General features: G+C 43.0%; 3 protein-coding genes across 10 annotated transcripts; 2 read left to right on the top strand and 1 right to left on the bottom strand.

Moving 5' to 3' along the window:
* Window positions 1-65387: 65387 nt before the first annotated feature.
* On the top strand, window positions 65388-114525 carry FRMPD1 (FERM and PDZ domain containing 1). The gene is made up of 15 exons (XM_047830408.1): window positions 65388-65488; window positions 75977-76134; window positions 77022-77124; window positions 80009-80054; window positions 89850-89957; window positions 93988-94083; window positions 99108-99233; window positions 100319-100438; window positions 101471-101607; window positions 102714-102840; window positions 102985-103080; window positions 104983-105165; window positions 105998-106145; window positions 107926-108732; window positions 111657-114525. Exons 1-15 carry the CDS (start codon window positions 65388-65390, stop codon window positions 114041-114043), a joined length of 4743 nt encoding a protein of 1580 aa, XP_047686364.1. The 3' UTR covers window positions 114044-114525.
* A 3731-nt stretch (window positions 114526-118256) lies between these two features.
* TRMT10B (tRNA methyltransferase 10B) lies at window positions 118257-135704 on the top strand. 7 transcript variants are annotated; one of them, XM_047829298.1, is made up of 9 exons: window positions 118257-118310; window positions 124683-124885; window positions 125560-125668; window positions 126276-126400; window positions 128395-128547; window positions 129683-129761; window positions 130403-130470; window positions 134334-134457; window positions 135245-135704. In XM_047829298.1, the coding sequence occupies exons 2-9, from the start codon at window positions 124700-124702 to the stop codon at window positions 135349-135351; spliced, it is 951 nt and encodes a 316-aa protein (XP_047685254.1). In that variant the 5' UTR covers window positions 118257-118310; window positions 124683-124699; the 3' UTR covers window positions 135352-135704. The 7 variants fall into 7 exon arrangements, with proteins under 7 accessions (XP_047685254.1, XP_047685259.1, XP_047685257.1 ...); XM_047829301.1 differs by having other exon boundaries at window positions 118267-118310; window positions 124688-124885; XM_047829302.1 differs by having other exon boundaries at window positions 118278-118297; window positions 124688-124885.
* A 1350-nt stretch (window positions 135705-137054) lies between these two features.
* Window positions 137055-142420, bottom strand: EXOSC3 (exosome component 3). Of its 2 annotated transcripts, none has more exons than XM_047829305.1 (4): window positions 142075-142420; window positions 141185-141334; window positions 138557-138708; window positions 137055-137515 (listed from the first exon to the last, which is right to left on the bottom strand). In XM_047829305.1, the coding sequence occupies exons 1-4, from the start codon at window positions 142399-142401 to the stop codon at window positions 137314-137316; spliced, it is 831 nt and encodes a 276-aa protein (XP_047685261.1). In that variant the 5' UTR covers window positions 142402-142420; the 3' UTR covers window positions 137055-137313. The 2 variants fall into 2 exon arrangements, 1 of the variants encoding a protein (XP_047685261.1); XR_007146145.1 differs by lacking the exon at window positions 137055-137515 and adding an exon at window positions 139396-139521 and having other exon boundaries at window positions 138575-138708.
* Between the last annotated feature and the right edge of the window lie 1759 nt (window positions 142421-144179).

Below are 144179 nucleotides of genomic sequence, written 5' to 3'. Positions count from 1 at the left end.
TCTCTTCCATTCCTTTCTTTTTCTTACAATTTATCTGTTGAAGAACCTGGACCATTTGACCTGTGGAGTTTCCCACGGTTTGGATTTCTTATTGCACACTTCTGGTGCAGTTTGACATAGTCCCCTGTTCTTTGTATTTCCTGCAAAATTGGCAGCTGGATCCAGAGACTCTACAGAGTTGGGCCGGATCCCATTGGCAGGACCCTAAGTGGTGTGGCATTCTTTCATCAGGAGGCACACGATGTTCGGTTGCGTCTCCTAGTGTGATGTTAGCAGCAGAGGTGCTCAATGCCAAGATCCATTAATTCACTGCAAGTTGCAAAATGGTGATGTTCTAGTTCTATCATTTCCCTTTTACTTTTACTTATAAGTTGGAATGCTTTTGATTAAGAGTGTTTCCCTTCACCGACTGTTTTATTACTCAGAGATATCGTCAGCGGTGTGCCGGAGTCACATTTACCAGCTTGTGAGAGCTAATTGTGCATACCTCTTCCCATTGGTAGCTTGAAATTGGCCACAATAAGAGAATTTACACCATGGAAATTTGCAAATGATGTAAATCAGGGCTCCCCCCCCCCCCCCAGAGAGCCAGTTGTTAAACATTTACCAGCACACGACCAGGTACAGTTTAAATAGGAAAGGTGGGATAAATTCTCTGTTCTATCCCTTTTTTTAACAGTTTTCAAGATAATGAGTTGGTTCCCTGGCATTGTCCTAAGATGATCAAGTAGGATTTTTATATCATTATGAATTCATGGATTTGCACGTATCAGGTGAATTTTAATCCAGTGCTCTTATATCCTATTGAGGCCCAGATTGTCCCCACTTTGGCCAGGGTGTGGTTATGACAACTGGGGTGCCAGCAGCTATTTATTTAGGTTTGTGATTTGTTTGAGTTGATAGCCACCATCTTAGTATTTGTTTTCCATTTGCCTCACCTGTTTTATATTCTTTTCTCTAGTTTTCCTTGCCTTATTTTGGATTAATCAACTGTTTTTTATTATTCTTTTTTTCCTCCTTTCTCAGCTTCTTCATTATACATTTTTTATTATTGTCTTAGTGGTTACCCTAGAGATTACAACATATATCTAGGCTCCTTTTATCCTTTTGTTCCACAGTCTCTAGCATAGGTTTCTATCTTCAAGGTCACCTCATGGTCCCAATGGCTTCCTCAGCTATAGCTACAGCTATCATCTTCACATCCCAGGCAACTGGAAGGAAGAATTAGGAAAGGACAAAAGGGGGCACTCCATTAAACAGCTTTCCTGGGAATCCCTTTCCATGACTCATTAAATCCTAATGGACATCTTTAGCTGAAGTGCAGGCTAGGATATGTAAAGTTTTGTTTGGGCACCATACCCAGGTGTTACTAAGGAGGGAGTTACTGTTACTAAGGAGGAAGTGCAGGATGGATACTGGGTAGGCAGTGTGCAGTTGCTGCCTTACTTTCTTTGGACCTCATCGGAAAAAGTGGGCAATTTGACTGGAAAACAGATATGGCAGCTTAAGAATTCTAAGCATGGTCAGAAATACTTTTATACCTCTACTTTCTTAGTAATTTAAAGACAAATCAGCAAACTTTTCTCCTTAATGAAAATTCTGTGTTACGTTCCTGACCTTTCTAAAGCACATTTTTACGTTGTGAAGAAAATTCAATGTCAAAATCTAATAGAAAAGTGAATAATTGAACAAAGCTCTCCAGAGACTATGTTTTAGGAAAATATAATGTCCTCTACCCTCTCTCCCCATGTCCTCCAATGATCTGTATTTTGTCATCAAAAGTTTTTAAGGCAAGAGACTCTTTGAATAATCTGGACAGAGATTGTTAGAATAGTGTCATTCAAGTGTTTCAGAAATGCAGCTGAATTAGAGCAATATAGTGATCTATTGACAGGATGGATTGGTGTAGATATAAGTACACAAAATTATAGACTGAGAACTCTAGGGCCCAGAGGGACCTCACATATTATCAGTTTTCCTTATGATGCAAGGAAATAGAGGAGTTAAGGATTCTTGGCAAGTCAGGTTTGAGTAGAGCTGGATCCCCATCAAGTTGCTCCCCTCTATGGATAATACTTGAGTCGTCCACCAACACTACATTTGATAGGGCCTAGTTTTGCTCTGATTAGTTTTAAGGTCAGGCACTACCTCTCTTGCTAGTGTAGGAGGGGAGGAACCCTAGACTGACAGGGAAGTCCGACTTAACTCCTAAAGTCTTCCTTCTATTGACTCCAGCTCTCCTTCCCAGCCACCTCCAGTCCCATTGGTTGTGGCTCTGCCCTGTGAGGCCCACAGAACAAGCCTAATTTGTCTGGTACCACATGAGCCTCCAGAGAATTGAAAACAGCCATCATCTTCCCTCGTACTTCTGATTTCTCCCCCTCTAAGAGCTCCACATCGCCATGGGGTACTTGTAAATATCCATAACACCTTTCTGGAACAGAGGGCATCTGCAGTTGTTTGCTGCAGAGTGAGATGGTATCTGTGGTGTTGATGTAAAGCTGTCATGTTACACACCACCTAGGAGCATGTCCTCATGAATGGCCACCTTGCATACCTCCTGAGAGCACATCCTCGTGAACTGAGGGTGCCAGTGTTGCAGCGGCCCCTGCAGAAGCTGAAGGCCCATGGAAGCAGAGGCCCCCTACTTTTGTGGGTTTGCTGGACAGACTGCCTTTGCTGATCTGGATCCAGATTTTAAAGTTGCAGGGCAGTTTGTGAGCAAACTAAAAATGCTTACTGTACGCTGTGAAGATGGCACGCCATGAGACAAGCAGAGACTTTCATCTGTCTTTCTGCTAATGGTGAGTAACTATGCCCAGCCATCCATAGACTAGTTCCTCCAGAGACTATAGTCTGTGAAATATCTTGTCCAGACTGGGACTCAGTCCACGTCCAGGGTACAAAGAGAACCCTCCCAACTGTGACTCACATAGTAGCAGAGCTTGGGAGAAACCTGAGGGAATACCTGGACCCCTCTATGGATGAACAAATGATGCATAGTCACATCCACCATCTGCTCTAACCGGTTATATAGACCAATAGCCCATTCTTCTCCCTTTTCAAAACAGTCGTTTCCATGGAAAAGAAACCCATAATCTTGATTAGAGACTTCTGCCCCCCCGAATCTCTGTTTCCTTATCTGTAAGTTAAGGAGGATCTCCTCAAAATAACCAAGACCTGTTTCAAGTTCCATGACAAGTGAGACTAGAGTCACAGATTGAGCTAGGGAGAGGATCCAGGCATTCTAGGTCCTAGCCAGGGGCCAAGCATATACCCCTTGCCTCTTAGCCTTCTTACCTTGTCTCCCCCAGCCCTCCACAATGAAATAGAAAGAATCCTTTCTTGTCTTTTCAGAACTGTGTAATACAATTATTCTGATTACTACAGAGGGCACTTACCACTAAACATGAGGATTCATTTTCTGTAATGCTGAAATTTATATCAGGATCCATTTAGGTTCAATTAGCCTCATGGAAGATAATGGAGGGCAGTTGCAATCTGTTATTTTTTAATATACATGCAGTTGTTTAGATACCTTTTGTTTGTTTTTCGGTGCTGCTCTATGGGAGAAGCAAGTGTAAAGGTGCTTAGATAAAAACTCAATATTAATAATGAAAATGTTGCCTGACTGGCTAAATACGGCAATACTATTGGACAGGCACTTTATATGTATCTCCCCTGAAGTATGATAAACACATGAAAACACATTTTAGCTTCACTTGTAATCAAATAAATGCAAATACATTTTTAAAGTAATGAGATAGCATTTTGTTACCTATAAAATTAGTAAAAAAAAAAAAAGGTTTTTTAATGACTCTCAGTTTGGCAAATGAGAGGCAAGAGGGGCACCTGTATATGCACAGTGAATTGGTGCATCCCTCCTGGAATGCAATTGAACAGTATGTATGAAGAGCCCTTTGACTCAAGAATTCTACTTTCAGAAATTTACTCTAAAACCTCATCAAGGAGGCAGATGTCGATTTATGTATAAAGGTATTAATCATAGCATTCTTTAGGGGAAAATTGGGAACAAAATATCTCAAAATAGGCAGATGATTATATAAATGATTGCAGTATATCTCTAAACTTAAGACTGCTTTAAAGCATTGCTGATTACGGTTTTGAAAACAGTTAACATGAAAAATGTTAGGCTGTAATGTTCAGTCCAAAGAGTAGAATGCAAAATTGGATGCCAGGTGGTCAATTTTGTAAGAAACAAAATAAATAGAAATAGAAATAGAAATAGATGGTGTATGTGGTAAGATTATGGTTGTTCTTTTCTAAATTTTTTGTATTTTCTAAATTGTATACGATAGATGTGTATTTTTTTTTTTATAATCAGAAAAAACGAGCATTGTATTTGAAAGGAAAAGAAAGACCAAGGGCTGAGGTAAATTCATGATGGTTTCTAGGGTAGAAGTGCTTGCAGAGGCCATTGAGGTCCACCTTGCCCTTCCCAGAGCAGCCCAGAGACTTCCTTATTTTGATGCAGAGCCACAGTGGACAAGGAGAGCACAGTATGTGTGAGCACATCTTTAGCCAGTTGTGGATTCATCTTGCTCTCCCCCAACACGACTTGGGGATGCTTTCCTGAACACAACCCCTCACCACTGAACCACCTTGGCATTTTTGATTCTTAAATGTTTCATGAGTGTCTCATGAACACCGTGTTTTAAACTGTCCCTTCCTTCAGCCACCCTGAATCCAGACTCTGCTGCAAGTAAGAGGTTACAAGGTATAGGATGAGCACTGCCCCCTCCCAGGAGAAAGGAAAAGCACTGGGCTATCCTTGCCTCAGTAGGCTGGAGGCAGGGCACCTCAGGGGATGATGTGTTCCTGCCATTTCCCCCTGGCTTGACTCTCCCCATCCAAGGCAGAAACCCCAGTAGGGAGAAGGTCATAACAGCAATAGAGAGGTGACAGCAGCCCAATACATTCATGAAGAGCTGTGGTCAGCCTTGGATAGTGCTCTTTCCAAGAAATCCTGGGGATCAGGAGGGTTCAAAGAGAGGGACCAGGATGGGGAAGGGCCTTTCCTAGAACAAGCAATTTGGGACTCTGAGCGAGCTTGGCCAGAGAAGTGATCACTTTGAGTATTCAAATATCTCAAGAGCCTCTAGATTGAGAGGGGTTAAACCTACTTTACATGTGACTCTAATGATAGAAGCTGAATCAACAGGCAGAACCCACAGGGAGACAACTTTCAACTTAATACATATGGGCCCCTATATTTGAACATAGTGTGCTTAAAATTTTTTTGTTGAGTGCATATTTGCACATGGTAAAACATTCAAAAGCCACAAAGAGATAGACAGTGAAAAGCAAGTTGTTTTCCCATGTCTGTCTGTCGGTCACATGTCAGTCCCAAGCTGCCCTCCCCCTGCCAAACTACCCCTGGCCCCCGCCACCACTGGGCAACCAGTATTAACAGTATATTCTTCCAGAAATAGTCTATGGTCTTGTATAGTCTATATACAAGCATACTATTAGCATGTAATACATTCCATTCTACATATATCTTTTTTTAATTCAAAACTATTTAAAAATTTTTATTAAAAAATTTTTTTAATGTTTATTTTTGAGAGAGAGAGACAGAGCACGAACATAGGAGGGGCAGAGAGAAAGGGAGACACAGGATCTGAAGCAAGCTCCAGGCTCTGAGCTGTCAGCACAGAGCCCGATGTGGGGCTCAGGGCTTGAACTCACAAACCGTGAGATCATGACCTGAGCCCAAGTCCGACGCTTAACCCACTGAGCCACCCAGGCACCCTGCCCTGAAAACTATTTATGGTTATTCTCCCTCAGTCTTTCTTCTTCATTTTAAAGTTTATTTATTTTGAGAGAGAGAGAGAGAGAGAGAGAGAGAGAGAGAGAGAGAGCAAGTGGGGGAGAGGCAGAGAATGAGGGAGAGAGAGAGAATCCCAAGCAGGCTCCACACTGTTAGCATGGAACCAATGCAGGGCCTGAACTCAGGAACCGCGAGATTGTGGCCTAAGCTGAAGTTGGGTAATTAACAGACCAAGCCACTCAGGTGCCCCTTTCTTTTTTTTTAATGAAAGCATTCAACTCTTTGAATAACTGAATTATAATTTATTAAGCTCTCCTCTTAATGAGCATTTAGGATGTTTGCAGCCTCTAGTCATTATATAAAACACTGCAGTGAGTGCCTTTGTATATATGGAATACATGTGTAAATACATTTGTAGAGTTAATATCTAGAATTGAAATTGCTAGGTTAAAAGATCTTATCAATATTAAAATTTAAAACCATTTAATACCAATGTGAAGTTCAAAATTCAGAAGCTACAAAGTGTGTAGGTGAGAGCCTGTCCTTCAGCCTTCTAGTTCTTTCCCCCCAGTCAGCTAGTGTTATGAGTCTTATGTATATTCTTAAATAACAATTTGTTTCTCTTTTTAAAAATACAAACGGTAGCTAATGGTACTCATGATTTTGTGCCTTGCTTTAAAAAAAATTAACAATATATTGTGAAAATTGTTCTCAATCAGCAGTAGCCAAAGAGCTTTCTTTTTCTTTTCTTAAAGAGTTATATGGAGAAAAAAAACCAGGGCCTAACTTCAAAAAAAAAAAAAAAAAAAAAAAAAAGAGTTATGTGGCATTTCATTAAATGCATGTGCCATAATTTATTTCTACTTTAATGTTGGGCATTTTGGTTATTTGAAATGTTTTGCTACTGGTACACATTTAAAACTTTTTCATAGATACTGCCAAACTGCCCTTCATAGAAAATGTACAAATAGACACCCCCACCAACAAAACATGGGTTTGTTTTCCAACATCTCCAACAACACATGTATTATGAAACTTTTGGTCTTTGTCATTACATGATATCTCAATGCTGCCTTTATTTCAATATCTTTAATGAGTGAGGTTGGGCACTTCTATGGATGAACCATTTATAATTGCTTTACCATCAATTAGCTATTCCTATCTTTCGCCAATTTTTCTACTGGGTTGTTGATCTTTTAATTACTGATTTTTATTTTTATTTAAAAACATTTTTAAAACCAATTATTTATTTTCAGAGAAAGAGAGGCAGAGAGAGAGAGAATCCCAAGTAGGCTTCATGCTGTCAGCACAGAGCCCGACCTGGAGCTCGAACCCATGAGCTGTAAGATCATGACCTGAGCTGAAGTTGGACATCCAACCAACTGAGTCACCAGGGCTCCCCATTAATTACTGATTTTTATCTTCTATTGAATGTCTGTGACCTTTCTTTCTCCAAGATTAAATTAAACTGTATTTTCTTCTAGTACTTTCATGGTTTCACCACAGAAATCTTTCATCCATTTGGATTTTATTTTTCTTATTTTTATTTTTTAAATTAAAAAAACCTTTTGTTTTTTAAGCTGGCTCCACACCTGGCATGGAACCATGTGTGGGGCTTGAACTCACAACCCTGAAATCAAGACCTGAGCCGAAATTGGGCACTTAACCAACTGAGCCACCCAGGCACCCCTGGATTTTATTTTAAAATGAAAAGTAAAATATAAGACGTAAGAAAGAGAGTCAGCTCTTTTATTTTTTAAGATCATCATATAATTTATTTAAACTTTAGAGCCATTTCAGGGTCAGGACCATGTGTGATTCATCTCCATAGCACCTCTTACTAACAATAACTAGCACTTAATGAGAACTTAGTAGGGCCAGGATGTCCATATATCTGTGTGCTGAATTATTCCAAAGCTCTTGAATTTTCTAGGACACTACTCCCTTCATAGCGTAGTACTTTACCCTATGGCTCCCAGTCAATGTTATTTTATTTTATTTTATTTTATTTTATTTTATTTTATTTTATTTTATTTTATTTTTTATTCTTATACTTTAATTGTTTTTATTTTATTTTATTTTTTAAATATAGTTTATTGTCAAATTGGTTTCCATACAACACCCAGTGCTCATCCCAACAGGTGCCCTCTTCAATGCCCATCACCCACTTTCCCCTCTCCCCCACCTCCCATCAACTCTCAGTTTGTTCTCAGTATTTAAGAGTCTCTTATGGTTTGCCTCCCTCCCTCTCTGTAACTTTTTCCCCCCCTTCCCCTCCCCTATGAATGTTATTTTAATGAATGAATAAATGTGGGTATATTTAATTTGGGCCACATCTTGATTCAGGCTAACAAAGAACAGAAATTCACAGAACCCAATCAGTCCAAGTAGACGCCTCTACACATCCAGCATGGAGTTGGGCGATTGCACTGGACTAAGCGTAGTTCTACCACTTACCTCTGACCTCCAAGCAAATACTTTAACCATTGTGTGCTTCTGTTTTCCCCATCTGTGAAATGGAATAACAAAACCTAGCTCAGAGGAGTATTGTGAGGGTCAAATGAAGTATTGTCTGCATAAGGTCTTGAAGGATATCAAGGTGGTGTACCTTAAGAGATTATGGCTCAAGTGTGGATAATGCAGATACCCTTAATGGCACACACCTAGTTATATGTCTTTCTGGTAGGACTGAAAAAAGGGGGGGAGGCTGGACAGAGGACAGAGTTATTGAGAGGTGGGGGCTGTAAATAGCTATTTCTGTTCCCCAAGTGACCATTCTTTAGGCATAGATTGAAATTCCCTGTGGAGCCACACTAATGGACACATTAGGATCAGTTGACAAAGTACCGTATGCTCTCAAATGTTCTCCCATTAAGCTTCATGGGAAGTGGCAGGGATTCATAGACCATTATAGGAAATCTGCCATGACTTTAGCCTCTGGTAAACCACAGGCTCTGGAAGATTAGGCTATGCCCCCAACTATATGATGGTGCACAAAGCATCACTTGTATTTTAAGACAGAAGTTCTGTAAAATTAGGTTATCCTTATCTTGTCCATACTAGAATCAGAAAAGCATCTTTTATTTTTGAAAATATGTATGTTTTAATAATGGATTATTCTGTAAACACTCTGGCTGTTTGGTTTCAAGCTAATCAGCATGTGCAACAGTCATTATTCAGGGTCTAGATTATAAAAGTGTATCATTTCTTCAACGTCACTGTGGTTTTTCATAATCCACACCTTACATTTACAGATTTAAAGTATGGTCGACATTCCAGAATTTGCAAAAAGTATCATCTCTTTTTACATCAATTAACTTACAGTTTTAAAAAAAGAAAAAAAGAGAAGAAAGAAAGAACCAAGCTCCACAAATTGTGAAAGAAGAAGCAGACTTTAAGTGTCAAGATCTCAGAGTTTCAAATAATAATAGCTGCTTTTTATTAAATGTCTACAGTACACCGATTCTCTGCTGGGTGCTTTATCCTTATTATTTAATTTAATCCTCACAACACTCCCCAAAGTCAGTATTATCTGTTTATTATGATGTGAAAACTGAAAGGTTACATAGTTGTCCAAGGTCACAAAAGCTAGCAAGGGCAAGAGCTGGTATTCAAGTCACGTCTGACTCTACGGCCCAGATCCTTCCCAGAACATCCCTGATTCAAAGAAAAGACTAAGACACAATGTCTCGGTACGTAGTCCATCGTAACAAAATACGAATAAATCCTTGTTTTTAACAAAGTCAAGGTCATCCACCTCTCTCCCTATCCTACACTAAGATGGGAGAGAGTGCCTCCAACATGCTCCCCTGTGCACAGGGCCTCTCCATGTACTGGTTCCAGAACTCAGGGTTGTAACAGAGTGCTTTAACCGAAGAGGGTCTAGCACTAGCCCTCCATCTTCCAGCTCCCTTCAGTCACGTTTGCTCTGCTTGTACCTGTCTTCTACATTGGGCTTCCATTTAATAGGATCTGAACTGAATAAAGGATTCCACTGGTCTGCCCTTCATTCACCAAAGTTAGAAATACACTAGGGGTGCCTGGCTGGCTCAGCTGGTACAGAGTGTGACTTGATCTTAGGGTTGTAGTTCTGAGTCCCATGTTGGATGTAGAGATTACCTAAAAATAAAATCTTTAAAAAATTCCTTCAGAGCACCTGGGTGGCTCAGTCAGTTGGGCATCCAACTTCGGCTCAGGTCATGATCTCATGGTTTGTGGGCTCAAACCCCATGTCGTCGGGTTCTATGCTGACAGTTCAGAGCCTGGAGCCTGCTCTGGATTCTGTGTTTTCCTCTTTCTTCCCCTCCCCCTCTTACACTATGTCTCTCTCACAGAAATAAATAAACATTAAAAATAATTTTTTTTAAATTCCTTCAGCTTAAGATATTTACTAAGGCAAGATGCCATAGGCACTTGGCTGGCTCAGTCATGTGACTCTTGATCTCAGGGTCATGAGTTCAAGCCACTTGTTGGGCATAGAGTTTACTTAAAAATAAAATTAATTTAAAAAAAAGAAAAACACTGATGATGCTCAATTCTTTCTTTTATAGATGACACTCAGACCTAGTGGACTTGAGTAAAATAACCCAGGAAGGTAGGTAGATCCTTTTCTCTTTAAAGTTTTAATTGCTGGGTCACTACAGGGAAACTATGGAATGATAATGACAACCATCGTGGAAATATGTTCCAAGAGCCTTTCTGGCCTGTTGACCCAATAGCAGATTGCAGCTGACCCAGTTTTAAATTCTGGCTCTATCACCTACTACTGGATTATTTTGAGCAAGTTACTTAACTTTGCTTAGTCTCTTCATCTGCAAAAGGGACACCCTAATACCTGCTTGTTGGGGTTTTGTGGTAGCTAATGGCGTATTTAAAACATGCAGCATGTAATAGGTGTTCCTTTCCATCCTCAGAACCTCCCAATGTGCTGTTCCCTGTCTGGAAACTCTCTTCTCTCTCTCTTATTTAGGTAGCTAACTTGTACTCATTCTTTAGTTTCTTTCATTTCTTTCTCTGGGTTTGAATCTTCTTAGATTCTTACTAATCAAGTGACCTTGGGAAAGTTAGCCTTAATTTCCTTCTCTATAAAATGGGATTCCATAGAATTATAAAAATGAGATCACATAAACTGCTTAGAACTGTGACTAACAAATATTAGGTCTCAATACATTTTAACAAGGGCAGTCTGTGGAGTCCACAAAATAATTCTGGAAGACCCTCTTTCCTTCATAAGCAAGCTATTCACATTGCCTAAAAGCTTAGGATTGTTATGCTTTACTCTTGGAGTTTAGGATTTTCACCAGGGCATGTTTTTAAAAATCCATCTGCCAATCTCTGTCTTTTAATTGGTCTATTTATACTACTTACATCTACCTTAATTATTGAAATATTAGAACTTAAATATTAGTACTATAAGTCTGACATTTTATTATTTATTTTCTGCTTGTCCCTCATTTTTCATTCCTGTCTTTCTTGCCTCCCTGTGACTACTTGAGCAATTTTTTAGAATTCCAATTTGAGTTGTCTGTAATGTTTTTGGGTGTGTCTCTTTGTCTAGTTTTTTATTTGTTGGTCAAATATTAAATTGTGCATATATAACTCATCACAGTTTACTGATGCTGACATTTTACCACTTCAAGTGAAATGTGCATTTTTGTCCCTTTACCCTCCCTCCTTTTTAATATAATTGTCTTAAATATTATATGCACTGAGATCATCCAACAATATTTATAATTTTTATTTCCAATATCAAACACAAATTTAAAAAATTAAAAAAATTTTTAATGTTTATTTATTTTTGAGAGAGAGAGTGAGTGAGCATGAGCAGAGGAGGGGCAGAGAGAAAGAGAGACACAGGATCTGAAGCAAGCTCCAGGCTCTGAGCTGTCAGCACAGAGCCTGATGTGGGGCCTGAACCCATGAACCACCCAATCACCCCCCAAACACAAATTTTAAAACTCAAGAGGAAAATGGCATTTTATATTAACCAATATTTTTACTCTTTGTGTTATCCTTTCTTTATTGCTGATGTTCCAAGTTTCCTTCTTTTATCATTCCTTTGCATCTGAAGAGTTACCTCTACTCATCCTTTTAGGGGAGGTTTATTGGTCACCACAATTTCCCTTAGTTTTTCTTCCTCTTAGTCTTCCACCTTCCTGTCTGAAGGATATTTTTGCTGGATATAGAATTCTAAGTTGAAGGTGATTTTCTTTCAGCACTTGAGAAATGTTGCACCACTTCTTTCCAGCCTCCATTTCAAATCAGAATTGGGCTGTCATTGGAATCAGTGCTCCTCTGTAAGTCGTTTGTCATTTCTCTCTGATGTCAAGATTTTTTTGTTGTTGTTGGTAGTTTTCAGAAGTACAAATATGATGCCTTGGTGTTTGTTTATTTGAGTTTATCCCTTCTGGAATCTGTACAGCTTCTTCAATCTAGACTTTTGTCTTTTGCCAAATTTGGGGAATTTTCAGCAATTATTCTTCAACTGCTTTTTCAGTCCCACTTTCTCTCTCTCCCCTGTCTTTCTGGAACTCCGATAAGATGAGGGATAACTTCCTCTTCCCCCCGCCCCCAATCGTTTTTCTCTCTGTTGTTCAGAATGGGTACACACTATTAATTTGGCCTTAAATTCACTGATTTTATCCTTTGTTACCTCCAGTCTACTACTGAGTTTATCCAGGGAGTTCTTTTTTTAAAAAAAAAATTTTTTTTTCAACATTTATTTATTTTTGGGACAGAGAGAGACAGAGCATGAATGGGGGAGGGGCAGAGAGAGAGGGAGACACAGAATCGGAAGTAGGCTCCAGGCTCTGAGCCATCAGCCCAGAGCCTGACGCGGGGCTCGAACTCACGGACCGCGAGATCGTGACCTGGCTGAAGTCGGACGCTTAACTGACTGCGCCACCCAGGCGCCCCCAGGGAGTTCTTTTTTAACTTCTTTTGTTGTATTTTCCAGTTATATAATATCCATATGGTTATTTTTTATAACGTCTATTTATTTGTTGATATTTCCTATGTTTTCTTTTTTCTATTGTAATCATAGCTTAATATTCATAATATTAAAATACCATATACGTTTTAATTTTGAAGTCATGTAGCAATTAATTTTCCTCTCCTGAAAAAAGGAATGACAAAAATAAGACCTAACTCATAGAATTTTCTTGAGATTAAATGACGTAATAAAAGTTCCTATTACATTATATGTTCAGTAGACATCAATTATTATTGAAGATTTCTAATCAGTTTCTAATCAGCATTTTTTTAAATTTCTGTTTTGTTTTTATTTTAATTTTATTTTTTTAATTACATCCAAATTAGTATATAGTGCAACAATGATTTCAGGGGTAGATTCCTTAATATCCCTTACCCATTTAGCCCATCCTCCCTCCCACGACCCCACCAGCAACTCTCTGTTTGTTCTCCATATTTAAGAGTCTCTTATGTTTTGTTTCCCTCCCTGTTTTTATATTATTTTTGCTTCCCTTCCCTGTGTTCATCTGTTCTGTGTCTTAAAGTCCTCATATGAGTGAAATCATATGATATTTTTCTTCCTCTGACTGACTAATTTCACTTAGCATAATACCCTCCAGTTCCACCCATGTCGTTGCAAATGGCAAGATTTCATTCTTTTTGATTGCCGAGTAATACTCCATTGTATATATATATATCACCTCTCCTTTATCCATTCATCCATCAATGGACATTTGGCTCTTTCCATACTTTGGCTATTGTCGATGGTGCTGCTATAAACATTGGGGTGCATGTGCCCCTTTGAAACAGCATATCTGTATCCCTTGGATAGATACCTAGTAGTGTAATTGCTGGATCGTAGGGTAGTTCTATTTTTAATCTTTTGAGGAACCACCATACTGTTTTCCAGAGTGGCTGCACCAATTTGCATTCCCACCAGCAGTGCAAAAGAGATCTTCTTTCTCTGCATCTTCGCCAACATCTGTTGTTGCCTGAGTTGTTAATGTTAGCCATTCTGAAAGGTGTGAAGTGGTATCTCATTGTGGCTTTGATTTGTATTTCCCTGGTGGTGAGTGATGTTGAGCATTTTTTCATGTGTCAGTTGGCCATCTGGATGTCTTCTTTGGAGAAGTGTCTATTCATGTCTTTTGCCCATTTCTTCACTGGATTATTTGGTTTTGGGGTGTTGAATTTGAGAAATTCTTTATAGATGTTGGATACTGACCCTTTCTCTGATATGTCGTTTGCAAATATCTTCTCCCATTCTGTCAGTTGCCTTTTAGTTTTGCTGATTGTTTTCTTTGCTGTGCAGAAGATTTTTATTTTGATGAGGTCCCAATAGTTCATTTTTGCTTTTGTTTCCCTTGCCTCCAGAGACGTGTTGAGTAAGAAGTTGCTGTGGCCAAGATCAAAAAGGTTTTTGCCTGGTTTCTCCTCAAGGATTTTGATGGCTTCCTGTCTTACATTTAAGTCTTTCATCCATTTTGAGTTTATTTTTGTGTATGGTGTAAGAATGTGGTTCAGGTTCATTCTTCTGCATGTTGCTGTCCAGTTTTCCCAGCACCACTTGCTGAAGAGACTGTCTTTCTTCCATTGGATATTCTTTCCTGCTTTGTCAAAGATTAGTTGACCATGTGTTTGTGGGTCCGTTTCTGGGTTCTCTTGATTCTGGGTTCCATTGATCTGAGTGTCTGTTTTTGTGCCATCCTATGTTTTCTTTTGAGAACTCATGATTGCTTATTGAAGGATTTTTAGGAAAGCCACTTTAAAAACATTGTCAGATCATTTTAATATCTATAGTTTATCCATTTTGGCGTCTGCTGATTGTCTTTCTCTCACCCCAAGATGAGATTTTTCTTGTTCTTGGTAGGATAACTGATTTTTTAATAAAGCTTTTTTTTTTTTACATTTATTTATTTTGATAGAAAGAGTGAGAAAGAGAGTGCATGGTAGGGAAGGAGCAGAGAGGGAGGGAGAGAGAGAATCCCAAGCAGGCTCTGCACTGTCAGTCAGAGCCCAATGCGGGGCTCAAATACTTCCCTGCTGCCACCCTGAACTATAAGATCATGACCTGAGCTGAAGTCAAGAGTCAGACACTTATAACTGATTTTTAAAATTGTATCTCAGGGGCGCTTGGGTGGCTCAGTCCGTTGAGCATCCAACTTCAGGTCATGATCTCGTAGTCCTCGAGTTCAAGCCCCACATCAGACTCACTGCTGTCCACACAGAACCTGCTTTAGATCCTCCCTGCCCCTCTCTCTGCCCCTGCCCCTCTTGATCTCTCCCAAAAATAAATAAATATTTAAAAATAAATAAATAATAAATAAAGAAAATTGTATCCTGGACATTTGGGGTATTATGTTATGAGATTCTGGATCTCATTTGAATTCTGTTTTAGCAGGCCTCAACAGACACTGTACTAGTAGGGAAAGGTAACCGTGCCTCATGACCCCTGGAGTGAGGATGGAAGCCCAAGTCGCCCAGTGAGACCTGCTGACACCCCCCGGTGCAGAGTGGGAGATGTGTCTTGTGACCTCAGGGCAGGGGTGGACATCCCAGTTCTCTGCTAGCTTCCACTGACCAGGGGTGGGAGAGTGGGAATAGGAATGTTGTGTGTCATTTTTTTCTCTGGAGTTTGGCTGGAATGGGGTACATGTTGTCACAAAGGCTTCTGTCTTGTTAGGCTGCCTTTTCCCATTCCTTTGGCTGCAGAAATCAGAGTTTTCTTGCGGCTATTTTTTTTTCTTTTGTTTGTGCCTGTTGGCGTTTCCTACTCCTGGGCTCCTCTGGTGCCCGGTCGGGATACATAGGGTGCAAAAAGAAAACCCAAGGAGTTTGTTGCCACATCGTTCTTTGTGTCCTGAGGTGCCTGAGCTGGTCTGCCTTCTCTCTCCATCAATCAGAATTTTCTTATGTTTGTTTTACATATTATGTCTAGAGATTTCAGCTGCATTTAGCAGGAGGAATAGAGAGAAATGTGTCCCCTGTCTTGTCCAGAACAGAAAGTCCTAGGTATGTGTTTTTCGGTGACTGCTGTGTAGCATTCAGTGAAGCTTTTTGATCTGAAAATTCAAGTTTCTCGAAGCTCATAAAATTTTCGTCTATTGCTCCTTTGGTTATCGCTTCACTCCCTTATTATTTTTGCTCCATTTGGTTATCCTACTAAGTGTGTATCTCCTAGATGCTTCATCCATGTTTTTAAACTTTTTCACTCTAATTTCCATTTCTTTGTGGTTTTGGTTTGGTACTGTGGGATTGTTCTCCTTTTGCACATTTCGGGTCACTAAATCAATTTTCAGTGGTCCTCATTCTATTTTTCACTTCCACAATTAAATTGTTTAAATTTAGGAGCACCTGGGTGGTTCAGTCGGTTGAGTGTTTGACTTTGGCTCAAGTCATGATCACGCGGTTCATGAGTTCAAGCCCTGCATCAGGTTTGCTACTGTCAGCAAAGAGCCACTTTAGATCCTCTGTCTCCCTCTCTCTACCCCTTCCCTGCTTGTGGTCTCTCAAAAATAAATAAACATTAAAAAAAAGTTTAGCTTTAGAAATTGTCTTTTTAACTTCCCCAAACCATGTGTCTTCATTCTGATTCTTTTTTCTATTTTTTTAATAAAAAAATTTTTTTTAACGTTTATTTTTGAGAGAAAAAGACAGAGTGGAAGTAGGAGAGGGGCAGAGAGAGAGAGGGAGACACAGAATTGGAAGCAGGCTCCAGGCTCTGAGCTGTCAGCACAGAGTCCGACGCAGGGCTCGAACTCATGAGCTATGAGATCGTGACCTGAGCTGAAGTCGCATGCTTAACTGACTGAGCTACCCAGGAGCCCCTGATTCTTTCTAATTTCTATGTGAATCTCCTTAAAATTCTTATTTTAAAGACTCACTTTTTCTTCTTCTAAATCTATCTCCATATGAGTCCTCTCTTCTAGTTATTTAACTTGGTCTTCTTCCTTCAAGTTATGGGGTCTCCTTAAATAATCTCTGATCTGCTTTGGCTGCTCATATTGGCACCTGGGCAACTCTGTCTATGTGGCCTCTTGGGTAGCAGCAGTTCAGCAATCATGATAACAAAGGAAGATGATGATTCTCCAGTGGCCTAGTGGTGAACAAGCCTGATTAGCGGGGCCCAGCATGCTGAGGTGAAGTGGGAGAGGCTTCTAGGATCTTCAGACACCCCCATTATGAAGAGGGAAGGATTGGGCTGTTGTGTGCCATTGTGTAGGTTGTCTACTGTACAACGGTACCTAGTTGAAAAGATAAGAGCTAAAACCCACTTGCTGAGCTGTGTACCATGGCGTGGAGTTACATCTGCCTGAAGGAGGGGAGCAGTATTTTCTTGCTTTCACGAAGACATCTGAGGAGGTGATGCTTTTTTTTCCTAATCCATAAAGGTGCTGTATGGGCTAGTAGTGGACCTGGGAGGGATAGTTTGGCCCAACTGTGACATTCCCCTCCAGGGAGACAAACCTCGGCAGAATCAAGGGGCTTCCCTCGGGGCCACATGCAGGAAGTGGGCAGGGGCGGTTCCTCCTTACCTGCAAAAGAATCCCACCCTGTTGGGGCCAGCTGGGCCCCTCAGGTAGCCCCAGAATCAAAAGCCTTCACTTCAGGCTCACTAGCAAGGCAGGAACTTCCCAGGCTCCTGGGCTTTGGTCCTTCCCGCAGTTTTAAACAGTGTGGCAGAGATGGCATCCTTCACCAGTCTTGCACTAGTTCAGTCTCTCTGGGTAGGTGTGACATCTCCTTCATGTTCCAGCTCTAGGCCCTCTCAGCCTACCGTCTCCATTCACTGTGTGCCTCACAGCATGACTTACCTCCATAGGGAGCCAGCTGAGAGGGAAGTCAGTTACAGGATGCAGGTCCTCACCTTTAGAGAATCCCCCTGGCAGGTCATCCCAGGGTGATTTATGAAATTTCTCCATATTATGATTCTGTTGCAATCATCTTTCTCCCCACAAGAAGAGAGCTCCGTTGCCTAGATAAGCTTGAATTTGAATCCCAGTTACCAGATGTGACCTCATACAAATCATTGGACTTCTCTGAGCTTGCCTCAGGTTTTTCTTCTGTACAATGGAGATAATCACGTTTGGGTTGCATTCCTCAAGGAGCTATTGAGAGAATAAAAGATGATTGCTCTGCCCGGTTTTTTTTACAAATGGCAAAGTGCTATGGAAAGTAAAGGGGATGAAGAAAGTAATGATAGAGGGAAGAATGATAGAGGGAAGCCCCCCCCCTGGGCTGTGGGGACCAGAGCAGTGGTGTGGAGTTGCAGTCACCTGGCACATTCAGAGCAGAATCGAGCCTAGGGTGACTGGTACAGATGTAGTGGCAAGACCAGAGTAGGGCCATGCCAGACCCTGGCCACAACCTCAAGGGCATGCCATTGGAACCTATCTCCCAAAAGCTGAACCAGCAGAGAAATAGAGAATTTTTTAAGAAGTTAAAAAGAAAAAAGATGATGAAGACACTCCTATATTTTCAAAGCCATCCCTCAGAACGCTGAAAGATTTATCATCTCAGGAATGAGATTAAAAACTTGTCTGACAGGAGACATAAAGAATTCAAATGTTTTCAAGAAATTGTGATAATCATTCTCAGCTCTATCCCATCCTTCCCCTCTCTTTTCCAACCCGGTCATAAGTCTATTGCATTAGCCATAGATTAGAATATCAGTTTCATCAAGAAGCAGAGAATGTGATTGGGGATAGGAAAAGAAGTGTAAGCAGACAAAGCAAATATGAGAGCTAAGGAAGCAATCCAGAAAGGAGCCGTGCTTTCCACATCCCCATCCCCCACCCCTCCTAAAAAAAGTACAAATGGACCATCTTTAGGAGCATGACTGTGATCAGTCATGGAGAGCACGGCGAGATGGGGCTCTCTTCACTAAGGCACAGAAAACGGACCCTCTCTTCTAACTCCCTGTACATTGTATTTTACAGTGAACTGGAAACTCATTTTTAAGAAGTGAGCAGTGAATGACTGCTTCTGTGTCCTAGAATCTTGAGAGTAAGAACACGCTGTTTTTATGTCATTGTTTCACTCCGTGGAGCAACAATTTACTTGTCCTCAAGAGGTAATATAATCCTCATGATAAGCACCCAGTTTCTTTTGCAGACAACAGCCAGACCTCTCTTTCTGACTAGGTAACACTTTAGCTTCCTTAATCTCAAAGAATCATTTGGTTTGGAGCTCAGGAGACCTTGGTCTATAACATGTCATTCTCTCCTTTTACAGAGGAGGAAATGGTAGCGCAGAGAGGTGATGTGACTTTCTCCTAGCCACACAGCAGGGTAGGGACAGAACTGCGTTCTAGAACACTAGGGCACTGCTTTTCTTTAAAAAAAAAAAAAATTTTTTTTTTTAGCGTTTATTTATTTTTGAGACAGAGAGAGACAGAGCATGAACAGGGGAGGATCAGAGAGAGAGGGAGACACAGAATCTGAAACAGGCTCCAGGCTCTGAGCGGTCAGCACAGAGCCCAACGCAGGGCTCGAACTCACGGACCGTGAGATCATGACCTGAGCCGAAGTCGGACACTTAACCGACTGAGCCACCCAGGCGCCCCAGGGCACTGCTTTTCTACAAGCAGCTTGCCATAAGTGCTGGCATGGATCTCATAAAGGGCTATTCCTAAGTCTTCCTGCAGTACTTCAACAGTCCATGAGTCTCAGCTCACCCTAGTCTCAAAGAAACTGTCTTCGTTATAGTTCATTATGAAGTCGCTCTTGAATACTAAAGACACATATTTAGTTTTTGTGCCATAACACTCTCTTAACCAAACCATTCCATTCCCCATCTGGTCTGGGTTTAAGTTTAAATCACGACACTTCAACAAGCATAAGTCCGTAGTAGGTACTCAACAATGTTGGTTGAATGACCACTTGAAGGCCCATTAAGGAATCATGTCATTTAAATTTTTTTTTAATTTCTTTTAATTAATTAATTAATTAATTAATTTACATCCAGGTTAGGTAGCATATGGTGCAACAATGATTTCAGGAGTAGATTCCTTAATATCCCTTACCCATTTAGCCCATCCTCCCTTCCACAACCCCTCCAGTAACCGTCTGTTTGTTCTCTATATTTAAGAGTTGCTTATGTTTTGTCTCCCTCCCTGTTTTTATATTTTTTTTGCTTCCCTTCCCTGTGTTCATCTGTTCTGTGTCTTAAAGTCCTCATATGAGTGAAATCATATGATATTTTTCTTCCTCTGACTGACTAATTTCACTTAGCATAATACCCTCCAGTTCCACCCATGTCGTTGCAAATGGCAAGATTTCATTCTTTTTGATTGCCGAGTAATACTCCATTGTATATCCTCTTTATCCATTCATCCATCGATAGACATTTGGGCTCTTTCCATACTTTGGCTATTGTCGATGGTGCTGCTATAAACATTGGGGTGCATGTGCCCCTTCGAAACAGCACGTCTGTAAACCTTGGATAGATACCTAGTAGTGTAATTGCTGGGTCATAGGGTAGTTCTATTTTTAATCTTTTGAGGAACCACCATACTGTTTTCCAGAGTGGCTGCACCAATTTGCATTCCCACCAGCAGTGCAAAAGAGATCTTCTTTCTCCGCATCTTCGCCAACATCTGTTGTTGCCTGAGTTGTTAATGTTAGCCATTCTGAAAGGTGTGAAGTGGTATCTCATTGTGGCTTTGATTTGTATTTCCCTGGTGGTGAGTGATGTTGAGCATTTTTTCATGTGTCAGTTGGCCATCTGGATGTCTTCTTTGGAGAAGTGTCTATTCATGTCTTTTGCCCATTTCTTCACTGGATTATTTGGTTTTGGGGTGTTGAATTTGAGAAGTTCTTTATAGATGTTGGATACTGACCCTTTCTCTGATATGTCGTTTGCAAATATCTTCTCCCATTCTGTCAGTTGCCTTTTAGTTTTGCTGATTGTTTTCTTTGCTGTGCAGAAGATTTTTATTTTGATGAGGTCCCAATAGTTCATTTTTGCTTTTGTTTCCCTTGCCTCCAGAGACGTGTTGAGTAAGAAGTTGCTGTGGCCAAGATCAAAAAGGTTTTTGCCTGGTTTCTCTTCAAGGATTTTGATGGCTTCCTGTCTTACACTTAAGTCTTTCATCCATTTTGAGTTTATTTTTGTGTATGGTGTAAGAAAGTGGTTCAGGTTCATTCTTCTGCATGTCGCTGTCCAGTTTTCCCAGCACCACTGTCTTGATGATTACAGCTTTGTAATACAACTTGAAGACTGGGATTGTGGTGACTCCAGATTCGGTTTTCTTTTTCAAGATCACTTTGGCTGTTTGGGGTCTTTTCTGGTTCCATACGAATTTTAGGATTGTTTGTTCTAGCTCTGTGAAGAATGCTGGTGTTATTTTGATAGGTATTGCAGGAACCATGTCATTTTAGATCTGAAAGAAACCTTGAAGGTCATTCTGTCTCACTTCTCCTTTCTTCTGTAGCCTGAAGATTGAGGGGATTTGGGCAATGGGCAGAACAGTACTAGAATCCTTTTTGTTTTTGTTTTTTCCCGCCTCCCAGACCATTATTCATTTCTTCACCTGCACTGCTTCTCAGTAATTTGATATGACGGCATTAAAATTGCCAATGTATTGTACCAATGTACTGGTATACCAAATAAAAGTTTCTAACGTCTACTTTAAAAACACTACTCCATACAAAGTGACAGCAGCAGGTTTCAAACAATTTTTTTAGCCTTGTGGAATTCAATCATTCTGAGGAGGAGCAAAAACTGTCTTCAATCACCACAGACAGTAAAGCTAAAATTTGAAGCAGTAAACTATTCTATTTTGGGAACAATAGATATGAAGTCAGGAAGAGTTAGACATTCGAAGAAGGAAATTATATAGAAAAGCTAACTATTAAGTCAGCTCTCAGAAGTATTTGGATGCAAAGGAGATTAATACGGATAAAGGGAAGGTATGGGCACTTAGCCAGTAACAAATGACACGCTCATGCTGTGGAGAAAGCAAAACTTTTAGCTGAAATGGTACTTATGGGAAATAAATTCAAACCTCAGATGTTTTAGTCAGGAAGTCTCATTAGGATGCAACACAGCTTCTCATTATGGGTTATTACATAGTGTCACTAAAAAAGGAGAGACATCTGAGAAGGACAAGGCGTGATCAAATAGCCATATGAGAGATTTCAGTCGTGCTGTATCTTGCTCTATATTAATATCAGATCATTTGATGGTATTCTCTCACCAAAAATGACTTGACAGTGACAGAAACAGAGATTAAAAGTGATCTAGATTGAAATGACAGCTGTTAGGGTAAAGTTCGTTTGAGAATCTTATGTATGTTTTATTCATTGATTTATTTATTCATTCAACAAATATCTATAGAGTTCTAGGAAGACAAAAATAAATAAGGTAATTGTCTTTCTCAAGGACGCTTCAAGAAGACGCACATGTGAATAAATCATTGTAATGTGGGGGCACTTGGCGTTTTATTTGAAGAATCGCCCAAGTGCAGCACAGGCACACAGGAGGTACTGGGAAGACCTCATAGAGAAGATACTTTTGACCGGGGTTTAAAGGAGGAAGAGTCTGTCTGGCAAGTTGCAGTAAACGTAGGAAACAAACGGGAAACCAGGAAACGTCCCAGAGTGAGCCAATAGCTTATGCAAAGCACTTAGCTGTGGGGGATTTAGAATCCCAGGTGAGGCCCAGCACCGCTACTGTAGGGCTTCGGGTCTTAGGTGAATGACTGCACTTCCTAGGGCCTCAGTTTCCTTCTGTGAAAAAGGAGCATGGTAGCCCTCACTGCCTACACTGTTTATAAGCCTGACTAAGTGCCGGCCAGCAGGGAGTGAGCACTGTTTTACCCCTAGTCACTCTCGGTTGTTCTTCTTCCGCTACGTTTGCAGAGGGAGAAACCTGGAACTGAGAGGGTGTGGAGCTTTCCCTTGCTTATACCGGTTAACAAGTGGCTGGGTTGGGATTTGAAGAGAGGCGGTTTGGCTTGAGACCGTATTGTTTAGCGCTATGCTTCACGTCTTTCCTTACATGAAATGTTGTGTGTAAAGCACTTAACACGGTGCCTGGCACACCGTAGTAAGTTAATAAATTGTAGCTATTTTTACTATTGTAAAATATGATGTGCCCTAGGAACAAGAGGTATTTGGTGTGAGGTATAGGGTGATGTCTAAATGGGGCTGTAGCCGGAACAGGTCAGATTACTGAGGGCTGCATGCCATGCTAAGCAGTTAGGGGCTTGCCATAGGTCAAGAAGAAACAGTCGAGGTATCTTGAGCAGGAGAGGGACTTGTCTGATTCCTGGTTTAAAAAGATCCCTGACAGGGGGACCTGGGTGGCTCAGTCAGTTAATTGTCCAACTATGACTCAGGTCATAATCTCGCAGTTCTTGAGTTCAAGCCCCGTGCAGAGCCTGCTTGGGATTCTCTCTGTCTCTCTGTCTCTGTCTCTGTCTCTGTCTCTGTCTCTCTCTCTCTCTGTCCACTTGTGCGCATGCACTCTCTCTCTCTCTCTCTCTCTCAAGATCAATAAATAAACTTTTAAAAAAGGGATCTCTGGAAGCATGTGGAAGATGAATTGCAAATAGGCAAGATTAGAGGCATTTACTACAGCTTCGCCAAGAAATGGTGAGGCTCCAACTGAGTAAGGCACAGGGAGCGGGCAAGATGAAGACGAGGAGACGTGTGGAAGGGATGCTATGGAGACAGAGTTGACTGGACTTAGCGACCAGCAGGGTATGAGGGCCATGAAGAGGGAAGAGTCTAGAATATCCCCTGGGTTTTGGTGTAAGTGCCACTGCCAGTACCCTAAAAGGGGTAATTTAGGGGAAAGGTGAGAGTTTGGTTTTGGCTCCTTTGAGACTGGGGCATCTGAGGAGGATTCAGGAGATGTTCCGCTGGCAGTTATGCCTCTGGGTTTGGAGCACAGAATAAGGTCTGGACTGAACCATGCATCGGACAGAATTGCTCAGTTAGAGAGAAGAGACAAAAGAGACCAAGAGGGGACATGAGGAACCTTGGCATTTAAACAGCCAGCGGACAAGGAAAGCTGAGGGAGAAAAGCAATCGGAATGGGAACCAAGGCAGAATGGGGACCCAGGTGCCATGGGTGAAAAGTGTTTACACATTAAGTACATAAAGCTCCTGAAGAGGAAGATACTTCTGGCATGGGCAGCTAGGAAATAGAGAGGGACAGGACAAAATTCCATGGGCAAAATCTGTACTTGCTGGACAAGGGGGTTGAGTTTTTATTTTCCTTTCTTGACAAGTGCCCTCTTCAGTCTTTAATCTGCATTAGAGAGAGTAATTTGGTTATTAATCTTTATCTACAACACATCAGTAAAAAAATTAAACTGTCTTTAGAGATAGATTTGCATGGAGTTGTTAAGAAATAATGTGGACAGGTACAACACTTAGGTTTTTAGAAGCTTACTTTATTTCCACCATGGCTTTAGAATTTTCCATTTTCTGTCCACTTCCCCTAATGATGCTTATCCCGAGGCAGAATTCGGTACACTGTCCCTAGAGTGGAGACAGATCGGGGAAGCAGACTCCAAGGAGTGAAGGGCTAACTCAGCCCATGGATCTGGGTGACAGAGGGGCTGGAGCACTGAGAGAAAAGAGATCTTTGAGTGTAGGTAGCTAGGAGGCCTTTCCAAGAGGGAGCCTCTGAGGAGAGAGGTTTTGAATAGAAGCCTGGATTTGGAAGTAAAAGATATACAGGAGGCAGGTGCTGGACTGCCTTTCTTCATTTAGGCCAGGTAGGCTGTAGTGCTATTTTTGTTTTTGTCTTTTGTTTTTTGTTGTTGTTGTTGTTGTTTTTAGTTTTGAAAAAACTTTGAAGTGTATTTTGAGAGCAGGGGAGGGGCAGAGAGAGAGGGGGACAGAGGATCTGAAGTGGGCTCTGTATTGACAGCTGACAGCTGAGAGCCGTCAGGGCTCAAACTCACAAGCTGCGAGATCATGACCTGAGCTGAAGTCAGATGCTCAACCGACTGAGCCACTCCGGCATCCCCATTTTTGGTTTTAATTTGATGAAGGACACACTTAATTCACTTACATTTGTGCTCCATTCCATCACCAGATTGATCTATATACCAATCTGATGGTGCCCCTTCCCCACTCAAAACTACCTCTCATGCTTCAGCTCTCTGCCCCTTCCCTTCCCTCAAGGGGCTCCCTCTCATCTTTGGGTCTTTGTTCCTGTGGCCTCTGCCTAGAAAGCTCTCTCCACACTCCGCCCTGTCACCAGCCACCTCTTCAGCCTTTCCGGGTTTCTGTGTAGAGGGCATCCTCTCCAGGAGGCCTTCTTCCCTTGCTCAGCCAATGCAGTTGCCCCGCTTGGCACCCTGGGATCACACTATTACTCTAAGAGCTGCACTGTATTAACAGCCCATTAGTGCATTCCTGAGGGCAGGGATAGTGCTTTATTTGAAGCTGTATCTTCAGGGTCTAACACGGGTAGGGACCTAGTAGGTGCTAGGTAGATTCGTCAGCAGGGAAAAGAGTTCTTGGACAGAGGCATGAATTTGGGTGGGATGGACAGATAGGTGTAGGGCCAGAACCAGAGCAGTGGGTAAGATGGCCCAGGGAGTCGGAAGAGGGCTGAGTGCAGAGTCCTAGGCATAGCGGCATTTCAGGGCTTTGGGGTGTGAGGAGCCCTCAAAGGAGACCAAGCAGGAGTAGTTAGAGAGCCTCGGGAAAGCTAAGGGACCCCAACGCTCGGGCACTGAAGGAATTTAGAGGCAGAGAAGGAAGGCCGTAGTGCCAAAGTGGGTCCACTTCTTCCATCTTCCCGCAGCCCGGGAGCCTGTTGAGAGGAGGGCGAAGTTGGGGCCATCTGCATTCCCCAGAGTCCCACGTAGCTGGAGTTCTTCGAAAAGCCTTGGAGTGTGACAGCCAGGGGGAGGGTGGAGTGAGCAGGCGGTCGTTCCTTGGGACTCTTCTAGGTTCCAGTCTGGCCCCGCCGCCGGCGGACCGGGTGACCTTGGGGGAGCCCCTTTCCTCTCCCGGCCTCAGTCTCCCCGTGGGTACTCGGCGGACGTTGCGTGCCTCGGTGGGGAGCCGGGGAAGGCCGGCGGAGGCAGGCCCGGGTGGGAGCGGGACCGCCCACTGCGGCGGGCCGGGACCTCCCGGGCCCGCGGAGGCGGCGCGCGGGGCTCCTCCCCCGGGGCGGGGGTCGCGGCGCCGGCAGCTGGCGGCCCCGCAGCTGCAGCCTCAGCACCTGCCGTGGCCAGACGGCGCGGGCGCAGCCGGGCCCTGCGCCCCCCCTCCGGCTGCAGCCGCGGCGCGGGAGGCGGAGCCCGAGCCGAGCCCGAGCCGAGCCGCTGCCCGAGCCTTGCCCGCGTCCGTGCCCGCCGCCGGGCGGGGCCGCCCCTCGCCGAAAGCGTCAGCTCTTCGGGTCCGCGTCCGCGCGGGCGGCGCCTCCTCTGCAGGTAAGGGCGAGGTCCCGGCGCCGCAAAGTTTTGGGAGGGGGGGACTGACGGTCCCTACGCCCCGGGCCTGCGCCTCCGGTAGCTGCAGGCTGCCTGCCCCTCGGCTTCCTCCGCGCCGCCCTCCGCCGTGCGCTCTGCTTGCACCACCGCCCCCGGCTGACCTGCGCCCGGCTCCAGTCCTCGTGTCCCATCCCGGTGGGGGGCGCGTCCGCGGGTTCGCTCAGGGCGTGCAACGGTTAAATCTGCCCCAGCATCAATGTGTTGCTTAAGTTTTTGAGACGTGCATGGGGGTAGTGCAAAGAGCGGCAAACCGGGTAGCGGGAGACCTGGATTCAGGTGCGGCCACCGCTGGCGCCAACTTTCTGAGTGACCTCAGACCAGCCAGTCCTGCGCCGTTTCGACGGCCACACCTGGACCAGGAGGGGTTCGCCAGGATGATCATCTGAAGCGCACGTCTGTCTTGCCGTTTTGTGAGTCAGGGGTACCCCTAAGTGTCTCAGCTCCAGGGCTCCTTGTGGGGTGGAACCCACAGAAGTCAGTCTGGGTGAGGGGGCGTCACATCGCTAGCCAGCAGAAGTTTGGGCTGAGCTTTGTGAGGGGTGTTAAGTCAGTGTCTGGGAAGAGGACGCTGCTGGAGCTTAGAGTCCGGGCCCTGGCTTTTGGTGGCCCCTCTGCCATCCACTGACGGTGTGACCTTGGGCAAGTCCCCTAGTAGTTTTGCCACCGACAAGTGGGGAGGGAGGAATATGCACTAGATGATCCTTGCTGTCCTGCTGTAAACTTTGGAGAGGTGGAATCTTCCAGGTCTATTTAGGGTTAGTTTGGGTAGAGGAAATATTGGGTAGAGAGGAAACATACACCCAGCACTTGCAAATGGGAGTTTAGAAAATAAAGGGATTTGCACAGTGCTTTGGGAGTCCCGAAATAGACATGGCAAGGATTGGTGAATGCTGGCCTTCCCTCCGTCAGTGCTTTGGACCATCATAAAATATTCAACAGCATAATGATTTGTTTTCAGAGTGGCTTATAGATCAGGAAGCGTTTCTGTTTGTGAGTCGGTTATTTTTGTTAAAACCTCAAAATAGTTGTTCCAGGGGTAAAAATGCACTGTTCTAGGGGTCCGACATAGAGGCCAGCATCTACTTGTTTCTAAAGTGATGGGTGAGATGTTTTCCAATCAAGATGATATAGAAAGTCACTCTAAATCAGGCATTCCTTGCTGGGTGTTCAACACAGGCATACTTGGAGAGGCCTACGGTTTGGCAAGTACATGTTTTCCAGGACAAGTGCATTCTGGTGCAGCCACAGCAGAACAACTGTGAGGTAGTTAACTGATGTCCTAGAGGTGAGCTTTGTTCTTTTGCCCCATCTTCTGTCCCCCTTGTGCTGCAGTTAGCATCTCCCCAGGGTGTGGGTGAAATCCATTACTACCAAAGGATTCTTGTGGAAGTGATTTTATGATTTTATTTCCTTCCTAGACTTCCCAGTTTTAAGTTTCAAGCTTTATGAAATCAGAGGACTGGTAAGAGTGTGCTTTGTGACTGGGGCAGGGAAACAGCAGAGTTGTGGTACATAGGTTTGCCTTTTCCCAGCCATGCTGTGTAGCTGAAGCTAATTTGTCCAGAGCCTTTGACCGCTCAGATGCATTAGAATCGCACCAGTCTTTTCCCTCTTCCTTCTTCAGTGGGTTGGCAAGCACTTTCTTACCACTCGTTCAGGAAGAAACAGGAAAATACCAGTAGGCCCTCCCCTCAAGGAGCTCAGGGTCTAGTGAGGAAGAAACAGGAACATACCACAGGCCATTCTGGGAGTTCTTTCTTATTTTTTTTTAAATGTTTACTTATTTTGAGAGAGAGAGCACATGCACACATAGGGGCAGAGAGGGAGAATCCCAAGCAGGATCCGCACCATCAGGGTAGAGCTGGATGTGATCCCATGAACCATGAGACCAGGACCTGAGCCGGAATCAAGAGTCAGATGCTCAACCTGCTGAGCCACCCAGGCGCTCCACATTTTGGGAGTTCTTACTGGGGACCTCACGAACACTGAGGAGGGGATTCTCACTGGAGACAATGAGGTAGACCGTACCACGGGAGGTGGGAGGAGGAAGAGGATTTCAACAGGTGGTGACAAGTGGAAAGGCCATTTTAGGTCAAGGAACTGGTATGAGTCAGGAGAGCCCGGGGCCCAGATGGAAGACAGCAGGTCTGGTGGAAGCAGGGAGAAGGCAGAAAACTTCAGAGGATAGTGGGAAGAGGCTCAGGAGAGTCGGAACCTGGGCTTGAATCCGCACTTGTTGGGGGGATATTGGGCCTCTGAACCTCACTTTTCTCATCTGTAAAAGGGGAATAAGAGTAATTACAATGCACAGGGTTAAATGAGATCATGTGTAAAGTGCCTAACAGTGTTTGCATAACAATAGGTATTTGATAATGGTTTCTTTTACTAAAGTGTTCATGGGCAAGCTCTACAAGTGTTGGTAGACACCACTGAAGTGTATAAATAGTGCCTTTTGTTTTAGCGTGTGTATTGACTTGGAACCTCACCATCAGACTGGAGTTCCTGTAACACTATGATTTGTATTCAGGGGACCTCCTGATTTAAGGGCAGGGGCTTTTTGTTATTTGGGGGGTGCTCAGATCAGACACCGACATCAACAGCAGACAATGTCCTATAAATACTGTTAGGTGGTGGGAGGCCACAGATAGGTTAATCAGAACATGCAATCCCTGCCTCCCACAAGCTTATCACTATGTGCTCAAGGACCCAGGAGCGGGGGGGTGGTGGGGGGTTGACAGGCACGTTTATAAATACATCAGCATTGTCCATATATGTTGGGAACCAGGCACCGGCTTCCATCTGCCTTAGTGTGGGTTGCTAGGGGTCTATAGGAGCCAAGGAAGGAGACTAGGACAGGAGGGTGAAGAACGACATTGCGATACTTTGTGAACCTATGTATACCACTTAGCAGCCATTATACTGCCCTTCATTTGTTCATGCAACAGTTATTTGTGGAATACCTTCTCTGTGCCAGAGAACTATTCTAGGTGCCCCAGGAATACACTGGAACAAAAGGGAAGACCCTTGTGTTCCTGGAGTTTATTTCCTAGTAGGAGACACATAATAATCAAGTAAATACATAAATAATTACAGGTTGGCTAAGGGCTGGGAAGGAAATGAACAGGGTAATGTGGGAGAAGGTGATGGGGGTGACGGAGGAAGGCCTGTCTGAGTCACTAGGAACTAAAGGAGAGAAGGAGTCAGTTGGGACTAGAGCTGAGGGCAGCGGGGGTGCCATCTGGCTCAGGACGAGGCAACCTGGCTTTGGTATGAGATTGTAGACGCCCGGCCACAACGCCTGGATTTGAATACTGGCCCCCCCTGCCAAGTAAATATATTCCATAGTCATGTTATTTAATCTTATGGACTTCAGTTTCTTCATCTGTAAACTGGGCATAATAATCCTACTTGAAAGAGTTGTTTGGGGATTCAATGAGTCGATATATGTAATGTACTTGAGATAGTGCCAGGTATGTGGCAAACACTGGATGAAAGTTAAGAGGGTGGGGTGGCGGTGAGGGGAATGGGAAATGCAAAGCCCCAGAGGCCTGAAAAGCTTGGTGTGTTCTCGGACTAGATAGGCCGTGTGCGTGGATATTACCCCCTCGGTGCTTGGGAGACTCCAGAGAGGTTGCCTTCAATACAAACTATGTATTAACAGTCTTTGGGGCACCTGGGTGGTTCGGTTGGTTGGGCACCTGACTCTTGATCTTGGCTGAGGTCATGATCTCACAGTTTCTGAGTTCAAGCCCTGCTATCAGACTCTGTGTTGACAATGCAGAGCCTACTTGGGCTTCTCTCTCTCCCTCTCTCTAAAACTTTTAAAAAATTAAACAAAACAAAACAAAACTATGTTTTAGGAGTTCTGAAAAGAGGAATACCTAGCCACAGCATTTTCCTGCAAAACCAGGCCCAGAGTGGCAGCGTGGCCACTGCTTTGGGAACATCCTGCTGTAGAGCCACGTCTTCAGGATCTCTCTGCCTCCCTCTTTTCATCTCTCTTTCCTTTTCTTACCCTCCCTCTCCTGTCCCTTCCTCCTTTCCTCTGTGTCCCTCCTCCCTCACCTCTTCTCCCTTTCCCCCATCTCCTCTTACGGCGAGCCCTGAAGAGTAGTGCCCCTGGAGTGCTCACTGATGTGCCAAGGAGAAGCATGAGTGGTGTCGCCAAAGCCAGCCTTGCCCCCCACCGTCCCCGCTGTGAGATGCCCCCTGGCCAGTGTCCTCCCCCCCACTCCCACACTGGAAATTGCATAGCAGGGGCACGTAGTCACCTGTGACCTCACTCTCTCCCTTGATCCCTCTTGACTGAAATCCAGTCACTCACCAAGCCCTGTCATTTTTACTTGCAAAATCTCTCTCAAACGTGTCTCCACCTTTCTATTCTCTCTCTGAATGTTGGAATTCTGTTTTGTCTAAAGTATGGCCCAGGGACCTCCTGTGGGTCCCTCGTATACGGATAATGAAGTCCACAGTCCTCAGCCTGGCGGACACGATGGGTTGTCTCCATCCTTTTTTTTTTTTTTAAAGTTTATTATTTTGAGAGAAGAGAGAAATAGAGTGCAAGTGGGGGAGGGTAGAGAAAGGAAGAGAGAGAGCGTCCCAAGCAGCCTCCACACTGTCAACACACAGCCCGATGAGGGGCTTGAGCTAACAAACCAGGAGATCATGTCCTGAGCCAAAGTTGGACGCTTAACTGCCTGAGCCACCCAGGCGTCCCTCCATCTTTTTTTTTTTTTTTAATTCTCTAATTTGAGAGAGAAAGAGTGTGTGTGAATGGGGGAGAGGGACAGAGGGAGAGAGAGAAAGACAGAATCTCAAGCAGGCTCCATGGTCAGCACTGGGGGTGCCTCCCTCCTGCCCTGACATGGTGCTTGATCTCACCACCCCGGGATCATGACCTGAGCCGAAAACAAGACTCAGCTGCTAAACCGCTAAACCATTCAACTAACTGAGCCACCCAGGTGCCCCAGGCTGTCTCCATCTATTCTCTTAGTGCCCCTCCTCCCTTAAGTCCTCCACACTTAATCTCACCCCAGGTCTCCAGGCCCTTGCCTCTCCACCTGGCCCCTCCCTAGCAGGTACCTCAGCCCAGGTGGTCGTGCCCACGCCTGAGGGCCCAGTTCAACTGTCTTCCGGATCCCCTCCTCCCAGAGCTTTTATCTGCCCCTAATCTCTCACTGCATTTAGTATCTCTCGTGGGGAAGCCGTTACCGTCAACCGTGGAGGATTTTATGTGCAGTCATTTGTGCACGTGGCCATGGCCATGAGAAGTCCCTGAAAGGACAGACACAATGTCCCTCTTACCTCCACTCCACAGCCCTTCTCACAGAGCTTAGCCCTTGTGCAAGCTTCATATGTGTTTGCTGTACTGGACTGACAAAAGCCTGTGATTTTCCCGAGATCTGAAATGGTTTGAGTCATGCCAGAAATGCGATGCTGATGCTCAGGGCTTGTGGTCCCCAGATGAACCCTCTTGAGGCATTCTGCTGCCTTAAAATGTGGATCCTTCATTTGATGAAGAGTTGATGTAACCTCAAACAGGAGTCTGAATTTTGAATTTAGCTTTCCAATATGGCCTATTTTTAATAAATATATGATGTAAAAAATGAACCTTCAAGCTAGATATATTGAGCACTATTTATATTATGAAAGGATTCTCCACCATACCGAAAGATCTGGTACGGAAAGCTTTCAAATACCAAACATGCCTGTGTATTTAACACCATTCAGTATATAAAGTTTTGATTTATGCATAGCTGTTGTAGCTATATTTCCACTGTAGTCTTAAGACATGCACCAAACTTAATATGCATTCACAGAAGCAGAATAATGCTGTCTTAAATTTGTTTTGGTAAGTACAGATTACATTATGCAGCTCTGCAAATATGAGGGTTTTAAAAGTAATGAACTATCTGCCTGAAGGACAATGGGAAGCCCTATTTGGTGCTTGGCCAGTCGACATGAGGTAGTCATTAATTTCACTGAAGTGACACAGTATTTTCAGGGACCCACCTGACGTTTGGAGACCCTTTTTTTTGCCAGTGGTTAGAAACGGTTTGGGCTTCCAGTCATTTCACAAGCTGGCAGATGAATGATGTGTGTGCTTAACACTGGTTCTTTTAGAAAAAGAGAAAAAAAAACCCCACTAATTACAGGCTAGAAAAGAGATGGTGGCAAATCTAAAAATATGAAAGTCTATTCTTTTGACCTCTCTTGAGGAATGATCTGAAAAGCTCAGCCATTTCAGTAGAAGGGTAACATGGCAAATTTTCAAAATGCTGAACGGAAAGAGCTTCAGAGGAATTCACCCGGATGCAACAGTGCTTAGTTCTCTGAGATTTTGACTTAAGAGAAGACAGATGTGCAGGCAGATGAGAAATGCCGTGCTTCCTGTTCTATGCGTATCCAGAATGTGGGGTGTAGGCTAGCACTTGTTACAACCAGTGATAACAATACCACCCCCCCCCCATAAAAAACCTCTCCAAGGTTAAGTTTTGAGCATCAACATAGGTATACTTCTGAGTTACTGCTTTGTTGTTTTCTTTGTTCCAAATGTAGAATTCGGAAGAATGCAAAAGGAAAAGCAATGATTAAAATAAACAGTCTCTGTTCTCTCTGGTTTTCCCTGGAGAAGGACATCAAGCCCAAAGTTCCCCTGGTACTGGAGCATATGCTGTTGGTTCCTGGTGAGGTTAAAGGGTGATGTCCGCATATTGGGAGAAATATGCTCTCCCTCTTTCTTCCTTCCTGGGAGTTGGAGATATTAGCATAGAGGAGCAGGAGGAACGATTTTTTTTCTGAGCTCATTTCTGGTTAGTTGCAGTACTTCGTTTTTTGTTTGTTTGTTTGTTTGTTTGTTTTAAACAAAAGCTGTGTAAATAAGTTCCTCAGTGAGAGCACTCCCTGCCTGTATGCTGAAAATCCAGACTCATGCAAAATATTTTACAGGATACTTATCTAATAGTCATAGACTTCAAACAGGGTTGCCAACTCCAGAGATGATCGAGTAGAGCTTTTTCTGGTGCAGGAATTCCCCTAGTGCACCCAGCCTCTCTCTGCTTGGACCTGCCAATCCTCGAGGCATTTCTATTCCATTGTCAGTTGGCTCTGATTATTAGAAAGTTCTTCATTATGCTGCACTGACTCTCCCTGCAGGCTGTGGCTGCCCCATTGGCCTTGGATTCTGCCCTTTGAAGCCCCACGCAGAAATCTGTTTCTTCTTCCCCATGATGGCCATTTCTGCCATTTGGACAATCAAAGACAGGGATCAGGTCCGTGAATCTTCACTGCTTCAGTTAGAATGTCCCAGTTTATCCAATCCCCTGAAAAAAGACACAATTGAATTGGACACAATAGCCATGCAGGTGAGGTCTGACCAGCCCGGAGGGGAGCAAGAGCAGGGCAGCCTCACTCCAGAGTCTGTCTTTGCATTTGGCACAACCTGAGGCCCAGTTAGGTTCCTGTGGAACCGCACTCATGCTGGTGTCAGAGAGGCCTGGTGAGCTGTAGAGGAGAGTGTCTGGGACCAGTGGCTGATGTGGAGCGGCTCCGGTTGAGGCAGTGCCCTCTCTGGGACTCAGAGCCCTCGTCAGTCTGATAATGTCTACGGCACTCTATCAGTGTCCTATGGCTGCTGTAACAAATCACTGCAACCTTGGCTTAAAACAGCAGAAATGTATTCTGTCACGGTCCTGGAACCCAGATGTCTGAAATCAAGGTGTTGACAGGGCTGTGCTCCCTCGGAAGGCTCTAAGGAAGAATTTTTTCTTTGCGTCTTCCAGCTTCTGGTGGCTGCTGGCATTCCTTGACTTGTGGCTTCATCACTACTGGCTCTTCCTCCTGTCTGGGTTGAATCTCCCCCTGCCTCACTCTGATTAGGACACTTGTCATTGCATTTAGGGCCCACCTGGATAATCCAGGATCAGCTCCTTGCCTGAAGACCCTTCACTTAATTGCATCTGCAAAGATCCTTTTTCAAATTAAGGTAACATTTACAGATTCTTGGGATTGGGGTATGGACATATCTCTTGGGACACTATTCAGCCTTTGGCCTCTTACTTTCTCTCCTTATGTGACTGCTCTCGATTGTATTTGAGCCCAGCTCTCCAGGGTCCGCAGCCTCAGGTCTCCATTGGGCACATGTCATGTGACTTCCTTTCTTTAGCATCCAGGCTGCTGCTTTGAGGGGCCTGGTTCTGCAGATGTGGGTGGGTTTTTCTGGTCCTTCAGTCTTCACCAGCATGTCCTGGCTAGTCAGTGGAGTTTTTATCAATGGGAAGAAGTTGTGGCTATTAAAATATTCATTACTAATTCTTAGGCGTAGGGGAGATCCCCTAGTGAACGTGCTCTGGATAGAGAAGGGACACAGAAAGGAAGACTTAATGTCCTTGCATTTCCCCTCTAATTCAGTCCGAGATTGGCTCATTGAACTTGAGGGAAATTATTTATATTCTCAGCGCCCAGGTACATATCTCTTTCTGAAAAATAGGGAAGTGCTTCTTCGCAGCTTTCAGAGTGTATTGTAGTGTGATCTTTTTGCCTTTTGGGTAGCCTGTTTCAGAAGTTCCACGGCCCTTTAGGTGGAGTTTTTAGTTGCTACTCGCTGATGCGTTCTCCAAATGCAACACAAATAAACTATGCTTTTCTCCAAAGAGCGTATGCATCACTTTGTTTGCAGTTGACATGCGAGAGTGCCAAAAAGGCCTCGGGCAAGCAAGAGTGTTGGGTCTGGTGAAGCCCCGTGGTGGAGCTGAGGGGATGCAGCAGGAGGGCGGTGGCCGAGTGGGTCTAGCACTGAACCACTCCATACTGTACTCGTGACTGTCACTGCTGCTCTGGGATTACTGACTCACACCTACCCAGAGTGTCCTCTTTGACTGCTGCTCCTCTCGGGTCAGTATGCTTTGCTAAGAAAGGTCTCTGCAGGGGGTGGGGAGGAGGGAGGAGACAGATGACTCAGACAGTCCTGCCCCACCTGCAGCTGACAGCAAGTCAGTGTAGGGCAGGGTGCTGCATGTTACAGAGACCCATGGGAGCCCTGCAGAGGGCTGGCCATGCCTTGGGTGAGATCCAGGAAGGCTTCCAGGAGGGACTGGCCTAGAGCAGTAGACTGAAAGTATCCTTAGTTGTATCCCCACTGGGACCCCAGATTGCCCCCTTCCTGGTCATCTGACTAGATTTGACCGAGAAGAACCTCAGGTTTGCAAAGGATCAGAAGGATCAGCTAGTAAGATACTCCAACTGCACTGCTTGGAGCCCTAAGGGCAGGTGTAGGGGAACAGTTCAGAGAACTCTGCCTCTTATTTTGCTTGCTGGGTTTAAAGAACAGTGATTTCCCAACTTGACAAGGCTTGTTTGATGTAGCCACCTAGAAATAGCCCCATATCAGAGTGCCCTGCCTTGTCTAGGAAGTCTTTTCCAGGCTGGAGGAGCACCTCCCCAGATGGTGTGACTATGAGGTATTTCCACATAACCTGCCCCACTTGACTGTGAGCTTCCCCCAGGCAGGGGCTGAGCCTGGTTCAGTCCAGAGCCCAGGAGAAGGCCTGGTCCTGGGAGGGCCAGGCTTGGCATATGGTGCTGACTGATGAAATGAAAGACGTGATTATGATGATTGCCTGCTTTGCATCTGGCTCCAGCTGCCCTCAATGCCCTTCACAGTCACCAGTGGTATCCTGTCTATGGCAAGGCCTGTGTGTTTCTGTCTTATACCTGCTTCTGCAGTGGGTCTGGCCTGTCAGCCAAGCACTAGCGATGGGTGGTGCCTGCCCTCTTCACTTTCAGGAGGCAACGAGGCTCTAGACCTAACATTCAGGCTCTGAAGGTGCTTGCTGTCTGTTATCCTGGAACATGGCCAAGGCCACCAGTAAACTTGCTCACTGGGTCTTCCTGGCTCTTCCTTGGTAACCCATAGCCTCAGGGCTAGGGTCAGAGAGGCAGTGGGGCGTGGGCAAAGTGCCTGGGCTTTTGACTCCGTCATACCTGGGTTTGCTAGCTACATGACCTGAGGCACATTATTTACTTGCTTCTTTAATGGACCGTCTGCGAGTGTTAAACTTACAGAGGGCCCCAGGAAGACACAGCCACCGTTTTCTACCTATACGTGGTAAATAGTCAATAATTGTTAATTTCCTTTTTATATTATCTGAAGGGCTATCAAGGGGAATTGAGATAACTTCTAGGGTTAGAGGCTGTCTAAAACCAAACTTTGTTTCCCCCCATCCTTTCCAAATTCCATCAAGCCTTTCAGCCTCCTAATTCCTCCAGCATTGCTAACGTATTTGATTTCTTCCTTTCTTTCACCTAATAATTATCATCAACTCTGTATATTTGAAGAGGTTGCTTCCCCAGTCTGGGCCTCAGATTTTTATCTGTGGACTGGGTTATTTCTAAGGTCCTTAATAGCCTTGGCACTACATTTAATTCCACAACACAGATTGAGCATCCACTCTGTGGACGGTGAATGTTCTAGACCCCAAGGCACATAGGGATTGAGGCCACAGCCTAGTGTGGGGACAAACAAGCACAGTGTGTGGTGAAAGCTCTGGTAGGGGATGAATCCAGAGCTAAGGTAATCAGAACCAGAACAGGGAGAGACCAGAGGAATGTATGGGCTCTGCACCCTCAGGGAAGAATTATCTAGAAATGTTTGCTGTGGGCATGAGAGCATTAGTGATGGAGACAGGTTCCTCCCAAGCGGCATTAGGATTTTCGCTTTGAGTTGGAATTATCGATATGGAAAATCCCAGCAGAGATGGCATGTATTAGGGACCTTATTTCCTCTCTTCCTCCTGCTTTCCTGCTAAAAAAAAAAAAAGAAAAAAAAATCCAAATCTCCAGAATATATTGACCTTTATGTACAGAAGCTCTTGGGATATGCAGCATAGTTTAACAAGTATCAGTTGTGTTTCTAACTGAGAAATGTCTAGGAGGTAGATGCTGAATTACATGCCTAAAGAGAATTAACCTATTTTTTGTCATGATTGTGTTCAGAAACTGATTTTCAAAGACAGTTTCAATTTTCCCAGCTGTCTGGATGATAGTTAGAAGCATACAACCTGTGCACTCCCGTTCCTTCTCTTGTATTTATTCTGCCCAATTTAATTTGGTTAGATTCTATGAGCGTTTATTGATTGCCTATTAAAAGTTAAGCCCAGTGTTGAGAGGCTATGGGTATGACAGACTATATCACTATCCAGAAGTTTCTTTCCTAGCTGGACTGATAAGACCCAGGAATCAGCAAACAGAGCCATCTATTCACTGGGGAATTGCTGAGTACATTGGTGTGAGTGCCAGGATTTCTGCTCCCGGCAGAGAGATCTGGAGAGAAGGATGAGGTGAGGTTGGTTCTCAAGGCTTTTGTAGGAGTCTGCATTGGAGATGGGCCAGAGACTGGAAGCAGAGGCAAGGTGCAAGGAAAAGAACAGGTTGGCAGGTGAATTTAGCAAGAGCCAACTTTTCATTCTCAACGCCAGCCCCTCATTCTCATGTCCTGAGAATGAAAATAACATCCAGGTGGCCAATAGACATATGAAAAGATGCTCAATATCACTCATCATCAGTGAAACAAAAAGCAAAACTACAATGAGATACCATCTCACACCCGTCATAATGGCTAGGATCAAAAATACGAGAAACAACAAGTGTTGGTTAGGATGTGGAGAAAAAGGAACCCTCTGGCACTGTTGGTGGGAATGCAAACGGCACAGCCACTGTGGGAAAACAATATGGAGGTTCCTCAAAAAATTGAAAATAGTACTATTTTATGATCCAGCAATTGCATTAGTATTTACCCCAAAAATACAAAAACACTAATTCAAAGGGATACATGCATCCCTATGTTTATAGCAGCATTATTTACAGTAGGCAAATTATGAAAGCAGCCCAAATGTCCATCGATATATGAATGGATAAATATGAGGGGGTGTGTGTGTGTGTGTGTACACACACACACAAGAGAATATTATTTAGCCATGAAAAAAGAATGAAATCTTGCTATTTGCAACAACATGGAAAGAGCTAGGGAGTATAATGCTAAGCAAAATAAGTCAATCAGAGAAAGACAAATACAATGTGATTTCATTCACTTGTGGAATTTAAGAAACAAAACAAATGTGCAAAGGAAAAAGAAGAGAGGCAAAACAAGAAACAGACTCTTATAGAGAGCAAACTGGTGGTTACCAGAGGAGAGTTAGATGGGGGGATGGGTTACATAGGTGACAGGGATTAAGGAGTGCACTTGTGATAGGCACTGGGTATGTATGGAGGTGTTGAATCATTATATTGTGCACCTGAAATTAATCTGTAATAGTATATTAACTATAGTGGAGTTCAAAAAGAAAAGAATACAAATATTCCTTTCATATGTGAAGCTTCAAAATGCCTCAGGAACTTTGCTCATGCTGTTCCCTTTGCCTAGCCTGCTCTTTCCCTTCATCTACCAGGAAAACTCTGAGTTCTCTTAAGTGTACTTCTGTTCAGACCTCATTGACTCTCCCACCCCTGGCTTCTTTTAGTATGGTTCCTGGAGCATTCCTGACCCACAGTCTCTTGATGGTGATTATCAGGTGAATAAATTGATGACTGAATAACTGATTTTTGGGTTCTGTGTCTGACTTACTTGATGGAAGTATGAAATGTTTGCTGAGAAAGGAGTGGAGGGCACCAAGGTGAAGACGTGGGTGGTGGGTGCTAAGCAGAAAGACCACTGAGGTGGGGTGGGGGAAATACCCTTTGGACAGGGAATAGAATGTTGGTTTTCTGATGAGTGGAAGCATACAGTTGAAAAAAAAAGTGTGGGGGGGGTGCGCCTGGGTGGCTCAGTTAGTTAAGCGTCTGATTTTGGCTCAGATCTCGCAGTTTGTGGGTTTGGGCCCCACATTGGGCTCTGTGCTGAGAGCTCAGAGCCTGGAGCCTGCTTCAGATTCTGTGTCTCCCTCTCTTTCTGCCCCTCTCCTGCTTGTGCTCTCTCTCTCTCTCAAAAATAAACAAACTACTCTGGGGAAAAAACACTGTAGGCATGAAGCATTTGGGGAAAAATCTGCCTCCAGAGTAATCAAAGGACTGCAAATAAGGCAACACCTCCTTTGTAAACTTACTAAGGTAGGTGTCAGTGAGCATTTAGGGGAGGTGGCTCTTCCACTGATGGAGGAGTAAGCCTGCAATAGCCCTTCTGGAGTGCAATTTGGCCAGATCTAAAGCTGTACAAACTTGTGCAGTTTTTCACACAGCAGCACCTCTCCGAGGAATTTATCCTAAGAAAATAACTAACGATGTATTATGCAAAGATGTTTATCTCAACATTGCTTGTAACACAGACATTGCTAAAATAGAGCAAATGTCCAGCAATAGGGGGTTAGCTTTAAAAATGGCACTCCAATCAATAGGACATAGAAAATAATGCTGTACAATAATAAAGACATAGGTAAATGTTTAAGGGGTATTGTTCTAGGAAAAAAAATCAGGCTAAAACCCAGCATATACAGAACATTCACAGTTATGTTGAAAATGTGTATTTTCACACAAAGAGGCGAGAAGGGTAATTAGCAATTTGTAGACTGTAGCAGATAATTTTTGCTTTCTTCTTTCCAAGGAAGACTAATTTCAAAAACCAGGCACATGTATTACTTTTATAATGGGGGAAGGGGTGTGAGTGTTAAGAAGAGTCTTAAGTGTGAGTCTTAAGAAGAGAGAAGCTACTGGAGAGCATTGTTTGAGCTTCAGTGCATTGAAAGCAAGATGGGCACATCGTTTATCTTGCAAATTCCAGACAGGTAGTGTTTTCATAAGGAAGAGTGGTCTTCGGTCTATTTGTATGAGTGTATTTATAGAAGAGAAAGCTTTGGGGGAAGGAAATAGATTGATTTTTTTTCCCCTTGAACTTTTGAAATTATTCTTTCCACTCCATTTGTAATTGAGCCCAGGGAGCTATTCTTATATCTTCCTTTCTTGGGCACCGCATTAGACTTAAAAATGTTAACTGGCTTAGGATGTGGGTTTTTCAAAAATGATTCCCCTTGAAGTCTTCACTGGACTCTCTTGAGTGCCTAAAAATTGGGATTCCAAGGAAGACCACCTTCTGAACTCTATCTTGCTCTTCTGTGTAGTCCATTTGGCCCCTGCATCCTCTGGCAACCCTCAGTAACAGGTCGGAGACCAGCCCCGCATTGTTGTGATGGGCCCCATCAGCCCCATGTAAGGGACTCAGGATAATACACCTGCATTGGGCACTGTCGGTTGGAAGGTTTATTTAGAGGCCAATCTGGCATCACCTTATCCTGTGGACGTAACATTAGTCTGCAGAAAAAGAGATCAGAGCTGGGTAGAATCTCTTTAAATATTAATAATAGTGATGTCTTTTGCCACACATCTCCAAAGAGCTCTGAGCATTTCAGACATTACCTCATCATTAATTTTCACAGTGTTCTTGGGTGAGAAGCTGATGGCAAGTCTTATGGTCTCCATTTGGGGCAGAATGTAGCAAATATTTTATAGTTAAACTAAACTGAGGAGTTGTTTTGACCAGATATTACCTGATCAAAAGAATCGAGGCAATTTTTGTGGCATATTCTTTTACAGTTGTCGTATATTTGTCATAAATGAAATTGCCTTCCTGCATTTGCTCCTTAACGGTAATGAGTGCCTACTGTGAGCAAGGTGCCGTGCTGAGCACTGTGGTCAGGAGGGAAGTTTAATCTCGTTAGTTCCACACTTAAAGCCTTTGGTGATAGGGTTTCCACCTGCCATTCCTACCCTGAGTCCTGAACCCTACTTGACATGCCCTTGGTCCCTCACACCCCTCAGCCAGGTCTTCAGAGCAGGCCAGAGTCATCTCCCTGCACTTTCTATACCCTTCTCCTCACCCCTGCAGGTGTCACTGTCCCACCCTACATAGCCTGGTCACCTGCTCCTGTATCCCCCAACGGTAGCCAAGCTGGACATGAGCTCCCATCATCAAACAGTACCAGCCCCCCTGCTGTGCCTGTACTAATCCCCACTTGTATTTATGTGATTTACGTACACTTGATGACATCTCTTGATTGGAGGATGGTCCAGTTCATCCTGTGTGTCTCTCAGTGACTTGCCCTCCTTAGATATGTAAGTACTCATCGAAGGAAGGAGTGAAACAGGCATGGTTTCAGGCCAGGGCCACCAGTTCGTGCAGAGCCCTATGGGGTGCAGAGGGGCCATGGACAGAACTCGGCTCGGCCTGAGCCCTTCTGGGGCCAATCACCAAGGGCCCTTGCTGTCTACGAGCCCGTCCTCTGCACCCGTGCTCACACTCCGGCCCCTCTCATGCTTGTGGTTGAAAAGCATCCTCTTACACAGTGTTCTGGGGACACACGGGAAAAGAGGGACACTTGGAGTGGCTTTCAGCAGGGGCCCTCTGCTTCTTTCTTTCTTGGCTCTGCGGTGCAAGTCCTCCCCGTCACTGGGAGGGCTTTATCCGGAGCATTCTGGACCCCTGAGCCGGCTGGAGGGCTGGGATCACCTCGTGCTCCACCTGCAGCGGGTTGTGTGAGGCCGGTGGGTTATTTAATCTTCCTGTGGCGTCATTTCCCCATCTGTTGAGGGGGGATAATGTGTTTGAGGGTGACCTACCTCCCCGGGAGGCTTAGCGACTTAATGCCGTGCGGTTCACTTTAACCCGGGTCAGCTGGGCACAAGGGGGCGGGCGAGCAGGCGCCCAGTCAGCCCCGCAGCCACAGAATGGGTGCCCCGTGAGACCTGGGGCCTCGTGTTCTCGGTCGCCCCGGGCCCAGTGGCAGGCGGGCTGCCATCGAGGGCCTGTGGGGTCTCCTCTCTCGGCTGGTTCAAGTGGCTGAGGTGGGGAGGATGAGATGGCATCTGGATGACTTCTGGGCCTGTGGTGCTGAACGGGGAGAGGCCGGACTCCCGCGGAGGGCATGGTTGCAACTGCCCCGGAGCGGCAGGAAAGTGGGCGCCAGGCCCCGGGGGGACCCTGCGACTGGGCCCACATGGCCCGGCGATCAGCTTTCCTTGGGCTCATCGATGAGCTAGGGGAAGGTCATTTGATCCTCACATTCTTGTGGCCACAATCTTGGGAAGGTGGCCTTTTCTCTTTAAAAAGAGCTGTGTGCTGGGCGGCCCAGGAGCAGTGTGCCCCTGGGATGGAGGGGAGGTGCCAACGTGGGGAAGAGGGGCTGATTTCTCTCCTTGGATGAATCCCGTCAGCTCTGCTCCACTGGTGAGTTACTCTCTCATTCTGTAACATGTCCTGGTTTCTCTAGAAGGCTTGCAGAAAGGGAGCTGTTTTTTTTTCTTTTTAATTGTAGCATTTTTTTAAGTTAAGTTTTTAATTCCGGTTAGTTTACAACATTATATTAGTTTCAGGTGTCCAATATAGTGATTCAACACTTCCATACATCACCCGGTACTCATCACCACAAGTGTACTCCTTAATCCCCATCACCTATTAAACCCATCCCCCCCACCCTCTGGTAACTATCATTTTGTTCTCTATAATGTAAGAGTCTGTTTCTTGATTTCTTTTTTTCCTTTTGCTCATTTGTTTTGTTTCTGAAATTACACATACGAGTGAAATCATATGGCATGTGTCTTTCTCTGACTTATTTCACTACATTATACTCTCTAGCTTCATCCGTATCATTGCAAATGGCAAGATTTCATTCTTTTTTATGGCTGAGTAATTTCCTAACGGTAGTATATTTGCTGTGTATTTTAAAATCTACTTCCATGGTATATTCTTGAGCACTTATTATTTGTGAAATATAAGTGAAGTTTCTTTCAGTCTTCATAATTGCAGTTATTATGGGCTCTTCTCCAATTTAACTGTTTATTTCTTGTGTTTTCAGTTTTCAATTTGCAGTATCTTTAAGCATTTTATATAGAGATAGGATAATATTTAGTTTTGGAACTAAGTTGCCAACAGGTTTTTAAAATTGTGAGATCATGGGATGTAAGACCTGACCCTGGAGATTTTTCAGGTTGAGTATCTCTGTGGTTCTAATTGTGCAGTGATGTCCAGAAAGAGTAGTGAGGAGTCTTTGGTTACCCAGCTAACTGGTGACACAATCAGGACTCGAACCTAGGTCTCTTAACTCCTTTCTCTGTAACTTTCTGGTCTACCCTGTAGGATTTAGAATTTAGGTTCTGAATTACAAGTGAGAAGGAAAAACCATGATATGATGTTGTTTCTCCGTGTGCCTTAATCTGATCAAAGATGAATTTTCTAGCCTTAAAAACACTTGTATCATATACAAGGGGCTGATGCTTGCACCTTGAACCCCTTGATTCATTGGTTCGTCTACATGGAGGATCCTTAAAGCATGGTCCCTATCAGCATATCCTGGAGCTTGTCAGAAATGCAAAATCTGAGCCCCACCCCAACCTACAGGCACAGAAACTCTGGGCGTGGGGCCCACCTGGGTTTTCACAAGCTCTGTGGTCCTCAGTAGAGTGGGAACCACTGCCCGGCAGGACTTCAATCTCCCCCTCCTTGTGTTTGACAGCCAGTAGAGGACACACTTGATGCTTCTGTGGATTTTGAGCTGTCTTCACTGAAGGAGCTTCTCTGTTGCTGCTGCCTGTTTTTGATGATAATACCCCTCCTCTACTCTGCTTCCTCCCCTCTGCACAACACACACACACACACACACACACACACACACACACACACATCCAGCAGGAGTGAAAGGTCAATGGATAAATAATGAGACTAAATAGGGGATTTTGATAGAAACAGGTTTGTAGACAAAATGTTCCAACCACTGGGATAGAGTTCTCACGTTTCCAGACTTGCTACCTCTCTAAGTGCAGTGATAAATTCAGTTGCTGCCAGCCATATTGTACTGTTTTCTGCCGCTTGTTACTTGATTCATTCAAAATTTTAGTACTTTATATTTGCATGACATATGTTAAATGTGAGGGGAAAATGTATTTGGGTTTATAGTTTATCAGGAAGTAGAGAATATGTGCAGAAATAACAATACAAGCCAGCCAGTGATAAATACATGAGAATCATCTCTAGTAAAAGGTTATGGAAGCCTGAAGATGGTGGGCAGCATGTATTAGGGAGGAGGACATCACAGAAGACTTCATGGAGGAGGTAGCATTTGAATGAGTCTTACAAGGAGGCAGGGTTTTGACGTGGGGGGTAGAAGGGAGTAAAGAACATTCTAGGCAGAAGTGGGGAAAAGATAAAGGCGTGGCAGGGACTCTCAGTGCATTTTGTTTGGGCCAGGGGTTATTTGAAGGTGATTAGAAGGAAATGAGGCTACACAAGTAGGTCAGGGCCAAAAGGAGAAGGATCTTCAAACACCCGCTAGGAGTTTGTTCTTTATCCTGAAGGCAATGGGGAGCCACTGAAGGGTTTTGAATGAGGGCAAGGCTTGAGCAGGGCTGTGCTTTGAGTAAAATTAATCTGCCATCAGAGTAGGAAGCAGATTGAAGGGGAGGTGGGGAGGCTTTGTTTTTATTTTGTAACTATTTCGCAGTGGTATGTTGATACATTGACCAATCATCTTAATGTTCAATTAGGAAGGAATTGCTTTTCTTATGGTGGTCATTGGGTTTTGAAATAAGCTTCCAGGGCATAGATTATTGTCCAGGGGAACACAGTTCTAATTTTATAACGAGGAATCTGCAAGAAAATGGAAATTGCTTAACAGAAGGGCTTTATAGGAAACTTCCAGAACTCCTCCCTTCTTTGTTTTTCTTTTCTAACATTGTCTTTTAAACAAAATGGATCTGTATTCATTTTACTCAGGAATGACCTGGTAATGTCAGGTCACATAAAATCTGAATATCAAGCACCTGAAATGTGGATCTTCCATGCTGCTTTTTTCTCCTCCAAGCTGTTTTCCCTCTCAGTCACTGACTTACTTTGTTAGAACACCTGAATCTAAGTCAAGGATCTGCCTTCTTCCAGTGGTGGCTCTCGTGGGAATAGTTGTAGCAAATTGGAATGTCATGAACTTATAGATGTGCTGTGATGTCTAGTATTTGATGAATAGAGAAGACCCTGTTCCTTCTGATTCATTTCAGCAGGGCTGTCTTCCTAGGGCCTGGGCTTTGACTAGCTAGCACCATTAGCTAGCACTATTTTAAACACTGAAGAATCATGGTGACTCAGACACCCATGGCCCTGCTCACATGGATCTTGTATTACAGCAGGAGATATCCATGAATAAATAATCAAATATAGTTTTGAGAGAGGGAAACTATGGACAGTCGGACAAGCCAGGAGAGGAATAGCGTAACCCAGCAATGACAGTGGCGTGTGCAAAGGCTCAGTGGCGAAAGCAAAAGGGAAGGGGGTCAGTGTCTTTGGAAGTCCCTGGGAGGCCGAGGGAGGGAGGTATAGCAGAGCAAAGAGTTTGCACAGCTGCATAGGGCCTGAACAGGGAGGGCCTCCAAGGTCTGTAAAAAGCACAAATCTGTGAAAATAGTAGCTACCATTTACAGGCACTGTTCTAAGCAGTTTACATGCATTAACTCAGTCCTAACAACAACCTTGTGAGGCAGGTACTATTATTGTCCACATTTTACCAGTGGGGAAACGGAGGCACCAAGTGGTTAAGGAACCTGATAGTCACAGATCTAGTAAGTGACAGAGCAGTGATATGAGTCCAGGTGGACTGCTCCAGAGTTCACACTGCAGACCCTAACCAATTATCCTAAAAGTTGTGGGGTTATATCATAGGGTTTGATGCAGGGCAGTGACCAGGTCAGATCTGCATCTTAGAAAAATGGCCATGCGGTGTGGAAATGGATTGACAGGAGAGAAGGCTGAATGAAGCAGGGAGAGCAGGTGCTGCGTGACCATGTAAGAGACTACATAAGAGCCTGAGCATGTGTGATGGCAGCGGAGACGGAAGAGGAAACACGGGAGATGTTTGGGGGTCACGGTAGCAGAGGCTGAGAGTGGTTGGGTTAGGAGGGAGGGTACAGAGACTCTCCAATGCCCGGGTTCCGGGCTTGGGAAGATGGGGGATGGGGCAGTGGGACGTTCATGGTGCTCCTGATGTCCCTGCCACGGACGCCCCAAGGTGAGCTGCTTCGTGTCTGTCCCAGGAGAGCCGACAAGACCTCTGAGCCCTCTGCCAGCTGCAGACACGGAGTCCGAGGTCAGACCTTTGAGACTTTCCAGATGTGCAGGGGGGAGTGAGGGTGGTGGGGGGACAAGGGGCAGGGCTGCTGGTGGCCGGGGGCTCACCACCGTGCCATCCCCCTGGGAGCCTGTGCTCCATCCCTCAGAGCTTGGATTCTCTTCTCAGAGCCTGTCTCTCTGATCCTAACACAGGTGTCGTTGTGCACAGACAGAAATAATGGGGACTTAAAAAGAAATGAATTCAGTTTACTCCCTAAACCCGGTATCTGGCGGATCAGACCTGTCGTTTTGAGTCTCCTGCCTGTCTGTGCCCAGCGGCCCTTTACACTTGTGCCCAGAGCGCAGAGATGGCTTTATCGCCTATGGTTTACGCCTTACATTAAGCCAACTGCCTTTCCTGGAATGTTCGATGGTTTCTTAGCATATTCCGAGGGTTCCAGAAAGAGGATGAGCTGTAACTTACCCATTCTCTGGGTCTGTTGTTTGTTCCCCGACCTCAGAGATGGTGCCGCACCGAGTGTCTGCAGCCTCTGCTTCTCCTCCTCCCCTCAGGCAAAGCTCGGGCCAGGGTGGTTTCTGTGTCCTTTCAGAGCGGGGTGACCCCAGCCGGCCCTTCTCTGTGAGGTCAGGGACAGGAGGCAGAATGCTTCCTGAGGGCGGAATGTCTGGTTTCTGGGCCCCGCGGTTTTCAGTGACCTACGTCTGAGCCGAGGTGGCAGTCGTTGACCGTTGTCGACACCACTGCCCGCAGCTGCCATCCCCCGACAGCTGACCCGGTTCCCTGCATGTCGTGCTGTGAGCTGGGCTATTCTACAGGAGGGAGGAGAGGTTTCCGGGCACAATGCCTAACTGGGGCTTAATTAAGCCAGCCAGGAGGTCCATCGGTTTGAACCCTCACACGGGGGCCCGACTGGCTGGCAGGAGCCGTTTCGTAGACTCTCTGGAGCATTTCAGATGTCCCTTTCCTGTGGGCCCCACACTCTGCCTTGGACTGGCCGGCAGTCATTTATCCATGCGCCTTGCCGTCTCTCTCACACTGTGTGAACTGTCCCAGGGCGGGGACTGTGTCTGATTAACCTCAGGCTCTTCTACCGCGGCCAGCACAAGGCCCAGCTGACAGAGGTGCTTGATTTGAATGAAGGGCACTGATTTGGGACCAAATCTCCTGACTTGAGACGGTTGCAGACCCTTCAGACTGGAGTCTGAAGATCCGGGGACAAGACCTGAAAAATGCAGAGACCGGGGCCAGCAGTCCATGGCCAGTGCCGAGTCTGTGGGAGGACGAGGACTTTCAGGGAAGACTCAAGACCTCTGTGGCCAGGAAAGAGCCTGACGTCCCAGGTCACTGAGGCCGGAGCCCTGTGAAGTGTGTTGTGCCCGGCTCTGGAAGCCGTTCCGTTTCTGTGCTGCAGTGGCGGTGGCCGCTGTTTTCCAGCGTGATGGATTGGGGGTCCCGCCTTCCTTCCCCAGCACAGACCATGGAGTCCAATCCAGCTGCTTCCTTTGAGGAGCTGCGGGAGTCCTTGGACTGAATTTCCCAAGCACTGCTCTTGCTGTGGGTTTTGTTGGTGGTGCCTGTGGTCTCAGACATGCCCGGAAGCTACTGAAAATTAGTTGGCGTGTTAACGACATTTGATGCATCAGTTGATAGTAAAGTAAAAACTAAGTCTCGGCTTTGAGTTTATGTTCTGCAGTTTTGTTGAATTATGTCCAGATGGTTGTCGAGAGAATTTTTCTTAACAGATGAGGGCATTTGCAAAAACCAAAAGTCTATGGGGAAAAAAACACTTCACACTGAATGTCAGGGGGCTAAAGACCCTGGGAACTGATGGCATCTGAACTGAAAGGCCCTTAGTGGCTTCGAGGCCAGCCCTGGATCCTTCTGTAGCTGTGCAGGAGCAGGGGGTATGTATTATCATGAAAGTGCCAGTCGACAAATCTGTGGTCACTTTCAGGGTGGATCTTTTGGCTGTTTTGTCATGGGTTGGTCACATATTGTTTTGGTAAAACATATACACATAAAATGTACCTTTTAAAAACCACTTAAAAATGCACAATTCAGTGGCATCAAGTACATTCACAGTGTTGTGCAACCCCGACCACTATTTAGTTCTTGAACTTTTTCATCACCCCAAGAGGAAGCCCTATACCCATTAAGCTGAAACACTCTATTCCAATACCCTCCCTGAGTCCCTGGCAACCACTAATCTCTTTCTGTCTCCATGGACTTATCTTGATATTTCATGTAAATGGAATTGCACGTCATGTTGCCTGCCGTGTCTGGCTTCTTTCACTTAGCATAAATTTTTAAGGTTCATCGGTATTGTAATGTGTCAGTATTTCATTCTTTTTTATGACCAAATAATACTGTGTTGTATGGATATACCACAATTTTTTTTTACCCACTCATCCATTGATGAACCTTTGGGTTGTTCACATCTTTTGGTTGTTGTACATAGTGTTTCTGTGAACGTCTCTGTACAAGTTACTGTTTGAACATCTGCTTTCAACTATTTTGTGTATATACCTAAGAGTGGAATTGCTTGTCAGTGGCAACTCTATGTTTAACTTACTGAAGAGCTGCCAAACTATTCTCATTCCCCCTTTTGAACGTTTCTCCTCTCCAGGCTCCTCAGGCTGCTCTCAGGCCTCTTTGACTGTTTCTTCTCAGTTTTCCCCATGATTCCTTTGTGTCTCCAGTCCCTGGAATGATAGTTCCACCCACCCAGGGCTCATTCTTTCCTTCCTTCTGCTCATTCTTTCCTAGTGGTGCTCAACTGTAGCTGCACTTTACAATTCCAAGGGCTTTCTTAATAAACCCTGTCCAGGCCTCATCTTGGGGCAGTTAAATCGGTATCTTTGGGCAGGTGGAGCTTGGGCATTGGTGTTATTTAAAGGACCTCAGTGATTTTGATAGGCAGCTCCTTTCAGGATATTTGTTCATTCTCATGGTCTCAACCTGAGGACTGTCCAATTTTTATTTTCAGCTGCAACCATCTACTAGACATATCTGTGAATGTTTCTCAATACCTCACATGCAGCATCTGCCAACCAAACCCATCTTTCCTCCCAAACCCGCCCTTTTCCCCATGCTTCCCCCTTTGGTGAAGAGGACTACCATCTCCAAACCAGAAGCTGGAGAGTTATTTGTGCCTTTTCTCTCTCTGATATTCCAAGTTCCACTTGATTGATTCATTTATTTAATAATTCATTACCCAGTAGTTAGGAGTATGGGCAACTGGGGAGAAATGCAGTCTAGGATTTATGTTAGGAAGATATAAAAGACACAGATGAAACAGTTAAGTAACATTATAGACAAGAGAATAACTTGTGGGTCGTCCAGGTGGCTCAGTCGGTTATGCATCCAACTCTTGATTTTGGCTCAGGTCATGATCTCACGGTTTGTGAGTTCAAGCCCCACATCTGAGACTGCGGAGCTTGCTTGGGATTCTCTGTATGCCCTCTCCCCTCTCAAAATAAATAAACTTAAAAAAAAAAAAGAGAGGATAACCTGAAATTAACAACATTAGTGTAGCTGTTATTATTGAGGACTTTCTGTGTGCCATGGGTTCTGGTAGTACTTCATGTATATTATCTAATATACTGGAAGGTAGGGGAAGTCAGCCCACTTCACAGATGACAGTACAGGCTCAGGGAGGCTATAGTACTTGTCCACAGATGTGTGGTTAGCACATGGTGGTAAGAGTTGGAATTGGATTCCAGGACACGTCAGGGCCTGTGCTCTTGACGTGAGAGGTCAGTGGGGAAGAGCCGTGAGCCTTGAGCCCAGCAGCATTGTCAAAGCATGCAAGAAGGAGGATCAAGATGTGACCACCAAATGCGATCACCCATGCCCATGAAGTGCTTTGGAGACTGTAGATGATGGTGCAAAACCCTTGTCTCCAGCGGATGGCTTCTACCATTCTGCTCTGAATTACAAGTAGGGGTTCATATCGCTGATTCCCTTGGTGAATTGCAGACTCCGTGCCGGTGAGCATCGTGCTTGTTGGTCTCCATGTCCCCCTCAGCCCTTGTACCTGGCATGATGATTAGTTGATTAGTAAGCATTCCTTGAATGAATGTGTGAATGTGAGCGTGGTCTCAGAGGTAGAAAGGGAAGCAGGAGCCATGGTGATGTTTGTCCAGGTGTGTCATAGCAGGGTGCTTGACTAGTGGTTTGACTTAGAGAATTGGAGAGAAAGAGGGGAACTCTTTGGCCCTCTGGAAATAGGAGTGGGAGAGCCCATGATGGAATCTCCAAGTGAATGAACGTCAGCCTGACTCCAGACTTGCAACCCCATGCACTGGTCATCTGAGTCTTTTTTTTCTCCCTGGTACTTACCCTTTATAACATTCTTTGTCAATTTCCTTTGTTATGTTTATATCATTTCTTGCCTGTGGAAAGCCTCACCTGGAAGTAAAAACTTCGTGAGGGTAGTCAGTGTTGTCTATTTTATTATGCAACTCTATCCTCCAATCCTTCCAGCCTAAGCAAACATTAATGACTGTCTCCCACTGTAGATTTACCTATTCTTGACTTCCTGATGACCAGAATCATATAATGTGTAGTCTTTGGTGACTGGCCACTTTCACTTTAGCACAGTGTTTTCAAGATGCATCCGTGCTTAACCCCTTAACTTTACAGGTAGGAAATTGGGACTCAGAGAGGGAAGGGACATGACTTGGGTCACGTGTCCTGCTGGTAGCAGAGCAGGAATCTGATTGCAGGGCTTCTGTGCCCCTATCCAGTGCTGTGTTCCTGTCCAAGGTGGAAACAAGGGGCTCAGAAGCCGCAACTGACTCAACAGTGACATTTGCCATCTGCCTCTGAGGCTGCTTACAGGGCTCCTCTAAACATAGCTGTGATGGAGCGAGGCCTTGAAGATAGTGTTATTGTGAGTGTCTGACCTTTCCCACATCCTTTCCAGGGCTCACTGTCCATCTGATAAAGTAGATAACTTGTGTGACCAGTTTGCAGTCTTCTGCGTGGAGTGGCCTGGGTGTCCGTGCCCTCATATCACTGGCAAGAGGAAGGGACAGCCTGGTCCCTATTGGTGCAGGTTGTTCCTCTTGCCACTCTGCAGCTCCCAGAGGGCCATGCGGAGGCCATCTGTATTGAGCCAGAGAAGAAGCTGTGTCCTCCCTAAGAGATGTCTAATCCTGTTCGGCACATGTGAAATCAGAGTAGCATGACAGTGTCCCGACCCTGTGTTTCCCAAAGACTTGTCTTTGTGCCACATGGCACCCAGGATGGGTTTTGGTGATATGCGAATGAACATTTTTGTTTAAGTAGTGGTGTATTTATTTTAATGTATGCCATGAAAAAAGCCATGTCTGGCACGATCAGACCTATGATTTAATGAATATTATCACTTAGGATGAAGCTACATAGGGGGTACCATACCCCAGAATCCTTTTTACACAGATGGTGTATGTGGCAGGTGTGGTAATCTGGATATTTGCTGACATAGCAAGGGCCATGAGGGCAGTTTGAGGTCAACTGTCATTTGGGGACTGCTACTCTGGGGTGAGGATGACCTAGGGTACTTTCTCATGGGCCACCTCCTATGTCTCCTTTACACCTGGTGCAAGGTGAGATGGCAGAGGCCATTAGACCATTCCAAGGTCTAATTCTAGAACATTCTTATCGTCCCCCAAAACACCCTTTACCCATTAGTAGTCCATTCTCCTTTTCCCTTCCCCACAGCCTCTGGAAATCACTAATAAGTTTTCTTCATGTATGGATTTACCTATTCTGGACATTTCATGTAAATGAAATCATACAATATGTGGCCTTTTGTGTCTGGCTTATTTCACTTTTCAGGGTTTTCAAGGTTCATCCATGTTGTAACATGTGTCAGTCCTTCACTCCTTCTTATGGCAGAGATAAACTTCTTATACTTCCAACTTTTGCCTCCGACAAATTTGGTGATAGAGCTGAGCTCACACTACCTCAGAAAAAGAGGTAACATTTGGTAACATTTGCATAGGACTTTATAGTTCTCAAAGAATTGTCATAAGTAATAGGATGTAAGCCTTAAACCAACCCTGGAACACAGCTGGGCAAGGATCGTTGTAATTGGTTTTACAGATGAGAAAACAAGCTGAGAGGGAAGTGTTCTGTGCTAGTCCAGGGTACCACCACGGCCATTCATTGATGTGTGAGTAGGACTTTGGTGAGTGATGGGCAGGGGGTGTGGACAAAGCAGAAGAGACAGCATCTGTGGGCATCATGAGGGTGTGAGAAATTAGAGTCTGTCTGTAGAACAAGGGGTAATTCAGTTCTGCTGGAGGTTATGGTGTGAGGGAGATGAGACAGACAGGTGGGCAGGGGCCAGATCACAGAAGACTTGATGCATCCTGAGGCCAGGAGGGACGAAGGAGGCTGGAATCATTGAGTCCAGTTCCAGAAACAAGCAAAATAATCTGATTTGGAATTCCAGTTACGTCACTTCCTTACCATGTGCTCGTGGCCAGATTAATTGCTTCATGCCTCAGTTTCCTTTCTGTAATGAAGACTGTAATAAGCGTTAAATAAGATAATGCATACAAATTGCTTAGCCCAGTGCCTGGTTCATAGCAGTTTGTATAGTTAATATATTTGAAATATATTAATTATAGTTAATATATTAATTAACTATAATTAATATATTAATATAGTTTGAAAATGAGTCATGTGATTAGAATGACATGTTGTATCTCTTTGGTAGCCATATAGAGGGCAGATTGATGGAGGGTGAAACTAGAAGTAGGGACTGGCCAGGAGGTTATTATAATAAGTCCCAATCCAAGAAAGGAGAGGAAGTGAGAGATTAAGACAACCAGAGGCAGGGGCACCTGGGTGGCTCAGTCAGTTAAGCATCTGTCTCTTGATTTCAGCCTAGGTTACGATCCCAGGGTCGTGGGATGGGGCCCCGCTTTGGGCTCCGTGCTGAGCATGGAGTCTGCTTCAGGTTCTCTCTTTATCCCTCTCCCTTGCTTGTGTGCTCAGTCTCAATATCTCTCTAAAAAAAAAAAAGAAAGAAAGGAAGGAAGGAAGAAATAAAGGAAAGGTAACTGGAAGCAAAGTCAATAAAACTTGGGCACTGGATCAATGTGGGGCATGAAACAGGGTAAGTCAAGAATGATTCCCAAATTTTTGGTGTGGGCAGTTAGAAAATTTAATGGTAGTCTCCTCAACAAGATATTCCATTTGGAGGAGGGGATTTGAAGAGTGGAGCAAAGAAAGATGGTGAATTCTGTTTTAGGTATAACTGGCTCCACTGCTTATGGGACATCTTGGTAGAGATCCTAGAGAGGCAGATGGCTCTCAGAGCAGCTCGAAACCATGGGAGAAATGATATCGCTTATGGGGAGTGTTTAGAGCAATAAGTCTCAAACTTTACTGTATACTGGAATCACTGGGATAGGGGTTGTCTTTAAAAACTACCACTGTCTTGGGGCGCCTGGGTGGCTCAGTCGGTTGAGCGTCCGACTTCAGCTCAGGTCATGATCTCACAGCTTGTGAGTTCAAGCCCTGTGTCGGGCTCTGTGCTGACAGCTCAGAGCCTGGAGCCTGTTTCAGATTCTGTGTCTCCCTCTCTCTCTGTCCCAACCCACTCGCATTCTGTCTCTCTCAAAAATAAATAAACATTAAAAAATAAAAATTAAAAAAAACCCTACCACTGTCTGGCTTGCACCCTCAAACATTTTGATTTAATTTTCTAGGGTGTGACCTGGGGTTGTTAAAAGCTCCCTGTGTGATTTTACTATGTGGTGAAGTTTGGGAACCAATGGCCGAGAAATAATAGGTATCATTTATTTGGATGACAAGGGAGCTGAAAACCCAAACCAAGGATTAGATGATGGACAGAAGAGGAGTTTGCTGAGAAGACTGAGTAGGTGTATGTATTCTGAGAGGCTGAAGGAAATGGAGCCCATGTCACAGGAGTCAAAGGAGGAAGATCAAGAAGTTTTAGCACTTTATGTAGGTTTAAGAGTAAATGCTAGTTTGGTCATTCATTTCTCTCATTATTCCAGTGGCTGGGTATTTGCCAGGCATTTTGGTTTCTTATGCTTTTTAATTTTATCACCTCAACAGTTGGCTTATATCCTTGGGCCTTTGGTATATTGGAGATTAGTTGTTGTAAGAAGGTTTATATTTTATTTATTTTTCTGTTTATTACTGTCGTGTGGAAGTGCCACCATCCCATTTTGTGTTCCATTCATCTGTCATTTATTTAACAAACATTTATTGAATTTATTAAATATTTATGTTGTGAGTGGGGTGTACTAAGATGACTAAGAGAAAAAACCCTGCTTTAAATTTTTTGAGAGTATATAATTATCTTTTTTTTATGTTTCAAGTTTATATTTAAATTCTAGTTAATTAACATATAGTGTAATATTGGTTTCAGGGGTTAGATTGTTTATAACCTGACCCAGACAAACTCACAACCTGGATTCATCTCACCTCCTAAATCATAGGCTCTTGGAAGGCACATGTGGAGTTAGTTCCTATCCAGTTTTGACTGTTCCCTGTAGGATCCCTGATCTGCTAATATCTTTTGTAGTTCTTGCACACCTTGGTGATGAAAAGCTTTTTCTCCTTTAAGGCAGCCCAGTACCATTTTGATAGCTCTGATTATGAAAATTTCTTTTCAAGATGGGCAAAATAGATAAAAGTTAAGGCTGATTCCATGGGTTCATGGAGATTCATGACACTGTTGTGTCTACTTTTGTGTATGTTTTTAAAATTTCCTTTAAAAAATAGAAAAGTTCTTTACATTGAGCTGAAATCTGTCTTCTTGAACTTTGATGACTTGTTGGTTAGAGCCATTCAGAACAAGTCCAGCTTCCTTTTACACATACAGTCCATTCCAACATTTATGATTGTTCATAAATTCTCCTACATCTTCACAACTGAACAGTTTGCTCAGGTTATTTATCTCCAGTATTTTCAAATTGAGTCCCATGTGCAATCATGCCAACTATAGGCACTGATGGTTTAAGTGCCTTTGCTGTATTTATCTGTCACTTCTCTTTCATGTTGCATTGCACTGACTAGCAACTCCAATGTTGTAATGAACGTCATAATTTTATTTTCTCTTTTAAGTGGAATGCTTCTATTTTTCTTTCTAAAATAATATTGAATTGCCTGGTTGTAAGAATCAAACAAGATTAGTTTCCAGCATCTTATGATCATTGACTTTATTATTTTTTTATGAGATAACATATATTAATAATTTTCCTTATATTGAGATGTTCTTTCTTAGGATAACCAGCTTGATTATGATATATTATCCTTATAATGTGGATTTTGCTGGAGGTAATTTTGTTTTAATTAAAAAAGCAAGCATATTAAGAATTCTTTATCCCAAAGTAGAGAGAACAGTAAAATGAACTTTACATGCCCTTCTCCCAGCTTAACGTTATCAACGTTTTCTGCCTATTATCTTATTTAGGAGTTTTTTGAGTATTTCATGAGTAAGATTGACCTTCGTCCCTTTTTAGTGAAGCTTTGTCAGATTTTAAATTCAGGGCTATCTTTGCATTATTAGAAGAACTTGATAGACTGCTATCATTTCCTCTGTTGATGAATATTTTCTATTAATTTTGGGGAGAGTTTGAAATAATTCTTTATAGACATGAAAACACATCAAATTCTATGTAGGGTACTTTTTTCAGATTTTTTTTTTTTTTAAAAATGCCTTCTAAATTTCTTCTGCCGGTATAGATTTACTTGGAATTTTTATTTCATATTTTTAGTTCAGGTTCTTTGCTTTTAGGGGTGAAGATATTAAATTGTCTGTTTCCTGGAGTTGATCAGCCTTGTGGAAACCATAGAATAAATGAGCCAAATACGCTGACCACTCTGCCAGGTACCTCCCACCACCAGTCAGAGAGAAGAAAGGGGCTGACCCTTCCCTGAAGTGGAGGCTACGTTTCATTCATCTCTCATATACGGTCACCTGCACTGGGTGTTTTTTCAGTAAATGGGTGTTTCCTGAACTGGATTTTTAAAAAAGAATTTACTTATTTATTTTGAGAGAGACAGAGACAGCATAAGTTGGGGAGGGGCAGAGAGAGAGAGAGAGAGAGAGAGAGAGAGGATCCCAAGCAGGCTCTGTGTTGCCAGTGCAGAGCCCAACGCGGGGCTCAAACTCACAAACCGTGAGATCATGACCTGAGCCGAAAACCAAGAGTTGGTTGCTTAACTGACTGAGACACCCAGGCGCCCCTGAACTGGATTTAAAAAAAAAATAGTATCTTCATCCATCCAGGAAAAATCAACATCAACCCCTTGGTCTCTTGAGTTCCCGGGTGTTTCACTGCTGAACATCAGATTTTTATTTTCCCACGTGGGTCTTAGAGTCTTTTCCTGTTAAGACCCTATATGGAAAGCATGTCTTCCACTATGCCCAAGGAACTGGTTTAGGAAAATCCCTTGATAGGTAAGAATGCACTTATATACTAAAGGTTTGATGTGGAAATCTTGGAAGGTATCATTCTGTGAGACTGACCTTGTTATCCAGGAATCTACCCCTCAGGAAAATTGAAGGACTTACCAGGAAGACTCTAGAAAGATACATTCCTAATATATCCTCCAAAGCCACCCATATTTACTTATCTAAATTCCTTGTGCATAACATGTATAGCACTGTCTAGTATTTTTTTCTGTAATGTTTATCTGTCTTTGATCATTTCTCATTTTGTTATAATTTGTACCCTTGTTTTGCTGGTTTTGTCAGTCTTTGTCACTTTTTAACCCACATTAACGTTGTCTCTATTAAGTGAAATTTTATTCTAATTTTCCAGTTCATTTCTGCTTTTATTTTAGTTTTGTTCATTCTCTCATTCAACAAACATTTGTTGAGCCTATGTGACAGATCCTGGGAGAAATAAATAGAGATAAGACATGGTCTCCATGCTCAAGTTGCTGACAGCGTAATAAGAGGAGAGAGGAAATAGTGAAAGCAAAAACAAAACACGAAGCTGACAAAAGACCTTCACTAGCAGGTTAAAAAAAAAAAATCACAGAAGGACTCCTCGGGATGTCTTTCAAGAAGAGTTTCAAATATCACTTGTAAAGCTTTTGTATTCCCCAGAGAGAAAAAGAACAAACTTGAGTCTATACCTAAATAATATGCTGCAAAACATATGAGCCTAATCCTTTCTTTTGCAAGTGATGATCTTCTTTTCCTCTTTTAAAACAGGTTTGAAAGATGCTTCTTTAATCTTTGAAGTTTAAGAACTTCACTTGCTGCGTAAGGAGCCTTCCTCAAGGCATGTTGCTTTTTGTGCTTTTGATATTTGAGACGTATTTTTCAGCTCAAGAAATTTACCTTTGACTCTTTGATTTCAATTTTGTGCATTCCTATTCTCTTTTCTCTGCCAGTCTCTATTGTGATTTGAATATCCTCAATCTGATTCAACGTCTGATAGCTTCACTTGAATTGCTATCCAGTTTTATTTTAAAATTTCGATTTAGTGTAAGTGATTTTGGGCTCTTCAGTTTCTCTTCTATCCTTTGCTGATTTTTGGTAATTTTCATTTCTCAATAGCTGGTACTAGTTGCTTGAAGGTCTTTACTATAACCTCTCCTATCCCTTTTGAAGGATTTATATCCTTAATTGTCCGGTGCTTTTAAGATAGCTTGTCTACCTGGTGTATTTAGTCTTCTTTTCCATTTGCAAAATATTTTGAGAGAGGTTACCTTTTCATGTTACTTTGTTCCAGACAACCAGAAGTGTACTCAGTCTGGGGATTCATGCCCCTTTGTAGGATTTTGTCAAATTGGTTGTGTGCCCAGAGGAGGGTGATCTAAAAGGATCCTGTCATATAAAGAACTGTGGAAGGAACTGGGGACGTTTATTCTGGGGCAGAGGAGACTTGAATATTGCAACAAAATTGCTATGTTCAAATCAGGAAAGGTTTATGTATAGAAAAAGGGGCTTATTTATGCTAGATGATGGGGAGGGTTGGGGAGGGGTGGCCATACTGCTACTGAGGACTGAAGCTCTCGTGAGGTGGAATTCAGCTTTAAGTAAAGAAACTTTCTAGCAATAAGATGGGTCCAACAGTGAATGACAGAACAATTAGAGGCCGGATGACTTCTTGGCAGTGGGATTGCAGAAAAGATTCAAATGTTTGGAGATTATCTGGGCTCTTTCTTCCATTAGCCCAGCAATCCAGAGGCTAATATTAAAACCATTAGTAGGTCATTTTCTTGACTTTAAACTCTCCTGCTTAGACCTTGCTGAATCAGGGAGCACTTTTAATGGCTTGGTTGACATTGCCATTTCTTTGGTCTTCAGCAATCCCTGGATGAAAGCATGTACCTTATCCACAGTCCAGATATATAATGCAAGTGAATTCTTATCATTATAGCCATATATGTTTATTTGAATCAATTAGCTAAATTCTATTTGGCAGAAGTTTCATAACAATTCTATAAGTAGCCATTGCAATTTGATGACCTTCAAAAGGAATAGAAAAGCTTTTGGATGTGTCCTTTTGGATATGTCTGAGATCCTGACATTTCTGCGGTCATTTGGAGACTGAAACAACAGAGAGATCAGAGATTTTTTTTTTATCTTCTAGTGCTGTGGTTTCTTTAGGATCTCCAGCTGCTCTAGGTGATTGGGTCTTTGAATTTCAAGACAGAGCATAAACACATATCATCTTGCCTGGTTTCTGGATCGGTTCAGACCTCAAGGTGCATGAGTGGGAGGAGCCAGAGGTCATCTTGTCCCTGTATTCCACTGCAATGTACCTCCTGCATCCATGCAGTTATTTCTATATGGTGGCCTTTTGGTGGTTTGTGATCCATGATCAGACAGGCCTCCTCCAAATCTTTGTCAAATAAATATTCTCTGGTTTCTTTTTTTTTCAATGAGTCTTCACATGACTTGGTTTTAAGTCTTCTTACCATCCTAGACCGTTATAGAAAGACGCTGAAAGTGTGATGATCAGGAAAAAAGACAAACGGAGTTAATACCCATATCCTAAAGTTGTCAGCTGACTCACTCCTGTTAAGGGCCTGACTGAGGCAATTGATATTTGAAAACAATATCCTGTAGGCCTTGCTGGATGTTTATTCTTCTGTTCTTTCTGATTAGTCTCTCTGTGTGTCAGACATTGGAACCTGCATTCTTGACCCTCCATGGTAAGTCTCACAGAAATATGATGTGATTTTGTATTCTTGGGAAAGGGACATTCAACAATCCTTATTATAAAAGAGCTTTTACAACAGCAAGGAAGCAAGCATTCCAGTAGGGGAAAAAAAGGAAAAATAAGAAAGCAACAAAAAGGAAATATAAGTGGCCATAGCTCATGAAAAATGTTCAGATATACTAGTAATCATATAACTTTAAATAAAAACTATTATGAGCTCTGATATGGAAAGATGTCCATGATATAGTCACTGGTTACAAAAATTCAGGCTGAATGTAGAGTGATTCTATTTTTGTGGACTATACATTTTAATATATGTAATAGAGATTGGTATAAATTTAGGGCCAAGTTGGTGCAAATACCCACCAAATACTTCATATAATTTTTATATATGATGGAATTATGTGTACATTTACTTTTTTTCTATATTTTCAAGAAATATATATTTCCACCAATTTTTAGATGCTACTTTCCATCCTATTAGCAAATATTAGAATATTCAGAGGTGCCTGGGTGGCTCTGTGGGTTAAGAGTCTGACTTCGGCTCAGGTCATAATCTCACAGTTTGTGGGTTCAAGCCCCACATCAGGCTCTGTGCTGACAGCTCAGAACCTGGAACCTGCTTTGGATTCTATATTTACCTCTCTCTCTGCCCCTCCTCCCCCCCACTCTCTCAAAAATAAATCAACATTAAAAAAACATTTTTTTAAATGGGAATATTCAGTATTCATGAAATCTATCAGGGAGTGAAAACTGGTACCTTCTTGGAAGCAATTTGACAATACACATCCAAATTCTTAAAAATGACATACGCTTAAATTCATTAATTTCACTTTGAGGAATTTATCCCAAGAAACTATCTGGGAAGTAGCCATTTACCATAAATAGGGATGTTCGTTGTAAAGCTTTTGTAATACTGAAAAATTGGAAATAACACAAATGTCCAATGATAGATTTACTGAATAAATTGTGATATGACCAGAGAAAATAACACTATAAAGCAATTTAAAATGATGATGATCTAAATGCTTAAATATTAATATGGAATGATATTCATGAAATATTAAGTGGGAAAATTATAATATCTCATTTTAATAAAAACAGCATGTATAAGCATAAAAAAAGAAAAATTAACAGTTGATAACTCTGGGATGTATGATTACAGGTGATTTTATTTTCATTATATTTTTCTGTGTATTTTACTATATGCATATATTCAGTTTTTAAAATTTAGCTAACATAATTAACGATAGCTAAATAGTTAAAAAAAAGAAAATAGTACTAAGGGTTTATAATAGAAATCAACAGTCCCTGCCCCACTCTTCCTTAGCATCTAGTTACTTTTCTTAGAGGCAACCTCTTTCAACTCTTCTAGCTATATCCTCTGCTTTTTTTCCCTCCATGTTTCTGAGAAATATGCTTGCATTACTATTGCATAATTTATTAATTTTAGAGATTATTTAATTATTGTGGTTAATGAGGTTTTAGCTCTTATACCACTACATCAGCTCCCCTTCACCATAGCCTCCCCAAATCATATAAGCTGTTCTTGAGGAATAATTTTTCAGTGTTTACATTATTATGACGATGTAAATATTGTTCATTTCTAAGCCAAGTAATGAACTAAAATTTGGTTACCTTAACCATACAACCTTTTGTTTTTCTTGTATTTCAGAATTTCCTGTTTTTTATTTGCTTAGTTTTCCATGTACCTATTGCTAATTCTTTTCATACCCTCCAACAGCTTCTCCGTGAATTTTTCTGAAGAAACACATAAGATAATCTATATTCATCTTTTTTTCCTAAGACCTTGGTCTTCATGCACCAATCTGTGAGGTTGCTCTTTATAGGTCTCATGTATAGACACTACCATAGTACATCCCTTCATAGTCATCCTGGATGTTCCCTTTGCCTCCTGTCTGTATTTCATCCCCAATTTCCTGGATCCCATTTCCTTATTTACTTCCTTCTTTTGCTGGAGCACATCCTCTATGCTCATCCTGAGAAAGGGTATAAGAGAGGTAAATTGTCTGAGATGTGAACGTATGAAAATGTGTCTACTATTTGATTGGTAGTTTGGCTGGGTATAGAATTCTAAATTGAAGCAATTTTTCTTCAGAAATTTGAAAACATGGCTTCAATGTCTTCAGGTTTCCATTGTTGTTACTGAGAAGTCTAATGCCATTTTTATTCTCAATTGTTTGTGTGCCATCTATCTTTTTCTCTGGAAGTTTTGAAGATATTCTCTTCTTTTAGTTTCTGAAATTTTACAGTGTTATTTCTTGATATGGGTCTTTTTTTTTCACTTATTATGCTGGGCACTTAGTAGATAATCTGGAAACTTAGGTTTTTCAGGGAAATTTTATTGAATTATTTTATAATTTTCTTATCTCCATTTCCTTTGTTCTCTCCTTCTGGATTTCCTCTTAGATAAATATAGGACTCCTGGATTGATACTATACATTTCTAAGTTTCTCTGTTTTCCCTGTCTTTGGCTTTTGGTTACTCTTTTCTGTAATATTTCATTGACTTCACTGGTATTCTAAACTTTTTAATTGAACTTCTAAATTCTGCCTATATTATTTTTAATTTTCAAGTGTTCTCATTATCTGCTCTCTTTTTCCAAGAAAATTGTCTTCTTGTTTCATGGATGTAATATTTTAAGGCTCTATGATTTTTTTCCTTCTGTTTCCTGCATTGTCTCTGTTTCTTCTAGGTTTTTCTGTTTGATATTTTTTCATAATGTAGGCTTTTCTCAAATATCCATTCATGTGTAAGAAACTTTGTATGATTTGTGGGGCTCACTGAATTAACAGGTTTCAATGCATGATGATCAGGCATCAAGTTGCCAGAAGTATCATCATCTAAAGTTCTTTTCTATGGTTCTTTTTAATTCTCCAAAAAAAGGATTCTCTAGTCTCTTGCTTGGGATGTAGAGTCCTAGCTGCCAGTATTTGGGGAGCAGGGCAAAGGAAGAGGCAGAATGTCTTGTCATTCAGTAAGAAGAGTTTTAATCCTTTTATTTTTTCAATCCTGCAGTCTCTATTGGGCCTGGTCTCCCTAAGTCTGGAGGCTCTCTGGTTTGATTTCTCCAGAGAATAAGACTCTTGTCTCCAGTAAGGTGAAGAAGGAGTGCTTGTCTTAGTGGGCAAAGGGAATGGGCTGGGACCTGTGAGTAAAATTGCTCCTTATAAAAATCCATTTCCATATTTCCAGCCCTATGCTTTATCCCTGCCTTCTCCCATGCCTGCTACCTCTAATTCTTGAGCCATCTTAGGAAAACTCAGCTCATTTTTCATCAGAATCCATGAAAGCACATAAGTTTCTGTTTCCTTTTCTCAGCTCAGTTACCTCTCCTCCAAACAGTTTCTATCTTCCCAACATTGTCTATATCTCTCATGTACCATCTTCTCTCTTATTCTATAGGTTTAATTGCCTTTATAGTCCTTTGCTGTAATTTATGAGAGAAGAGAAGAGATTAAGACATAGTTTAAATTCACCATATTTAGCCAGAAATCTACCCTCTCTTTTATAATTTAAAAAAAGCAAGCTGCCTAGAACTAAAGACAGCATTCAGGTCTGATGTTCCTATTGTAGAATAAAACTAGACCGACATATCCCTTGATCTAAGTGGAATTTATTTTTGTTTGCAGCTGTTTTTTGTCCACTAATTTGTATTTGCCTGCCATTTAACTGAAAAGTACATATATTTCTCACTTTCAAAGTGGTCAAGTTGGGTGTCCTTCTTACATCTTTGTGTGCCTTGCCAGTGCACTTCTGGGATAGATACTGCTGTTACTCTGCTGATTGCCGATAGATTCTTCTTGCTGACATTTTATTTATGATATTCACTTTGGTATTCACAAGAGAGATTGTACTTTTACTTTATTTGTCCTGTTTTATCAGAATTGATGTCAATGTTATACTGACTGCTCAAAAAAATTTTGGGAGCTTTCCTTTTTTATAGTCTAGAACAGCTAAAACAGCATTTGGGGAAATTTGGGGGAAAATAAACTAAGAACGGTTAAAAGTAACATGGTATCCAGGATTGGATCCTGAAACAGAAAAGGAACATTTGTGGAAAAACTGGTGAAATCTGAATAAAGTCTAGAGTTTAGTTAATATTATTGGACCAGTGTTAATTTTGACAAAGATACAATGACTCTGTCAGGTGTTAACATTAAAGGAAGCTGAGTGAAGGGTATATAGGAACTCCCTATATTATCTCTGCAACCTTTTTATATATCTAAAGTTATTCCAAAATAAAAAGTTTATATTTAAAATAAAACAATTTATCAGGGTGAGGTACATCTTAAAGATTTGTAAGAACTCACCTTTGAATCTGTCTATGCCAGGGACTTTTTTGTAGGGGTATCTCTTTATCAACTTTATGTTCTATGGTAATTGTCTTTTTAGATTTTCTGTTTCTTACAGGGTCATATTATATCATTTATATTTTTCTTGAAAACCATCGGTGTCATCAAGGTTTTAAAATGTATTTGTGTAGTGTTAACATAATCTCTTATAATTCATTTTTATTTTCTCTCTATCCATACTTATTTCCCAATGTCATGTTTCCTTTTGTGTGGTTATTTATTGGGTTGTGAAATTAATTTGGTGAATTGAGGCAATATTTTAAAAAGTGAAAATAACTAGGATAGGAAAATAGAAATATATATATACTGTTTCATGAAATTTTAATCTCCAGCATATGTGTGTTTTCTTGGTAACCTGACAATATCTATCAAAGAACAAATACATATAACTCTTGACCTAGTAATTCAATATTTGGGAAATTATCCAGATACATAATTGCATACATGCAGAAATGATATATGTGCAACATAATTCATTGCAGTATCATTTATAAAATAGCAAAAGATTGGCAATAATCCAAATGTCTATCAAGAGAGGACTACTTTTTAAATTACAGCACATTCATACAGTATAGTACTCAGGGGTTGTCAAAAAGAATGAAGAAGCATTCTATGTACTGATGTATAAAGATACCAAGGATATATATTCTAAGGAGAAGAAAGCACAGTACAGAACAAGGTTTATGATGTACTATCCTTTGTGTTAAGATGGAACATATAAAATCTTTATTTGTATTTGCTCATATAGGCATAAAGAAACTCTGGAAAGAAAAAGGAATAGAGCAGTGATTATGAATGAGTGTGGGAACTGGGTGGATGAAGGAAGGATAGAAGGGAGATTTTTCGGGGCACCTGGGTGGCTCAGTTGGTTAGGCGTCCAGCTCTTGGTTTTGGCTCAGGTCAGTATCTCACAGTTTGTGAGTTCAAGCCCTGCATTGGGCTCTGTGCTGATGGCACAGAGCCTGCTTGGGATTCTCTCTTTCCCTCTGTCTTTTCTCCTCCCCTATTCATGCTCACTCTCTATAATAAATAAGTAAACTTAAAAAAAAAAAGAAAATACAAAATATTGAGCAAAAGAAGTAGCAATCAGAAGAATAGCCACAATGTGATTAGAATGCTCCCACGTATGTGCAGCTCCCAGTGCAGGCAAAACTAAGCTGTGCTGTTCAGGGACATGCATACTTGGAGGCAGCAAGCAGTGTCACGTAGTAAGGTGTGTCTCTTACAATGGGTCACAGTCACAGTTTGAGAAACCTTATCTATTTTATTCCCTAATCCCTCTCTTTAGTTGTTTAAGATGTAGAAAGCTAATCTGTTTCCCATGACTGTGTACTCCTTAGGCAGAGGGCTGCTATAAAGTTGTCCACTCTACAGACACTGAGGACCTGTTTGTGTTAATTTCAAAGAAAAGAGAGCCCTAGTTATTTGATCAGCATGTCCTTAAATGGGCAAATACAGGAAATGTCATAGTGATTTGTCAGATCCTCTTCCAAATATTTTGGTTAGCTTCTTAAGAAAACTCTTCTTCCTTGTAGGTAAATGGAAGAGCTGGAGACCAGCTTATTGCAGACACGGAAAGCACACAGAATAGAACAAATGGTGGCAAGATGGCTACGGCGTTCCCGGGACAGCTCGGCCCGGTAAGGCTCCTGGGCCAGCAGAGATTTCTGTCTGTGAGGATCTGGCATCCCCGCGGGCAGAGCTTTCGCCAGTCTTGGCAGCACCCGGGGATCAGTCTCCAGTTTGCTTTGTTCTTACCCCATATGGTGGGGGGAAGCATAAACAGATCGGCAGTTTTGCCGGAGTGCCTTTCCGTCTGTCCCCTTCCACCTCTTCCCTTGGTGTCTCTCACCATGCACCCACAATGTACACTCACACCAAACTCATACACACATTTACAAACACTCGCACACAAATGGACTTACACACACAAACACACTTCGTACATACTCACACTCATGTGCACATACTCTCTGGAATATACTCACCCACATACTCTTGAACAGACACTCACACATTTCTGTCTCTCTCTGTCTCACACACACCCCTTGTCTTAGTCCTTGATGTGAGGGTCAGGAGATCTGCTGTTTATACTCTTTCCCCGTCTTTGTTTCCAGCAGCTGTTCCTTCCTTGCAGTCCCTATTTCATTCTAAACAAAATAAAATGAAATCAAATACAGATCTGATTTGACTGCTACAAGAGAACCTAAAATATGTTCTGTTTCGAAGTGTTCATTTTCCATCTCAGATTTCCCATCTGGCCCTGCCACAGAGATGAAATATCATGTGTCAGGTGTTTCTGAGGCACACATTCTTCCAAAGGAACTGGAAACAGCTGTTGTGCTGCTGAGCAATAACCCTTGCTCAGAACCACACTGCCCTGTGTCCAAGGGCTCTGATCCTCACACACTGTGGTGAGATAAGGCTGGTAGAATTAGCCCCGTGTCACAGGTGAAACACCTGAGGCCCAGAGACAGACTTGTTTACGATCATCCCCACCCCGTGTTCAGAAATCTTTGATGGGTCCCTATTTCTTACAGGGTACGTTTTAACATTTTTGGTTAGGCATTCAAGGCTCTCCGTGATTGACCCCTAGTACTTTACAGCTATTTGTCTTACTACTCCGTTTCATTCATATCATACTCCAGCTAAAATGAACTATTATTCATTGTTCCCCTACTATAAGCAACCCCTCTTCTCCTTTCACCCCTTAGACCGGGGCTCCTGTGCCAGATCCCTTCCTCCCAACTTCATGCATACAGAACCCACCCACAGTTCAAGGTCTGGCTGAACCATTGGGTCTTCCATGAAATGTTCCTTAGACTTAACCACTCCCATGGGACCCCATAGTATTTGATTGGTAGCATGGGCAGGGTGCTCCTCCTGATATGTTCAACTTATTTGAGCACATCTCTCTTTTTCCTTCTGGACAGTAGGCCCTATGAGCGCAGGGAAAGTAGTGGCCTCGCCTGTTCAACCCAGCAGTGATTGAGTTCCAAGAGAGTGATTGCAAGTGGTCAAGTAGTACTTGTGATGAATGGGGAAACTGCCAGGTACATCGCTTCCTAAAGTGAGTTCTGCAAACCCTAGTCCTATGTTATGCTGCTCCACTGAAGGTTTGGAAGTGACACAGCCCATACTCCACTCCCACCTACTTCTTGCATTTTGCACAGTGCATTTTTGCACATTAAAGGCCCTGAGATTCCTGCAGAGAAGAGACCTGTGTAACTTTAATTTGATGTTGCCTAAATATTTGACCTTTGGTACTCTCTAATATCCTGCTTTTCTCACAGAATGTAAATAAAAGGTCACACTGACCTGTAGGAAGTTTTTTTTATCCAATGTCTTTTCTGAGATACCTTTTACATATCATAAAACTTACCCACTAGAAGTATATAGCCCAGTGATTTTTAGTATACATTTAGTATATGTACAGAATTGTGTATTCTGTGGTGCAATCACCACAATCCAATTTTAGAACGTTTTTAATACCACAGGAAGAAACCTCATACCTGTGAACAGTCACTCCCCATTTGCCCTTGCCCCAGACCCAGGCCACCACTCCTATACTTGCTGTCTCCATGGATCTGCTTATCCAGGATATGTCACATAAATGGAATTATATAATACATGGTCTTTTGTGCCTGGCTTCTTTAACTTATGTGGACAAGTTTCATCCATGTTATGGCATGTATCAGTATTTCATTTTCATTGCCAAGTAATATTCCAGTATGGAATATTTTCTTTGTCCATTCATCAGTTAATATACACTTGGGCTGTTTCCACTTTGGAGCTAGTATGAATAATGCTGCTATGAACGTGTGTGTAAAAGTTTTAGTTGGAACATATGTTTTCATTTCTCTTGGGTATATACTTGGGAGTGGTATAGATGAGTCACGTGGTAACTTAGTATTTAACCTTTGGAGGGACTGGCAGACTGTTTCCAAAGTGGCTATACCATTTTACATTTCCACCAGCAGTGTATGAGGGTGCCAGTGTCTCCACGTCCTCGCCAACACTTGTTAATATCTTTTCCTTTTCTATTGCGGCCATCCTAGAATGGGTGAAGTGGTATCTCATTGTAGTTTAAAAAAAATTTTTTTTAATGTTTATTTATTTTTTTATAGAGAGAGGGAGAACGTGAGTGGGGGAGGGGCAGAGAGGGAGAGGGAGACACAGAATCCGAAGCAGGCTCCAGGCTCTGAGCTGTCTACACAGAGCCTGAGATGGGGCTTGAACTCATGAACTGTGAGATCATGACCTGAGCCAAAGTCAGATGCTCAACCACCCAGGCGCCCCTGAGCAAGATTTAAAGAAACATGAAGAGCTTAATGCAACTTGGAGCCTTCTTGGTGCTGAGTTTTATCCTCAGGGCTTAAAAAGATTCCTTTCAACTTACCTTGAATCTTTTTTTTTTTTTTAATGTTTATTTATTTTTGAGGGTGAAAGAGAGCGGGAGAGGGGCAGAGACAGGGACAGAAGATCTAAAGCAGGCTCTGTGCTGACAGCGCTGACAGTGGAGAGGCGGACGCGGGGTTCAAACCCACAAACCATGACATTATGACCTGAGAGGAAGTCAGACGCTTAACCAACTGAGCCACCCAGGTGCCCCTCAACTCAACTTGAATCTTAATGCTAATGAACACACACATACATGTTGTAGACACATGCACACACACACACACACATGCACACACAGGCACACATGTACTCACATACTTGTGTGCACGTATACACGTATCGTGACATCTTTGTGTCAGAAGCCCTTCCTGTTGGTTTTACATGTTTTCCAAATTTCCCTGTTCATTGCAACCATACAACTATTTCCTAATTATAGGGATGGCCTTACTTGGCCTTTCTCATATTCCTAGTGATGTAGAAAGACCATTCCAGACAACCAGTTTTTTTTTTTTTTTTTGACAACCAGTTTTTTATAGCTTCTTGACCCTAGGCAAAAGTGGGGAGGTCTGAGAACAGGCTGGAAGGTTCCTGCACTGCACCTTCAGAGTTGTCATTATCTTCTGAATCTCCTTTTTAACGTAATAATGGAATAACTACTTCTCTCAACTGTAGCCTATAGCTATGGGGCTTGAACTCATGAACTGTGTAGCACCCTATAGCACTATACTCCCAGTGTCTACATTGCATGGTCCCTAGAAACTGCCGTAAGTATAGTCCTATGATTACACTACACGCTACATTTCTGTCTGGTACAGACTGCTCCCTCTATTTCAGCTTTCTTTGAATACACTTTAGATTAAAAATCCACCTTATAACAGACTTTAGCTTTTAAAATCATTCAAGCTGAACACATAATGCAGTGTTTAAACATAGATTCAAAATAGTTTCTCCACATCCTGCTGGACTCAAAGGTGAGTTCTTTGTTGTTACAGCATAGAAGTAAAATATATTTTCTGATGTAACAGAGAGCAGATAAAAAGCCAGAGAATATCAGAAGCATAATCTATTTCCATGTGGTATTTTTTCCTTTTCAGCATTGATCAATTCAGTATGAACTAATGACCCATAAAATATAGAATTTGTCTACTCTCGACTACTTTCATGATAAATGTAACATGCTTTTTTTTTCTAGTCCTACCGTAGGCCAAATCCAGCTATCTGGCAGGAATTCCATTGTGGAGCCACAGGTCTTACGCTGTTCCAGTGTAAAATCGTAGAAATGATCTCAGATTTATGATTCGAAGCCATTACAGAGGAACCAGACATAAGTTTTTGAATTATCAGTGCTCAGTTTGATATTTATAAGATGCTTCAGAGGAGGAAATTTTGCTGCAGAGATCATTTCCTTCAGCTCCCTGTCAAATATTAAACATTCTTTGTGAGGAGAGGCCATGGTTTGGTCATGTTCTCAAGCAATCCCTTTCCAAACAAAAGCTGAAATGTGGCCTGTGGGGGAAAATGTCAAATCCAGACTTTGGGCCAAAGCCACTGACACTGTGCAGGGATAAGTCAACACAGTGGGGCCTTGTTTGTCTACCATTGTAGAAGAACGTACCCTTCCAAATGGAAAAATCAGATAACTGAAGACTACGCATTTGAAAAGCATAAGTTGGATTCTATTTTAACCATGTGGTAAGGTTTATTTTATCTTTTATTCTCCGTATGTCGATTAGCCTTACTATATGCCTAGCATTGAGTTTCGTACATGGGTCAAAAAAGACATGTTTTTTTGCCACAAAAATCATAGTCTAGAGAGGACAGGAGCCTTCACGTCATTGCAAATATGTATATTTAAAAAAAAAAAAGGGAGTACATGTTCTGTGGGTGTGTTCAACAGAAGGAGGTATTTATGCCAAAATCAGAAGATAGAGTAGGGGTTGAACTTCTTTGGTAAATTTCTGGAGAGCGTATGCTCTCAGGGGTTATCGGGGTGAGTGAGGGAGGATTCTAGGTAAAGGGAAGAGCTTGTGTAAAAGCCAGTTAATTTGAAGAACTCCAAGGAGAGTAGTTTGACTAGAACAAAAATATCAAGAGAATGAAAGGCTTGGTTGTAGACACTGGAGGGGTGGGCAGGAGCTGTATTAAACCACATCAAGGATTTCGGATTCGTCCATTCAGTCAGGGGAGACATCCGAGCAGGGTTGTATTTATAAAATCAGTCTGGGTACTGGATGGAGAGTCATTCAGGAGAGACAAAAGTGAAAAGTAGAGAGACCAGTTTGGAGACTCTTGGAGAAATCTGTCTGCAGGACAGGTAATGGGGGCCTAAAATGGAATGCTGGTTGTGGAGATAGAAATGGACGTCTTTTGAGATCTTTAGGTGTTGTGACCGATCAGATAATAGGGATGAGAGCAGGGTAAAGTCAAGGATGCTTCCCAGGAGTCCTCATGATACCATTTATTGAGCTCTGGGACATGGAGAAGATGAGTCCTAATTAATCATAGGGCAGAGCTGTATATCCAATTAAGCAAACAAAGGAAAATGACAAATATTGAACTCTGTTACTTACATTCATGTGGTCTGCTGTTTATTAATGGTTATACGTACATTTTCACCTTTTGCCAGTTATTTGAGTTACTGTTTTGTATCCTGCTTTCTGTGTACAATATTTTGCTCATGTATTTACCCAATAAGTAAATCTTGCTGCAGAAAAATGATCTTCACTCAGCACTGTGAGAAATACAGAGGTGGGTAAAAAGTGGTTCCTACGTTCAGAGAATTTACAGACTATTTGGGGTAATAATATAAGGAATCAGATAGCTATCAATGCAACTTGAGGTGCCATAAGAGAGGGCCAGAGTTTTGAGATGAGAGAATTTATGTCTAGAATAATCTGAGTTCTCCCTTAGGAAGGGGGTCTGAACTACAGTTTAGAGGATGCTCTGAAAGGGTATTTTCTAAGCTGTGTTTCCATGTATGTCTAAAGTTCTTAGGCTTGTGATACTTAGGCTTGTCTTGGAGTAATTCTTCACTGTGCTCAGTTTATCTATCTTCTGTTGATTTAGTTTGAGTTTTTCCACTCTTCTAAATGAAGCTGTGATAAATATTTTTGAATATTTAAGAGGCTGGGTGTTTTGAGCTCATACTCTATTCTGGGACTTTACCAGGCCTGGGGAACACAGAGATAAATACCCTTGTCTTTTAGGAACTCATAGTCTAGTACAAATAATATTTTATTTTTTGTTTAGGGTGATTACTTTGAGGAATGGCAGTCAGAATGGTAACAGAAGGTCAAAGAAAATGATCAGATTTTAAATTCATATTACAGTGTCCCTGATTATTTTCTAGAGAAATTAAATATCCAATTTATATGGTCAGCCTTAAATCCCAGGGGTTTATTATTTTTATTTACATTTGGTTCTTTACTTGACATGTAATAGTACTCTGTAGCCCTTTTGACTGTACTTCTTTAATTAATAAAGTACATTCTCTATGTTATTTACCAATTTTATTTCTTCATGTACAAGTTGTCGATGTACTTAGTTTTAGCATGTGAAGTCTGGGTATTTACTGCATGTGTTTATGCCCATTCTTCATATGTTTGTATTGCAGCCTTCCCCCACCCCCCGCCCAGAATTTTATTTTTTTTAAAGCTGATTCGCCTTATTTTCAACAGCTTTATTGAGATATAATTTGTGTACTCTACAATTCACCCACTTAAAGCATACAACTCATTGGTTCTTAATACATACACAGAAATGTACAACCGTCACTGCAATCCATTTGGGAAGATTTTCACCCAAAAAAGAAACTCCATACATATTAGTAGTTCCTTCCAGAATTCTCCTGCTTTCAGCCCTAGGCAACTACTACTTTGTCTCTAAAGATTTGCCTATTCTGAATATATCATGTAAGTGGAGTCACGTGGTATGTGTGTGTTTTTGTGGCTGGCTCCTTTGACTTAGCATAATGTGTTCAAAGTACATCCATATTTCAGCATGTATTCATATTTTGTTGCTAAATAATATTGTGCTGTGGAATATTTTCTTTGTTATTTCATCAGGTGATGTACATTTGGACTTTTTCCACTTTGGGGCTATTAGGAATATTGTTGCTATGAGTATTTGTATGCGAGTTTGTACGGACATATGTTTTCATTTCTCTTGGGGTTATATGTAGGAGCGGCCTTGGTGGGTCTTATGATGTTCAATGTTTAGTCTTTTGAGGAACTGCCAGATGATATCAGGGCTCCATTTTCTCCACATCTTTGTCAACACTTGACCTGTCTTTTTGGTTATGGCCATCCTAGTGGGTATAAAAAGTGGTATCTCCTTGAGGTTTTGATTTGCATTTCCATAATGGCTAATGATGTTAAGCATCTTTTCACATACTTACCCATTGTTGGTATATCTTTGGAGAATGTCCATGTAAATTGTTCGTCCACTTTTCATTATTTTTCTTTTTTGTTTGCGTTTATAAGAATTCTTTATTCTAGCTGCAAGGTTCTTATCAAATATATGATTTGCAAATCTTTTCTCCCACAGTGTGGGTTTTTTCACTTTCTTAATTGGGCCCTTTGAAACACAAAAGGTTTTAATTTTGATGAAATTCAGTTTATCTGCATATTCATTGTCCCTTATACTTTTGGTATCCTATCCGGGTCACAAAGATTTACTCCTATATTTTCTCCGAAGAGTGACACAGTTTTAGCTCTTATATTTAGGTCTTATGATCCAGTGTGAGTCAATTTTCGTTTATATGAGGGAGAAATTACAAGCTTTTATGGCTTAAAGTTTTCCTATTTTGTTATCCAATTTTTAAAATTTATTTGTATTTATGTGTGACTGAGGGCCTGGATATTGCATTTGATTTAAATATAAAGACTGACAATTCAGTTATTGGAAAATTTTAAGTATGTTTGGACTGATATGCTCTCTAAATATGAAATATACACTGGATTTTGAAGGCTTAATCTGAAAAAGAATGCAAAATATCTCATCAATTTTGTTGTTGTTGGTGGTTGCATGTTGAAGTGATAGCATTTTGGATATATTGGGTTAAATAAAAAATATGTCAAACTTCGTTTTACCTGTCTTTTTCCACCATTTCTCATGAGGCTGTTAGAAACCTTACGTTTTACATATGTGACTTGCATTATATCCCACTTGGCCAGCACTGTACTGGGAGCTATACTACAGAGCCTTTGAAGAAGGGGGCCCCGATTTGGAACCCCCTTCCCAGTTGTGTGATTTTAAGTAAAAGTCTCTCAAAGGAAGATTCAGTCTCCTTATCCATAAAATAGGGATGATAATTACACCCACCACACAGGTTTGTTGGGAAGGTTAGGTGAGTGAGCTATGAAAATGTTGGATCACTCCCGGATACTTGCTTAATAAATATTATTAATGATTATCACCATTGCTGTTACTGCTACTTGTACCGTCACCAATTTATCAAGTTTTTTTTTTTTTAATTCTGGAGGAATTTTTGACTGATATATTAAATCTATATTTTTGTTTAGACTTAATATTTTTATTTTTTGTTAAAAATTTTTTAATGTTTATTTTTGAGAGAGAGACAGAGCATGAGTGGGGGAGGGGCAGAGAGAGAGGGAGACAGAACCCGAAGCAGGCTCCAGGCTCTGAGCTGTCAGCACAGAGCCTGCCCTACACGGAGCTCAAACCCACAAACTGTGAGATCATGACCTGAGCTGAAGTCAGACGCTTAACTGATAGAGCCTTACAGGAGCCCCAGTATTTTCATTTTTTAATATTTAGTCTTCCCAACCAGGAATCCAACATAACTTTAGCCCAATCCTTGTGTCTTCCTTCAATACGTCAGCTGATTAAGACTACCTAGCACCTAGGGGCGCCTGGCTGGCTCAATTGGTGGAGCCTGCGACTCTTGATCTTGGGGTTGTGGGCTTGAGCCCCACGTTGGGTCATAGAAATTACTTAAAAATAAAATCTTTAAAAAAAAAAGAATGCCTAACACCTAATATACATCCAGCTAATCTGTTTTAATAAGTTATTGAGTGCTTTTTGAGGCTGTGTTTTTTTATCCTGCAACTCCACTCACCTTACTTTTTTAGCACCAGCAGTTCTCTTTGTTGATCATTTTGTAGGTATCATCATCTGTTTAAAAACAAGTGGTGCCTTCCATTTCCTGTGCTTATCATGCTTCTAACTGTTTTTCCTTCTCTGATAATGATCACACGCATTTTTCCCCGCAGCATTTAATGGGAGTAGTGTCTAGGGTATCCTTCCTGTTGCTTTTTTAAAAGCACGTAAATGTTGATTTTTGGCTCTCAGTATAGTATATTATTATTCGGAAAGGCCCTTTCATAGCTTTAAAGGTTTTTTTTTTTTTGTTTTTGTTTTTTAATCGGGAATAACTATGGGCTTTATTCACTATACATTTATTCACTATACATTTCCAGTTTTCTGTTTCTTCCCTGTCGTTAGGTCTGTCTGCTGGCACTTCTCAGTGTTACCCATGTGCTTGCCTAGAAGAAATCCCCTCTTTGCTTCTAAGCTGTGGGGGGTCAGGTCATCATCTGTTCAGACAGCCTGAATCAGCTCAAAGCTGGGGTCTGAGGAGCTCCTTGGTGGATAATGTGCATGAGGCTTTGTACTTGGGGTTGTCACATGCATTTTGGTACCCTGAAGCCATTTTGTTATATTTCCTGATCCTTGTTGAAGTTTGAGATCATTTTAAATGACAGGTGATTTTCAGATAAGCGGCGTCCTGTTGCATTAGACAGAGTTTCTGACAGTGTTTGGTAAATGGAGGAGAATAAATGATAGGGCTTAGCTGCAGAGCCCCGGGGGGACTGTTACTCCTCCACATTTCTGTTGTTTATTAATAATAATAAGCACCTCATCCCGTCACCATTTGACCTTCCTCAGAAAGGACCACTGACTCTCAAAGGGGAAAAAATCATTTGCCATAGACATAGGAGAAATAGCCTGTGAGTTGGTTTGTGGTTTTGAGAGAGACAAAGCACAGCTTTCAACTTACCTGCTTTTAGACATATAGAAAACATACATGTTTTTAAAGATTACTGTAGAGGGAGTCTGAAGACCAGCTGGCATTTCCTACTGGAATCCTCACAGTTTACAAATTTGAAAGGGAAGTGAAATTCATCTCAAAGCTAAAAAGGAAACAAAATCACCAAAGAAACAATCCATCTATGCAGTTAGTCAGCATCAGACATCCAGACTGAACGGCTCCTCGATCCTGTTCACGGTCGCTGTTTTTCCTCTTCTGTACCTCTGCTGAAGCACTGCCTCCTTCCTGCAATGCCTGTCCATGCATCCAGGCATCCACCCACGCAGCAGCGGCCATTGAACATCTTCTGTGTGCTGGGATCTGGGCTGCGTACACATACCCTCAACATCTCTCAAGGTGCAGCTCCAATGCCCCCTCTTGTGGGTAGCGAATGCTTTCCTGATCCCCTCCTCCGCAAAGTTAAAACTGCTCTCCCCTTCTCTGAGTGCCCATAGCATGTCATGACTTCTCTTTTAGAGGCTGCTGCTGTTCCACTGGGTGTTTTTATCCCCTGGTGTTTGTGCCTGATCTCTGTCACGAGGAGAGTTGGGGTGTGCTCAGCTTTGCATCTTCCTCTTCCAGGATGCCTAGGGCTGTCCCAGTTTGTGACCACCACCTAGAATCCACCCCCTCTTTTTTTTTTTTTTTTTTAATTGTAAAACTCTTTCTCTTCCAGGGCTAAAGTTGCTGTAGCCGATGGGCCTCCCGGGATCTCAATCCAGACCCTCACCCCTATGAAACACACAGTAAAAATCGACAAAGACGCCCTCCTCCAGGACTATGGATTCCACATTTCCGAGAGCCTACCCCTCACAGTCGTGGCTGTCACAGCAGGTAGGGGCTGACTGGGAAACAAGAAAGGAGTTTGACTTCTGGGGGGGGGGGGGGGGAGGAGAAGTAGTCCTGGATCTCGTCCCATCTCTCTGTCCTAGAATGTAATTTCGAAAATGCTACCCCAGGAAGTTAGAAAGGGCACATCTAATTCTGACCTAAATCTGTCTAGAGCCTTGTACCTTCCTTTGGTGTGGGGAGGGAGGAAGCCGCAAGTGCACTTGCTGATCTGAAACCCAGGCTCCTGCTGGCCTCAGCCAGGGTTTTGCCCACCCGTGGCTCCCTGGCCAGTCTCAGGGCAGTGACAGTATTTGGATACGTTGGCTCTTCTCTCTGAAACCCTGCATGCTCCAAGCTGGGGAGAGTTTCTGGCCAGAGAGTAATAGAAATTATTGATTTGTTTTCACTGAGTCTTTGTAAAATATAGGCTGTATCATGGTGAAGAAGAACAGGCTGAAAATGTCTAGTGTTTGTTTTCATACATCAGCTATGTATTGATGTGAGATCTGGGTCTAGTTAAAATCTAATTTTGGTTTACATATACACGCATACGTGCGCAAGCACACACACACATCACATAGTTTTTTAGAGGTGAATGTAATAGATTCACTTGCCAGCCCTGTTGATTCAGGGGGTTTCTGCTAGTTTCCTTTCCCAGGACAGTCTCCTAATATCCCTTGAAGGTGATGGGTGGTAGGTATATTATCCACATTTTGTAAATAGGGAAACAGACTCATGCGAGCCCAAAGCTGGCTGAGGGGTTTGGAGGCGCGGGGAGTAAGCTGGTGCCCTGGGGACTGGATCAGCCTGCCATTCAGTTGTGCTGCTGTGACGCCTGGGGTCTGGGCCCTCCTGGCATGAACACCAATTACTTCTTCTCTGTCCAACAGGAGGTTCTGCTCACGGCAAGCTTTTCCCTGGTGATCAGATCCTCCAAATGAACAACGAGCCTGCCGAAAGTCTTTCCTGTGAACGAGCAGCCGATATACTGAGGTACTAAATTGCCTCCATTATCCCCAGAGTTACACAGATGATCACAGAGCAAAGATGGGTGACAGGACAGGAATGACATAATTGATCTCCTCGTGGTTTTAATAGGGACCAGGCTCCTTTAAAGTGGCAGTAGCTGCCTCATTTTAGAATTCGGTTACACCGTGCTCCCCTTCATCTGCCTAGAGAAGTGACAGAGGGACTCAGGGTGCTGTATTATGACCCCCCTGCTATGCTAGACACTGTGCCAGGCTCTGCAGGGAAGGTAGTTATGAATAACACGTGGACGCTACCCAGTAAGGATTTCTAGGGTTGTTGTGACATATGCCAAAGATCGAACCAAATTGACACTAAACCTGTCAGTTCTTCTTTAATCCTTTTTTTTTTTAATTTCTTTAATCCTTTTGATAAATATTCTTAAATGCCCTTGGACACACAGCCTGGTTGGCATATATGTAGTCTCACTGACCTGGCAGCTGCCGCCTTCTCCCTGGTGGCGTTATGACCTGCATCACTTCCTGCCTGGACCGTGATCTCTCTCAGAGCAGGTGCACGGTGACTGCTCAGTTGAACGAGTGAAGATAGTTAGCACCAATTGCTGACCCTGGTTTTAAGACAGAGGAACGTAAGTGACAGAAGAGGAGAGGGCTCACGGACATTTCATAGGCACCTACGGGCTTTGTCTTTCAAATTTTTCGACACTGTTTTGATGACTTTAATATAAATATTAGAAATGAGAAATAGAGTTCCATGAAAGCCAACTTGAAGATAGTTAGATGATGCCTCTTTTGTGAGTGGGGTGGTTTTCATTTCCCAAGGCATATCATGCACAGCACACACTGAATAATAGGTAATAGTCAGAAAATCAGAGTAAGAGAAAATGAAAATACAGGAAGCACGCAGTCTCACTGTGGAGAGACAGGCATACACAGCTTAAGATTTATAGAGAATCCATCAAAGTTGTAGAAAATAGAAGGCTTTCAACCAAGGCCAGTATTGCTTCAGGATGACCAGAGAATAAATTGAGTGGGTGAGGCAGCCTCAGGAAAGGATTTGATGATTTCATTCCAGAATATGACATATGGTTATGGAAATCATGAAGTGTGCTTTCCCAGTTATTGGGTGATTTTCTCAAAGATGATCAATGCCAACAAATTAAGTTTAGATTTTCAGTGATACTAATATTTCTGCCAGGCTAGATCAGACTGTGACTAACAAGCCAAATTATTGTCAAACTAAAGTGGTAGACTGGCATTTGGGTGGTTAGGTAACATTGAACGCAGTCTGTTTACTGAGCACCTTCTCTGGGCAAAGAGCCTGGTGGGGCAAAGGGTCCGCTCCCCAGACACCTGCAGGCTGGTAGTGCGGAAGTGCCTCACGCTCACCCCTGTGAGGTTGAGGGCAGACAGTGGGTCAAGAGGAGCACAGGAAAGGGGTTGTAAAAGCTACAGATTCCTCCAACTTGGGGGGAAGTGGTGGTCTGAGAAAACAGAGGTCCAGAAGTAATTCAGCTGTACCTTTAATGCTGGGTAGAATTTGGCCTTGAAAGGTGGATGGAGGTGGAGGTTGATCCAGGCAAAGGAGTGATAAGCAGGAACTGCTGGGTGAGGAGAGGGGGTGGGGATGCTGAACAGGTCAGTTTGCCTAAGACACCAGATGCCTAAAGGAAGCTTCTGGGAAGCAAGGCCCACATGGTGGAGGGTCTCCAGTGCTGACACAGCAAGTTCAGGTGTTCCTCTTTTCCTGGAAGGGTGAGCCCTCGAAGACCTCTCAGCAGGGAGGTTACTTGAGCCATCTGTGCTCTCTGCCATATACTGCATGTGGGGATCCCAGGACTGCTTTATTTTTTAGCTTAGTTCCCAGTGCCATTGCCACTTATAAAGGGAAAAATCCAAGCAAAACACTGGCACAACAAAACCTCTCTAATCCCTCCAAATATCTGTGAGGCCTGAATGTCCTTTTGAGAGCACTTGGACCTTGGTTCATTGTAGATTATCTCGGGAAAGGCCTGCTCTTATGGAAAATGGAAATGAGGCAATCCCCAGACACAGCTGCAGGTTGATTTTACCCATTTGAGGAAGGAACACACCAGCAGCAATTGGCCTAAATGCTCATATTGCAAGAAGTCAAATGGAATTATTTTGCAAATGGCTTCTCTATGTAGCAATGGCAAAGAAAAAGGAAAATATGGATTGATTTCCAGTTCTCTCCTCTAATACAAGATGGAAGTTAGGCCGTTGTCTGGTTGACTTTTATCATTTTTGGAATCTAAGACATAATAACAAGACAGAAATGTATAGTATCTTGATATGTGATTCGGCTCATTACACTGACCTTGTGTGCCCAAGCACCACAAATTGATTGGCTTTTACCTGATTTATGTGAAATACACATTCATTCATTCATTCATTCATTCATTCAATTTTAGTGAAATGTTTAGCCTAAGTTGTTTGAAAAAACAACTGAGTTATCTGTGTTATTGCTATGTTTTCTCTTAAAAGTTTTTTTTTTTGACATAAACCTAGCTAATGGTCATACCAACTATATGAGTTCCCCATCATATAGACTAAATTAAACCTAAGTGACTTAATTAAGTGGCTGTAGGTATAGACTAGATGGTAGAGGTGGAAATTTGAAGATTCCCTCAAGGTGGGAGGGGTATTCTGGGACAGCTTCAGTTCGTTTGCAGAACATTGCTTTTCTCAACGTCCTTCTCAGGGTTGCTGAGCCAAAGGTGCTGAGGCAAAAGAGGCTGGTTTATAATTCTGCCAGTCTTTTTGACCTTGGTGTGAGCGTGTGTACACACACACATGCACACACACATACACACACACACACAGCACCCAGAATGAGGAAATGTTTTATCTTTCTTTCTTTTTTTTTTCAGGGAAGCTGAAGACTCTCTTTCAATCACAGTTGTTCGCTGCACATCGGTAAATCTCTTGCTACATCACGTTAGTTTTATTCTTTTCATCCCCAAGATCCCAACGCACCGTGGGATATCCTTCAGAGAATGAATAGGGAAGGCAGTGGCAGAAGGGGCAGTGGTCAGACAGTGGACAGGCAGGCACTCAACGTTGCCCGAAGACAGCCAACGCATCAGTGTTCTGGAGGAAACAGATATGGGTCCAGGTTTCCAGAACTTGTGGTCCAGCTAAGGAGACAGATCCATGATTACACAAAGTGGGATGATGATAAGTGTACCAAACGACAAGTTTCAAGATAAGTGTAGTGTGTTGCGACTTTGGGAAAGTCATTAAGTTTCAGTTGGCATTTTTGTAAAACAGTGGTGATGACAATAATTGTCTTGTTTCTCTAATGCATTGTTATGAGGACAAGTGAGGTGTTGGATATGAAAGTGTGTCATCAGCTCTGAAGCTCATCACAAGACAAGGGGTGGCATAGACAATGGACTGGAAGGAAGTGGCAATCCTAAACACCAGAGGCCAAGGAGCCCTTTATCTGTGACAGGAAAAAGTATATAATCAAGTCATAAGAGGAAGAACTACCAAGGAGGAAAAGTTGACAGAAAACTCTCATCCGGAGTGACTTCAATATATACCTCTTAGCCTTGGCCACATAAAGACAAAAAAATAAATAGGGGCATGGGAAATTTCAATAAGCATTTAATAATCTAACCTAATTGACCACATACTATGCTATCAAAGAAACTCAATAAATTACCCAAATAACAAACTATATATCTCTTCCAAATATAATAAAATAGGAATTAATAACTATCAACAACTTAATTAAAACTATCCAGCCATTCAGAAATATGAATGCAGTCTCTCAAGTCAAGCAGAAAAGCAAAACTATACTGTTCTAGACTAGTTAGGAAAAAAAAAATTTTTGTTTATTTATTTTTGAGAGAGAGAGAGAGAGAGAGAGAGCACGAACTGGGGAGGGACAGAGAGAGAGAGGGAGACACAGAATCCAGTGCAGCCTCCAGGCTCCAAGCTGTCAGCACAGAGCCTGACACGGGGTTCACACCCATGAACTGTGAGATTATAACCTGAGCCGAAGTTGGATGTTCAACCGTCTGAGCCACCCAGGCACCCCAGTTAGGAGAAAATTTAAAACTAGAAGTCTGCTTTTAACAATTTATGTGCAGTTGAAACTATACTCGGGGTAAAATTTATGGCCTTAGGTGATTTTATGATTTAATAAGGAAATTGGTCAAGTGAAAATTCAGTGAAAGAAGTTGGAAGAAACAACTAATAAAACAAACATAAAGCAGAATAAAGAAACAACAAAAATCTAAATGATGCTTTGAAAAACAAAAATTGTAAATTTGATAAGTAAATCCAAGAGCTAGTTTGTTAAGGGAAAAAAATAAGAAAATAGGAAAACTTTAAGGAAAAGAAATAGACGGGCCCAATGTGAAGAAAAGTAGAATATTTTGAAGAATGTAAAAAAAATTTTTTAACATAAAAAGAGATATATACCATGTTCTTTCATGGGAAGACTATTATGAATACCTTGGTTATTCTCAATGTATATTCTTTTATATATAATAAATAGTATATATGTATGTATTTATTTATAAATTTCTTTCCAAGTTAGCATACAGTGCAATAATGATTTCAGGAGTAGAATCCAGTGATTCGTCCTCTCTGTATAACACCTAGTGCTCATCCCAGCAAGTGTCCTCTTTTTTTTTTAATTTTTTTCTTTAATTTTAATTGTTTTTTAATAATTTACATCCAAATTATCATATAGTGCAACAATGATTTCAGGAGTAGATTCCTTAATGCCCCTTACCCATTTAGCCCATCCCCCCTCCCACAACCCTTCCAGTAACCCTCAGTTGTTCTCTGTATTTGTGAGTCTCTTCTGTTTTGTCCCCCTCCCTGTTTTTATATTATTTTTGTTTCCCTTCCCTTATGTTCCTCTGTTTTGTCTCTTAAAGTCCTCGTATGAGTGAAGTCATATGATTTTTGTCTTTCTCTGACTAATTTCACTTAGCATAATACCCTCCAGTTCCATCCACGTAGTTGCAAATGGCAAGATTTCATTCTTTCTGGTTGGATATATATACAATCCATTGTATATATATACCACATCTTCTTCATCCATTCATCCATCTATGGACGTTTGGGCTCTTCCCATACTTTGGCTATTGTTGATAGTGCTGCTATAAACATGGGGGTGCATGTGTCCCTTCGAAACAGCACACCTGTATCCCGTGGATAAATGCCTAGTAGTGCAATTGCTGGGTCGTAGGGTAGTTCTATTTTTAGTTTTTTGAGGAACCTCCATACTGGTTTCCAGAGTGGCTGCACCAGCTTTCATTCCCATCTCATATTAATGTATATTCTTAATGTGAATTCAAACTCCCCATGGGACTTGTACTTGGATTTTGACAGTTTATCAAAGTGAGACACATCAAGAAGATCTTTTTATAGATGCAAGAAAAGCATTTGACAAAATATAGCATCCTTTCTTGATAAAAACCGTCAAGAAAGTAGGTACAGAAGTAACATACCTCAACATTATAAAAGTCATATATGAAAGGCTCACAGCTAATATCATCCTCAATGGGGAAAAACTGAGAACTTTTCCCCTAAGGCCAGGAACATGACAGGGATGTCAACTCTCATCACTGTTCCTCAACATAGTACTGGAAGTCCTAACCTCAATCAGACAACAAAAAGAAATAAAAGGCATCCAAATTGGCAAAGAAGAAGTCAAACTTTCACTCTTCACAGATGACATGATACTCTACATGCAAAACCCAAAAGATTCTACCAGAAACCACTAGAACCGATACATGAATTCAGCAAAGTTGTAGAATCGGTTGCATTTAGCAGAAAGAGAAATCAAGGAATCAATTCCATTTACAATTGCACTAAAAACCGTAAAATACCTAGGAATAAACCTATCCAAAGAGGTAAAATATCTATACACTGAAAACTATAGAAAGTTTATGAAATAAACTGAAGAAGACACAAAGAAAAACATTTCCATGCTCATGGATTGGAAGAACAAATATTGTTAAAATGTCGATACTACCCAAAGTAATTTACACATTCAATGCAATTCCTATCAAAATAACACCAGCATTCTTCACAGAGCTAGAACAAACAATCCTAAAATTTGTATGGAACCAGAAAAGGCCCCAAATAGCCAATGCAATCTTGGAAAAGAAAACCAAAGCAGGAGGCATCACAATTCTGGACTTTAAGCTGTAATACAAAGCTGTAATCATCAAGACAGTATGGTACTGGCACAAAAACAAACACATAGGTTAATGGAACAGAATAAAGAACCCAGAAATGGACTTATAAATGTATGGCACATTTTTGACAAAGCAGGAAAGAGTACCCAATGGAAAAAAAGACAATCTCTTTAACAAATGGTGCTGGGAAAACTGGACAGCAACATGCAGAAGAATGAAACTTGACCACTTTCTTACACCATACAGAAAAATAAATTCGAAATGAATGAAAGACCTAGATGTGATATAGGAAACTATCAAAATCCTAGGGGAGAACACAGGCAGCAACCTCTTTGACCTCAGTAGTAACAATTTCTTACTAGACACGTCTCCAGAGGCAAGGGAAACAAAACCAAAAATGAACTGTTGGTATCTCATCAATATAAAAGCCTTCTGCACAACGAAGAAAACAATCAGTAAAACTAAAGGGCAATTGACAGAATGGGAAAATATATTTGCAAATGACATATCAGATAAAGAGTATCCAAAATCTATAAAGAACTTATTAAACTCAACATCCAGAAAACAATCCAGTGAAGAAATGGACAGAAGACATGAAAAGACACTTTTCCAAAGAAGACATCCAGATGGCTAACAGACACATGAAAAGATGCTCAACATCACCCATCGTCAGAGAAATACAGATCAAAACCACAATGAGATACTACCTCACACCTGTCAGAATGGTGAAAATTAACAACTCAGCAAACAATAGATGTTGGCAAGGATGCAGAGAAAGGGGAACCCTTTTGTACGGTTGGTGGGAATGTGAACTCGTGCAGCCACTCTGGAGACTTATTTTTCCTCAAAAAGTTAAAAATAAAACTACCCTATGGCCCAGCAATTGCACTACTAGCTATTTTTCCAAAGGATACAAAAATGCTGATTTGAAGGGACACATGCACCCCAGTGTTTATAGCAGCAGTATCAACAATAGCCAAATTATGGAAAGAACCCAAATATCCATTGACTAATGAATGGATAAAGAAGATGTGGTATAGGGGGCACCTGGATGACTCAGTTGGTTAAGCATCTGACTCTTGATTTCAGCTCAGGTCATGACCTCACAGTTCATGAGTTTGAGCCCTGCATCAGGCTCCACGCTGTCAGCATGGACCCTGCTTTGGATCCTCCCTCTCCCTCTCCCTCTCTCTCCCTCAAAATAAATAAATTAACTTAAGGGGCACCTGGGTGGCTCAGTTGGTTGAGCATCTGACTTTGGCTCAGGTCATGATCTTACTAGTTCATGAGTTTGAGCCTGCATCAGGCTCTGTGCTGACAGCTTGGAGCCTGTTTCAGATTCTGTGTTTCCCTCTCTCTCTGCCCCTCCCCTACTCACACTCTGTCTGTCTGTCTGTCTCTCTCTCAAAAATGAATAAACATTAAATAAGTAAATAAACTTAAAAAGATGTGGTGTGTGTGACTGTGTGTATACACACACACACTCATACATACACACAATGAAATACCACTCAGCAATCAAAAAGAATGAAATATTTCCATTTGCAACAACATGGATAGAACTAGAGTGTATTTATGCTAAGCAAAATAAGTCCATCAGAGAAAGACAAATATCATATGATTTCACTCATGTGGAATTTAAGATGAACATGGGAGAAGAGAAGGAAAAATAAGATAAAAACAGAGAGGGAGGCAAACCATAAAAGACTCTTAAATTACAGAGAACAAACTGAAGGTTGCTGGAGGGGAATCAGTGGGGGGATGAGCTAAATGAGTGATGGGTATTAAGGAGGGCACTTATTGGGATGAGCCCGGGTGTTATATGTAAGTGATGAATCACTGGGTTCTACTCTTGAAACTGATACTACACTGTATGTTAACTAACCTGAATCTAAATAAATAAATATCTTAAAAAAAAAAAAACGTAATGAGGATGGCCTTGATGTACCAGATTTTAAAACTAATAAAGCTAAAATAATTAAACAAGATATTGATAAAATGTTGAACATGTCAGTGTAATCCAATAGAAAGTCCTAGAATAGGTATTGATATAAGAATTTAGTATGTGGTAAATATGGCATCCCAAATTAGTGGGAGAAAAGATGATCATTCATGAAATCAAGCTAAGACGTTTCCTTAAGCATTTGAAAAAAATAAAGTCTCATGTCACATCATTTGATGTAATAATAATTAAATATAAAAAAACACAGAAATGTAGACAATATGGTTGGGTGTCTATCTGGTCGTAGGTTGTGGAAAGAATTCCTAAGTATATGGGGAGTGGGAGGAAGCACAATGGAACAAGCAGCTATTTGATTATGTGAAAAAAATTAAATTTCTATGACCCCAAAACTTCACAACACAAAGCAAAGAAATTGTGGTCTTTTCTCATTTTTGACAAGTATTGTCTTTTGTTTTTATTTCTTGGAAATAGAATAGGGAAAAAGCAACCTATATAGGATTAAGATGTTTGCCATAAATATGACAGACCAAGTGCTTTTGTGAACAAATAAATGGAGATTCTTCTAAGAATTTGTCTATGAAATAATGTGAAACCAATGTATTAAAAAAAGTACACTGAAAGCTAATCAGTATAAATGGTTGTACAGGTGTTAAGAGATTCTTTTTATTTAGCTGATTAGCATCTCAATGGAGAACATCTTAAACTTAATTAGATTTTTTTTTCCTGCTGTTTTCAAGAAATGAAAGCAAAAGATAACACTTGTTGAGTCAATAAGAAGGAAATAGAGGGGTGCCTGGGTGGCTCAGTCCCTTAAGCATCTGACTTCGGCTTAGGTCCTGATTTCACGTTTGTGAGTTCAAGCCCCACATTGGGCTCTATGCTAACAGCTCAGAGTGTGGAGCCTGCTTCAGATTGTGTCTCCCTCTTTCTCTGCCCCTCCTTGTCCCCCCCTTCTTGAAAATAAATAAAACGTTAAAAAAATTAAAAAAGAAAAATAAGGAAATAGATTATAGTTGCATCCTCTTAAAAATGGAGTGTAGGGAGAGGAAAATTAATGTGTTACAGTACCACTCCTGAGATTCCCACGAGGTTCCCAAGAAGAGGAGGATGTGAATGCTGTGCTTCACAGGTCCTGCAGGAAAAGCTGACATTGGCCCATACCCTGAGAAATGCCCTGAGTATTATCTAGGCCATTCAGGCCTCTTGCCAGGAGTTATATGATCATAAGACAAATGATCATATATGTCTTACTTCAGCAAGGATGCTCATCTTTGCCATAGAGGATTCTTAGAGTTCTCAAATGACTTGAAATTGATTAGGAATGATAAAATCCAAAGTTGGGGCATGCCTGGCTGGCTTAGTTGGTGGAACATGCGACCCTTGATCTTGGATTGTGAGTTTGAGCCCCACATTGTGTGTAGAGATTACTTAAAAAATCTTTAAAAGAATAAATAAAATTCAAAGTTGGAATTTTAATTACTGCTTCTCTAAAACATAGAATTTTGGGGGAGGGGTGCCTGGGTGATTTAGTCAGTAGAGTGTCCGACTCTTGATTTTGGTTCTGGTCATGATCTTACAGTTTTTAAGTTTGAGCCCCGAGTCAGGCTCAGTCCTGATGGTATGGAGCCTGGTTGGAATTCTCGTTCTCCCTTTTTTGTGACAGAGTGTGTATCCTTTCTCAAGGCAGCTAGTTTCATGGTTGAGTGGTTCTGAATGTGAGAGAGTCCCTTCTTCTCTGTGACTGCCCCCAACTAGTGGTAGTCAGGGCACATCTACTTTGTAAGAAGTAAATTGGTGAAGATTTGGAATTGTGGCCTTCTCTTATCCAGGCTAAACACTGTTCCATCAACTCTTCATCGTAAGATGCTTCTCTGAATTCTCACTTTTCTGTTAGCTTTCTGCACAGATTCCAATTTTTATGGTGGTCTTCCCAAACCATGGCACCCGGAAAGGAATACAGCTCCACCTACGGTCAACTGGTGAGAGTACCCAGGGAACAGAGAGTGTATTTCCAACATGCACCAAATACACTTGTGAAGCCCAAGATTGGGTTAAGATTTTAGTAGGCCCAGTCACACTCTTGGCTTGGGTGAACGTTATGGTTGACCAAAAACTAAGGCTGGTTTTCAAATGAATAGCTTCTAAGCCCCCATCCCATGCTGTGCAATTGATTTTTTTGATCCTCAGTGCCACATTTCACATCAATTCCTGTCAAATCATGTTGTTTTGGCCCAGTGTTCTGGCACGCTGAGGTTGTACCATCCAGAAATTACAGAACTGGAATGCCGTCATCAGCTGTACTCATTCTCACTTCCTGCCAGGGATCCACCTCTTCCCACGCTTCTCTGACTTCCTCCATTACCCAGCCAGTTGATTTTCTTTTCTGATCCAGCTCTGGACTTTACTCTTGCAGGATTGCTGTCTCCAAGGTGGAAGATGATAACAGTTGTCCCGCCCCGCCATGGATTCTTTTTCTCTCTGCATCTCCCCCCCCCCACCCCCATTTTGCCCCTGATTTCTCATTCCTTTGAATCTTAGGGCAGTGATGGTTTTACCTGTCACTTTAACCCGTCACTTTACTCTGTTCCCTTCAGCTCTGGACATCAGGGCTGTCAAGCCCTTCTTGTACCCTCTTGTGTTTGTTCTTCATGATTTTTTGGCCTCTGGCCCATAGCGGCACCTGCTCCTCAAGTTTCCCACACATCTCTTTTAGATTTCCTGTTTTTTCATCTTTCCTCCCAAATTTCTGCTGCCTGATATCTGATGACACCTTGTAGCTCTGTTTCATTCACAGGTTTGGTAAGTACACTTTCTCTGATTTCATCCAAGGCATTGATAAACATCATTAATGGAGACTGAGCCAAAGGGAGCCTGAGTTGCTTAGTTAAAATATCAGGACAATTTTGAGAACACGTCAACTAGTTTTGAATCCTCCTAATGGCTCTGCATCTGGCCTTCTTTACAGGGGGATTATAGGAGACCTTATCAAACATTTTGCAAGAATGAAGGAATACTACTATATCCACAGGACCCTGCCTTATCAATCTGGAATCCCATCTTCAAAAGAAAAATGAACTTGGTTGTCTCTGACTTATTCTTGGTAACACCATATTGGTTACTAGTGATCAATGACTAAAAAGCTCTCTGACCACCTCTTATCTTGGATTTTGCCAAGAAATAATAACAAACTTTACCAATCTGTGTTTTCCTTAATCTTCCATGTTCATTTTCTGGGAAATTTGATAATTAACCAGCTTTAGTCTCCTAATATTTTTTCTGTTTTCTCTTTTGTGGATGATACCAAGTCTCTCATCCCCTAGCTTCACTGGTACAGGTGTCTTGAACTCATTCAAAGAACTTATCACCAATAGTTTTATCACCAATAGTTTTAACACCAATTTTGGGTTGTAACTTTCTTTTTCCCCTTCTTCTGTCTCTTCTGATTGGAAAATCATTCTGCTTGAAGAAGAAAGCAAATCAAGGTTAAGTAATTTCTGGAGTTGAGGGATCACCACACAGGTTTACCTCTTCCCTGGGAACATTGCTATTTCCCCTTATCCTTTTACTAAATTTTTTTAAAAACTATATATTTGAGATACTGAATCATAGTCATGAACCCTATTATTCCAAGGCTCTAGTTACCTATAATATCAAACTTCAGGGTCACTTCTTCACTTCATGTACTTAATGGCATTGGTCTGTTGATATCTGAGGTTATGAGCATTGTCTCCAGTAGTTTCTCTGGTTGCTGCTATATCTCTTTTCCTGCAGCTACACAATATGTGGTCCAGAGCTCCATCTTGAAACTCGTAACACATGGAAACATTCTAGAGTCTGGCCTAAAGGACTATCCAGACCAAGGAAACACAGCATGCGAGGCTGGGAATAACACAGCAGGATTCCATCCAGGAACATCACATCCTGTTGGTCTAGGTCATACAAGTTGCTGTTCATTTTGTCACAGTTTAACCTGATACAATCTAGCCAGAGGCTTAATTACATACTCATACCAAACTGTGATGACTCTTTCTACTTCTGGGGAAAGAGAGCACACCCAAAAGATGAGAAGAGCAAAGAGGGGCCAAGGATAAATCACAAGGGTCAGAGCTTCAGGGAGCCCTGGAGGTTTTTGGACCCAACTCTAACATTGTACATAGGAAGACTAAAGACCAAAGAGGAGCGATAACTTGGCCAAAGTCACACAGAGTTATTTTGTCTTATTTTACACACAGAGAACTGGTTTTCTTCCATAATAATTTGTGTTTGAGTTAGGTCTTATAACTGTTGAGTAGCAGAACTTGAGTCTTCTTGTTCACAGGCCATTTCTTGTCTTTGTCATACACAACCATTTCACCACCATACTGAATCTTCAACTGTTCTCAGACACATACGAACATTGTCTGGGTTGGGATCCATAGACTTTATGAAAAGAGTTCTTTGGTGAGATGCTGTCCTTCTCTGTGGGTTTTCATTGAGTCCTCAACAGCTGTCAGAGGCTTTGCTTTTGTTTTTAAGAAATGAGAAGACGTGTAATGACTTTTACAAAAGTCCTGTTCTAAAATGTGTCATGTTAATGTTTTGCAGGGAGTCCCCAAGTCATCCTTCCTGACTGAGGAGAAGAGAGCTCGGCTAAAGACCAACCCTGTGAAGGTGCACTTTGCTGAGGAAGTGCTTGTCAGTGGACACAGCCAGGTGCGTCACTAGTTAGGGGGTTGAAATTACTCTGCATGAAGCTGGTGAGCTACCTCCTGGCACCTACCTCCTTGAGACTCTGGAATCTTGCAGCCCAGAGAGGATACCAGGGGAGTGCAGTGGGTTTGCTAGAGGTTCTGAGCACCCTCAGTAAGATGCCTGCAGACCACGGACAGGGAGAGCCAGGGAGAGAAGCACTGGGTGTGGCTTTCTTTTGTTCTGTGACTCCATTCTCTTGCCCATGAAATGTCAACAGACTGCAAATACTAATTTCTTATTTTGAACCTTCAAACTTAGTGTTCCCTCTAAAGGTTGATATTGATAGTAGTGATGGTAGTGGTGGGGATTGATTGGCTTTCTTTTCCCCCAAGAGCCCATTATGTGTTTAACTTCTATTATGTGAATCTAAACTTTTTGGATACATAATCCTTGGTCATCACAATACCCTGCAAGGGAGGTATTTTAACACAAGAGGAAGCAGAAGCTGAGAGAGTTTAAGACAATTAACCTCTCAGATCACATAGCAAGAAGATATAAGAGCCCAGGTCTGTGTGACTTCAGTCCTTTTATTTTCCATTCTAACATACCATCTAGTCCTTTTTGATACGGAGAGATCCAGGATTAGGGGAGGACAAATTGGTAAAGGAAAATATTGGTGGAGTTTATGTTTTTAATGTGGGCTGTTGGATAAAAGACTTATTCATAGTTTACACATTTTCTTCCCAATGGCCTGAAACTATTGCCATTCTGCATTCAGCAATCAATATTAGATTTTGAAACTTTCAAGTTAGAGTTTGTCCTTTTCTGGTCTTCTCGCCATAGAGACCTGCACATGGAGAGGGGTGGCCATTTTAACAAAGGGTTCTGAGTGAACTGGTTCACCCAGAACACTTATTTTCTACCTTGCCTGCTACTTAACAGACCACACCTTCATTAGACCTGAGAGTGGAAGGTGGATTTGTTCATGAAGGGGCCAGTGAGAGGCTTCATGCATTAGAAAAGGCCTGAGATCCTGTCACGCAGCCATTTTTTATCTCTGTGTGTGTGGTTTTTAAAAAAATTTTTTAATGTTTGTTTTTGAGAGAAAGAGAGACAGAGCATGAGTGGAGGAGGGGCAGAGAGAAGGAGACACAGAATCCGAAGCAGGCTCCAGGCTCTGAGCTGTGGTCCCAGAGCCTGATGCGGGGCTCAAACTCACGAGCAGTGAGATCATGACCTGAACTGAAGTCAGGCACTTAACTGACTGAGCCATCCAGGCGCCCCTCTATGTGTCCATGCTGGTGGAAATGGATTGAACCTCTCTAGCAAATTAAATTTAGATTCAGTGTGTATTTTTAGGAGTAATACACAGTGATGAGAAGTAGGGGCTAGAACCAGTTCACAGGACAGGTAGAGAATAAAGGTTCTGCGGATGTGAACCCGATCACCTGGATCCTGTGTTAAAATGGCTCCCATTCCCTGCTTGCTGGTATTGTGAGAAGACCAGGTACAGACAGGTTTGACCTGAACTGCCTACAAAAACTGGTTCAGAATTTTGGTAAGGGTGGGAGTTTAGAGAAAGAGGGTTCTAAAAAGGTGTCTCCAGGGAGACTTGCGGGTCAGAGCACCAAGTTTCTGTATCAACCACGTAAGGCAGAGATAGCAAAACCAGTGAGAGTTCATCACTGTGACCTACCTACTCATCCTTTCAAATGTTTAAAAGATGATAAAATTGGTTGTTAACCTTTCCTCCAGAAAGCAGGATAAGACACCAGAAAAATTTTAAATAGTAAGCTAACATTTGCAAAATGCTTAACTTTGCTAACGGTTAAGACCAGGTGTGGGCAGGTTTGACAAATAAAGAAAAAAAAAATGGAAGTCCTGATGCTGAGAAAGTAGCCACAGTCATGCACTAACTGGTAGCTTTGTACATTGGTTTCATCTTTTTTGTGTGGGGGAAGAAACAAAGCATAATGAATGCCATAAAAAGTGGCCAAAGGTTCACATTGCTATTAATTTAGTCTATAAAATAATTCAAATTAAAATTCATGTGTTTAAAGATATCTATAGTACTGATATTTAAAATAGAAAAAAATTAGGGACGCCTGGGTGGCTCATTTGGTTAAGTGTCTGACTTCAGCTCAGGTCATGATCTTGCGGTCCAGCTCAGAGCTCATGATCTTGCTAACAGCTCAGAGCCTGGAGCCTGCTTCAGATTCTGTGTCTCCCTCTCTCTGTCTGCCCCTTCCCCTCTCATGCTCTCTCTCTCTCTCTCAAAAATGAATAAACGTTAAAAAAAATTTTTTTTAACAAATAAATAAAATAGAAAATAGAAAAAAATTGGAAAGAATGTTAAATGTCTAGGGCCGAGGAATGGTTCAATCAATTCTGGTATTTCAAATCAATAGAAGATTTTAAGTCCATTAAAATGATAAACATTAAATCCACATTAAAAAGTGTACATGAGGGGCGCCTGGGTGGCTCAGTCGGTTGAGCATCCGACTTCAGCTCAGGTCATGATCTCACGGTCTGTGAGTTCAAGCCCCGCATCAGGCTCTGTGCTGACAGCTCAGAGCCTGGAGCCTTGCTCAGATTCTGTATCTCCCTCTCTCTCTGCCCCTCCCTTGCTCAAAAATAAATAAAAATATTTTTTTAAAAAAGTGTATATGAAATACATGTTGAATAAAAAGTGAAAATAGAAACTGTGCATGTTCCATTACTGCAGCTCTCTAAAACTGATTTACAGGTATAGATAAAAATTGAAAGAAACCTTAGAGAAAAGTAAATGGTGGTAGTTATGTGATGCTGTTATGGAGGTATTTTTTGTAAGTCCCAAATAATAAAATCTCAAGGAAGAAATTTTGCCCTTGGGAAATCCGAAGTGAAGGTCATCCTAAGCACCTGAAACCAGAGAAGTGAGGTGATCACAGAGCAAGCAGTTTGAAATCCCTCCTCCCTGATTGTGACACAGCATGGGGATCTGAACTCATCTCTTTTTCCTCCATAAAAATACTGTGTCTTTTTTAAAGTTATAGAGACTGATGAGTTTGCGTCTTACCTAAAAGATACAAGTGCCCTTATATTCAGAAGATACATAATTCTCCTCTGAAGTAGACTGTCAGTTTTTTGGGATGTTTTGTTTTGTTTTATTTTGTTTTGTTTTGTTTTGTTTTGCAAAAAGATGATAAGCTTCTCTACCCGGGTGGGCTTTATACCCAAACTCTTTGCAGAGATTATACCTAGGAGCAATTTTAGCTCAGATCTTAGGGACTCTAGAACTGCTTGCTCACCGATTCTGGAAGGACACCAACCCCAAGGGCCCTCTTTATTTACAGCTAAACACTCAGCTGTCCCTTTTTTATGAGACTAGCTAGTCCTGGGGGGATTCTTGAGCCCAAAGGGATCATTCCCTTGCCTTGTCCCACTGCAGGGATTCTGGCTGGCTTGGGGTTACCAAACACAGATTATTCCTGTGCCTCCTTCCCAAAAACAACCCTCCAGGTGTGGCAGAATCCCTTGGGAGATTCTGCAAGTCCTGGGCGATGGTTGGGATGAGTGAAGGTGGGGAGCAGCCCTCTGCCCTTTGGGAATGCAGCAGGAAAATGGGGGGGGGCACTCTGAGGTAGTTTCCCACCCCATTCAGCCCCCCAGCTTCCCCAAGGGAAGGCTGTCTTGGAGAGTGTGCATGCTTGTCATCTGACTTATTAAGCTGTATCACATAAGGCTAGCAACCAAAGATACTGAAGTGGCAGCTGATGGCCGTGGGGCCTTATTCAGGCTCATGCAGTGCCATCAGTATGCTCACAGCAGGGCTCACTCCTCTCCACCCTCTCACATCTGACACTTCTAGTGAACGAAGCGTGCCTGTCTCTGTGTGACATAGACCTGGTCCATTGGAGAAATCTCCAAATGCCAAGAAGCAGCCCACGTCCTGGTGAGGAGGTTAGGGAGGATCCTGCTCTCCGCACCAAGCAGGGCCAGGGGAGCTGAGGACTAGTCACACCCAGGGGAGAGGAAGGGCCAGTTTCAACACTACTTTTGTGTTTTCTAGGGTAATTCTCTGCTGTGTATGCCCAACGTGCTCAAGCTGTACTTGGAGAATGGACAGACCAAAGCTTTCAAGTTTGAGGCAAACACAACTGTGAAGGTATTTAGAGTAAATCTGAGTCTTTTTCCCAAGGAGAATTTGCTGGCTCCCAGGACCCCCGGGCATCTTGCCCTGAAGCTGTCTTGGTGCTCTTACAACCTTCACGGTCTGGGCACCTATAATAAGCCAAGCACCGTGTTATCTCATTAGTTGTACAACCACCCAGCAAGATGTATTTTTATCACCATCTTCCAGGGGAGGAAATCCGGGATCAGAGGGATGAAGTACCCAAGGTCCTATTACAACTTGTAAGCCTTCACCCTTAACCACTGGACTCCCTGCCTCTTGTATGTGACCCCATTTGCTACCCAAAAGACTAGTGCAGCCAAAGACTCAAGCAGTATGTCAGAGTGGGCCCAAGAGTCTGCATATTCTGTTCTGGGGTGAAGTCAGTTCAACTTCTTTTTGACAGGCTCCTCCGTATGAGGATGGGTGGGAGGAGGTGCTCTGGGGGGCGGGGGAGGGGTGTACAGACTAGGTAAAGTGTGGTTTTGTCTTCCAGAAGCTTGTAGTCTAGTTGAGGGAGGTTGGACATTCAAGGAGCTCCCAGGTCCCGGGCAGGATGAAATAAGGTCTGCAAAGAGAGGGACAAGGAAGCACTCTGCTTGCAAGGGAAAGGGCACCATCTGCTCCTTCCTGTCAGAGAAGGCTTTGCAAAAAAACAGCTGGACCTGAGCTAAGCTTTGAAGGGCAGTCAAGAATTCAGTAAGGGAAGGTGGGGACACGACTGTTGGCAGGGGTTGGGGGTACTAATGCACATGTACTAATGCAGAGAGCCAATAAGACAGGCATTGCCCAGGAAGTAGTAATCCATCCAATGACACTGGACCACAGGCCATTTTCTTTTAGGAGGAGTGAGAGAGGGCACAGGCTGGCTGGGGAGGACGTTGAGTGACATTCATAGAGAGTAAGGGATGGCACAACAGTTTCTGAACAAGAGAGTAAATGGTGTTAGAGCGAGGCTCCAGTGAAGAAGCAAACAAAGGGGTTCAGGTGGGCAGCTATACATATAGTAGCCAAGACATACGCACATACACACACACTCACACACATGTACCCCCCCCATGCACACATATGTGCATACAGCCAGTGTTCCTCTCTGTCACCTTCCTTTGGCAATTCCTAGAGCTGCTCCAAATGCCCTATCCAATTCTTGCCTCAGAATGACTGAGGAGAAGCTGGAGAAAGCCTCTCTGCACTGGGGAAGACCAGACTCAGAGGAAGAAGAGGAGGGAGGAATGGATTTGTTAAGTGTTTACCACATGTCTGCTTTCCTGGGCACTTCCTTGTGTACTGTCTCCTTTAATGCCTCCAGTAACGTTGTAAAGTGATGAGTATTATCCCCATTTTGCACATGATAACACAGGCCCAAGAGATGCCCAAATTGTCAGGGTCAACTACCTCATAACTGGCTTCAAACTTGGTCTATTTCTGAACTCTGCATCAGAGCTTGCCACGCTACCATTCTGCACCAAAGTTTTGCAAACGAATTAGACAAGGTTTCTACTCCTGTCATCTTTGATCTAAAAGCATTGGAATGGGGGGGAGGGGCGCCTTGGTGGCTCAGTCGGTTTAGTGTCTGACTTTGGCTCAGGTCATGATCTCACAGTTCGTGAGTTCGAGCCCCGCATCGGGCTCTGTGCTGACAGCTTAGAGCCTGGAGCCTGCTTAGAATTCTGTGTCTCCCTCTCTCTCTGCTCCTCCCCACTCATGCTCTGTCTCTCTCTCCTTCAAAAATAAATAAAAACATTAAAAAAAAAAAAGCATTGGAATCGGGTGCCTGGGTGGCTCCCTTGGTTAAGCGTCCAACTCTTGATTTCAGCTCGGGTCATGATCTCATGGTTCATGGGATCGAACCTCGCATTGGGCTCCGTGCTGACAGCATGGAGCCTGCTCGGGATTCTCTCTCTCTTTCTTTCTCTCTCAAAATAAATAAATAAACATTAAAAGAAGTGCACTGGAATGGAAGAGAATGATTTATTTAGAGTGAGCCCCGCTTTGGTGGCCAAAAAGACTTTGAGAGGATTTATAATAAAAGCACACACCGCAAAGGAATTAGACCCAAGATGATAGATAGACAGAGTTGGGGAAATGAGCAAGGATTTAGCTGGTAGAATACTGGTTAATTTTATTTTCTCTGTAGTAACCAAAATTTTAAAAGCAAGTCTTTCAGTTCTTTATGACAGAGAAGCATGAGGGAAGATACAAACAAATCCTGTGGGTCAAAAAAAAAAAAAATTTACCATCAGTTCATGATTGACATGAACTTTTCTTCCTGGCTCCCTTACAAAGGGGAGCAAAGCTTTTACCTTAGAAAACCCACTTTCTCTAAGTCTAGAAAAATAATATATCATTCAACCCAGTGAACATTTGTGTGCCAGAAGGGCTGTCAGGGATAAAGAAACAAATTCCTCAGTGTCACACCCAAAAGGAGCCCAGAGACATGGCATGGGGCTTGGGCGGGGAGGAGAGGAGACCTGGGGCTAACTCAGTGTGAACCGAGGCAGGTGCAGTGTGCTCAGGGTCATGACAGTGGGACATAAAAATGGTGTGGTAGGGGCACCTGGGTGGCTCAGTCGGCTAAGCGTCCGACTTTGGCTTAGGTCATGATCTCACAGTTCGTGGGTTCGATCCCCACATCCGGCTCTGTGCTGACAGCTTAGAGCCTGGAGCTTGCTTTGAATTCTATGTCTTCCTCTCTCTCTGTTCCTCCCCTGTTCATGCTCTGTCTCTCTCTCTCTCTCCTTCAAAAATAAAAACATTAAAAAAAATTTTTTTTTAAATGGTGTGGTAAGGCTGTGGGGCACAGAGACCTGCCAGCTGGAGGGCAAGGAAAAACCTCCAGGGAGGCTGACTTGGAAAGATAGACAGACTTTTGACAGGAATAGGCCATGAGCGGTGTGTGAAGACAGCATCCACGGGGAATGGGGAATGGCATCTACAAAGACCCAAAGTTGGGAACTTTGGACAAGAGGACAGGGCTTGTGAGCAGAGTGCATTGGAAGAGGCAGCAGAAGGTCAAGTGGGAGAAGTGGATTGGCACCCGATACTGGAGAGCTTTGAATATTAAGCTGAGGAGTTTGGATTTGGCCTAGTGGGCCATGGGGTGGGGGAGGGTATCCCTGAATATTCTTGAGCAAGAGAGCATAATCAGTACACAGCACAAGGTTTAGACAACTCCCCGTAGATCAGGGGTCAGCAAACTTTTTCTGTAAAAGGCCAAACAGTAAATATTTTAGGTTTTACAGGCTGTAGGGTCTCTGTCACAGTTCCTCAACTCCGCCATTGTAGCAAACAGACATGGCTGTGTTCCCATATAACTTTAATTACAAAACCAAGCAGGGGGCTGGATTTGACCTATGGGCTGCGATTTGCCGACCTCTGCTCTAGATGCAAGGTGGAGGTCAGATGGACAGTAAGATGATCACTAGCATACCACTCTGCAAGGTGGAGAAATGTGTGAGCTCGGGGCGCCTGGGTGGCGCAGTCGGTTAAGCGTCCGACTTCAGCCAGGTCACGATCTCGCGGTCCGTGAGTTCGAGCCCCACGTCGGGCTCTGGGCTGATGGCTCAGAGCCTGGAGCCTGTTTCCGATTCTGTGTCTCCCTCTCTCTCTGCCCCTCCCCCGTTCATGCTCTGTCTCTCTCTGTCCCCCAAAAAATAAATAAACGTTGAAAAAAAAATTAGAAATGTGTGAGCTCAAGGCACAGTAGACACTGGAGGATGGAGAGGGAGACAGAGTCAAGAGACGGCCTCTCCATCAAGGCCAGTGCAAAGCAGGCATTAGATTAATGTTGAGTTAGATGGATTATTCAGGACTTGGTCTCACTGGTGAGTTATGGAGGGTGATGGAGCAAGTAGAAAGAGGATTCAGACTAGCAGGTAGCACCTGCAGTTTTGGCACTTACTAAACCTGAGCTTTTGGCAGGACATCGCTAATGAGTCTGTGATGATTATTGATTCATTGAGTAAAGGTTTATTGAACGTTACTGAACCCTAGGCTTTGGAGATCTAGTGGAGCACAAGAGAGGCAGGGTTCATATTCTAAGGAGTTTACCATCTAGTGGGTGAAAGACAGTAAACAAGAAAACACATATTAGCGGCTAGCATGTACTGAACACTTGCCATCTGCTAGGTACCATTCAGGCAGAGTAAGGAATTTAACCAGGGACACACAACTAGTAGTGGTGGTATGGGTCTAGAACCCATTCACTTAACTTTATTATACTGTCTCTTACTAAAGAACATAGCTGTTATTGAAGCAAATATCAAATATTGATGAGGGAAATAAACAGGATCTTGGGACAGAGAAGGGAAGGGTCAATCATATTTAGATACAGTGACCAGAGAAGGCATCTCCAAAGAGAGGGAAACAGCTTTGTGAGGAGTGATGGGAAAAGTGTGCCAGGCAGAGGGAACAGCATGTGTGAATGCCTTGTGGTAGCAAAGACCTTGTGATAACATAGGGCCACTGTAGTGAATGAAGGAGAGGAATGTGGCATGGCAACTCTAATGGTTCAGCAGTAATTATCATTCCACCCTACCAGCCACTCTGAGACAGAGGCATCATTATCCATTTTGCAGGAAGAAACTGAGGTTCAGAAATGTTAGATTGATTTCCCAGTTGCAGAGCTGGGTAGGTAGTGGGGTTCTGTCTGGTTAGCAGTTGAAAATGCAGACTCCAGCGAGAGTATGAATCCAGAGACCTTGAAGAGAGGCATGAGCCTCCAGTACATGGCTTCAGCCTTCCAAGAAACAAGAGAGGATGACTGTATGGATGTGCTGGAGCCCCGAAGAGAGGGGAGCGGTGGGTGTAGGGCCATGAGGGGTGATGAGAAGTCCCTTATGTAGCCTGGGAAGATTCAGCTGCCTGAGTTGGCAGTGGACCCAGCCAGCACAGGCTTTTTTCTCTCCAGCTGCACTGAGGGGCAGAGAAAAGGTCAAGGAGGTCCTCCCTACTCTGTGCCTGAGCACGAGGGCCAGCCTGCTCTTTGGGTGACTCTTATGTCTCTCTGTGCCTGGCAGGACATCATCCTCACTGTGAAGGAGAAGCTGTCCATCCGAAGCATGGAGTACTTTGCACTGGCCCTGGAAGAGCAGTACAACATCTCACGGCTGCACCTACTGCATGAGGAGGAACTTATCCAGCAGGTATACCTGCTCCTTGTGAGGAGAGCCGGGCTGGGCAAGCTACACAACTCAGCGAGAATCTTTGGGATAGGGCTCAGCACATCAGCACTTTCTCATGCCCTCACTCAGCCTGGGGATAACAGGGCAAAAATCAGGACTGATTTTCATATGAAGTATGTGGGGTCCCGTTTTGCAGATGTGGAGATAGTGACTTAGAAAGATAAGATGACTGGGGTACCTGGGTGGCTCACTCAGTTCAGCATCTGACTCAGTTTCGGCTCCAGTCATGATCTCCTGGTTTGTGAGTTCGAGCACAGCACTGGGCTCTGCTCTGACAGTGTGGAGCCTGCTTGGGATTCTCTCTCTCCCTCTCTCTTGGCCCATCCCCCATTTGCTCTCTCTGTCTTTCTTGAAATGAATAAATAAACTTAAAAAAGAAGATAAGGTGACTTACTCAAGGTAATGAAACCAATAGAGCCCCATCTTTTCCTTCCAGCTTGATGATCTTTGAAAAGTCAGAGAAGCATTTCTTACTGGGTCTAAGCCCTTTTTCTGAGACTTACCCCTAAGCCGGTCCCTGATGGATTGGCAGGGCATAGTCTGTCTGTACCAATCAGTCTTTCAGCCTTTCAGTGATTTGTCATACCAACTTTTTAACATGTCTGTTCCATTAGCATTGAAAAAGAAAATCAAATGAAATCCCCAAGATAGTTGAAGTAGAAAAAAAAGTGAGGTGCATAATATAACAATGTATACTATACTATTATTTGTGGAAAATAAAATAATACACATATATAGAAACATACACACGCACACACACACACACACACAGTCTCTGAAGGGGCATATAGGAGACTGGAAGTATATTTCTTTTGGAAAGGAGAACAATTTGATGGGGTCAGTGGGAAACTTTGTTCTTTTGAGCCTTTTACATTTTATACCCATGGGAAAGTCAAGAGCAAAGGTCTGCAGCTGTTTTGGGAAACACTAAAATTGAAATCTCTGAGGACTTTCATTATTTCCTTTTTTTTTTTTAAGTTACTTTGTGGAATAGCTGTGAGAACAAAGGCAGTTAGAGGATTAACTATGTCCCTTACCCATTGCAGGTGGTAGAAAGGGAGGAGTCACATGACTACCGCTGCCTCTTCAGGGTGTGTTTTGTTCCCAAGGACCCCCTGGACCTCCTGAAAGAAGATCCTGTGGCCTTTGAATACCTCTACCTGCAGGTGACTGGATCTGCCCTTCCTAAAATAACAGTGGTTTTTCTCAAAGATGGCACATTGGGTGATTTTGAACATGAGCTTAAGGCAGTTAAGCAACTCCCTGGTAGGGATTATCTTTATCTGAAGAATAGGCTTGATTATCCTTCAGAATAGTTGCTGTCTTAGGATATTTGCTGCGTATTAATGAAATTTAGGCTTAGCCCTCAATGTGGATGATACATTTTCTACTAACATTTAGAGCTACAGTTTTTTATTGCTTCGAGTGGCATTAGTGCTTCAAAGCCTTATTTAGTTTTTTTAAATGTTTATTTATTTTTGAGAGGGAAAGTGAGTGTGCATGGGGGAGAGGCTGAGAGATGGGGGAGAGAGAGCATCCTAAGCAGGCTCTGTGCTGTCAGTACAGAGCCTGACACAGGGCTTGATCCCACTAACCGTGAGATCATGACCTGAGCCGAAATCAAGAGTTGGATGCTCAACTGACTGAGCCACCCAGGCTCCCCTTCAAAGCCTTATTTTAGAAACGATGAAAAGGAGTCTTGGGAAGCTCACATGATTTTCCCGGGCCATGCATTTGATGGCAGAGCCAAAAATTGGTTCCTTGACCCTTAGCCTGGTGTTCCCCCTCCTTTGCCTGCTTGGGTGAGATGTATCATGTCATTTTTCTGCTGATGAAAAAAGAATCATTTCCAAGGTATTGCCATTGTACCAATGAGGTAACTCAAACTAGATGAATTAACTTGCCCAAATCTTACAGAAATGATGGCAGCAAATAATACCAAAACTAGTTTATATTTGTGTAATGCTGTGTCCTTATGCCTCCTTTCATACGTTATCTAATTTAAACCTCACAGAAACAGCGTAAGGTAGACTTGAGAAGCAATGAGAAGACACCAATGTTCAGAGTCTTAGTAAGTCAACCAAGGTCACATAGCCAAGAATTGGCAGAGCCGGGTCTCAGAGCCTTTCGCCTGAAAGAACTAGGAACACAATCCATGTATTCTCATTTCCCAATTCCTCTGATGTAATCTCTTCTAGAGCTGCAGTGATGTGCTCCAGGAGCGCTTTGCGGTAGAAATGAAATGTAGCTCCGCGCTCCGGCTCGCAGCCCTGCACATCCAGGAGCGGATCTACGCATGTGCCCAGCCGCAGAAGATCTCTTTGAAGTACATAGAGTGAGTGGCAGGCGACTTCTATGTGCCGTCAACAGCAGCTCGGCTGCATTTATAACTTGGCCGGCCCCTGGCCAGGATGGCCAGATTCCACAGAAAGATGATACTCACCAACCTGCCCATCTGTCTGTTGTCTTTCCATCTATTTCCCTCCCCACTGTCTCGGACCCAGCCCAGTTCCCCCAGATGTCAGAATCTGGCTGCGCACTTGGGGGCAGAAGCCAACTGCAGATAGAATGACACAGGATCCCTTTGTAGATTCCCAGTTCCTGAGAGAATGTCTTGGGATATCCGTTGACAACATCAGTGTAAAGCTCTTCTGAGGGCAGAAATGCCTTGGAAATTAATCTTGTGTGAACCAGTTGTGTGGTATTATATTCCTATTAGAGCAGTTTCAAGTCGTGGGATTCCAACACGTCCTGGTTCGTAGGCTACGTTTTCATTTTTCTCTGGGAACCATCACCCAGGTTTGCTAAGCCATTCACCAAATCTCAACTGTGTCCTGTCTGGGCATCAAAATCAAATGGGGAATCATAATTAAAACATAAAACAGATCCTTGACCCTATTCCTGAAATACTGGGTTAAATCTCTAGGGAATGAGACCTGAGGATCTGTATTCTTATCCAGTTTGTTGGAGAATTTTGAGGCTGTTAGGCTGGCACCATTCTGAAGCATAACCTCAAGGATTCACAGGTGCTGTGTGAGAATGTATTATACATATGTGATCAGTATTTCTGATATGTATTATAGTAAAAAAAAAAAAAAAAAAGATTGAGATCTCTTCTGATTAACAGAGTATCATACCACACCAAAAGCAACAAGCTCCCAGAAAGATAAGTGGGGCTTAGTTCCTGAATGGCTGGGATTTTTGTGGAGAGAGTGCATGCGTATTAAGTATATATAAATATATGATATTTAATACATAAAGTTATAAATGCATTTTATGTATATTTACACATACTTATGTATACATGTAGATTCTTCTGTTGAGAAAGAGGCTCATAATTGCAGTGTTCTGGGAACACTAAGTTCCTGAATGAAGTGTAATTATGCTCTTCATTAGAGCCGGGTGCACTGTAAAAATGGTGTCTCCAATATCTCATGGCAGGAAGGACTGGGGAATAGAAAACTTTATATCTCCAACTTTACTCCGAAACATGAAAGGCAAAGACATCAAGAAAGCCATTAGCTTCCACATGAAGAGGAACCAGAATTTGCTGGAACCCCGACAGAAGGTAATGTTGTGGCCTCTGATGACACCAACCCTTCCCCTCCCCCAGCTGTCTGTTGTGAAACCTCAGGGAAAGCATTTTCAACATTGTGTGGATTTTAGGCAAGTGAATAACTCTAATTTAAGTCTTTGTTTCCTCCTATTTAAGCAACTTATTTCTGCTGCCCAGCTTCGTTTAAATTATCTACAGATCCTTGGGGAACTCAAGACATATGGTGGAAAAATCTTTAATGCTACTCTAATGGTATGTATGACAGAAATGCAGATCTCTACTCTTAGAAGGGAACTTAGAGGTCCTCTGAAGATCAGTGTATCTTTTGGCCTAAAATTCCTGAGGACCTGTCAGGTATTTGTTTGGGAAGTGAAATATGACACCATTGGGGAGTGTGTATCATGCTTGGTGCCAGCCCTCTGGCAGATGCTGGGGGAGGCAGAACTCAAAAAACCATGATTTCCACCCTCAAACGATGAAACAAAGTACCCAACAGACAAAAGAGGCAATGAGAAAGGCACAGGACTACTGCTGTGGAGTTTGAAGACAGAGGGTACCGCTGCTGGCTTCTGGTTGAGTATGGGAAGAAGGACGGATTCGGAAAAAGCGAGAAGGTTGGATTGACCAGATTTCAGTAAGGAGGAAAGGCATTCTGAGGGGACGGAAATGGATGAGTTTACTCTGGCACTTTGGGTATATAAAGGCGAAGTGGAAGAATTGGAAATCATGAAAGAAATATGAAAATGTATGATTGACTGCCAGGCTGTGGCCCTGATTGTTCATAAGGGAAGAACTACGGGTGGATCTGAGAAGGGAAAAGAGAAGCAAAAGAGCCGTCTCCTTTGTTACTCATTCCTCCCCCAGCTTTCTTTTTGGAGCCTGGGCCTGGTGCTCTGTGCTTTTCAGCAGTCTGTGACTGGTGGGCTGCCTCTTATGGGAACTCTCCCCCACTGCACTTAGGCAGCCCCAGAACCCTCCAGCACAAAACCACACAATTTGCCAATTAGAGATTTATGTACATATATAAATGTATATGTACTTATATATACATATATACACATATATATGCATATACATATATATATGTGTGTGTGTATATATATATATATACACACATATATATATATACATATATACATATATTATATATATATATAAACAAAGCTCCTTTCAGTATATTTGGTGTGCTTCTCAGTCATTTACAATGATGGGTCAGATTAATCAGATTGCTGACCTAACAATGTAGGTGGAAAAAGGGAATCAATGTTTTGACAGAAAGGAAGAGCATCCGATAGGGGAGGGGAAAAATAGTTGCGTCTTTGTACGAGTAGGTGACAAAAGGTTGGAAAGGAGACTAGATCCACAGAAAGGAAGGCTTAAAGGTACAACTTTACTTTTCCCATGGGCCAATCCTATCCTCTCCCAGCTGCCAAGTTCCTGTCCCCAGTCTCCCTTTACTTGTCCTACCTAAGGTAAGAACTGGTAATGGGAGAAGAAGCCAGCCACATTGAACTGGCTTAGGATGCTTGCTGGACACTAGGGACTCCCAGGGAACCTGAGTACAACACTTGAAAACAAATAATTATGGTAAGAAGTCACAGCTCAGTGCTATCAGAGCTGTGCAGAGGCTGTGGGGTGGGAATGACATGGAGGAAATGGACTACTCTGGCTTGAGGAGACAGATCAAGCGGATGTTTTCCATAGGCAGTAGGTTTTGATGGAGTCTTTTTTTTATTTTATATTTTATTTTATTTTATTTTATTTTATTTTATTTTATTTTATTTTATTTTATTTTATTTTATTTTATTTTTTGATGGATTCTTTTAAAGAGGGGTCAGGATTTCACTGGGACACAGCATGAATATTGGCACATGGGTGTGAAAGCACAGGTTGTGTTTGTGGAACAGGTAACAGCCCCATGGTCTGGCTCTCTATTGTGAAGGGTCTTGTGGGAGATAGATTTATACTTAATTTAGCTGTCAGTGGGGCCCAGATTAGGCTATTGCCTAATTTAGTAGTCTAGGAAAGAGGTGGTGAGGGAGGACCTGAAATCAAAATCAAGGAGTTGGTCAAGAGGGATATCGTGTCTTACATGTGCAATGTGTTTTCACTAGCTTGTGAATGAAAACTAATTCCTCTTCCACCCTAATGCAGTTACAGGATAGAGAATCCTACATTGCTCTTCTAGTTGGAGCCAAGTATGGGATTAGCCAAATTATCAGTAGCAAACTCAACATCATGTCCACACTGGCAGAGTTTGCAAACATCAGCCGTGTAGAGCTGACAGAAGAGTCTGAGAAAGTGAGCATGGTCAAAGTGTATCTTCAGGATGTCAAGGTAATGCATGGGGAAGAAATTTTGAATCCAACTTCTGTAATTTGGGGCTAAATTATTCTAGGGTAGTTTATGAGAGTATAGATATTAACAAAGTCTAATACCCAGCATTTGCTTAAGAGGATGAGTTGTCCATCCTGTACCATCAAAAGGAAAATAATGAACATGGTGTGTTTTCTTGGGAGGGTCCTAAGATAATTTTTGTGTGTAAACTGAGCTTGGACTATATACTTTCCTGACGGGTTCAGAAACTTAGATGGGAGCACCACACAATTTTATCTCATGTATGGGACCCAAATGGCTGCCCAAGAGTTTTGAGTGGCAGCAATTAAAATGGATAAATGATGCGGGGTACTTCCTGGGCCTCTCTGGAAGGTCCTACATTTACCCTGCCTTCCTTTGCTTTAATTCTGATGGGCTCAAGGGTGGTGCTTCATTTTTCTCATCACCCTCTTCTTCCTTCTCCATTTGCTCTCCTTTTCATTTTCCAGGTCAGGTCTTGAAGGGGCCTCACTGTATGAATGGTCAGGGTGGGGTGGGGTTGTTGGGATGGGGAGGCTGGACTAGGGGATGAAGAGGCAGGAGACCTCATAGAGATTCAATGGGAGGAACCCACTGTGTGTAAGTGAGTGTATGTGTGGTTGTGTGTATGTGTGCATGTATGCTTATTTCAAGTCTTGCAGATGAGAATATGAGATACCAGGAGGCCTGCCTGTGGGCCATGGCTGGATTTACTTGGAATCTCTCACTGGCCCCACATGGCCTTGTTGTCAGTCTTCAGACTGAGGCCACTATCCCTTGGCCCTTTATCTAAGAACTCTCTTTAACTTCAAAGGTTCTGACATTGCTGCTGGAATCCAACAGTGCAAAAGACCTAGCCTGCCTGATTGCTGGGTACTACAGGCTGTTTGTTGACCCAGTTACCTCCATTTTCCTCTGGCCAGGAAACAAACAACAGGTGCACCGGGTATCTGCTGAAGAAGGTGAGGCTTGCTCCAGTAAGGACAGGCCCTTTTCATAGCCTTAAGGGAAGGGGATGAATTGAGTTGAGCTGAGACTTCCACCCAGGTGGATGAGAGCTATTTTTCCATTTATTTCCTGGTGAACAGTTGGTTTTTCTAAAGTCCTAAACGGAGAAGTTTTCTATATGTATCTGAGAGTCCCTGAAAGCCAAGATACGCTATTGAAGGTCTCTGATTCCCTGTAGTATTTCCTAAAATCGTCTCCAAAATCCACTGTATTTTGTCTTTATTTACTGGCAAAAAACATGTCATTCATTTATTCAGAAAGTATAGATGACCGTTTTTTATTCCATGTGTATGTGCTCTTTGCATTTTCTTGAATTATAATAGAAATTCTCAACCTTACATGTTTAGAAAAAGGGGATACCTGGATATAGAAGGGAGTCGAAATCATATATAAGAAATGAGGTAGTGGAGGCCAGATAAGATGATCAGTCTCCCAGGCCAGCTCCCAGTTTCTATCAGGCTTTTGCTTCAGCACTATTGATGCAGCATTTTCCCACTGGTTTGCTGATAAATGTTGAAACACTCCCACTACAATATGATGTCACTGAATGTGGAGATGGGAAGAGATACTCAGTGGCATAACATTATATAGCATTCCTCCATTTGGATCAAATAGACATAAATAATCTCGAGAGATCAGATGATAGTAAGATGAAGTAAAAAATAATTAGGAAGTGATGAGTTTTTGGTACTTGTTGTTTTGGTTTTAACACAGTTTATGAACATGGATGATACCTTAGAGTCTAATCAGATAGACAATGCAGAGTGGCAGCAATTGCAAAGGTCTGCTGGCGGGAGGGAGTACTGCTGGGGCAGGTGCATGACACCAAGGGCAAGGTCATGATCTGTTGAAGCTCTCTATAGTGGCTGGAGCATGTGAAGCCTTCAGGGGATGACCAGGCTGTTGAGGAGGGGTTGGGGCCACACTGTGAGGGGGTGACCAGGCTGAGGAGGAATTGGGGCCGCTCTGTGAGAGGCCTTAACCCGTGGGAGAGCTTAGACTCTTCCCTGTAGGCAGAGGATGCCATGGAGGGGGTTTAAGTAGAGTGTGATGTGAACAGAGAAAAGTTTTGAGAAAGATCATTCTGGAGGCTAATGGTAGAAGAGAGATTGGAGGCCTGGCTCAATGCCCCCATCCTTCCAACCATGAATCCTTCCTGAGTACCAGCAGCTAGCTGGGTTTTCACCGCCCTAAAAGCTCCATAGCACCAGGGGGTCCCCGAGGCCGGGCTTCAAAATGGTGCCAGCCTACCCACCTCAGAATCCCACAAAAAGTTGCTAAGAATACAGATTCTCAGCCCCCACTCCCTAGATATTTGACTTATTACACCAGGGATAGGGCCAAGGATCTGTTTTATTTTTTAAATATGATTCCCCATCTGATTTTGATGCCCAGACAGGACAGAGCTGGGATTTGAGGAGGGGCTTAGCAAACCTAGGTGATGCTGCCTGTAGCAAAGTGAAATCCAGCCACATACCCTCCATGCTTCCATGAACACATAGCTCTCCTCAGAAGTAACCCTGTCCCCATTAGGCAGTTCAGGCACATGTGGGAAAGGAGCCCTGATGTGTGGGGAGAACATGGAATCTGGAGACCCACAGGCCCTGTGTCAGCCAGTACAGCATGATCTGGGCCAGCCACCCTGGAGAATTGGAGGGCAGGCAGGGTAAGGGTGGGAGGACACAAGCCTCTGCCAGTTCCTGAATATAACCCCCGGTGTCCCTTGTGTTACAGGCTATGAATCCAGGGCGTGCAGCGACTCTGAGGAGTCCTCTGAAGTGGACTGCGTGCTGGAGCCTCTCTCCGACAGACACCTGCTGAAGCTGGGCCCCTGCAGACCACTCATAAAAGAGGAGCAGCCTCCTGGGGACAGCCCCACACCTGAGGTGGCCAGGAGGGGCCCGAGCACCTCCGGGGCCAGCAGCATGACAGATAGTGCTGAGTCGGAGGCATCCGACTCAGCCAACACGGAGAGCCGAGGCTGCAGGACCAGTGGCTCCAGTGAATCCATGGATGCCTTAGAAGAGGATGACTTGGACACTTGCTCCTCCAGCAGGTCTGGCTTCTTCCACTCTAGCTCGCTGGGCTTCCCAGAGAGTCTTGATTCCAACAGCCAAGAGGAGAGAAGCAGTATTGAAACCAGTGGCTTCCTCTGTCTCCTGGACCTGGCCCAGAGAGCCAACCCTCCATGCCAGAAGACTGAGTTTTCTGAGAGTCCCGCTCCTGAGACTTTCAGTTGGGGACCAGAACTGAGTGCGGTCCGGCTGGACCCCAGGCTATATGAGGACAGTCGGACAGACTACTATAGCCTGTGCTCCAGTGTCTCCCTGGCCAGCCACCAGAGCGACAGCTCAGAGAGCACAGCTTCCCGGCAGGGTGGGGGCCTGGCAGCCTGGGGTCAGCAGGGCTGGATGGAGGCCCAGCCCAGCTCCACTCTGGAAGCCCTGGGCCCACACCTGCCTCTGGCCTTTGAGGATGGCAGCTCAGATGAGGAGTACTATGACGCAGCCGACAAGCTCACACCCCCAGACGCCCTCTCAGGTGAGCCCTCCCCAGCAGGTCTGCACAGACTCCAGGCGGCTTCTGAATACCCAGCAGGGGCAGGGACCAAACTTGAATCACGCTCCTTGTCCTTGTTTGAGAAGGCCCACCCGGGCTCAGCGGACCAAATTATATGTGTCATAACTTCAAGTCAGGGGTACAAGGGAGGTTCGGGGAACTGTGGGCCAGCAGAGATGGGAGGCACCAATTCAACAGTGGGAATCAGGAAAGGCTTCCCAGAAGAGGTGGCAGATGTGCTGGGCCTTGTGGGATGGACAGAATTTGTATTGAAAAGGGTTTGACAGGAGTTCTCAGCGGAGGCAAAGTGGCTGTGTCATTATTGACCCTGACTCTATATTAAATGGGGCTTTGAAGTAAGAAGAACCTGATAGGCTGTTGGTGGCCCCTTAAGGGACTCAGACGTAAGAAAAGGCCGGGGATCTGTTGGTCATGTTTCTTTCCGGTTCCACATAGAGTGACTTCCTGAGTTGATGTGAGATCCTTACAGGACACACACACGCACACACACACACACGCGCGTGCGCACACACACACACACACACACACACACACACAGTTGCACACACCATATACTGAAGGGAAAAAATTAGAGAATAGCACGCAGACACTGATGATGAGTCACTCACTAGGAGCTGGGGAAGCTGCAGCTCATTTATTTCTGGGTCAGCCCTTTCCTGTTGCTTCCTGCCCTCTAGTGCTTTCCCGTTGCTTGTGGGAGAAAGGCCAGCTCCTTAGCAGCCCCTGTGAGGCCCCTCCAGGTCCTCTGTGACATGGTCCCCTTCTGTCTCCTTCCTCCTGGGCCCTCTTTCTGCATACCTGCCACACAGACCTCCTTACCGTTCTTTAAAAGTGCCAAGTTCTTTCCTACCTCTGGCCTTTACACGTGCTGCTCCTTCCGCCTGAAACACTCCTCACCCTGATCTTTGGCTACAAGTGCCTACCCATCTATCAGGCCCCACGTAGAAATTCACTTCCTCTAGGAAACGTCAACCAGACTGCGCCAAGACTGGGGCAGGTCTCCCCATCCCTTTCATGTGTTTTCATAGTACCCTGGGTGCTTCCTGCCCGCACTTAGCACTGCCTGTAATTGTATATTTATTCGTGTGACTTTTGTGTTGATATTTCTCTTCCTTACTAAACCAAGAACTCCTCAGAGTATAGGGACTGTGTGTTATACACTCACCCCTGGGTCCCCAGCACATTGTACTTGGTGGCAGTTTTGCTAAATGAGTAAACAAATTCTCTACCATCTACCCTGAGTTCATTAATTGGCTGTGCCCATAAAGAAGGAGAAACTTATGAGCAGATTTGCACTGTTCTCCAAAGAACCCAGCCAACTGCCATCCATCCCCCCAGCTTTGCCCAGCTGGGCCAACCATTGTGCAGGGTTCAAAATGGGGGCACAACAGAGACCATCAGTCAAGGCCTTCCCATATAGGAATCTAGCCAGGGAAATAAAGTCCATACTGGACATTCCCTTTTTTCACAAGGAGCCAATAAGGTGCTAGGTTCTGGTCTGAGCCCTGATTCACTGTGGGAGTCTCTCCCTTTTTAGGCCTCAGAAATGCCCTTGGTGAATGGCTATAGGTGGCCTAGGGCAGCAGCTCTAAAACGTGGGTGGGCATCATAATTACCCAAGGGACCTGGTTTAAATACCACAGCTTCTTAGGTTGTAGCCTCTGAGATTCTGATTAAAGAGGCCTGAAGAGCAGCCTAGAGTTGATAACGTTTTTAATAAGATGCAGCCAGACTGGAAACTGCTGATCTGAGGATAAGAGCCCTCTGATTCTCAAGTGCTATACTATGTACCTGATTCCTTCTGGCCTATTCCCTAGACTTCATCACAAAGTGCTTCTCTCTCAGAAGGGTCCATCCTGGGGGTGCCTGGGTGGCTCAATCGGTTGAGCGTCCGACTTTGGCTCAGGTCGATATCATGGTTCATGGGTTGAGCTCCACGTTGGGCTCGCTGCTGTCAGAGCCTGCTTCGGATCCTTGGCCCCCGTCTCTCTGCCCCTCCCCAGCTTGCACTCTCTCTCAAAAAATAAATTTTAAAAACATTAAAAAAAAAAAAAAGAAAGGTCCATCCTGGTATGCACAAAACCCCCCACACTTGAGACTGAGTCATGACACTTTTTGTCAAGAGAAAGCTCCCTCGAATCCTCACACATGTAGTGACAATAACTACAGTAGTGGTAGCAGCTCCCGTCACTGAACCACTGTTAGCACAGGCCTTGTTCTGGGAGCTTGATAAGCACTGGTCCATTGAACCAGCACAGTAGGCCAGTGCTGACTGATACCGCTGGTACTGACTGACTTGGGTTGACATAAGCACCAATCAAGAGTGTTAGAAGGATGTCAGATAGCTTATAGAATTTCCAGCAAAGGTGAAGAGCTGGTTTAGACACAGGTAGTAACCAGGCCTGGAGACTGGGTGACAGGATTTCTCATCATTTCTTCACTGTCAGGATACTGTAGCTGCAAAGGATGGGCTCGACTTTTATTATTATTATTTTTTAAATTAATACGCAAATTCTAGGAAATTTGTATCTGACTTTCTAGGTCATAAATCTGGCTACTTGGCTGACTGCGGGTAGGGCACCTTCATGAAGAGTTCTAGCAGACAGTAAGCATTGGGGAGATTTTGTTCCCTGAAAGGAAGTTGGGGTACTATGACCCAAAGACAATGACATGCATCGTGGGCAATGAAGAACCAAAAAATGTCTCCCACAGTTATTATCCCCATCTGTTAGATGAGCAAATTGAGGAGATCAAGCTTTAATCTGCCCAAGGTTACCCAATCCAGCCAGGATCTGAACCCAGGCAACCCTGAGTCCTGGGTCCAACCTCTATAAGTCTCTTTATTTTTCTGCTTTTCACATACTCTTCCCTTTCTTGATTCTTAGGGGCCAGAGCTGTGTCTGCTGCAGAACCCAGTGCCACAAGCTTACAGCATAAGGCTAGCACTAGCATCTGTGAGGACAGCCTGAATCCTGGGCCAGATGGAAGAGAACCAAGCAGAAGGGGAGGGGTGAAGAAGTATGCCAAGACTCTGAGAAAAAGAAGGTCTTTCCTACAGACTGACTACACTTGTCAGGTCTCCTTTCCTCTGGTGCCATCAGCCTCCCTGGAGAGTGTGGATGATGTGTGCTACTACGACAGGGAGCCCTATCTGGCCCTCGGAGCACCCTCCCCAACTGTGTCCTCTCTGCAGGACATGCAAGGTGAGCCTGGCCTCCTGGAGACCAAGGCCCTGGGGCTGCTGGGTCCCTTGAGGCAGACCAAGAGCAAAAACCCAGCCTCCCGAGTCATGGAGATGGAGCCTGAGACCATGGAAACCAAGTCAGTTATCGACTCTCGAGTGTCTTCTATTTCTGCCATTCGCCTCCGGATTGACCCCAACCATAAAGATAGTTCTGGGGTTGCCCCCCTGACTGCCACTGTTGCCAGTTCCCCAGCCAGCACCCCTCACTGTTCCAGCCCAGGCTCATCTGGCCTAGATACTGCTCAGGCAGAGCCTTCCCATGCCTTGTCTCCACTTCAACACTCGGATGCCAGTGTCCCCAAAGAACTCACCCTAGAGCTTGGGGACAGCAACTCCTCCCTCTCTAGTGCTGACCCAGACCCAAATAGAGTCTGCCTGACCATCAGCCCAGGGCCACATAAGGTCTCTCAAGCAGACACACTAGAGTTGGGAGGGGTCCAACTGGAAACAGGACTGGGATCTTTGTTTACAAATCCTATGCAAGAAACTGCCCCCAAATACACAGAGCCTTTGTTGTCTCCTCCTCTAGTCAGGCCTGGAAGTGGTGAATGTGGGATAAATTCAGGAGAGAAGATGGCTTCTTTCCCTACAGAAGAGGAACAACAAGGACAGCTATCTCTGGGACATGATGGAGAAGTTACAAACAAAAACGGCACCAATTTATTTCATGATGAATCTGGGAAAGATTCAAGTGACTCCAAGAGTGACCTGTCGAATGCTGTGCCACAGACTATTGGTGTCAATGCTCCAACTGGTGGAATGAGAACCTCCCTCTCCTTGAAGACTCCTGTAACAGGAACTGAGCAGATCCTGCCACATTCCACCACGGGTCGCCAAGGACAAAGCAGAGAAACCCCAGGCCAAGCCTGCCAGGCCCAAGAGCAAAAACTATTGGAAGAGCTGGATTTAGACCCCGATTTCTTGCTTGGGGACCAGACCATTCCATCAGCCTTCCCTCTGGAGGGGGTCAAGGCAGAGCCACTTAACCACATGATAGGGGAAGAGATAGCCTCTCGGGACACTCCTCAGCAGATCTGTTTTAATCCAGCTCCTTCTCTGCCAAAGCCACTACCGGGTCCCCCAAAGGAGCCCCACTTAGAAGGTTCAAACCATTGTTCACTGTCAGAAAACAAAGACAAAAGTCCTAGCGTCTGCCTTCCTGCTGAGAAGTCTTTCCTGTGCTTTGCCCCAGAAAGCCATCCTAAAGTTTCTGCCAGTCTCAGGATGGCCACATCTTTGGGGTTTGTGGGTGTGAATGAGACAATGGCCCCCAGGATTGGGATGGAGCAGTGCAGCTGCCAGCTCTCCTATGCCACGTGCTTCCGTGGCCTGCAGCCAGAAGCAGAGGAAGAAGACCGGGCCTTGGAAGCACACCCTACTGCCCCCCTCACGTCGCCGCCCTCTGCAGGAAGCCGGCTGGCCCTCCCCTGGAAGCCTGCCCGGGCCCGCAGCTGCAGTGCGGAGCCCCTGTCGAGGAATAGCCACATCTGGCCAGAATACTGCTCCAGGGCCCTGAGACAGCTGAGAGCTGCCCCTGCCAGCACCCTGGAGGGCTTTAGCCAACTCACAGAGAGCTTACTGGAATTACAAGATATTTTAGAAGCTTCCTGGGGGAATGGGAACAAACATCCCCCAGAGAAGTGCACCTGGCACTTTTCAGAAAGCCGGAGCCGCCTCTGCATGGGTTCCCAGAAGCTCCTGGCGAGCTGTCAACATGTGATCAGAATGGACCAGTCCCCCGAAGAGATGCAGGGTGCCGTGCGGGACACCTTCCAGCACCTGGTCCAGCTGGCCGGCCTGTGCTTCCAGTTCACAGACTGCAGCCGCTGTTCCACTCGGCACAGGGAAGCAGCAGGGAACCTGAGGGACGTGGTGTGCGCCTACCATCAGTTCGTAGAGGCTGCTAGGCTGACCTGTGAGAGAGGCTACCACGACCTGAGTGTGAAACTCTTGGCCCGTCAGTGCACGGCTCTCACGGCTGCTGTGTTTTGTTTGACCCAGAAGTTCCGAGCATCCACTGCCCTGTGAGCAGGCCGGTTGCCCAGGCCCCTGCCTTGCCCTGGGCACTTCCCTGAGAAGCTCCTCCATTCCTCCACCACCCCTCCAAAATGTTTACTAGAGTATTCAAATAAACTGCTGCTTAATCCTGACCTGAATCATACAGAGTGATAAGTTTGGTTCAAAAGCATTCACTCATGTTCATTCAACAAACATTTCACTGAATACCTCCTCTGGGTCAGGCCATGTGCTAGGTCCTTAGGATAGAAAGGTGAATTAGACAAATCCCTGCCCCTGGCCAGGATTCTCACAGACCCTCGGGGGGATACAGATAAGTAGCTTGCCATCAGTAAACTGTGCCCTAATAGTTTACCCTGCGGATGTGGAAACAGGAGGAATTCACAGACTGTCCCAGGATGACAGGGATGAGGGAGGAAGGTGGGGATCACTGAAAAATGGCCTTGACTTCGCGTATCACACTGATTTGGCAATAACCTTCACAAATAGGAGTGAATACATGTGATATTTGATAGATTTTACCTTCACAAGGTTTGGTTTGCGGCACCTGCACCTGCAGGCCTGGTATTCTTGGCTGCCTCGCTATGACAAGCATAGGTTGCCACTAGGTGGCAGTTAAATTCCTTAGTTGCATGGTGACCCACAACCAGGAGTGGGTGCTCTGTGCTTTATCTCAAATTGACTGAATGCTGCACCCTTTTTCTCTGGTAAATACCTGTAAAGGCAAACATAAAGCCCTGAATTCAATTTGCCTTTTTAAGAATAATATTAGAGGGAAAGAAATATATTTAGTACCTTTCTCACTAATCCCAATTAAACCAGTTAATCCCAGTTAATCTTAGTGGGAAGTTGGACAAGCTACTTAACCACTCAGTGCTTTGGTTTTCTCTTCTCTAAATGTTAATAGTTCCTGCTTTGTTGGGTAGAAATCTAATAAATAATCTATTAAATACTCAGTAAAATTCAGTAGTAATCCCCAAACTTTATGGATGCCTCTCCTAGTGTGAAACCATTTCCTACATTTTGTTTTCAGACTCCAGGAAAACTGATCTCAAGATACCCCTGGGATCTTTTTCCCCCTGGCTTCTCTGTCCAGGCCAAAGCTGGCTTAGACAGTCACCTTGGGCTATTAGAGCTTGTTCAAGGGGGCCCTTTGTCCCTCTGGTACTCCTGATCAGTTGTGTGTCTGCACTGGCCTCCCAATTCCTCTCCTTCACCCAGAACAAGGAGGGCAGAATGAGTGTGTTTATGTACCCAAACCCTTGGCAATCAGAGGAAAGCAGTATTTTGGGAGACGAGAACATATCTTTCTCACCCCTTGTTACCAGTTATTTGTTAACTAACCAGTGAACCAGTACTTGTGCCAGGAAAAGATTTATTTTCTTAGAGGGCTGTTTCTTTTCACATAATATTTTGAATAAAATTTGAATAAGGCTCTCGAACATAGATTTGTAGTGATTGTGTGGCCATGAATAACAGGAACAATAGGACGCTGAAAAAATAAAAATTGTATAATGTGAAACAGGACTTGAACACTTTTACCAGCAGAAAGCTCTGAAGAGCTATGTAGCTTATTTACATGAACGTAATCTGTATGTTTGCAAGTTTAAAGCAAGGAGCTTAGGACTTCAACTTAACCAGAGCTGGAATTCCTGGCGATGTTGTTATAGGCACCACGCTGGGCCTCAGTTTCCCCAACTGACAAAAGGAAATAGTACTCGTCTCATTTAGTGAGGGCCTACAGTGTGCCAGATGCCTTACTTACATACCTCAAGTACATCTTCTTATTAATGGGGACAACACCCCAAGCTAGAGATTGTTATGTAATACACATTTGGCATATTGTGAGAAATAATAGTGGAAGGCGGGAAGAAGACTGTGAAGCCTCTGGCATGGGCACTCAAATGTTTATGTCTGTCTGTCTTTGCTTCCTCTCCCCTCAACTCCCTGAACTTTCTTGGGCTGCTACTGTATGGAGTTAGTATTTTGCTCTGCACTAAGTCCCAGAAGTTCCAGGAAATCCCTCACTGCTTGTTGAGAAGCTAAAATGAAGGGAGTGGGGGCTGGTCCTGTTTAGCACCGTTTTTGAGATACACCACCCCCAACATGAATAGGCAGAATGGGATGCAATGCAAGAGCCAATTGTTTAGTGACCAGGAAACTACCAGACATTTACACTCCTTCCTTTTCCCATTCACCATAATATTGGCTGATTCGTTTCTTAGACAAACATTTGTTACAACCGTTGCAGGTGATGCCTGATGAGGGATTATGGATGTAAATAATTGGGTAAGAATCCTGTCTTCAAGAGCTCCTGGTCTAAGAGATAAGATGACATGTAGAGAAAGAAACCTACAAATATAAGGTATGGTCTGCTCAGGGTGACCAAAGAGGACAGATAAGGTGCTAGGAGAGCTCAAAAGACAGAAGTCATTTTGTGGTTGGGGACAGAGTGGTGATCGTGGAAGGCTTCCTGTAGGAAGCAGCATTAATTAGAAGTAGCTACTGAGCATCAGGTCCTAGATTTGGTAGATAGGAAGGTAGGTTGGAATGTGTTAAGAAAGGAGAAAAATCACGCATTTGGTGATTCTGTCGACACATATTTAGTGTGCAGTGGCACTGGGAATTAAGTCATCAACATGATACATGTTCCCTCAGGAACTTAAAACTAGTAGGAAAGATACAGAAAAAAATAAAAAGATTACTGACTGATAGGTCATGTAAAGAAACGAAGAGTGCCAAGATAGGGATGGGATGAGCCAATCTTACCTGGGTGATCAGTAAAGGTCTCTCTAAAGAGGGAAGGTTTAAGCTGAAGCCTAAAGGATAGGAAGGAGCCAGCCATGGAAAAAGTGAGAGGAAAGGGAACAGAATCTGCAGAGGGCCTTGGTATATTTGAGGCATTTCAAGAAGACAGGTATGACTGGAACACAGCAAGCCAGAGGAAGAATGATAGGATGAGTTTAGAGGGGCAGCCAGGAACCAGGCGGGGAAGGCCTTGGGAAGGTTAGACTTCACATCCAAGTACAATGGGAAGCCACGAGGGTTTGGAAAAGGGAGACACATAATCATCTGACAAACAGATATCTGCTGCGTGGTGGGAGTAGGGGGTTGGGGGGGCGGTGGTCAGTGAGACCAGCTAAGAGGACTTTTCTAGGGGGTGGCCATGGGCTCATTCAAAGGTGAAGAGACACAAGAGCAGTGGCAGGGAGAGAGGAAAATTATCCAGTTGGGCTGAGGGCAAAGTGCAGGGACTGGTAGGTGTGGTGGGAGCCACTGAAGATCCTTTGAGCCACTCTGCAAGCCCTACTGATTGGGAAGCCAGCACCAGCTTCTGAGCAGAGAAGAGATGTTAGAGCTGGGTTTTAGGGAAAAGCCCTCTGGGGGATAAAGAATGTTTACTTTTAACATTTAAATTGCTCCAGTAGCAGATAAAGGATGGACTGAAGGATTAGGGACGGGGTGGGGGTGCTGGAGGATCTATGAAAAGAAAAGGCCAGAGAGGGAAACAGTATGGGGCCAAGGAGGGATCCAACAGGGCTGTGGTTTCTTGGGTGGGAGATAGTTCAGGCTCTTACATGCTAAGGTCTCTTCCAAAGGGTGAGACCGCTGGGATAGCAGGAATAAAGGGAAGAGTAAAGAGTGACTGTTGGTTTTTTTTATCAGGTCAAGGCTTGGGCCAGTCTCTTCAGCGTCTCTGAGCCTCGCTTTCCCCCTGGGTCAGTAAAGGGAGAAGGAGAAGGGAGAGTGGCTAGAGCCTAGACTCACTTGTTAAGGGCCCAAGCCCGAATATCTCTATTGTCTGCCTAAACAGCCAGGTGGTGGTGAGGGCAGCTGTGTGCTCAGGGAAGCCTGTGTCAGTTCGTGGGCTCTGCTGGTTGTAGGGGGTCCAAGGGAGGGCAAGACCCCCAGGTTGTGAGAAGAGGGGTGGTTCCAGCCCGGTTTCAGCCCAGTTTCCCAATGCCCAGCCCTTGAGAACCATCAAAGCCTCGGGTTACCTGCCGCAGCCTGCGAAAGTGGCGAGCGAGGGGTATCGTAATCCCCGTCTCACAACCGAGGAAATAGGTTCAGGCAGGCGCAGCAATACCTGGGCGGTACGCAGCTCCTTAGTGCCAGTGTAGATGGAAGGCAAAGCCTCCCACTGGCTCTGGCACACCAAGCTACCAGGATGAAAACCACAACTCCCAGAATGCCACTCGGAGGGGGGCAGGAACCGGAAGTTGGCCCGGAGGCGGGGCCTGACGTGCGCCGCCGAGACTGCGCGAGGTGAGGGATTCAGGTACGCCTGGGGTTCGTTGGGTGGACGGACGTGGGGCCAAAGGGGTCTGACTTGGGGCTGCCGCCTGGTTCGTAGGTGGGACAGATGCCGGGAAGCGACCTTCGACAGTCGTGTGGCCTGGTGTCCTCCACCTTCTTGGTGCTTTCCCTTTCTGCCACCCCTCGCACTAGCAGGCTGTGGGCCAGACGGGACCCACAGGCGGGGTACTCTTGGGCCTGGGGTCTTGGTGTTCTCGTGCTGAAGGTGCCAGAGGACCAGAGCCAGCTTCGGTGGACTAAAACTTAGAAAATGAGAGACGCAAACAGTTGTGCAGAGGCTGGCCCGTCACTTAGGGCCCAGCGATATGCTCCTCGGGTGGGATTTGGGTTAGAAAAGATCTGAGGCTTCTGTCAACTCAGAGATGGGGATGGGTGGAGAATTTATTAAATCAGTAAGTATTTATTGAGCGTCTGTTATGTACCAAGCCCTTTTCTAGGCATATAGGATAGAGTAGTGGACGAAACAAAAAGAACACCTGCTTACGTTATAGGAATGGGGAAGTTCAGACAATAAGTAAAACATGTGCCATGTTGAACAGTGATATGAGAATAAATTGAGGCAGGTAGCCATATAATTATCTAGGGGAAGAGCATTGGAGGTAGACACGACAGCAAGTGCAAAGGCTCTGAGGTGGGAATATCCTTAAGTATGTTAGGAGCAGCAAGCAGACCAGAGAGTGCAGAGGACACTCGATGCGGGAGGTAGATCTTAATGAGGAGTATAGGCCATTGTAAGGATTTCAGTTATGTACTGTAAGTGAAATGGAGAATACTACATAGTTCTGAGCAGAAGGGTAACATAATCATAAAACATTTAGGTTCCTTGTGTTCTGCAAGGCTCAGTGCTGAGTACTGGGGGTGCGCACCTGAATTCTTTATCCTCTCTTCCCTGGAGGAGCTTGTAACGTAGTGGAGAAACAGACCAACTGTCAGTCAAGGCTGAGGTAGATAATTGGAGCCCCATGGAGGCAGAATGGACATCATTCCCAAATCCTCAGCATGTAACTATTTGTTAAATGATTGATTAATTGAATAATTCCAGTACTTGGTCCTGGACCTGTAATGGAGGCTCAGAAAACATTTTTTAATGAAATGAAATGCTAAATCTGGGCATAGATAATGTCTCACACAGATTAAGAAGGTTTGTTTTTCTGTGATGCCCAATTTCATGTTTGCTTTCTGAGAATCACTAGATAGCAAGGCTCTATTCAGTATTTACTGAGCTTCCATTTTGTGCCAGGCCTTGTGCTGGCCACTGAAGATACAGAGATGAAAAAGATATGGTCCCTGCCCAATCTGCTATATTTCAGACTCTTTGGTAGTGGTTGGAATTGCCTTCATTTGATTTTCAATATTGCTGTATCCCAAGAGCCTCAGGGACTATAGGAACTTGGGGAGGTCTGAGATACAAGGAGGGGACTAGGAAGAAGGGAATGGGGGTGGTAGTGGTAAAATTCAGTTCAGTTCAACAAACGTTTATTCAAACACTGCTGTTTGCAAGGTTCTACATTGTGAACTCTTACAGTATTTACGTAAATATAAGTACACAGTCCCTCCTGCAAAGGAATGCAGTTTGATGAGAGAGAAAACATGAGCACAGACCTTCCAGTTTTCTAAACAGCAGCGGAAAACTCAGCAGCCCCTCCAGCTACTTCAACCCTAGCTCTCTTTTCTCCTTCTCAGCCAGACTTCTCCAATGAGACATCTACATTCATTGCCTCTTAGTCGTTTCCCAAAAGGGTCTGACAAAGAGGAGGAGCTCAATGGATATTTATTGACTGAACGAATGGACAAACAGATGAGAATACAAAATGCTGTGGAGTTCAGAGGAGGGAAAGCACATGGCTGTTAAACTGGCATTCATTTAACAAATTGGTGTTTTCTCACCCTAATAAAATGAAGTTGTTAGGTGTTGGACCAGTTTATCTTAAAGTTTTCATTTTTCTTTTTTGAATGCCTAAATGCAAAAAAATGCAGATGACTCTGATGATGGGCACAACAAAACTTGCTCAGTCATCTAAAGGAATGGGTATAATGAGACTGGCTATCTTTTCTTAAAGATATTTCTAATCAACATTGCCATTCATATGTGAACAGTGCAGTGCTTCTGAAATGCTTAAGAATAACTTGGCCTTTTCCTCGTTTTTCTAGAAATAATATGTACACTACTAAATTTTGTGTATGCCTTAAATTCATAGTGACACAGTCAATGGTATAAATAAATACATTAAAATTTGTACTGAGTATTAAAGAAAGGACTTCTGAGCATAAGTAAACTTTAGCCTGTGCAGGAAAATGAACACAAATTTCTAATCTGTAATTTTGAAAATCTAGAATGTAATTTACTTGGCCATATTCAGGAATATGTCTGGTGGTTAAATGTTTACATGATGTGTGATGAATACCCCAAAACTGCTCAGAAGACTTACCTTTTTAGAAAGCCTGAAAGAACAGCACTGGAAGAGATTGAATAGCCTGTTTTTCATGAGTAGTTGCTCCATGTCAGGCAAATGAAATAGGTCTAGTTCTTGCAACAGTCCTGGGATGTAGTATTATCCCATCTCAAAAAACCAGTGACAGAAAGTTAAGTGCTTTGGCTGTTATCCTACTACTCACAGGTAGCAAGCTGGGAAGCATGGCTAAATCCTAGGACTGCTATGTTTCCAGTACAACAGCTTATTATGTCTAAATGAAAAACAACTAGGGGCACCTGAGTGGCTCAGTCAGTTGTGTCCACCTTCAGCTTGGGTCATGATCTCACAGTTCGTGAGTTCGAGCCCCGCCGTTGGGCTTTGCTGACAGCAGCCTGGAGCCTGCTAAGGATTCTGTGTCTCCCTCTCTCTCTGCCCCTCCTCTGCTCACATTCTATCTGTCTCTCTCAAAAGTAAACATTAAAAAAAATTTTTTTTAAATGAAAAACAACTAAAATTTGGCCTCATTTTGAGCATTTGATGGAGTATAAGAAAACAGTATGAGCTTAACACTAGAAATGTTTGCTAGTAACAGGAGTCAGAACATTAGAGAACTAAATATAATCCTCGGACTCTACTTGTCTCTGTAGTGGGTAATATTTATATAGTTAATATAAATGCAGTTTATTGGTTTATGGATTTTAGAAACCACCAAGGGAATAGACAGAGCCCAAGAGGGTTAATTTTGATGACACATCACAATGTAGAGCCTGTCTTAAATATGTAAAATTAAAGCCTCAGCTTACCAAATTGGAACATTAAGGGTGGAAGAGAGAGAGAGGGAAAGATTAGGGTGTTTATTTTTGGAGCCTAACCTTAAGGAGTCAGAAGGTAATACATAAGATTGTTGAACAAGAAGTAGAAATTTAAAGGATATTCTTAAACATAGTAAAGATGTCTTCTGGTAATTGTCATGACAGAGGTATGGGTATTGGACTTACCTTCTGATAAAAAAGCTGTAAAACTGGACAGATTATATGAAGAAACTGTTTTCAGCATTGGACAGTAAGCAGGACAAGACTGTTATCTTTGAGAGAAGTGGATTTGAGATGGACTATAGGCTTAAATGTAAAAACTAAAATTATAAAGGTATTTCTAGAAAGCAACATAGAATATCTCTGCTTTTTGGGTAGGCAAAGATTTCTTAGAAGACACAGAAAGCATTAACTTTTATAGTTAATAAAAAAATAAAGTTAAAAAGTTAAAGAAATAAAGTTAATTAAAAATGATAAATTAGACTTGGTCAAAATTTAAAATTTCTGCTTAACAAAAGCCTTAAGAAAATGCATGGGCAGGCCACACACTGGGAAAACCTCTTCTCAATACCCATGTCTGAAAAAAGACTTGTATCCAGAAATATGATAAACTTCAACAGTTCATTAATAAAAAGATAATTCAAAAATGAGCAGAAGACTTGATCAGAAATCTTATGAAGATATATTATGAATGGCCAATAAATTACATGAAAAAGTGCTTAATATCATTAACAATCAAAGAAATTCAAATTAAAATACAGCTAGGTTCCACTACACAAGAATGGCCAAGATTAAGAACTCTGGCAACAGCAAATGTTGGTGATGCTGCAGATCATCTGGAAGTCTGATTTGTTGCTGACAGCACTGTAAAGTGGTGCGGTTGCTTTGAGAAACTGATGGCAGTCTTTTGTGAGTTAAATAGGCAACTATCCTATGCCCCATCAACTCTACTGTTAGGTACTTAGCCAACAGATATGAAGACATATGGCCACAAAAACACTTGTGTGAGAATGTTCTTAGCAACTTTATTCATAGTAGTCCCAAATTGGAAAAATCTCAAATGTTCATCAATAGGGAAATAAATTATGGTATATTCATACAATGGAATTCTGCTCAGCAATTAAAAGGAATAAACTACTAATACATGAAGTAACATGTATGATTCTCAAACATGTTGAGGGGGAAAATGTCAATGTCAGTGTTTGAATCCATTTATATGATGTTTTATAATAGGCATAGTTAGTCTATGGTTATAGAAAAAAAACAATGGTTGCTTTTGTCGGGTTGGGGCAATGGGATGGAGATTGACTTGCAAAGTGCAGAAGGAAAGGAACATTCTGGAGTGATAGAAATGTTCCATATCTTGGGGCACCTGGGTGGCTCAGTCAGTTAAGCATCCAACTTTGGCTCAGGTCATGATCTTGTGGCTCACAGGTTCAAGCCCCACATTGGTCTCTGTGCTGACAGCTCAGAGCCTGGAGCCTGCTTTGGATTCTCTGTCTCCCTCTCTCTCTGGCCCTTCCCCTCTCAAGCTCGCTCGCTCTCTCTCTCTCTCTCTCTCTCTCTCTCTCAAAAATAAATAAACATTAAAAAAAAAAGAATGACTAAAAAGTTTAAAAAAAAAAAAAAGAAATGCTCCATATCTTGATGAGGGGGTAAGTAACACACCTATGCTTTTGTTAAAAACTCATTGAGCTGGTATGTTATCTCCACACACACAATATTGAGCTGTACCCTAACCTTTGGGTTTTACTGTATGTAAAATATACCTCAAAAAAATTTAAAAGTCAGTGTAACAGAAAAATAAGAGGGGGTATTTTGAGTGATTTGAATTCTGGTGTTTCATAGGGAGTTGATAAAAGTTAAAGTTGATTCAAGAAGTAATGGAAAGCATATGATTTCAGGATAAGGAGTTAATTAACGGATGAACTAAAAAGACCTGATTAACAGGTTGGCACTAGAGGTGGAAGGGATTGGAATGAGGATCATTACTTTTCATTATAAATCTTTTTTTTTTTTTTTTTTTTTTACCATATGCATGGATCACATTGCATACATTTGCTTTTGCAAAGATATACTTTTCCGAAGATGGTGGAAATTAACTGGACTCAGAGGTGCAGCCATAAACGATGGACATATGTGACACTTAACTGTAGACTAGAGTGGTTTTTTAATTTTTAGAAAGACAGAGTGTGAGTGGGGGAGGGGGCACAGGGAGAAAGTGAGAATCTTAAGCAGGCTCCACACTCAGCCTGGAGCCAGACGTAGGGCTCAGTCTCAACAACTGTGAGATCATGACTTGAACTGAAATCGAGAGTCAGACGCTTAACTGATCCACCCAGGTGCACCTAGAACATTTTTTACTTATAACCTTTGCAGGGATTTTGAACAGCAGTTTGAAATTTGTTTAGTGTGCCATAGCAATGGGTTCTCCATATTTTCCTACCTCAGCACTTCTGATGGATATTAAGTTTTCTCACTGGTGACTGTGGCTTTCAGCTGCAGTGATACTTAACTGAGTTGGGAGAAGGAATACATAGTTTGGAAAAACAAATTGTGATACATCACCAGCAACCTAGAATTCTTGGTTGGTTTCAGGTAACTCTTCACCATATGTTTTTGGCTAACTCTTACCTTCCTAGGATATTTCTAGTAGTGGACTTCACATATAGTAGGTGTTCAATAAATGTTTGCTAAAGGAATGGTTCTAAATATAAACTGAAACATAATGGAGGAGGTGGCTTTTGCCATTTCTGTCCCACCCTCAGCTACTACATGCATTTTGAGGAACACAGTAAATGACTTGACCACCTGTGTCACTGTAGCAGTGAATCATTGGTGATTGCTAGGAGCTGTCAGGAGCTGTGCTTGTCTTCTAAAAAGTGGATTTAGCCTCCTCGGTACTGAAACATTTCTGGGCTGACCCATTTCTCTGGAAGACACAGACACTTTTCTCCATTCAATAAGTCTGGGTTAATATTTCCCACATGTCTACTCCTTCAGCAACACAGTAATGCTATTTGACATTGGGATGCAGGGAAATACCTCTGTAGGTGAAATAAGGTGACGTCTCACGTAATTGTGCCTTTTTCTGACCTGGGTGAAAAGGACAGAAGACTAAGCACATGGACTGGAAATTGGAAGGGAGTGCTCGGAAAACAGACTCACGTGTGCTGCAGGAGCAAGAAGTCATCGTAGAGGACACAGGTGAAGACAGCATCTCTGAAAGCTTCCAGCTTCTACAGATTGATGTGGAATGTGAGCATCTGGAGGGAGAGACACTGCCCACAGGCAGTGCAATGTGGTGCTCAGTAAGTGCAGCGAGTTGCCTGGCCGTGGGCTTTGCGATGGTGCTATGTCCCAGAGACCCCTGTTCTGAGGGTAGGTACTAGTACCAAAAAGACTAGGAATGAGTTTGGTGTGCTCCAAAATTGGATGAATTTCCTGCTACTGGTTTAAGGTTTCAGTTCCACTTGAGTCATAAGAAAAGTATATAAAGTGCAAGAGGAATTTGTTTTAAGTGTATTTATTTATTTTGAGAGGGAGAGAGAGAGCACGAGACGGGGAGTGACAGAGAAGGAGAGTGAGAGAATCCCAAGCAGGCTCTGAGCTGTCAAAACAGAGCCCTACGCAGGGCTCGAACCCACAAACTGAGATCATGACCTGAGCTGAAATCAAGAGTCGGACACTTAACCGACTGAGCCAGCTGGGAAGAGGAGTTTTTGATACACCTCAGAAGGGTCCGGAAATCTAAGCTCTGCTTTAGGCCCTGTCCCTAATACATTTACTTTGGGCATATCACTTCTCTTTTCTGGGGCTCTGCTTTCTCTTAACACAATCCAGTCTATTTTTTTTTTTTTAAGACTAATATCTTTGTTCTCTCCTAACTTTAAATCTAACTTAAAAAATAATTGTTTTGAATATTCATTTTCCTTTTTGTTGCTTACAAAGTTCTCAAACAATTTTGTTTTCTCGATGACATAAGAAAAATGTCCAAAGAAAACAGAGACACTGGGAAAAGATAGTTGCAGCAAAGAAGAGCAAAAGAAAGCAAGAAAAAGAAAGAAGAAAGGCCAATCGTGTAGAAAATTCAGGTAAAAATAAATCCGATTGCTGGTGTAGTCATTTATCTCTTTACGGACTAGTATCTGCATGTTCTTAGGCGAGCAGGAATATTGTTTTTAAGGAAAAACAAACCTCTTGGAGGTAGGACCTGTTGTTCTGTTTTTGGGGGAATCAAAGTTTCAAAGACAGCAAAGTTTAAGGCTGCCCTGAAACACATAGTGAACATTTGTGTTTATAAGCTCAGAAGTAGAAGGAATGATAACAACAGGAGCTAACATTTATTGAGTGCTATGTGCTAGGTTCATTGCTAAGAATTTTACATGGCTTACCCTGAGGGGTAGGTGCTTTTATTATCCCCATTTAGTAGGTGAAGAGACTGAGGCTCAGAAATTAAATAATGTGCCTAAGACTATCTAGTAATAAGTAAATGGACTGAACTCTGAGTTAGACTCAGCAGTGTACTCCAGAGCCCACACCCCTCACCATTCAGCTGCACCCAAATGAATAAATATCTTGTATGAGTTTCAAGTTTCTCTTTATGTACAAAAAATATCACTTGGCTAGGGAGATTCTTTTCCAACTGAATGTATTCCTCTGTTTTCCCACTTTTACTCCTTTTTGATATTTCTACTTCAGGCATCTGCCCCCAGCACAGCAAACGTTTTCTGAGATCCTTAACCAAGGAGAGACTTTTGGAAGCCAAACACTCAGGACCAAGACTCTGTATTGATTTGAGTATGACCCACCACATGTCTAAGAAGGTAGGACATCCATTAAGCTCTGAATTCCTGCTCACATGAGGGATGTCCAGAAGGGAACAGCTTTGACAAAGAGCAGGACCACTTCCAGCCTCTGTAATTCCGTAGTAAACCAGCAGAAGTGTTTAGTTTTCTACATATGGCTTCTCAGTTCAAATTGGCTGTTATAAAGAATCAGGAAGAGAATAGATACCCTCTGGTTTAGTCTGCAAATTTTATCTGATCTTCTGTTTTGAGCCCCACCTTGTTGTCTCAGTGTTCATGGTGTCCCCGGTCTAGATGGAGCCTTTCATGTTCAGTCCTCCAGAAATGAAATCTGGCTTTCTACTGGGGAGAGGAATATTTGCCTAGTTACATGTTGATGAGATGACCTTGTAGGAGGTCTTCCTATAACATATGTGTTTTAATCGTTTGCCATTCACCCCATTGGTAAAGGAGGGATTCCACCCTAGGGTTTTGGGGATGGCTGAAGAAAACACACTTGACATTGGACAGATAAGAATGATAGCAGTTTATTAGTCATGTGTACTCAGCCCAGGGGGAGGAGGACACTGCATGCCATGCAGGACCACATGGGATTATACTTGGGGACAGAATGAACAACCAGGGGCTGTGGGAGGCAGGCTTTGTAGTATCATGAGGGTGGTGTACTCCCTGGTTCCTGCAGGAAGATGTGATTAATTTTCTGGGAATAACTCCATGGGCTGGCAGGGAATTGAAACTCACTACTTGGGGATAAGCAGGAACTAGCCTGGTCCCTTTGACAGAAAGGATTGTTTAGCTGGGGGGCCTTGTCTATGGGAGCAGAACTGGGGGAAGAGCTTGCATTTATTTGGACTTTCAGGGCCTACCTGGTTTCACCAGATGTCTAGGAGACACACAGTATTGGGCCTTAATTTTTGGCCTTACACCAAAAACCAGGTTTTTCTGTTTGCCAACATCTCTGTCGTATATGCTCGTGTTTGCATGTTTTTCAGAGAAACTAGGAAGACTGAAGATTTGGGGTTCGTACATGGAACCTCTAAGTATAGCCCTCTGAAAAGGTCAACCAAGAATTTTCTACTGTTTATTTTAATTGAGATCAGATTAAATCAAATCCAGAGTGTTTTTTTCTCTCCTGACCCAGATCAGGCCAGATTGTGAAACTACTTTTGTTAAGGTGATGTCTGTGAATCAGGATGGAAAGTTAAAACCTCTGACCCTGTTACATCTCCTAGAGTTAGGGTAAGGTGCCAATTTTATTTGATGGAGTATAAAACATGTCTGTTTAGTAATCTAACCTTTTAAAAATAAACAGTAAATATCACATGGTAAAATTTTAGATATGAGCTAAGAGAACAATTCCATATATCATATTAGATATATAACAGCAGGTCCAGAAGGAGAGAGAGTTCAGAGTCTTTCCGTTAACTCACTATTTTTGGGCTAGTATCATTACCTTAACTTTGATCTATAAGGTGTGTGTGCCATGGAGTGTAACATGCATGCTCACATATACCCTCCGTACTCATTCTTGGAGTAAAAGGGGCCATTCTAGTTCATCAGATTTCTCAGAGTAGCATTCAGTGAACTTACTGAGTAACCATTTGTTTTGTTTTGTTTTGTTTTGTTTTGTTTTGTTTTGTTTTGTTTTGTTTTATGGTATGGTATGGTTTTTTGTTTTTTTGTTTGTTTATTTGTTTGTTTTTTTGAGAGGGAACGCGTGAGCCCGGGAGGGGGAGAGAGAGAGAGAGAGAGAGAGAGAGAGAGAGAGTGAGAGAGAGAGAGAGAGAGAGAGAGAGAGAGAGAGAGAGAGAATCTCAAGCAGGCTCCACACTGTCAGTGCAGAGCCCAGCACAGGGCTCAGACTCATGAACTGTGAGATCATGACCTGAGCCAAAATCAAGAGTTAGATGCTTAACCAACTGAGCCATCCAGGCATCCCTAACCATTTGTTGGTAGTGAATTTAGAAAGAGTGGGCATGCTTCTAGTCTAAGTTGTCGTTATTTCTTTGAAGGAGTTAAGTAGACTGGCTGGACAGATCCGAAGGTTGTATGGTTCAAATAAAAAAGCTGACAGGCCATTTTGGATCTACCTCACTGGATTCACAACAGACAGTCACCTGTATGAAGAATGTTTGAGGATGAATGATGGATTCTCTAGTTACCTGGTAAGCCTCATTTTGCATATTACTTGAAGTGTCATTTGAAAAGTAGATTGTATGATAATAGTAAATTTTTTTTAACTTTTTCATATTTTTATATAAAAATATACTAATTCTATATTTTCACTATTGCAATCTAAAAAACTTTAGAATCTCTCATCAGTTCTTCTATTTCTAAACTTTCATCCTTTCACTGCATTGGCAGACTAATATTACCAGGTATCTAGGACTGTATTTTGTATTCTGTGTGTTGTATGCTAGACTGTATACTCCACGAATGTTTTCGGGGAAATGCTGTGACTCCTTTCTTGTTTACAGTAGTGCATAATTAGGGAGCATGAGTTATGGGGGAAGAGAAAATCCTTATGAGAGTAATGTAGACTCAAGGTGAGTTTTAGGGAGCATTCAGTTACTTTTTATCTCTTTCCCTAGGGTCCCATGAATGTAGTGATCATAATACAGGCAACAATCCAGAACACTTCCTAAGAAGTGCCACTAAAAATGTCTTGTGTGTTTGTGTTATGTAGCTGGGACTGGGTGGTGTGGACTTTCCTAGGGAGGTTCACAGAGGAAGAGAGTATGAAACGTGCCCTGTGTGGTCCTGCAGTTAGTTGTGGTCGCTGTTACTGTCTGAGTGTCTCTCCTACAGTACAGCCAGTTCCTGCTTCTCTTCTCTGTGCGGGTTTTATGATTCTCGTACGTGAGCCCCACAGACCCACTCTTAGGGTCACATGGTTCCCTTGCTTTCCCATCTTCATGCCTTTCTTAGGTGATTCTCCCCATTTTCATTGCTACTTCCTTTTGTATGTGTCTATCTCATCTCTTTTCAGAAACCAAGTTCCAGCATTCCCTTCATTAGAAGGTTGTCCCTGGTGTTGTCACTCCCTCATCTGTTGTCCTGGGGCGTGCTTCCTGTACATCTGTTAGGGTGTTGTATTACTTTCTATCTTGTTTTGTAGAATGTCCTTTCTACTTCCTCTCCCCATTGAAGTACTTTGTGAGAACAGATTGTCAGACATGTGTCCCCTTGATGCACTTAGAGCCATGCCTAACAGAGAATTGATGCCTGGTAACTAGATGCTGCAGTGTGGGCTGTGTCTTAACCTAGTTCACACTACATTGGATTATTTACATTTTTCAGCTAGACATAACAGAGGAAGACTGCTTTAGTTTATTTCCTCTGGAAACCCTTGTGTACCTGACTCCTGATTCAGAACATGGTATGTACTTTCCTGCATGGATTCATGTAGCACTTTGTTCTAAACCCTGTGTTTGATTATTCCCTGTGTCAGAATTTATTAAAGCCACCCAAGGTGTATCAAAAAAAACAAAAGGAATGAACATTAATTGCACACCTCTTATGGGTGTATACCTCACTACACTTTGCACATGTCCTACTCTGTGTGCACAGCTGCACAGATCTAGGGTCTCCAGCCTCATTGGACCTTGTGACCTACCTGGTAGTCTTTCCCAGTTTCCCTGGTCAGCTCCCCTCCTTGGCCCTTCTTGGATCAATGTTAGATATGTGTTTTTTCCAGAAAATCAACTATTTCACATACTTTTCAAATTTATTGGTATTAAGTTGATCTTAGTATTCTTTCCTAATTATTTCACATTCCTCTGTAATTTTTATTTTGTCTCCTTTATGAATCCTAATGTTGATTTGAGTCGACTGCCTTTTTTTTCTTGGTTAGATATGCCAAAGCTTTGTCTTTTGAGAAAATTAGCAAATCTATTACCTTTTTGTTTCCTACTTTATTAAATTTCTACTTTTATCATTAATAATTCTTTCCTTTTACTTTCTTTGGCTTTAGAAATTATAAAACAGATTTGATCTCAATGGCCTTCATTTTTTCATTAGCTCTTGAAGATGTTGATCTAAACAAAGTTTACATCCTTGGTGGACTTGTGGACGAAAGTATCCAGAAGGTAAATGTGCATTTTAGACCTAACAGCTATATTTTGAAAAGTGGGGCTTCCTTTCAGAGGTAGCTGCCCTATCATAATCTTACCCAAAAGGCCTAAGAACTCAGAATAGGAAAAAGGAACCTCTCCTGCCTCAGTTGGCCCTCCTGCTTGTGAAATTCCCTTTCTCATCAATGTTAGTGATCCTGACCTGGCAGTCCAGTTAGGAACTGGCATGGGGAGTGTTTGGTAATTACATAAAGAGCCGTTGTTGAATTTCTTTTCTCCTGTCTTCACTTCTGCAAGGATAACTCTGATCTTGACCAAGGAAGCATTGATTCAGCATTCTTACCACCTAATTGTTCTTTATGAGAGTGGAGTTTGTTCCTTCTTAGGCCGTCTTTTCTGCTGACATAAGTTTTATCCTATAATTTTGATGTCACTAAGACTGTGCGGATTTCTTTTGTTGAGTTGGAATTTTATTGGAATAATTGGAGTTTTGAAATATGTTTCTATTATACACACATTTGTTGAGATAATTGTTATTAGTTTATATCACTAATTAACATATTGCATACCCAATAAATAATGATATAATAAGGTGTATAAAAAGAACTACAGTGAGAAATAAGTCTCCCTCCTATCCTTGTCCTACAGTGCCCCCCACCTGAGCCAACCACTATTTTCTTGTGTGTACTTGATATAATCTATGATCACACAAGTGTTTGTGGGTATATTACATATATGTATTTTTTAATATATGTGAGTGTATTTTGGATATTTTTTCATATCTGTAGAGATATACACACATATTTAATACAGGTGATACTTTTTTTTAAATTTTCTTAATGTTTTATTTAGTTTTGACTGAGAGAAAGAGAGACAGAGCATGAGCGGGGGAGGGGCAGAGAGAGAGGGAGACACAGAATCCGAAGCAGGCTCCAGGCTCTGAGCTGTCAGCACAGAGCCTGATGCAGGGCTCAAACTCATGGACTGCGAGATCACGACCTGAGCCGAAATCAGATGCTTAACCGACTGAGCCACCCAGGCACCCCAATACAGGTGATACTTAACTGAATTGCTTTTATTCTAAAAAGGTCAGTGTTCTGGGGTGCCTGTGTAGCTCAGTTGGTGGAATGTCTGACTCTTGGTTTTGGCTCAGGTCATAATCCCAGGGTTGTGGGATCGAGCTCCTCATTGGGCTCTGTGCTGAGTGTGGAGCCTGCTTAGGATTCTCTCTCCCTCTCTGTCTCTCCCTCTGCCACTCTCCCCCACTCTCTCTCTCAAATAAATAAAATGAAAAAAAAAAAGGTCAGCATTCCATGATTCATAGTGATAATCTAAAAAACAGGTAGGGGGTGGAGATAGAAGAATGCTAGAATGCTGGGTATTAGGGGTGCCTGGGTGGCTCAGTCAGTTAAACATCTGACTCTTGATCTCGGCTCAGGTCATGATCTCATGGTTTGTGAGACGCAGCCCCGCATCAGGCTCTGCACTGACAGTGCAGAGCTTGCTTGGGATGCTCTCTCCCTCTCTATGTCCGTCGCCTGCTCGCGCGTACCCTTTCTCTCTCAAAATAAACATTAAAAAAAAAAAAAAAAGAATGCTAGCTGTTACATGAGAAGTTCATAATAGAATTGAAAAATCATTATTTTGTTACTCCCAGTATAATCACTGATTGACGGAACTGATTGAACAAAAAGCGTGGGAGAACTGGCTATTCACACAGTCTCCCAAATGTTGCCCCACACATCACAAAGGCACAAATGTGCCATTACAATGAAGTGAACTGGAGGTCACCATCTTACCAGATGTTCAAACTTAGAATCACCAGTGTTGACACTATGTGCCTCCCAATGTGATGGAATCTCACTTGCAAAGCATTCTTACTGAAAACTGTTTAAACTACATTTAATCATGAAGAAACAGGATGTGAGGCATTCTGCAAAACAGTTGGACCACATTTAAAAAAAAAACCAGTGTAATGAAAATGGAAATAGTTAGGGGGCTGTTATAGATTAAAAGAGATTAAAGAGACATAACAGCCAAATGCAGTCTCCCACAGCAGAGTGATAGCTTTTTCTTTTGAGTCAGAAAAGTCTAGAAGGTCAGTGAGCAGGGTACGATCAGTGATGTGCAGTTTTAATACATTGTCTTCTCTTATCGCTCCAGTCGTGTTTAAACTGAAAAATAATTGGCACAATGATTTGCCACACGTATAGAACTTTTTGGTTGTTACTGCAGAGTTTGGCTTCCACACAGAAAATACGCTGAGAACATTTCTTCAAGGGGAATCGTTTTATCTTTAAATGTTCAGACGAGCAGAAACTAGACTGTGAGCTCCTGCAGGGCAGCATCCAAGTCTCTTACTAACTTTGAATTCTTGTACTCCAGTTCAAAATGATTGTAAAAGAATAGACTTAAAAAAAAAACCACCTAGACCATATATGCAAAGGGATCTTATTCTTCAAAGAAGGCTTTTGAGCAGCTGTACCTTTATGTTATCTGAATCGCGTCACATAACACATTTTGGAAGTTCTCTCTTGGAATTGTTTTATGTGAGTCTGAGAAGCAGGTGGTCCAGTGTCAGGACAGAGGTGCTAGGTCTGCTTCATGCTGCTCCAGCTGGTCAGACCACACTGTTGGTGGCCAGTCGATCATGACACAGTGGGAAAGGACAGTGACAGGCTGCAACAAATTCAGACGAGTTTGGCCTGAATGATGAAGAGACTCAAGGGGGAGGCGACAGAACTGAGACTGCCAGAAGGATGCACAGGGCATGATCCCTGCTGTGGAGTACCTGAATGGCCGTCTTGTGGAAGAGACATTTTACTTGCTTGGTATGGTCCTGGGGGGATGGGACTAGAAAAATTAGTGGAAGGCTCAGGGAAAACAGAAAATTTGGCTCCCTGTCAAGAATTTTCTATTAATCCATACTGTCAAAAGTAGAATAGGTTTCCCCAGGATGCCTGTCATAAGGATTGTCCCTTTCAGGACAGAGGCCACTTGGAAGAGAGGCCATAAGGATAGACCAACATTGGATAGATGATCGGAATAGAATAATTAACTATTGAGGCCCCTTCCAATAGTTAACTATTGGAAGTAATCTATACCAGTAATCTAACCAGTAATCTAAACCTTTCTTTTTAATCCTGAAATTGTAAGTAGGTAGATGATCTCTCCAGAGCTTCTTACGAAGTGGCAAATATAATTTAAATTTGAGTTCATGACTCAGGAACATCTTTAAAGGGATATTAGTTATTGTACTCTGACCCTAAATGGCCTCAGATTTTGGGTTTTTTTTAGTTTTTATGACTGCTTTCTGCAGTTTTCAGATCCCTTCCTTTTACTTGGGCTGAGTGCTCTCACACCTTATTGCTGTTTTGTATCTGACTTGAATCCTTTCTCCCTTTTCTCTAATTTGCTGCTGTCAAATGGCTATGGGCTGGAAACTCCAGATCCAGAATTACATCTTACCGACTTAGGGTCAGGAGTGTTCTCCTCTGGTTGATTAGATTGCTTGAACTTTTGGATGCAGATTGTGGCTGCAAATAAATATCCCTCCTTTTACTTATTTCCTTCTTGGTTGTAAATAGTAATAAATGGAAGCTAGTAGATAGATGACTCCCAAGTGAGTGAGATGTCTGCTGCACAAGCCATTTCTTACTTAGAACAGGTAAATACTCTTCATTGTCTGCAGTTCCTTCATTCTCCCTTAGGCTACTGATTTTTAATACTTACCATTTAATTATGATTACAGATGATCATAATTATACAGACGGAAATTGGAGTGGTGGTAAATGGGGTTTCTCATAATTTGCTATGCATATTACAATGAGAATATCTTTATCATTTTCACAAGAAAAATATTTAACTGTGATTTACAGAAGGTGACATTTCAAAAAGCCCAAGAGCACTCTGTCAAGACAGCCCGCTTGCCAATCCAGGAATACATGGTCAGATGCCAGAATCGGAAAAACTATCATTCAGAGATCTTGGCCATCAATCAAGGTACTGCTTACATGGCCCACGCTTTTTTTTTTTTTTTTTTAAGTTTATTTATTTAATTTGAGAGAGACAGCGTGAGTGGGGGAAGGGCAGAGAGAAAGGGAGAGAGAGAGAGAGAGAGAAAGAGAATCCCAAGCAGACTCCATGTGGTCAGCGCAGAGCCTGATGTGGGGCTCAAACCCATGAAACTGTGAGATCATGACCTGAGCTGGACGCTTAACCGACTGAGCCACCCAGGCGCCCCTCACTTGGCCCACATTTAATGTGTGTTAATTCTGGTGCTGCTCCTTTGCATTATGTTTACATATAAGCAGACCTCAAAGCAGTACCCCGTGACTAATGTGCTCAGATTTTATTGCATGCTGTTTGTGACAAGTATTCTAGCCTCTCAGATGCACTTGGCATTTTCTTCCTGGATCCCAACCAACTATGTTAAAGATGGGTGAAATTGTCCACTTGGCCTAGAATGTGGTGTTCAACCCATCAGTGAACTGTGAAGTCCTATTTATCCAGAATTCAGTCCAGGAGCATCTTGGCTGCTCCCTTCCCCCTCTCAGCCATTCAGAGACCCTCCTTTGTGTTCCATTGTACTGTTTTCCTCTCAGTGCTGTGGCACTGTCCATTCACAGGCTCGTTATCTCTCCATGTAGGCTGAGGTCCTTGTGGCAAGAGGGTCCGTGTGTGGTGCAGAGGTTTGTTAAATGAAATGTTCCAGAGCACCCTTTTCCTCATCAGTCATTTACTACTTTTTTCTCAGTGTGGTCACTATTTTCTTTTTACCCTCTAACAGTCTTTGATATCCTATCTGCATACTTTGAGACTCAAAACTGGCCTGAAGCATTGAAGAAAGGAGTTTCTTCCAGAAAAGGCTACGTTCTTCAGAACTCAGTGGAGTGATGGACAGACAGCCTAAGAAGTTGCAGGGGTGGGGAAGTTGCTGAAGGTGCCTTGACCGAAAAGCGGAGCAGAGGGTGGCGATGGCACACACTTGCCTTTACTTGACATCTTGGATCTTCACTAGAATATAAGTTACTAATAACAGGGACCACATTTTACACTCTTTTCTATCTCCGAGTGCCTGGCTCACAGGAAGAGCCCAGATATATGACTAAGTAAAAAGTTTACATAACCAGGAATTAGCCCAAAACTACATGGCTTTGGATGTATTAATTCATCTTTTATGTACCTATTTGTGAAATACCTATTCTTTAGAGATAGCTTAAATAATTAAATAATTATTATTATATCGAGTTTAATTTTCACTCAACTGGTATCATCAAGTTGTAGCACTTTCTCCAGCCTCCTCTGTTCATGGTGATTTTCCCCAATTCAGCGATACACTCTATGTGTTTTGCAGGATCCTAACCTAGCCCTGCTTTAAGTCCCCATACCACTTTGCTCCCACTTGTAGCTCCCACCCTGTCTCTCCTGCTCTGAGTATGGAGTGGAGGGTTTCTCTCTTCCTAAAGGTAGCCTCCTAACAGGACACTTTGTGGGAGTATCTTTGTATCTTTCTGAGCCTTGTGCAAACTAGTTTCTTCATATATATTTATAATCAACAGGCAGAATTGAAGAGCAAAAATACAGTATTGGTAAGTCTAACTTAAAAATAACCAGAAAAGAAAAAAAGTAACCAGAAAATACATTGCCTCTGACGCAAGTATGTTGGATAACCTTTCATTACACAATCTCAGTGTTCCCTTTTCTCAGGTCTTAGTTACATATAGTTGCTTCAGTTACTCTGGCCAGCTTGGGTTAGTAAACTTGAAAGCTAAGCAGTTAGCAAATTCAGAGAATATATCCTGTAGCTCCAAAGAACCAAAACGTTATTTCTCTGCTCTCTCCCCTCCCGTTCATGATTTAATCCTAAAGGAGCTATCATCACTTGATAAATTCTATCAATATCTTTGTATTAAAAACAGCCCAATCTTCAGGAAACATCTTTAGGAATATATAATGCTCCTTGGTCTTTATCACCGTATTAAATGAGTTCTATAATCTCTGTCATCCAAAAGGGACCTCCTATGGCTAGGCTTCAGGGGTGACTCTTATCATACTCTCAGAGAGGTCTCTGACCTCCGAACACTGACCTGGATCATCTGCCAGGCTTCATTTTTACCTCTAAAGACTTTGCTTACAATAATCAAATGGCATGGAAGAATTTCCTCTCCAACGCTATCACTTCTACCATTTTTTTTTAAAGCCTAGGCAGGAAGTTTTGGACCTGGCTTCAGAGATCCTCATCTGTGTTATTTACAGAACCAACAAAAAGCTGGATATATGCAAAATATCTTAACATGAACATTAAATATTCTATAACTATTTCATTTTTAATAGCAATCATATAAGAAATACATCAAACATTGAAGTGGACAAAGATTACAAAGTACTATATAAAGTATAATCCTATAATTTCAATTTAAAGAATATTCACATACATTATGTCTATAGTGCATTTTCTTCTTTATACTTTATGTATTCTCATTTTCTCTGGTGAACATGTTTTACTTTTACCAGAAAATAATTGTTATTTTAATGCTTAATTCCAGTTTATTATAGAAGCTGCACTTCAGCCAAATTAAAGGAGTTAACACCAAATAAACCTTAATACTTTTAGTAAACTTTATTGTAAAGAAAAAAGTACATCATTATTTTATAATGACTTTTCTCACCCACAAGAACATGGGTGGCAACTAGTAACATGTTTATAAAAATATTTTACTTAGAACTGTAATAACAATGTGTACATTCACATTATGTCTTCTGACGGTTTAATGGGGAGAGAGAGGTTCACCTGAAAAAAATTTTCCCTGGGAAACCCATAGTCTCTTGGGTCAACTGACCCATAAAAAATTACATCTAACTTTCTGCCAGTCTGGAGAAGATTTGTTTTCTTTGATCTGCTGTCATATGTTCACAAGCTTCCAAAATGTTTGCCAAAATTAAGGTCTGCTGAATGGTTTTTGCCTTAACCCATATTCTTCCATTCATTCCAAATACTATCTCCAGTGGGTAGAGTTTTCCCACTTCCTGAAGGATTTCACAGTCTGGAGCCAGCAGCCTGGTGAGGAAAAGGAAAGAAAATGAAATTTAACCAAGTGGTAGGGTGTGACCTGAGTCTCTTTTAGCACAAGACTTAGTTTCTGGATAGTTCTCCATAGTTATTCAAATCCCCACCAACATCATCCAAGAAAAAGGTACATGACATTTGCTGCCCCCTTTCATCCAAGCACACTTACCAGTACACTACAGGTCACAACAGTGGGTTATATCCTCTACAAAGAAATCAAAGTCCCTCTGTCACCAACTTTACAGAAAATACATATAAAGTTCTCCTGTATCGTCAGAGCACCTTAATTCTAGGCTGTAGAACTGTAACTTTTGTATTATCTATGGTGCTAAACGAACCAGCTTATTTTGCTGACCATATAAGCTATTTCCTGGTATTAAATTCAGTACTTGGAGAGAAACATTGACTTTCAAACCACAAGGGTGCTGCTTCTCTGTCTTGAACTTTGTCCAAATCTGCAGAATAAGTAGCAAAGAGAGGCATGTAACACTGAGCTCTGAGCTCAGTGGCTCTAAGAGTAAAGCTCTTTTAACAGGACATAACTTTGGGTAGGTAAAGGTCTAAACACCTAACAGAATCTACCTCTGGGAACTATTAAATCTACCAGGACAGAATAGCAGGAATCTTACGGGAATATCTGCATAAGCTTCAAGAGTACATCAGCCTACCTGTATTTGGCCCCCATTACTAGAGAAATCTGGTGATTTTGTACAATTATAAATTGCGTCTATATTCAAATGACTTAGGAGGAGGAAAGGCCAGTTTTCACATCTGATTTTCTGGGAAAGAAGCCCAAGACTTCATATCAACACAAAAACTACACCACCAGATACATCTGAATTTAGTGTATTTACATGAAGAGAGGATGGGACTAAATGCATGAGTGTACAATGGTGTTAAAATGGACACTGATTTTTAACTTTGAGGAGATTCAGACATTGTTACAAAGAATCCAATCCCAAAAATCAGTCAGCTTTCCAAGAAGGATAATTATAAAAGAAGACAGTCAAGCCAGAAGGCATTAGGACTTACTTTCTAATTAAGCCCAAAGTCACTTTAAAAAGCAGACCATCCTGTCCAATCACACCCATTCCATTGGCTCGTCCACAGCTGTCAATACAGACCATCTCTGGTTCCATATCTTTATTAGCAACCACAAATTGGCCATAGATGAGATCTCCAACCTAAAATGATAATTTAAAAAGTTCATTTCCACTCAACAAATCATTCTATAGGTGCTGCTATGGGTTCTTTCCCGTTGGCAGCAATGCCTGCCATGTATACTTCTGTGCCTAAGGGACCAACTATCTTCCAGAATACCCAGAGTCACTCGAGTTGACTCTTTAAAAAGGCAACATTACCCAAGTGTGTCCTCCCCAGAATGGGAGCTATCTCAAAGACAAGAGAACATTCTTTAGGGTTACGCCATCCAATATGGTAGCCATTACCCACATGTAGTTATTTAAACTTACATTTAATTAAAATTAGATCCTCAAAATTCAGTTCCTCAATTTCATTAGTCACATTTTTAAAAGTTATTTATTTTTTTGAGAGAGAATGCACGTACATGCGTGGACAAGGGGCAGAGAGAGAGAGAGAGAGAGAGAGAGAGAGAGAGAGAATCTTAAGCAGGCTCTATGCCTAGCATGGAGCCCAATGCAGGGCTCAATCTAGTGACCATGAGATTATGACCTAAGCCAAAATCAAGTCCGTACTTAACCCACCAAGCCCCTCAAGCGCCCAGCATTAGCCGCATTTCAATGCTCAACAGCCATGACATGGCCAGTGACTACCATACTAGTCAGTGCAAATGTAAAACACTAGCATCATCACAGAAAGTTCTATTAGATAGCACTACTCTAGGGACTTACAGAAGGTTGATGGAAGAAAACTCCAGGCATGTCAATTATTCAAAGCAACATGGAACAATGGTAATTCATTGGTATTTAAGGCAAGATTTACTTAACTTCATAGAACTGAACTTCAAAATGATGAAACTAAAGGAATGGAGAAGAGTGAATTTGTTCTGTTACTATATCTACTATTTGTTGGTGACTAGCAACTAAAGAGGAAAAAAATATTCTTTGCATTTCAGAAGCATTTGGTCTTGGAGGCCAGTGGGGATGTACATATAAATAACCAAGTTCAATTAAGACTGAATCCAGTAGGTGCCAGAGTAAAGTTATAAGGAAAATGATTGTAAATGAGGGATGGTTTTACAGAGATGATGGTGTTTAGCCTGAGTCTCAAAAGATGAGCATGTGTTCCACAGGCTAAGGTAATAGAGCAATCAGAAAGAGCAATCCAGACAGAGGGAACAGCATAAGCAAAGGTACAAGGGCAGGTACTTATGAGTTCAGTAGTGCTATTTTTTTTTATAAGGTAGATTTATTTTGAGAGAGGGAGAGAGAGCGTGAGCAGAGGAGGGGCAGAGAGAATCCCAAGCAGGCTCTGCACAGTGTGGAACCTGACATAGGGCTCAAACCCACGAACTGTAAGATCATGACCTGAGATGAAATCAACAGTAGGATGCTTGACCGACTGAGCCACCCAGGCACCCCTCAGTAGTGTTATTAAATAGTTTGGAGTGGTTCAAGTATGGCTGCACGGAGGATATAATTATAGATAAGTGAAGACTTCTGGAGTATAATGCCAAGGAAATCTGTAGGCGTTAAAGTTTTTTGGTTTTTTTTTTTTTTTCTTGAGTAAGGGGAGTGTTATGAGGCTATCAGCTCTCAAAAGCCTGGATAGAAGGGCAAAAGTGTACAGGCAGGGATGTTAATGAAAAGATCACTGAAGCACCTGGTTAGCTTGGCTGGTTAGGCACTGGGCTCTGTGCTGATGGTGCAAAGCCTGCTTGGGATTCTCTCTCTCTCTCCCTCTCTCTGTCTCTTCCCCACTCACACACGCACTCTCTCTCTCTCAATAAATATTTTTTTAAAAAAGGAGGTCACTAACCAATACTGGTCAAAAAGTAGCTAACGTCTGATCTTGCAAAATGGAAGGATACAGGAATTAATGTGCAGAAGATCAGAGATAGAATCAAACAGCATCAGTAAGATTAAGCAACTAAAGACACATGAGAGGTTAGTGAAAAGGGGCAAAGACATCACCAAATTTCTGGCTTGGGCAGACAGAGAGAGTGTGGCTATACTACCAGAAGAGCCCAAATTGAAAACCTGAGGTAACAGGATTGCTCCTCTGCCAGCTCCAAGCAGAGCTTGTGGGAAAACAGTGATGTGACTGAAGTTGTGAGATGGCAGTCCCAAGACTTAACAATCAGGGTGGATGGGTGGCTGATATGGCAATTTGCACTACTTAATCCTCCTTCCTCCTGAAGCCTATGGCCTGCTTCCTTGTCCAGTGGATATAGACATAACAAATAACAATAGAGAGGACAGAGCCTTTCAACTCAGTACAAATGAAACAGCCCCCAATATAGCAAATGTAAATAAGCATGCAACTCTAGTCCCAAAGCTGGACACTGGAAAAAACTCTTACAGCCTGAAGTGATTACACAGATGCTCAGAGATCAACCCAGAGAAGTGGGAAAGTCAGTCATGCTTAAGAGAGAATTCAGGTAGCATTCTGGATATTTGAGTGTTGCTGGATATTTCGATGCTTTTTCTTATTTTTGAAAGCAAAGGCCCCCATCGTTACCTGCACATTTGGTCTGTTTCTTTTAGTTGCACCTTCAAATGCCAAGTAAGACAAAGAAGCTGGCTCACTCCCTCCAACATCAACTTTGAATATATCTCCAGATTTAGCTGTCACTATGCCAATCACGTGGTCTCCTTTCACTGGGACATACTACAAAAAACCAAAAAACCAGAATGAAGTGACAGCCATAAATGGCAATCATTTCCACTTTATCTTCAGCAAGTCTTTAGTGATTACTTCACTGTTTGTCATTAGAGATATTTAGAAAATATTGTGAGATTCAAGTCTACAAATTAATACAAATCTACAACAAATTTGATCATATGTTACTTTCAGTAAAAGAAAATCAATCATAAACTCTTAGGTTTACAGCTTCAAATACTCTGTTCATTTCAGCCAGTATCCCATACATCTTGTATCCTTATCAGGAAGTCCCTAGCTTCTGCTTGCATATTAAGTCTAGTGCTACACGGGGTCCTCACAACCAAGTAAGGCTATTTCATTGACAATTTTTCCCATATTAAAGTCCTTCCTTATTCTAAGAGAAATTTAACTCCCTGTGACATCCGCTCATTGAGCCTGGTTCCGTCCTTTGGGACGCCAAAAGATACGCCTGGCGCTCCTTTGGGATTTTGAAGGCAACGACCATGTCTTACAGTTCTTATCCTCTTATACACCAAGATTTCCAGTCTCCTCTCTCTCCTGGCCGCCCTTCTCGAGTCACATTCCATTTGTTCACAGTCCCTCTAAAGGAGATGTAGAGGTGGGCACAAGACTACGGTGGCTCTAGACTAGCATTAACAGAGGGATCCAGGGCCCCATCCCCGCCTCTTCCCAGAGCGGGGATATCACTTTCACGGCCGTACCACCTCTCCAGAGTCCCAACTCACCCGTTTCTGCTGCGAGTCCACCCAGTAAACGCCACCGCCGCCGCCGCTGCCGCCGGGCTCCTTGTAACGGAGCCGGCCGCACTTGGTGACCAGAAGGCGGTCACCACAGCGCCGCAAGCCCGGGCCGCACACTACACGCACCCGGGCGCGCACCCCCGCATTCAGGCGCAGCGGTCGCTCCCCGGTACCTCCTGGGCCTTCTGCGTCCTCCTGCTCTGGCAGCAGCAGTTCCTCACCCGGGAGCACCACCTGATCCAGCACAGTGCGAGCCGCCCGTGCCCTGCCTCCCGCAAGGGATTCGGCCGCGACAGCCACCACCCCTGCCATACCCGGAGCCACCCAAAGCAATTTCTCACTTCCGCTTCCGGCCCCGCGTCCAATCTCCAGCCGGCCCAAGGCTTTCCGTTTCCGGTAGTAGCGGTCTATTGGAGAAACTACGTCCACGAAACCTGTGAGCTGTAGGCTGGAGGGTTCCGGCAAGGTGGCTGCGATAGTGTCTCTACCCCGCCACCTATCTTGCAGTCTTTCTGCAAATCGGCACTCGAAACACGCAACTTGAGTCGATGGCACATCCTTCACTTCCGATGTTTCAGGTCGCACCGCAGGATTCAAGACGCTCCTACGTGTGGTGTGGTTCCGTAGCAACATTGGGGACTGAGCAGAGGGGCTTGGGGAGTCAGTCCTTTCCTTCCGACTCCGCCCTCAGAAGGAAAAGTATTTTCCTTTTCCAAAAAAAACCCGAAAAAAACAAAAAACTTTTTTTAGTGGTTGCTAGGTATCTATTCACATCATGTTAAACAAAGAGAAGAATAAAGAGAAAATAAACAAAAGGTATTAGTCTTGCTCCCATTTGTCTCCGGCTAGCTGTCAGCTAGTTCTCATTCTTTGTAGCCCAGGGTCTTAAACCTGATGAATGAATGCATGTTAACATTTTGGTGTGTATTTGTCCCCAGACTTTTTTCCCTGTAAATATACAGATGCCCATACGCATTTCCCCATAATTGAGCTACCCCTACATGGTCTGAGGAATTAGTAACTGCAATTATATCCTTGAGGCTACATTCCATGGAGTACACTAGGTACCCAGGTGAGAAGCAGCTGAATTCCAAATCCATAGCGTATCAGGACTGCTCTTACTTTTAGGCGCTTTCTTGAAGTCACTGTTTTCCTCTATAAACTAGCACCTCCAGTTAGTGCTTGGTCAGATTCCCCAATAAGGCTGAGAGCTCCTGGGGACTGGGAGGGATTGGCTTCCAACATGAGTTATTAGATTTGGGAGATGTTTAAGACGGATCATCTCTAACATACCCTCCAAATTTGGCAAAGTGCTGACGAGCCAACTGAGTAAGAGTATTAAGAGGCCAACTGAAATGTAGCTTTTGTTTTACAGCCACATTGTTTAAAGTGTTCTTGTTCGGTTACCCTGGCAGCAGGGATGGTGTAGATTGTTTTTTCTCTCCTCCCCAATCTAACCCATTTCTAGAGGCTCTGGAATCAGTGGGTATTCGATGACCAAGACCACCTGAATCGCGGCTGGCCCAAGCAAGGCCATGCCGGAAGTGGGGCCAATGGCCTCGGGTATGGGCCAGGCAGAGAGGGAAGTCGGGAAATGACCCCAGGATTGTCCTTTGCGCACCCCACGTTGACAGAGAAGTCTCTGGAAAAAAAAAACTCGGCCCAAACCTGGCTAAGAAGGTCTTCCGAGTCCACCACCCTGTGAGGGAGGCACGTGGGTACCCTCGTGGCTCATTCCTAGGTCCACAGAAGACATACGGCATTCTACAGTGTGCGGTCGCCTGAAGACCGGAAGCTGGGCCGGGAGGGGCAGGCCGCAGCTCCTCCCGGGCGGGGCCCTCCCGACACACCCCCAAGGGGCAGGCCTAGGGGGTGGGGCGCGCGGGAAGGACGCCGGGCTTTGAGCCGCGTGCCGCCATGGCTGTGCTTCGCTACTTCGGCGCTCTGCCGCCTCTGTTGAGTGAGAGCGCCCGGCCGTGGCTGGCGTGGTGGGCGCGTGGTGGGCAGGGCCCCGGAGATGCTGAGGTCCTTCCGCGTGTGGGTGAGTGGGGAGTCCAGACCGCCAGCGAGTATGTGGAGCCTGGTTCCTC

This window comes from Prionailurus viverrinus, chromosome D4 (assembly GCF_022837055.1).
Source record: "Prionailurus viverrinus isolate Anna chromosome D4, UM_Priviv_1.0, whole genome shotgun sequence".
NCBI classification, from domain to species: Eukaryota; Metazoa; Chordata; class Mammalia; order Carnivora; family Felidae; genus Prionailurus; species Prionailurus viverrinus.
This window is presented reverse-complemented; position numbering and strand designations above follow the sequence as displayed.

Coding starts and splice junctions, on each gene's coding strand:
- FRMPD1 (XM_047830408.1), top strand. CDS start 65,388: ATGGAAGAGCTGGAGACCAGCTTATTGCAGACACGGAAAGCACACAGA. Junction 65,489..75,976: donor TCCCGGGACAGCTCGGCCCG/GTAAGGCTCCTG, acceptor TTTCTCTTCCAG/GGCTAAAGTTGCTGTAGCCG. Junction 100,439..101,470: donor TTGAATACCTCTACCTGCAG/GTGACTGGATCT, acceptor AATCTCTTCTAG/AGCTGCAGTGATGTGCTCCA.
- TRMT10B (XM_047829298.1), top strand. CDS start 124,700: ATGGACTGGAAATTGGAAGGGAGTGCTCGGAAAACAGACTCACGTGTG. Junction 126,401..128,394: donor CCCACCACATGTCTAAGAAG/GTAGGACATCCA, acceptor ATTTCTTTGAAG/GAGTTAAGTAGACTGGCTGG. Junction 129,762..130,402: donor GACTCCTGATTCAGAACATG/GTATGTACTTTC, acceptor TTTTTTCATTAG/CTCTTGAAGATGTTGATCTA.
- EXOSC3 (XM_047829305.1), bottom strand. CDS start 142,401: ATGGCAGGGGTGGTGGCTGTCGCGGCCGAATCCCTTGCGGGAGGCAGG. Junction 141,335..142,074: donor TGGACTCGCAGCAGAAACGG/GTGAGTTGGGAC, acceptor GGTTTTTTGTAG/TATGTCCCAGTGAAAGGAGA. Junction 138,709..141,184: donor GAAACAGACCAAATGTGCAG/GTAACGATGGGG, acceptor TTATCATTTTAG/GTTGGAGATCTCATCTATGG.